The sequence below is a fragment of the Mesoplodon densirostris genome, chromosome 3, assembly GCF_025265405.1.
Source record: "Mesoplodon densirostris isolate mMesDen1 chromosome 3, mMesDen1 primary haplotype, whole genome shotgun sequence".
Lineage (NCBI taxonomy): Eukaryota > Metazoa > Chordata > Mammalia > Artiodactyla > Ziphiidae > Mesoplodon > Mesoplodon densirostris.
Window position 1 is genome coordinate 159,345,223 of NC_082663.1, and position 138,405 is coordinate 159,483,627.

The 138,405-nt window shown below is 46.0% G+C and overlaps 1 protein-coding gene across 6 annotated transcripts; it reads right to left on the minus strand.

Moving 5' to 3' along the window:
* Window positions 1–8,473: 8,473 nt before the first annotated feature.
* HRH2 (histamine receptor H2) lies at window positions 8,474–54,867 on the minus strand. Of its 6 annotated transcripts, none has more exons than XM_060094923.1 (4): window positions 54,722–54,867; window positions 46,016–46,171; window positions 28,250–29,834; window positions 8,474–11,297 (listed from the first exon to the last, which is right to left on the minus strand). In XM_060094923.1, exons 3-4 carry the CDS (start codon window positions 29,323–29,325, stop codon window positions 11,105–11,107), a joined length of 1,269 nt encoding a protein of 422 aa, XP_059950906.1. In that variant the 5' UTR covers window positions 29,326–29,834; window positions 46,016–46,171; window positions 54,722–54,867; the 3' UTR covers window positions 8,474–11,104. The 6 variants fall into 6 exon arrangements, 5 of the variants coding, with proteins under 5 accessions (XP_059950906.1, XP_059950905.1, XP_059950904.1 ...); XM_060094922.1 differs by having other exon boundaries at window positions 46,016–46,179; XR_009531517.1 differs by lacking the exon at window positions 46,016–46,171 and adding an exon at window positions 23,634–23,774 and having other exon boundaries at window positions 11,213–11,297.
* Window positions 54,868–138,405: the final 83,538 nt, after the last annotated feature.

Below are 138,405 nucleotides of genomic sequence, written 5' to 3' on the forward strand. Positions count from 1 at the left end.
ACACAAAACTGGCTGGTGTCCCACAGAACAATAAACCATAACCTTTGGCCTTATCTTTTCTACTGTACAGAAATCCTTTGCATTTCTCCTGGTCCAAAAGAAAATTATTTGCAACTTAGCACTCTTAAACAAGTTATGTAACTTTGCAGAGTCTGGTCCTTAATCAATAGTAAATAGTAACTCAAACAAAGAGATGTTCCCCTAGAGAATCAAGTAATCCTGGTCAGGCCTGCTAGGTACACTCCCATATGACATTCAAAGGATATGTTGTCACCCTTTAGCTTTATTCCCAAGTTTTGAATGAATTTTCTTAACAGTAGAAAAGGGGTTTCCTGAGCAAGTCTTTACCATGGTCAGGGCTGGACCTAGATGAGTGGGTACCCAGGCAGGTAAAATAGTTTGGCACCCCTTCAAATCTATGTCTCTCAATCTCTTTTCCACGTTTATGCAGATGGGTCAGGGGGAAAACTGATTTTTCTGTTAGTAAAAACTACATACAGAAAGAAAGTCATTTACTCCTTCATGTCCATCATCCCAGCAGAGTCAGTTCTGAAAGTATTCAGCTAAACATTTCCTTTTTTTTTTTTTCTCTCGTGATCATGGCTCCTTCCTCAGGTTCCTTTGGGGAGTGTGTAAATCAAACAACTTAGTGGGAGGTTGAGCAAAGAGTTTTAATTTTAGGTAATACTTTTTTTTTTTATTGGTAAGTAGTGTGATTTTTATTGGTAAGCAGCAGAAATGACTGAGTTTCTAAATTTCAGCAGATATCACTGTGGACTCCAAGTGCTCTCCAACTGCACGTGTATACTGCAAAATGTCCAAAATAGGCAAATCCATAGAGAACAGAAAGGGGATTAGTGATTGTCAGAACTGGGGCAGTTACTGCCAGTGGGCATGGGATTTCTTTTGGGATGATGAAAATGTTCTGGAATTCGCGGTGATGGTTGCACAACTTTGTGAATATACTAAAAAGTACAGAATTGTATATTTTAAAAGGGTTGATTTTATAGTATGTGAATTATATCTCAATTTAAAAAATTGAAAACCCAGAGAAGGATCAGCACAGCAAGAGATTTTTTTTTTTTAATTCCAAAAGAGGGTGACATTTACTTTGTTGCAAGTGTAGGGGTCAATGCACATTTTGCCATCTAAGAGAAAAGAATGGTCTGGATATCAGAGTGAACATATTTGAGGCTTATTTCCATGGTGTTTCAGAGCTCCCTACCCTGCCTGCCTGGCTCAAACCATAGTTCAGCTTGGGCCGAGCCTGTCTTTAGTGACTTGTTTCAGTGGAGACAGGCTCTAAGAACTGAGAGGACCCTCTCATCTCCTCTTCCCACGTGTAATATGAGTCTAAACCTTTTCAGACCATTTGAAACACCTACTTTGATCCACCTGGTGCTTTAGCATTTTATGTTGTGAGGCTTGCTCTTCAAATTAGAAATTTCATCATGTTGTGTCTAGCATTATGAGGCAGACATTTTTTGGAGGGTGTAACCATGAGAAAAATCCACTCCAAATACTTGTCTCAGTGTATTCATCAATGCTTTTATGCATCATATCTCTTAAACCTACGAGGTAGATTTTATGAACACTGTGTAACCAAAATGACATCTGAGGCTTCCCGATCCTTTGAGATCTGGACAAGGTTGGTTTGATCCCACTCATTCACTACCCTCTAAGAGGTCCACAGCCCTCTCCAAGACTCTGGTGACTTCCCAAAGGGCTCAGGCTCTCAGATTCTTACAGTCTCCTCTGCCTCTGGGTACCTACCTCCTCTAGGGTCCCTTCTGTTATGTTCTACATGGACCCAGGTATGAAGCTCCACTTCCCAGATTCCCCCCCAAAAGCCACTCATACGAAATATGCACAAGGACAGTGGACTCTTCTGGAGATCTTTTTGGAGGAGGAGGGATGGAGAAGGGTTTACATCACATTAATGCTCACAAAAACAACACGAACACTAGGCATTCCCTTTTCCTTGAAGTGTCGTTTTGGGAATGTGCATGATTCCCATCTTGGTGGCTCTTGTCTCTTTCCTCTTTTCCCATCCCTCCTCCTCACCATCTGCCACCCCAGACTGTGCCTCAGGAACTCCAAATTCTTCTCCCATCATTTTGCAAATAAATGTGTTTTCAGATTCATCCAGATGCTAAACAGTAAAAAGGGAACTCAGTTAACAATAAAGGGGCTTTCTCTTAAAAAGGTCATTTAGGTTAGAAATAGCATAAAGGAAAATGTATGCAGCACCACCATTTCATGGATGAGGAAATGAGGGTCAGAAAGGACTGCTTCTGTCACTCTCATTGTCCTGTCTGGCTCAGCCCACTAATCAGAGCCACACTGGATCGCAGGGAGAAGGGCTTGAAGTAAACTCAGAATGATGTTCATCCCTAAATCTCTATGAGATATTGGGTACCCAGGGCAGCCCTGACTTGGTCTCACATCCTGGACTGAGCTCCAAGGGTGGTGGGGGATTTCCCCAACTTTGGGGAAGGGATGGCTTGCCAGGTCTCAGCATTTGGAAGGCTCAGAACTGACAAAGCAAGAATGCACAGCCATTCAGCGTAGGGTGTGTACATCTCATGGCTGGAACCTACGACCAGATGGGAGCACCAAGGGACAGCATGGCTTAGATCAGGCAGTGTTGTGAATGCCAAGTCAAGTAGCCTGGTCTGTATCCACAGGTGATGAAAGCCACACAGGTGCTTAAGCACAAGAGTACTGAGAATGATTTGCCTTTTAGCAGTAACAATGGTTGACGTTTATTGAGCATGTATTAATAACTAAGTTCTTTTATTTCATTGTTCTAAGCACCTTGCAAGCATGATCTCCAACACCCCTGGTGTGCAAGGAGGTAAAGTAACTTGTTCACACAACCAGATTTCAAAGCCAGACTGAGACCATGATCTACTCACCCTTTGTGGGTGCAACGAGGTGGCCGGACATATTAGAGGAGGAGAGAAGTGAGACTGCAAAGCTAGTTGGAACCCAAGAAAGCACAGCTAGGCCTGATCCAGGCTTCTGGCCATGGAGATAGGAGGAGAGAGTACATCGAAGACCCTTTTGGAGGACCAGGAGGCCCTTTGGATCTCAAGCGCTGAAGAGAAACCTTTTTCAAGACAGAAGCAATTCACATTCTCTCCATGATTTTTCTCCTCTGCTCTCTCCTCACCCTCACCACCTCACCCAGAGGGAGAAGGGAGCAGGAAGGGCTGGGAGTGTGGGTGGTGGGGATAGCCTCAGTGATGTCTGCTCTGAGTGGGAAGCCACATGCCATATCCCTGCTCTTTCCTCCAAGGTTTCCTGCAGAGAAACAGGGCACTTCTCCTGTATCTGAGGCCGAGAACTGGGCCTTCTGGTCAAATGTAGCCTGTGAAAAGTCTTGGTTTTGCCTATACAGTGTTTTTAAAAATGTTTGCCATCTTTTCAAAGATCTATCTGTCTGTCTATCTATCTATCTATCTATCAATCAGTCATCTATCTGTCTCTCTCTTATTTATCTATCTTTCTATTGTCTATCCATCTATCTATTCATTCATTTATTCTAACACTTCTGTGATATTTATTATGTGCCCAGCACTTTTCTGAGATCTTTACAAATATTAATTCATTGAAAATTACTAATAGAAATCCAGATTTATGGCTTCTCTTAAAAAATAGAATCAGGCCCCACACCCCCAAAAAGTAACATCACTGTGCACAGAGTTGCTGCATCCCCTTTCAGCTGGGGTGTTACTCAGAATATATATAATTAGTATGGCAGGGGCATAGACCAACTGCAGGAATGTTGGTCAAAAACCACCAGTGTGCCCTTTTCTGTTGTCTTACACCAGTGAACTTAGGTGGCCCCTCTGGGCATCCGAGTCTGGGAACCCCTGGGATGAGTGAGATGTGTCCTGGGACAGAGGCGTGCACCAGGGAGAAAGTGATAAGCTATTCTAAGAAGGGGCAGGGATAGTTTTGAAATGGAGGTGATGCCCAAGCTGAAATTTGAAGTATGACTAAGGGAACTTCTTCAGGTTGGGAAGGGAATTCTGCAGGGGACATAGTCATAGAGTGAGACTGTGTAAGAGGCTAGGGCCTTGGGCTGGATGGGGAGGGTGGAGCATAGGGAGAGAGGTACAAGATGAACCTGGACCACTAGGCAGAACCAGACCAAAGTGTGGCCCTGAATGCCCTACTCAAGTGATGATAATTTGGGGGAGCAGTAGAAATGGTGGTGGTGGAGCACTGAAGGGTTTTCAGCCAGGCAATACCATGGCCCAGATTTGAGTCTTAAAGATCTTGCTGTAGGCCAGGGTAAAGAACGAGCATAAGGTATGTAGGAGGCTGGAAGCAACTGTAATATTGAAGAGTAGGAGTTTTAGGGAGCTCCAGGGAATTTCCAATCACTTGGGAGACCCAGGTCTCCTCCATCCTGAGGATGTCGAGCTCTGGAGTCAGGCAGACTTCAGTTCCCACCCAGGCTCTGCCACTGTAATGCATTAGATAGTCATCCAGTAACATTCATCCCTCACTCCACCTCAGTTCTGTGGGAGGGGTAGGTATACTCACTCCATCCTTGACTTGCCCATGAGACTTACTTTGGTTAATGGTATGTTTGCAGGCAAGATGCTCAGAAACCTGAAACGCACTTGTGTTCCTGGGCTTGCTCTCTTGTGTCCCTGCCATTTTTGTGAGAAGAACATGCCTGGGTCGGCCTGCTGGTCCCAAGAGAAAAAGAGAGACTTATGGGGCAAAGATGAACAACCCCAGCAGAGCCCATCCTTGTTAGCCAGCCTACAGCTTCATGAGTTATATAAATGTTACTGTCATACGCTGAGAGTGTTTGTGGATATTTGTTATGCAACACTACTGTGGCTCTTGTGAACTGATACAACCTCTCTCCAGTGGTGTGGCTTCGACAAGGCTGTCCTCCGCTAAAAGGACCCCAATGAGGAAGGCAAGGCTTGGTAGGGCTCATGGGAAACCTGGGGCGAACCCAAGGGGGTCTCTGAAAATTTCTTCTACCTAAATGACCTGCCTGCACTGACTGGAGGTAAGGCATCCCTAGGAGGAATATTCTAATTTCTCAGCGATGAAAGAAGCCAGAGGGCATGGTAGAAAAGGCACAAGTGGATGGTGGGGCTTTGGGGAGCCAGGCCCCGCCTAGTGTTATTGGTGGGAGCTTGAATGAGCTGTGCCTCTCTGGAGGGCTATTCAGCAACACACATGCTCCATATCCACAGTTACACTTGTAGGTATGCTAAACACACGTGCACAGACAGATGGACACACACACACACCACCCCCAATAACAACAGAACCCACTTGCAGGTGTACACAAGGAAACATTGTTTCAGATGGTCAGCATATTATTATTTTTTAAATTGAAGTATAGTTGATTTACAATGTTGTGTTAGTTTCAGGTGTACAGAAAAGTGATTCAAATGAACTTATTAACAAAGCAGAAACACCACTCACAGACATAGAAAACAAATTTATGGGTTACCAAACGGGAAAGGGTCAGGCAATGGATAAATTAGGAGCTTGGGATTAACAGATACAAACTACCATATATAAAATAGATAAAAAACAAGGATCTATTGTATAGCACAGGGAGCTATATTCAATATCTTGTAATAACCTATAATGGAAAAGCATATTATTATTTAAATTACTAGAAATTAGAAGCGATTCAGATGTCCATGGCTAGGGGAAACAGCTAAATGAACTGTGGGTACCGATACCATGGGACAAAATAAGAGGGAGCCCTTTATGTGCTAATATGGTTGAACCTTGAAGACAGATTATTGAGTTCAGTTCCTGAGGTGCAGTATAACTTTTATGTTGAAAACCAAGCAAAACTGAACCAAACACCATACAGCAAACGTGTTAGCAGTGTTTGCCTTGGAAATCACTAGAGGAAAAGGATGGGGAGGGATGGTCCAAGGAACTCTGACTTTCTCTGTAATGTTACAATTTTGAAAAGAGGCTGTGTCTGATTATTGCTTAATCCTTACAAATTAATTTCATAATATGAATGATTAAAAAAAATATCTGGACTTTGGAGACAAGCAGGTCTGGGCTGGAAACCACGTCACTTGGATTTTTAACTTGGGGTGAGCCCTGTCCCTGTTGAGGCCCCAGGTTGTGGGGATGCTAACCTCTGCCTGTTCCCAGTGGAAAAACTGGACCAGTGTCTGTGGAGGGCCTGATGTAACATCTAGATTCATGAAAGGGCTTGTAATTCTCAGTTGAAAGTGAAGAACAGGTTTATCTGGGAATAGCTCAGCCCAGAGGGCATGTCCCTCTGGGGCTCTATTTCCTTGGGAATCCTGCCAGGCCCACCAGGCACATGAGAGCCTTCACAAAGCCCCAGGGAGTGAGGGCCGAGGTCCAGCCAGGCCAGTGCTCTGACTCACAAGGTGGCATCTCAGGGTGTGAGAAACATGTTGTTCTGTGTGACCCTGAATGGGGAGGTTGGGGTCATGGTGCAATGGCCTCCAAAATCACAAAATAACGAGCCCCGTAGGGCTGCCGGCAAGGTGAAGGGAGCCTTTTCCCAGTCACCCTGTGGGCTATTGGTGACCACTGAGGGCTCCTGAATTATCACTGGAATGCTTGGAGTTCTGGTGGGATTTGGGAATAGGGGTGGAGAAGTGTGTTCTAGGCTGTCATTCCTTGCTTGACTGACCTGGAAAGAGCCCCCTAAAATGGACAATGAAGATGATAAACTCTCCCCCAAAGCTCCAGATGGAGTCTGATCAGCCAAGTGTTGACTGTCAGTGGTTTAGCTGAGATGAGATGCCAAGTGGATTCCCTCCATCCTGGCTCCGAGCATTCCCACCACCTGCCACACTTCTACCCTGCGTTTAAACACAGCCCGATGTGCACCAGGAATGTTTCCTCTTAGAAGTTCATGCTTCTTTGGTCCACATCCTTCCACACTCCACACAAACACACACACACACACACACACACACACACAACTCCCACACTTTCCACCCCGAGCGACCCCAGCTCTGGCCCCCATGTCCCATTCCTCCTCTGATTCCCTGGTAATGCCTGTCTCTCTGGAGGGCATGGAGGGTCTGATTCCTTTGGGCTCCCAGTCTGTAGCCTGAAGTCTGTTGTAGGGTCTGGAGTAGATCCTAATAAGATGCAGCTGTCAAACCGCCCCCCACCTGCAATGGAGCTGCCTGCACTCACTCTGCCTCTACCCCCTGCCCCCTTAGTGGATTTCCCCAGACTGGACTCTGAAAGATCTTCTTATAGTACAGACCTCATCATTTTAGTCCCCTCTTGATGAGGACCTTTCAAAGCCTTCCCATCACCCACAGGATGAGACAACATTCCCTAGCGCAACTCCCTCTAGAACTTCTCTGCTCCAAGACTCCTGCGGTAGCCCCTTGTACCCACCTGGGCCTACTTCCCCTCCTCCTGTCCCTCCTCCCTTGATCTACTTAGCAACAATGGTTTTGCTTCTCCTCTGCTTCCCACTGGTGGAAGCTGAACCTGTTGGAACAGGATTCTGGAAAGTGTTGTTCCCAGGTTTCCAGCCCTGACTGGGTGCGTATAAAGTGCCCCGATATTCACTGCACGCACAGTTATCATTCAGGGGACACTTCCCCATCCTTTTTATACCATCTACATAGAACTGCTTGACATCATCTAATGACTCCATCGGTCTACTACTTTCATCTTCCCCAAGGACCTCTTAACACGCTTTGTCTTCTCTACCCTGAAATATATCAAAATCCATTTCTGGAAGATCAGCTCCTATAAGCTCTGATTGTGATGACTCACAATCTCTTCTCTGCCTCCTGTGGAAATTCATCAAGGTGTGTCTTGGTGTATTCTTCTGCAAGGCCCGAAGTTCAGGATTTCACAGCCTCCTACAGCCTCCTCCTTCCACCCCAGGGGACACTGCTCACCGCCGACACTGCAGTTATCAAATGGTGACCTTGACACTGATCAACTCCCTCCCTTTTCCAAACCCTTTCATGGGTGACTTTGGGAATCATTCCTTGCACAGAATCGATGAATTTTTTCCTTGACCTGGTTTTTTACTTACACTTCACCCACCTACTCTTGACTGTGGAAGACTTCCCCAATTGACAAGTTTTCCATTTTAAAGATGCCTTTTTCTCCCACCTACCAAAAGCATCTCTGGATCTGACAATTTCTGAAATATTCCATTCCACAAACACTTACTGAGTGCCGACCATGTACCTGTCTCACTAGGTGAGCAGGAAGAAGATCTGACCCTTCTCATCAGCCCGCCCCTCATTTCTAACAGGGCATTTCAAGATGAGACCTAATTACCTGAAAACTCTTTTACCTTTTAAGGCAATTTCCCAGTTGGCCTTTACCCCAACATTTTATGATAATTCTTTTTCTAAATCAAGACACACCATATGATGAAGTTTGGGGAGTATTTCCTCACCAGGAAGTTAAAAAATAAAACCGCAAGGCAGCATCTGTTTTGATAGCTTTATTGGAACACGATGGTAACACAAAATATGGATTTGGGGCCCCACCACAGATGCTTCTCCTCTAGGGAGCATGCGCCCCACTTCTGCAGCCAGTAGGGGCTCCAGGAGGCCCCCAGGAGGGCAGGGGCAGCTAGAGCCAGACCTGCAGTGGCAAGTGGCACGTGAGCACCTTGACCTCAGCCCTGACCAGCTGAGTCTGTGATCAGCCAGACCAGTCTTATGCTCCATCTACTTGGTCATGACTTAGAGATTCACCTGTCTCAGACTCCTGGGGAAATTTCCAAGAATGGGATTCTGGGGTTTCCAGAAGGAATCCAGCCAAGAGACTGAACATCTCTGGGGGCCACTGGGGCAAATTGTGCCTTCAGGTGTATTGGCAGATAAACTGCTTAAAGCTCCTACTATATAGGCCAAAGAGTCTTCTAAGGGCTAGACATACAATGGTCAACAGAAATAGGCAGGACTCATGACCTCCTGAGTAGGGGAGACGGACAGGGGTCAGGGAACTACACAGATGACTGTAAATGACAACCATACCCATGGCTTCCAAGGACAGTTCTGTGGGTATGGGTGGGAGGACTGACCCAATAGGGAGGGTCAAAGAAGACTCCCTCAAGAAGTGATGTTTTGGCTGAGATCCTGTGGCTGAAAGGGCAAGAGGAGCTTTTCAAGTCATGGAAACAGCTCTGTGTGTGGCCTGGTAGCTGGAGGAGGAGTGAGATAAATAAACCCAAAGGAGAAGGCCGCTAGGGTTGGGATGAAGAGATGGAAGGGAGTGTGGGGCGAGAGGAGGCTGGAAGGCATGTCGGAGCCCACCACGCAGGGCCTGAGGGCTGTGGGAAAGATGTTTTTCTGTATGGGTTTGCATTTTGCACAGCCCAGTGTGGCCGTGGGGTGGAGGGTGGGCATGGGGGAGGCCAGTGGGGAATATGGGAAGCTGTTTCAATTGTCCTGATGGAGGGGATGGCAGTGGAACTGAGTGATGACAGGGCAAGTGGAGAGAACCAGGTAAATGGTGGATACAAGCAGGAGCTAGGATACAAGAGGATGGACCATGCAGAGCCAGGAGAAAGTTGATGCCAAGATTGACCTTTGAAGCCAATGTCAGGGCTTCTGTCCGAGAAGGGGGACCCTGGGAGAGGAGATGGTCAAGGTGCCGCTGTGGACATGCTCACGGTGAGGTTGCAAGTCGGTCAAAGGCTCCCAGAAAGAGCCTGGGCTCCAGGTACACATGTGTGAGTAATCTCCTTTGAGATAAGTCTCTTGGTACCTTCAGAGGGTGGAGACGAGGGCACAGAGGGCGAGAAATCGCAGTGAGAAGAGAAGACTCAGGACTGAGCCTTGGGGAACAGCACACGTGGTGGCTGGGGAGAGAACGGTGGGCTGAAAGAGGGACTGAAAAGGCAGGGGTGAATGGGGAGGGGGACCACAACAGTGGTTCTGCGGACCACAACAGGGGTTCTTGGAACCAAGGGAAGAGTGGGCTCAGGGAGGGGCAGCGGTCAGCGAGGAGAGCCCAGGATCACCCTCATCCCTCTGGGGCTGCCACCGCCTTCACCTCCTTGGGCCTCTTCAACAGCCCTGAAAATAGGAATGGGGAGCGTAGCCCCCGGGACAGAGGAGTAAAGAGCTGCTCCAAGGTGTCCGCCGCCATGCCCAAGGTCCCGCATCCAGCAGAGGGTGCAGCGGGGCCAACTTCCCCATCCCTGCCTGTCATGTCCTCACCACCCCACCTCTCCCTGTCCCTCCCTGTGGCCCCGCACACTTGCCGCAGCAAGTCTGCTCCGTGCCACTCCTTGTTGATGGAAAGCACCAGAGAGGGTCAGAACTGCAGCATGAAGGGACCCCCCCCCCCGCCCAGGCTCCGGGTCTGAGCCTCGCTAGCAGGAGGGTCTGCTGAGTCAAGGAAATATCGTGGCCTCTCCTGAGAGGCAGTGTAGTGTTGTGTCAAGAGCATGGGCTTCTACCCATCCTCCCATTTGTTTATTCGTCTGTTTGTTCCTTCCTTCCTTTAGCAACTATTCTCAAGTGCCTCCTATGTGCCAGGCACACTTTCTAGCTGAGTGGTCCCTTACTTCTCTGAGCCTCAGTCTCCATTCCTGTAAAGACAGGTCGACCATCCCTGCCACAAGTAACGAGGATGACGTGAGCTCATGCGGGTGAGGTACTTGGCACACAGTAGGTGTTCATTAAAGGCTAATGTCCTTCCCTGCCCTCCCTTCATCCCACAGAACCCACGAGGGAGTGAGAGGCCAATGTTTCATGGCAACAACCCTCTGCCATGCTCAGAGGGCAGGCATGTGTCAGCACATACACCTCCGTGTACACACCTGTGTGCACCTCCCCGAAAGTCCCACCGTCTCTGCCCATGACTCAGGGCCAGCACCAACCTGAGCTTTGAACCCATGGGATTCAGCAGACCCAGACCCAGGGGAGTCTGAGCGCAGAGCAGGCTGCTCCATCTTAGGCCAGAGGACCCCAGCACCCACCATGTGCTCTGGGAGTCCCCAGACTCAGGCTAGGGTGTGTCCTGGGTGGTTTGGGGGGGCTGCTGGGTCCTTAGTGGCTCCAGGAGTCAAATTTTGGTGACCAGAAGCAGGATCTTCAGCGTTCTGGGACTGGGTCTAGACAGCCTCAGAGGGCAGCGTCCTCACCGATTCCTGGGCCAGTGTCCTTAGCAGCTCCTCAGACAGTGGCTCTCCCGGCTGCTCCTCCAAGGGGCCTCCCACGTGTCTCTGGAGGAACTTAAGCGCCCACAGGCTCTTGCAGCAGCTCAGAAGATTGCTGGAGCACAGGGTGCAAGACATCGCTGGCTTCCTGGGGAGACACAAGCATAGGTTAGGGCTGAGGTGACCACTGAGCAAGGCCAGTAGGGCCAGACCTAGCCTCTGGTCTTTGCTTCTTCTAAGCCGGGAGCTGGGAAAGGTGGGGTAGTATGGGGCGGGGAACCTCTCACATGCAACAGGGACTTGTTCCCTCAACCCACAATGGGGAGCATTCAGGAGACTTGCTTTCAAACCCCAAATCAGCTTCTAACATGCTGTGTACCCTTGGTCAAGTTACTTAACCTCTCTGAACCTTAAGTGAAGGTAAAAATAACCACCTTTCCAATTCTTGAAAGGATTAAGTGTTATAAAATATGTTTAAAAGTATCCCACACATTGCCTGGCTCATGGTAGGAGCCCACTGAATGTTTGCTATTTCTGTGTCTGAATAAAATGTTTCCTGAACACCTACATCATGTTTTGCTTGAGTTGGGGGAAGGTTGGGGGAAGAAGACACAAAGATTTATTCAGCTTTGCATTAAAATCAGTTGTGAATGCGTCTGTCTCTCCATTAGAATGTGTGGTCCCTGAAGGCAAGGCGCTTGCCTTTCAAACCCCTACTAAGTGGCCGCCGGCACATAGTAGGTCCTCAGTTATGTCCATTGAGTCAAGCTGATTGAAGGTCACTGAAGGTAAGTTAGCCAAACACTTGGGAGGAAAGTTTTTAACAAAGTATTTGACATACATTTTCAGAAAGATGAAGACTTCCCCCATATCTGGGTATACAAAATTCCTTTGCCCTGTTGCCTGCTAAGATGTGGACAGCTGACCTGCTTTTTCCTTCCGATACTTTCAGTGAGTAAGAATTCCTGCATCGTTTTTATTTCAAGCCTTCTGAGGTCAAGAGAAAAAGCCTCAGTGTGGAGGGCCTGTGTTTTTAGTACTCAACACGAAGGTGTCCCTTTATAACCTGGAGTGGGGTCAGTCTCAGAGCTTTAATCAGGCAATGGGATCTGGCCAAACTTGGGTGGCATTGTTTTGTGGCATTGTTTCTATGATCACAAGTACTTTCTGTTTTCCACAAGTGATACTGCATTTCCATTTATGGTGATGATATAAAGTCTTATAAATATATTTCAGTGAAAACAGCCAGGTGGTGTAGAGATTTAAGTGTATATTATGCAGTTGGGAGAGGACTATGGGCTGCACAGGGAAGCAGATTTGCAAGCAACTGTGGTTTGAGGAGTGTCCTTGCAAGTCCTGGCCCATCCTGTTTCATGCTTGGCCCCAATGCAGGAGAAGCTAAGCATTGCTTGGTGTCCCTAGACACTTTGCCTGGGTGTCTCTGCAGCTCCAGGGCAGGACAAAATCTGGCTTTAGCTCTGTCTAAGGCAATGGATGCTACCTAGTTTCTTGCTTCCCTGCCTAGGCTGGAGCAGTAGTTTTCTTTGTCCAGTTTCAGGCTGGAGGCTAGCCCTTGCTTGGTCCCGAGACTCACTGCGGGTCCTCCGGATGTCCCATGAAACTTGTGCCTGGCCTCAGCTCTAGCCATCATCTGTTAAGGTATTCTGGCCACCAGAGGATTCGAACTCACTCCCTTCCACATGGAGAGAGAGAAAAGCATCATGCTTCCCCTTAGAGTCCATCGGAGGGGAGGTGTAGATTTGGATGCCTGCCTTTGTAAAGACTTTGTGAACAAGGACACAGCCAGCACCCACAGCCAACACCCAAGCTTCCTTGGATGCATGGTATGTTCTGGCTTAGCCAGTGCTGGAGGCTTTGCACGGCCCAAGCTCTCTCGCGGGTTTGGCCAGCCCCACTGTCCCCAGAACACCTGCCCTCACCTGGACCCCCAGGTCACACCCCTGCACTTCAGAGGCTCTAGTTCCTCTCCATGCCAGCAGTGTACATATTTGACCAAGTAGGCAGGTTTCTGCCCTTGGATTAACATTCCAGATGGAGCCTGAAGTGTGATAAAGTGACTTTCATGTAGATTAGTGAAATTATCAAAGACAAGCTAGCTCTAGGCTAGGAAATTACCTCCCTTCTTCTAAAAGGCTGTAAAATCATTTAAAATAATATTATTATGGAAGTATCACGTTCATAGTAAAAAATTCAGAACATAGAGACTAACAAAAAGAAGAAAATAAACATCTCAAATAACTCCTCTACTCAGACATATCTTTTTGCTACATGGAGATTGTGTCATAAAATATTTTAAAATGAAATACATCAAAGAGGCTATATAAAAAACGTATGTGTGTGGCTTAAAATATTAAAGAATATTAAAATGAATACAAGTGTAACCACCTCTCAGGTTAAGAAATAGAATTTACCAGGCCCTTGATTTGTTTCAGCAAACATGAATGTACCCCTGAATAATATACTGTGTTGCTCTGCCAGCATTTTATTTTTATATAAATGGAATCATGTTTTAGGATTTTTTTTTTCTGTAGCTTCCTTTTTTTAGTTGTTGTTTAACATTATACTTTTGAGATTAAACTCTGTCAATGCGTGAACCTGTAGTTCATTTTCACAGTCATAAAGTACTCCATTATGGGAAGATACTCCAATTTATTTATCCATTCACCCGCTGGTGGACATCTGGGTTGTTTCTCATTTTTATCTTCTCCCTTCTCATACTTGTTTTTGAATCTACACTCTACTGGCCTCATCAAATAAACAGGAGAGTGTCCCTTTTCCTCTCCTCTGAAGAGTTTGAGCAGGACTGGAACAATCTGTTCCTTGAGTGTTTGGTAGAACTCCTTGGCAAAACCAAGCACTACTGGTGTTTCATTCACTTTCTTTATTTTGTTTGTTTTTTATTTTATTTTGCGGTACGCGGGCCTCTCATTGCTGTGGCCTCTCCCGTTGGGGAGCACAGGCTCCGGATGCACAGGCTCAGCGGCCATGGCTCATGGGCCCAGCCACTCTCTGGCATGTGGGATCTTCCCGGACTGGGGCATGAACTCGCGTCCCCTGCATCGGCAGGCGGACTCTCAACCAGTGTGCCACCAGGCAAGCCAACTTTTTTTATTTTTTAATGGTTATAGGACCATTCGGGTTTTCTATTTCTTCCCAAGTCACTTTTGGTAAGTTCTGTTGCTAGGAACTCATGCACTGCCTCTGAATTTTCCCTTGTTTTGGGCATAAAATTGACCACAATGTTTTTATCATGTTTCTTCATCTCTTCAAAATCTATAATAATATCTCCCTTTTAGTCTTAATATTGTTTGCTTATGATGTTAATGATTAATTTCTCTTTGTAGTTTTGTTAATGTTACTTTGTCAGTTTTACTTTTTGAAGCTGGTTTATTTGGTACATACAAGTTTAGAATTCTTATCTTTCTAGTGAACTGAATCTTTTTTCAAGAGATGGTGACCCTCTTTATCTTTAGTAATATTTTTTGCTTACAGTTCACTTTGTCTGATATTAATATAGCTACCCAGATTTCTTTTGGTTAGTATTTGCCTAGTATATCTTATTTTTCATTCCTTATACTTTCAACTTTTTTGTTTCCTTAAGTCTATCTCTTGTAAAAATATTTTTTTGGGTTTAAAAATAATCAAATCTGACAATCTCCAATTTTTAAATTGGCCCAGGATATTCCATTTACTTGTCCTGTGATTACTGATATATTTTGACTGATTTCTTCAATGTGATTTTGTGTTCTACATTTGTCCCATCTTTTCTAAAATTTTCTGTCTTTTTTTTGCTTTGTTTTAAACTGCCTTTTTTTCTCCTTCTCTTTCCTCCTTACCATATGGAATTTCCATCCTCTTATTAAAATTTTTTGCCATGCATATTTAACTTAATAATGTCTAGTGGTATGGAGCCCTTCCTCCTTTACTTAGCCTGCCATCCATGCCAAGTGTAAGGTGGGATGAGACACTAAGCTGGAGTCCCACACTGTGTAGACTTTATTACATTACACACATCTAGAGATACTTGTACATTTAATATTCCTGGACTCCCTTATGGTCCATCTTGAGCTCTGACACTTGAGGCTCAGAGATGTAAATGGGGTTCTAGGAGAGCACATAATAGGTTGTCTGCCATTCGGTAAGTGCTTATGGTAAACATCTTATTTTTACCTTCTCATCATCAATTCCCCTTCTCTTGGTTCTTGATTCTTCTTTGGGATCCAAACTTCCCTACTCTTTGTCCATGTGGGTGAGGTGAGATTTGCCTTATTCATCGCATTGGCTCCAGGTCTGGGTACAGAGGTAGAGACAGGACCCCATCCAGCCAATGAAACTTAGGCCTAAAACTTTCTGTTGGAACGGGAGGAAAGGGGAATATTTTCCAGTGGGGCTACTAAGATGGTAAGATGTAAGCTTGGAGCTCATGGTGGCCTCATGGGGAGACTCTAACTGAAAATGAAGGCAACACAGGTGAAACTGAGTTGAAAGCTGGAGAAAGACAAATTTATGATGACATTTGAGCTCCTGAATCCAACTTGAAGCTATTCTTGATTTCTTCAGTTCTATAAGCTAATTCCCTACCTCTACCAATCCCAGCCTCTTCTAACTGGGTTTCTGCTACTGGCAATTAATAGTGTCCTAATAGCTTTCTTAAATAAATGTTCTTTGAATATCTTTTCACGTGAGGGTGCTACAATATGTTCAGCCACCAGGGGTCAGGACCCAGTTTCCGTGAGAAGCCTTGCTCAGTCTCGCTCTGAACCTCAGTTTTCTCATCTGTGAAATCTGTTAACAATACCAAGCTCACAGGACTATTGTAAGGACTACAGATAATGACTGTTGGTGACCTTTTCCATTACCATCTACTGCTTATAGTACAAATTATCACACAGAACCACCGCATGCACACATTACTCTGCTCTGTCTTGACTTGCACCTATACACATGTCATCCCCATTGCTTGAAATTCCTGTACCTTCTTTGCTGTGCACTTTGAAGTGTTTCAAGGTTCTGTTCAGGCATCACCTCCTCTGGGAAGCTGTCTCTGAGGTCTCCCAAGATTACTGATTCACTCCTGGCTCCTACAGCCCCTCCACTGAGACACTTACCTCCTTGGGTTAACCATCAGTTTACCTGTCTATCTCCCAGACTAAAGGCAGGTGTTGGATCTTTCATCATCTACCCCACTGTCCAAGTTTATAGCAGGTGCTCAATCGTGTGTGTGAACTAATGAATGAAAAACCCAGCCAATCTCATTTTCTATAGTGATTCTCCCATATTCTGACTTCCCAAGTTCACAGATGAGCAGAAGCAAAAGCACTTCCCCTGGCTGTGGGGCAGCCCTTACCCCTCTGTGTGGTGTCTCATGCTGGCTTTATTTCTCTATCTACCTTCCCACTCCTACCAGCCCAGAAGAGCAATGTGAGCCAGGACCTTGGGACAGACAGTGAGGCATGGTGACCATTTCAGCAAATACCTGCTGAGCACCAGCCCTGCGTTGGGATGATTGGGACAAAATGTGAGATTTAGAACGAGGAGTCATGCATTCAGTTTGCAGCTTCCTCACTCCCCTGCTGTCGCGTCTCAGACAACTCCACCTCCCTGTCGAAACCCATCTCCTCATCTGTAAAATGGGCATAATCCCAGGGGAAGTGCTGTAGAAGCCTGGAGAAGTGATGGGAGAAGAGAAATGTTTAGAAATTCCAGAAGATTCTCCCTCTCTCCTTCCTCCTTTGTTTCCCACGATGGGTACAGCCATTAGCTGTTTTTCCCTGAAGGTCACCAAGAACTGGCACTTGAGGGACTGCGTGTTGAAAGCTGGGCTGCTCCCTGAACCCAGACCCTTGCTTATCCTGCACCCAAGCATCTGGGGGAACTGCCACACCGAGCAGGGCAGTTTCACGTATATACTGGGAACTGGGTCAGTGCAAAGTCCCCTCTCCTTTTTGAGGAAAGGGAAGTGGAAGAGCTTAGAAAGGGGAAGTGGCCCTCTAGTGTCCTGGGAGCCAGCCACAACCCACCAAGTGTCTGTCCCCTTGCCTTACGCTTTTGCCAAAATCAGGGGTGACCCTCTTCTCCAAGCAGACCTAATTTCTGGTTGTCCTAAAATAAGCTATGAGGTGGAAATTTCAGGATGCCAAGTTACCCAGAGCCTACTCATATGAGTGTTATCTTCAAATAACTTTGTTTTCTACCACAAACCAGTACTACCCAGTATTTGGCCAAAATGACCAAACTTCAGCCCTCCACTCATGAAAGAAATGATTTTTTTCAGGGCTTTCTCATACTTTTCTGGAAGTAAACACAGAGGGTTTGCCTGCATCAGCATCTGCTTTGAAGGGTGGAGGGCCGGGGGAAGGAGGATGGGCGCCCATGACCAAGTCCATAGATGGAGCTCTCTTTCTGTCCTTCAAGCTGGGCAAAGGCTTCCTGCAGGAGTTTTGCAAAAACAGTGTTCATTTTCATGACAAATAAGGTGAGAGAAGCATGCACGCACCACTGGGAGAGCCAAAGCCTCAGGGCATGGGTCTGGCAGTTTCCATGGGGTCCTTTTTAAGGCCCTCAGTCAATAGTCAGGTTGAGTGCTTACTGTGTGTTTGGGGTGCCTTGGGGGCTCCACCACCCACTTCTTTACAGATGAGGGAACTGGCTCTTCGTGGGATTAAGTGACCTGCCTGACCAAAATCACACCAGTGCGTGGAGGAACAGGGCTCTGTGCCACATCTACTAGGTCCAAAGGCTGTGCTCTGAGCCCTAAGAGCAACCAAATGACAGCCACCATGCACTGAGGTCCTGCTGCATGCCAGGCCTGGTTCTGGGTGTTTTGTAAATATTAGCTCGACCTCAAGGGGTAGGTACTATTAGTCCCCCTATTTGATGGAGGAGGAAACTAAGGCACAGAGAGGTTAGGAAACTTGCCCCAGGTCACATAGCCAGTGAGGAGTGTTGGGCATGTTATAGCACGCTGGGCTTGCTGCTTGAAGGAGAAGTGAAGGCGTGACGCGGCTTACTTCCGCTCAACCCTTCCTTTGCCTCCGTGTCATCCACTTTTTGCTGATGAATGAGACAGCAGAATAATAAAATGTTGAGAGAGATCATGGGTCAGGCACTTAACGTTGAATTCTCACAACATCCATGTGATACATATGATAGAGTTACGATATTCTTATCTCCAACAGATGTGAGGAAGTCTGAGCCCAAAGAACTTTAGTTCACTTGCACAGCAAATAAGTGGTGGAGGATTGAAAGAGCCCAGCTTGGCCCACCTGCAAAGCTGGAGATTCCCTGCCCCCACCTCCCCTCCCCGTCCAATGCATGTGGACTCTAGGCCATGCTCAGATCTGCCCAGTCCCAAGGGAGATCTTGCGTTTACCCTGCCTGGCTGCTCCACCCCTAAGTAACCTCTATTTGAGACTGGCTGGCTTGCCCAGTCCTCTCCCTGAAACTCTGTAATGTTTTTTAAAACCGAAGGAAACCCCCAAAACCCTGCCCACTCACGTGAGTGGGTGCTCGGAAAAAGAACCCACAGTGCCCGAGGCAACTCCTAAAGTCATGTCCTATCACTCACTCCATCCCACCCCTCTGAGGCAGGCAAAAGGTCATGCCCATTTCATAGATGGGAAATGGAGGCTCAGAGAGGCTGCCATTTGCCCAAGGTCATCCAGGTGGGTAGGACGCTGCATCCTGGGCTCAGCTCCTGGCATCACTATGCCAGTTCTTTTGACTGAAGACTTACTTGCTCTGTAGGCTCTGAACGGCTCAGGCCCTGGATGTGGGCTCACCTCTCTGATGGTTCCTCCTCAGCCCCTTCTTCTCCCTCTTCCCTGCCCCTCTGTCCATCCTTAAATGCCAGAGACCCCTTCTCCTTGCCAGCTATACCTCTGCCTTAGTCAGCCCCCCTCACAGCCCTTCTAGGACCCTCCCCCTGCATGACGTCCAGGAAGTAATGCCTTCAGAGGTGGCTGGTGGGCCCCCGTACAGCCAGTCTAGAAAGCAATTAAGCAAAGTGTAACAAAAGGCCTCAAATATCCCTCTCCTTCCACCAGTAATTCCGGTTCCAGAAATTCAGTTTCTGGGGAAATAATTTGAAAGAAACAGAATGTTCTCTGCATGGAGATGTTCATCACAGGATTGCTTATAAGAGCAAAAATAACGTCGAGACAAGGACAAAATACAACAATAGGGGAACATTTTAGTCAATCGCGAGGCTCCTCATGGAGCCCCATGCCTGCCAGTGAACTGCTGTGGACGACACTGTTCTCGGGCCTGTATATCTATTCCCTCCTCGAACCCTTAGAACGATCTTTTGAAGTGGGTACTAGCAGCATCCCCATTTATAGATGAAGAAATGGAGGCACGGAGAGGTAACATGCCCAGGGTCAATCAGGCAGTCTGACTCTACCAGGCTCAACCATTCCCAGGGCAGTGGTGGTTACTAGTCACCATCACCGGCTAGTTAGGTGCTGAACGTGGGCCAGTGTGTCAGGTGTATGGTGCATCGCTGGTGGGGTGGGAGAGGATACTAATTTGAGATGTAGTGGGCTTGTCCCCATTGTCAGTGCCAACCCCCCACCCCCACCCCGCCCAGCCATTCAGGCAGTGACTCGGAACAGAAGCAGAAACAATGGTGAGAGAGTTCAAGGGCATTTGGCTTTCAGGAGCCTGTGAGAGCAGTTCCCCACCACCCAGAGAGGAAGCTGGGGCAGGAGGCTGAGTTAGCTGCTAGAGTGGGCCCTGCCCCCAGCCTCTCCTTTGGGGGTCAGAATGCTCACTGGAGGTGAGGTGAGGGTCTGAAAGTAGAGGGGCTTGTGTCCTACTTCCTAGGACAAGGGGGTGGGCCTGCAGACATGGCCATGAGGAGGCTTCACGGAGCTCTGTACCCCAGTTCCTCTGCTCTCACATGGGGTACAAGAGGCCCCTAAAATCTCCCATACCTACAGTGAGTCCTAGCTTGTGGCTGGGCCTTGGGGCCTGCCTGCTGGGGGATTCCTGGGGGCCTGGGGGCCTGTAGCAGAGGCCGAGGACCTTGGGAAGGTGTGGTTCTTCCTCAGCAACGCAGGGAAAGCCTGGAGCAAGCCAGCTGTGTCCCCAGCGCCCAGGCATGGCATGGGCACCATGGATGGAGAAGGAAGCCGTGGGGGCCAGACAGCCTCCGGGAGCTTAGCTTGCCCTGGAGGGAAGGAGGGGCAGTGGAGAGACTCTTGTATTGACTGGGTTCAACTTCCAAAGTCACCACGCTTACAGCTGGGAGTGCCTGAGAGCCCCTGACCTGGAAAATGTACGTTTTCCCGCCATCCGTGAAGTGGTGGCCTGTGGGCATCCAGAGCAGAATGAAGAAAAGAATCTTACACCTGAGCGGACTCAGCACTCTGCTCTAAGCTTCCGTCCCAAGCCAAGCATTAACGCCCTGGGTCCTTTTCCCAGCCCTGGGAGGGAGGGGCTGGGATGATCAGTCCTACTTTTCAGATGGGGACAAAGTTTTAGAAAAGGAGGCACCTGCCCATCCGTCGCCTTCCCATCGTCTGTGAACCCCCGGTCCCTCTCTCCCCGCCCTGTCCCTCCGTTCCTCCCCTACTTCCAGCCCCCTCTGCCTAGGATGGCACCTCTAACCTCTGTCCTTCAGCTTAGGAAACTCTTGCTGTCCCTCAGGACTCAGCTGAGCCATCACCCCTTCCAGGAGGCTTTGCCCGATTCCGGGGCCACCTCGGGGACCTCTTGGCCCCCATTCCTGCCAGGTCCCAGCACTTATCCCACAAGTTTGTACCCTAACAGCTCATCTCATAGATCCACGAGTCGCCCCCTTTACCCAACCCCCACACACACACCCCCTAGGGGAAGGGGCACTAAAGAACGACTGAGTGAATGAATCAGTAAGACTCAGCAGCTCCTAACGCAGAGACCTGCTTAGGATCTCCACATGTGGATCCTCTTGTCGCCATGATATCAGGACCACATCTCTCATGAGTGACAGAAAGGGAGTACGGAGCGTGACTTCAGGGCTTGTGTAAGATGGCAAGAGGAATGGAGTTTCTCTTTGACTTTCAACGTTCCGTTTCAATGATGAGGAAGTATTTATAAATATTCTGTGTTTCCCAAGTCAGCGTGGAAAAGGGAAGTTCCCCCAAATCCTCTGGGTGCTGGGGAATGCCCTGCTGCCCACCCAGAGCGTCTGTCCCTGGGTGACATTGGCATGTGCTCAGTCCTGGAATGAGGAAGGCCTGAGTCTCATCCACCCGCCCGTGAGTCCCAAAGCCTGTGGCCCTCCCTGCAAGCTGCAGCCTTCTGCACGATCAGATGTAGACAAGCAGAGCCACATGCCACTTTTGGGAGCTGGGACAAACTCCCCTGCCCCCAACCTCCCTGCCCAGAGATGGGCAGGGAGGGAATGGTCCTCACTTCTCAGGGGAGCCTCAGGCTGGGAGAAGAAGACACAAAGATTTATTCAGCCTTGCATTAAAAGGACACCCTAGGGCTTCCCTGGTGGGGCAGTGGTTGAGAATCCACATGCCAATGCAGGGGACACGGGTTCGAGCCCTGGCCCGGGCAGATCCCACATGCCACGGAGCAACTAAGCCCGTGGGCCACAACTACCGAAGCCCACGCGCCGTGCTCCGCAATAAGAGAAGCCACTGCAATGAGAAGTCCGCGCACCGCAACGAAGACCCAACGCAGCCAAAAATAAAAATAAATAAAATAAGTTTATTTAAAAAAAAAAGGACACCCTAAAATACCCATTGGGTCTCAGGCACACCCCGTCCCTGTCCCCTGACACTACCACAAACAGCTGCTGTAGGTTTAATGAACATAGCATCACCCTAAAACAGAGAGCCCTGTGACTCACTGCTGTTTCATTAAGAGCAGTGACATCTGCTAGAAGCCTTAGCTCTCTTTGACAGATGAGGAAACTGGGGCTCAGAGACGGATGTGATCTTCTAAAGGCCATACAGCCTGTCCGTGGCAGAGGCAGTGGAGAAACCCCGGTCCCCTGTCTGCCAGGCTGGGTCTCTGTAGGAGCTCTGTCCTGTACCCAATCTGCGTCCCTACCTGCCTGTGACCCCTGCACTCAAAGCTCAGGTTGCAACAAGGACATGTTTTACTGAATTTGCCTGCATACTCAGGGTGATTTATTAGTATGAAAAACAGGTTCCTCCTTGCCCTCGCCAGAAGATTTTTGACACAAACACAGTTGGGGGTTTGGCATAATTTCTCTCTCTTGTTAAGCATTTATATATAATTAGTGTTGGAATGGTCCCCTGAGATGGATCCAAGCCCCCCATTTTCAGAGGAGGGACACGAGGCTCAGGGTCAGGGTCCAAACTGAGCGATTCAGTGGCACAGCTGAGACACAAGGCCACAGAGCCTGCCATGGACTTTTCAGCTGCTTCTTTACAGAGGGGCCACAGGAGGGAAGGAGGGAAGGAAGGAAGGAAGGAAGAGAGGGAGGGAGGGAGGGAGGGAGAGAAGGAAGAAATAAAGGGAAAAGAAAGGAAGAAAGAAAAATTACCCCTTACAAGCATCTACCCTGTGTCGGGAGCTTTGCACAAATCAGTGCTAAGCCTCATCACAATCCTCACAGGGAGGTATTTTTATCCCTATTTTGCAGATGAGCAAGCTGAGGCTCAGAGAGGGCAAGCCACCTGCCTAGAGTCAAGGAGTCAGCAAGTGCTGGGGCTGGAACTGGCACCCTTTCCTTTCCCCTACACCAGCGGTTGGCAGACGATATAGGCTGTGGGCCAAATTCAGCCCACCACCTATTTTGTTGAAATGGTTGAAAACAAAAGTGAATAGAAGAATAACATTTTGTGACTGGTGAACATGATATGGAACTCCAATTTTGGTGCCCATAAATAAAGTTTTATTGGAAGACAGCCACCCCATTCATTTAAGTATTGTCTGGGGCTGCTTTTGTGCCATACCACCAGGGTTGAGTAGTGGTGACGGAGAGCATAGGCGCCGTAAAGCTAACTTATTTACTATCTGGCCCTCTGCAGAAGAGGCTTGCAGAGCCCTGCCCTCCACCCTGCCGTCTCCCAGGGGTCTGGAAGGTCTGCAGGGCCTCCCTGTGGTTGCTTAGGCTGTTCTCTGCACAAGAGCATCGGGGCTGAAATCCAGACCTCTTTCTGCTTGACAAGCTGTGTGGCCTGGGCCTGGGTTCCCTGGAGAAAGGGCTTTCTCTGAATTTGTTCACCTAGAGTGTTCACCTTTTTCTCCTGGGTACGAAGCTACTAGCAGCGGCCCCGAAGGCATGGTTCGCCTTCCCTCCCCTTCACAGCCCCTGGGAAGGCAGCTCCATAGCAGTCCTGTCAGATCTGCTGCACAAGGAACCACAAGGGAAGGTGGGGAAAGGGCAGGGGCAGGGGTCTGTGCAAAGCCAGGGAGGGAGGGATGTTGGCGGGGTACTGGCGGGGCCTCCAGCTCGCTTCAAAGGCACAATCACCAGGGAGGTAAAGGAGGGGTTCTCTACCTTTCAAGTGACTCCTGGTGGGGGCCACGATTTATTCTCCTTGACTTTTGAGGTTGTAAAAGGCTTCCCACCTCCTCTCCCTCTGCTCTTCCCCTGACTTCCTCTCCAGGGCTGGGAAGGGAGTCTCACTCCCCAAACTCTCTGAAGAGACAGAAGATGAAAAGCGTTAATACCTTGTTGTAGCCGCTGCTCTGCCCGCAGCCGTGTAGAAGTGCAGGCCCCGCAGGCCTGAGAACGGCCTTTCCGAGCCCACCCAGGCGGGAGGTAGGGACGTGGGCCACCTGTGGGTCCAGAATGCAGCCTCCTGCCCCCCTCCCCAAGGGCCTACCAACTGCCGAGAGCTGCCATAAAGCCCAAGCACTCGGTGAAGGAGAAACGGGACCATGGACACAGAAGGGAATGGGGGGAGGGAGGGAAAGAAAACACAAAACAGAACGGGAAAAGGAAAGGAAGGAAGAACAGACAGAAAATAAAGAAAGAACCTCAACAGCATCATGCGAAGTGAAAGAGCCAGGCACAAAAGCACACGGATTATCTGAAATGTCCAGGATAGGCACACCTATAGAGATAGAAAGTAGATTTGTGGTTGTCTGGGGAATGCAGGGATCTGGAGGTTGATAGCTGAAGGCTACAGGGTTTCTTTGGGGTGATGAAAATGTTCTAAAATTGATTGTGGTGACGGCTGCACACCTCTGTGAACAGACCAAAAACCGGTGAACTGTACACTTGAAATGAGTGAATCGTATAGCATATGAAGTATATCTCAATAAAACTGTTATAAAAAAGAAAGATAGAAAAGGACAGAAAAGAGACAAAATGAAAAGAAAGAAAAAGAGAAAGAGATGGATGGCAAAGAAGGAAAATTCATGTCTGTTAAGTCTGTTAAAGCACCTGCCACCTGCCAGGAACTGTGCTAAGTGCCTGTATCCCTGACTCCATTTTATTCTCACAATTCTGCAAAGTAGGTCTGATAATTATCATAGTTTTATAGGTAAGGAAACTTCAGCTCAGACTGTCAATGACTTGTCTAACATCACCCAACCCCTAACTAGCGGGGGACTAGGGCTCATACTGGCCTCCCTAACTTCCACACGGAGGCAGGAAGACACCCCAGTAGCCTTGTGGTGGGACCACCAGGCACAGAGGGCAGAGGTGACAAAGCAGCAGCCAGCAGGATGCCAGTGTGCAGGGGGCAGCCAGGCCCCTTAGCTGGGGGTAGGGCGGGGGCTGGGGGGTGGTGGGGGAGAAGGTAGGGGGACCAGCTGCTCTGGGCGCCTCTGCAAAGAGTGCTCAGAAAGGCCCCTTAAGAGATGCTGGAATCAACGTGCCAAAAAGTTAGCCTATTTCAGGACCCAAATGATACAAATAAACAAGTCTGGGCTCTTGAAGGGGTAAATTATGCAAAATCTCCTTTCTGAGCAAAGGTCCTTCTTAAGAAGTGTGTGTACATCAGTCATGTAACCTTTTTACTGCTAAGGGAATTGCAGCCTCCTCTGCCGGACCAGACTGGACTTTGAGCAGAAGATAAAGCCACTTCCACCCTCCCCCCACAAACTCTGGCCAAATGGGGACATGGCGTGGAGACACAATGGACCACATCCAGGTTGTCTGAACTCTGGATTCCCACCCCAACTCTGGGATCCCTTCATCTTTCCTGGGAGGCAGGGTGAGGGGTGTGACTCTTTCCACCCACAGACTCTATGATTTAGAGCAGCCAGTAGATTCCTCTGTGAGGCCCGCTGCTGACACCACAACTTGGAGGGAGGCCCACAGTGATGTCAAAGTTAGAAAAGAGAACCAGGAATGTGTGAGTTCCCACTGTGTTCCTGGAACTTGGCATTTCAAGACTTGGTTCCCTGATCTCTAAAGCGACTGGTGGTATTAGTCACTTCTCAGGGCTCTTGGGGACCTAGAAGGAGATATTCATGCATTTGTTCATTCACTTATTCATTCAACAAATATTACTGGGCGTCCTATGTCAGGCACTGTGCTAGGTGTTAGGCAGGGACCAACAGAGACGTGAGCCTGCCCTCAGGGAGCTTGCGGTCTTGGGGAGCAGACACAGAAAACAGATAGGATGTCCCAAGAAGGGTAAGAAGACTGCCTTGGGCTGAGAGGAGGGTGCGTGGGATGGGACGAGGCATGGCCTGGGGACAGGACCGAGGGGCCCAGAGGAGGCGTTAGGGCAGCAGAAAGAGTCGGGCAGGGTAGGGCCTTGTTGGTCAGGATAAGAACTCTGTATCATAGTCCAAGAGCACCAGAAGGGCAGAGCAGAAGCTCCCTCCCAGCTGGAGGAAACACTCTCTCACTGGCAGCAGAAGGAGGGCGGGCCCTGGCAGTTCTGGCAAGAGGCCTGTGAGGGGAGAGAGCTGGCCGCAGGGGGGCACCTGTGGCTCCCGGCCTCCCTTTGCGCCTCTTTTTCCTGAGCTCTGACTCCGAACTCCAGCCCCTGGGAGGTGACAGCCTCAAGCACAGGGCCTCTGCAGAGAGGAGGAAGTGCCCGCCTGCCCTGGAGAGTGACGGCTGGTGCTCAGGAGTCTTATCTCCCTGCCTGGGGAGATTACGCAGGGCAAGGGAGTGTATGGGGAAAGACCCAAGAGCCCTGGGAGGGGGTCCAGAGATACAGGGTCTACTCCCTGCCCCTCCCCAGCTTGCTCTGGGCCTCAGGTCACTTGCCTCCCTGGGCCTTAGTTTCCCCATCTGCTGTCTATGGGAGTAGCACTCAGAGCCTGGGCTAAATTCAAGTCCATTCAGCATTTCCTCATGGAAAGAGCCTGGCTTTGGGGTCAGACGGGCTTGGGCTGGAATCCTAGCTCTGCCATGGATGGATGAGGCTGTGTGGCCGGACCTCAGCTACTTTGCTCCCAGAAGCCTGCTGCTGGCTGGGGGCCCACAATTGAGAACCACTGTGCTAGAATAACATCCCTCTGGGAGGAGGGCCTCTGCTTCGCTCACTGCTACACCCCCAACAGTGCTGGCGTGTAGCAAATTCTTGGTGAGTGCTTGTGAATGAAAGAACTCTTGAGTGGTTTGTTTTGGTGGGGGCAGAAGGGGCTGGAGGGTGGGTGTGGGCCTGGGGATGGTGTCAGGAGGTGGTCAGGGACCAAATCATGAAGGGTCTCTAATGCCAAGCCAGGGAGCTGGGACTTGTGGTAGCTGAACGTGGACCCCAGACGTCTACACCCTCATGGGTGGAACCTGAGAAAGTTATCTTATATAGCAAAAAGGACTTTGCACATGTGATTAAGTTAAGGACTTTGGGATGGGGAGGTTATCCGGGATTATCCCAGTGGGCCCTAAATGTAATCACAAGTGCCCTTATTAAAAGAAGGAGGCAGGGCTTCCCTGGTGGCGCAGTGGTTGAGAGTCCGCCTGCCGATGCAGGGGACACGGGTTTGTGCCCCGGTCTGGGAAGATCCCACATGCCGCGGAGCGGCTGGGCCCGTGAGCCATGGCCGCTGAGCCTGCGTGTCCGGAGCCTGTGCTCCGCAATGGGAGAGGCCACAACAGTGAGAGGCCTGCGGACCGAAAAAAAAGAAAAAAAAAAAAAAAAAAAAAAAGAAGAAGGAGGCAGAGGGAGATTTGGCTACTGAAGAGGGAAGGAGATGTGACCATGGAGCTCTAGAGGTCAGACCTATAAACCTTCTCTCCATGTGTGAGCTTCCTCAGGCCACTCAAGTCTTTGGTGAGGTAGCCCTTAATACCTTGCATGGGCTTTGTCAGCAGTGAATTGGTCTCAGTGTCCTTCTGATCCTGTTTATCTTTTCAGCCTGGGTCCCTCTCGGGGGTGGACTCCTGGGGCATCCTCTCTCTTGCATCTCCTGCATCCCAGATATCCAATGGTCTACAAGACTATTTTTAATAGCCTCCTAGATTTTGCTCTGTTCTCTTCTCTCTCATGGACCAGTACCACAACCCCCTTCACTGCTGTCCCCATTTCATTCTTCTGGTCCACGTCTTAGGGGACAACCAGAGCCCTCTTTCCAAAGTACAAAGGTGCTTGCGTTATGCCCATCCTTGCTTCTAATCCTTCCATCTTCCCTTAAGACCTACAGTACAATGTACAATCCTGGCTTTCAAGGCTTTGCCTTCCCAACTTGGCCAGTCCTCTTTCTCCTTCCACTTGAGCACCCCCAAAGTAAGAGCTGATGCATAAAGGGTGCTCAGTGATGGTGGGCTGAGTGGGGTCTCTGATTTAACCCCCAGGCAGCAGCATTATTACATGGCCATTTGAGGGCTGTCCTGGTAGATTTAGGTGAACACATGACCATTAACTAAGTGGTCGAGTTGGACCTCAAACTTAGGACTCCTGATTGTAAGGACAAGGTAGCTAGAAAAAAGGTCCACCAGTTCTGAGTCAGGGGAGTTCTATCCAGATCCCAGCTGTGTGGCCCTGGCCAAGTTCTCTGCGATTTGACTTGCTCCTTTTAAAAATGGAGGTAAAAAGTTCTACCTCAGGGGGTGTTTGGGAGGATGGAATAACATGAGGTTTGCAAAGGGCTCATGAAGAATTACCAGCACATAACATCCAAAGCAGCACCTCGTGAACAGCTGTTACCATGAGTGGGACCCCGTCCCTGTGCCCCATCCCACACACAAACTTCCAGGGCAGTTACCTGTCTGTGGCTCCCTGGGGGGCCATGACCTCTGTCCCACTCCACACCTGGAGCCTCAGGGGCCTCTCTTCCTGCCACCTGGGTCCTTGGCTTGGAATCCTCATCAGCTGAGAGCTGTTGGACTTCAGAGAAGTTCTGTGGGTGTTGTGGTCGGTGGGGCTGCGGCAGAAGAGCTGCTGGTATGCCGTGCGGAAGTCTCTATTCAGTGCAGCGTACAGGATGGGGTTCAGGGCTGAGTTGGCATAGCCCAGCCACAGAACCACGGCTTCGAAGGTCTCGTTGATGGCATTATCCCCTTTTAGCCCACGGTAAACAAACACGGTGAAGTAGGGGAACCAGCAGATGATGAAGGCCCCCATCACGGCTGCCAGGGTCACTGTGGCTTTGTGTTCCCTGATGGTGGCTGCCCTCCAGGAGCCGACGTTATGGATCCTCTTGGCCTGATCCCACGCGATCTTGAAGATGCGATAGTAGGTGATGCACATGACCAGCAGAGGCAGGTAGAAGGTGACCAGCCCGTCCACCAGGCCATACACCAAGTTGACCTGGACTTTGCACTTTGGGATGGTGTGATTGGCACTGCTGGTCTCAGTCCTGCTGTTCCATCCCAGGTGGATAGACAGGAAGGATAAGGTGATGGAGATGACCCAAATTAAGACCAGGGAGATGGTGACACGGACAGGGGTGACCAGCATGGGGTAGCGCAGGGGATCTGTGATGGCGCAGTACCGGTCGAGGCTGATCATGCAGAGGTTGAGGATGGAGGCCGTGCAGAGCATGACATCTAGGCTGGTATAGATATTGCAGAAGACCTTGCCGAAGGTCCACCTGCAGGACAGCTGGTGGAAGGCTGAGAAGGGCAGCACCAGGAGGCCGAGGAGCAGGTCAGTGATGGCCAAGGACACGATGAAGCAGCTGGTCAGACTGCGGAGCCGGCGGTTCAAGCCCACCGCCAGGCAGACCACTACATTGCCAGCGATGGTGATGAGGATGAGGAGGGTGAGGACCACGCTGACGGTGATCTTCAATGCAGCAGGGTCCAGGCAAAAGGAAGAGGTTGTGCCATTGGACTCCATCCTGGGACCCTATGGCTCCTTCCCCTGCCTCCGGCCCCTGGTTACTTCTCTTCCAGCTCCCCAAAGGGTCAATTATGTCAACCACTGGGCTCCAAGCTACCCAACAGAGCCAAGAGAAGTGTCCAAATGTGGAGAGGCTGCAATGACCGATCCAGTGCTGTTTTTCTAGAAATAAATAAAGCTGGCTCTTAGGAGGTGTTGGGCATGAGTATGAAGGAAGATGAGGGAAACTAGTCCTTGAAGCAAGGTTCCTGGTTCAAACCCCAGTCCTCAAATGACCCCTTGGCAGAGCCGGCTTCCTCCTGGGACTGAACAGGGCTCCACTCTCCAGGTTTTGCATAGAGACTGACGCACTGGGGCAGGAGTCTGGAGGTGGCTTTGGTTTTATTTGGGAGGCATCATGTGGAGACATGGCTGCAGCCTTCTCCATAGCGGGCGGCTGCTCCCATCCAAGTGACAGGGGTCTAGCACTGTTGCCTCTCCCTCTGGAGTCCACTGGAGAGCGTGAGCTAGAAATGCAAAGATTGAGTATTGAGCATGTTGAAACCAGACCGAGAGTGTGACCTGATTCAAGACGAACCCTTCTAGACCTTGACCTCCTTTCGAGACACCAGGAGGCATGGGACCAGTCCAGCACCACTCCTTAGAAGGGACAGAAGCAATGAAGATACATAGCAGGAGGAGGATGGGAGGCAGGATGCAAGGGCCTGGACTACCAAGTCATCATGTGAGATACAGTTGGAGGGGCTAGGGTTGTTTATACTAGCGAAAGAAAGATCTAGACACAGACTCTAAGCTCCATGAAAACAGGGGCTGTATCTGCTTGTTCACTGCTAGTTCCCAGTGCCTGGCCCCACCAGTAGGCATTAAGCCTATGATGAATAAATGATAAAATGAATGAAAAAATAAGCAAATGTAATACATTTACTCTGATAAAGCACCGAAAACGGTGTTCCACACTCTCGTTTTACAAAATGTCACCATACTCTAAATGCGGAGCCAAAAAACTTTTTCAGGAAAGGGCCAGGTAGCGGATTTTTTCTGTTTGCATTCTTCAAGGTCTCTGCTGCAATTACTCAACTCTTGTTTAGTGCGAAAGCCCCTCCACAGACAATGTGCAGATGAGTGATCATGGCTGTGCTCCAAGAAGACTTTACTACGGACACTGAAATTTGAATTTTACATCATTTTCACGTGTTGCAAAATATTCTTCTTCTTTTGATTTTTTTCTCAAACTCTTTAAAACAGTTTCCAAGCTAAATATGTAAATGCTATTCTTAGATCATGGGCTGCACAAAACCAGGAAGAGGACCAGATCTAGCTTGCTGTTGTAGTCTGCCAACTGCAGCCCCCCTCCACACCCGCTCTTAACATCTCTCTAAACCTCACTTTCCAGGTCAGCTGGTACAGAACTCACTCAGTCTTTCTAATGGCTGCACGACAGTCCCCAGGATGGCTGGCTGTGGTTTCTTTATCATCACTCTATCACAGGTACTTCGGTTGTTTCTAGTTCCTTCCTTCCTCCTTCCTTCTTACCTCCTGTCTCACGGCAAACATCACTTCAACAGAATGGCTGCACATGCAATGCTTCTTGGTTAAATCTCAGGTTAAATTCCTTCCTACTGGTGATATTCTATGATTCCAATTGATGTAAAACAAGCTAAGGCCCTGTTTGATTCCTGGACCCTTTATCTCAAGCTGATCCTGGTTTTCCAGAGAGCAGCCAGCAGGCAATCTCCTGGGATCCGGGAGTGTGCAGAAAATCAAGCTGACAGCGGAACCCCTCTCAGAAACAAGCTCATTACCATCTGACATAAATTAAGCCTCCCCTAGGCTCTTGCCTGGAGAGGTTTTGCAACCTGAATACGAGAGGCATCATTTAGTCATAACCACTGAGTAGGGGCAGGGGTCACGGCTCCTGGTCACCTTCTGCCACTCTAGCAGGCTGGGCTAGAGTGGTGGTTCCTTTTTTCTTGGAGTTTCAAATAAGAACCACCCCTGTCATGTTTCTGTCTTACAGCCTAAGTCCCAGAAGTTTCCAGGGACCTTTGTGAAGGCAGGAGCTTTTGCCAATCTGTGGGTAGAATGATGGCCCTAGAGGGTCAAGGCACCCCAAGATCCCTGTTATCATGGTCACCGTCATTGTCACTATCACAGTTAATATAAAAAACACTTTCCTGAACTTTCCTTTCAAATGTTAAAAGCAGTGACATGCTTATTGCAGTAAACCAAGGGTCCTGAGGTATACAGGAAGGGCCAACTATTTGGGCCATCACATACCCAAGCCCTCACACCAGGGAGGTGACTGTTGCTCACCATTTGGTGTGATGGAGACCATACATTCTTTCTCTGAGGCTCAGCATGTACCAGACACATGTAGGACACTGTTTTATACACACTGTACACATTACACTGCTACTTCTTTTCCTCATTTCTTTTAAAATTCCTATTATATAATGGACACCCCTCTGGATCACTTAGATCTAACTTATTCTTTTGGAAACCTAGGCTGTGGCAATACAACCACCACCATGAGAAGAGCCATGAAGGACGTCTGCGTCAGCAGGTGTGCGAGTCGCAAACAATGGGAGACAAACTGAGTGTCCATCAGCAGGGGAATGGTTCAACCAAGGATGGCACATCTGTACTGTAGAAGAGTCCTGGGCAAGGTGATATCATACATATTAAATGAAATATCATCTCATCCTCACAATGACCCCCAAGTGAGGGGAATCACTGTCTCTATTTAACAGTTGAGGAGAGCAAGGCTTGGAGAGGCCACGTGACGTCTCCCCCCTAGTAAGTGTCCAGAGAGCCTGGATTCAAACTCAGCTCACACCCTTCCAGCCTGCCTTCATGTCCATTCTTGCACCAGACTTCAACTTGTCCTTCTAAGTGGATCTCACCAAACAGCCCTGTAACTGTCCCCCTAACTCTGCCGTTCAGGCAACCAGGACTTTGCCCAAATGCAGCGCGTCTCTTCCCTCCTGCCTTTGCCTTTGCTGTCTCCTTCACCTGGAGTCCTGTTCTTCCCTGTCTTCAATCAACGACTCCCTTTTCTTTTCTTTTTTTTTTTTTTTTTTTTTTTTTTTTTTTGCGGTATGCGGGCCTCTCACTGTTGTGGCCTCCCCCGTTGCTCCGGACGCGCAGGCTCAGCGGCCATGGCTCACGGGCCCAGCCGCTCCGCGGCATATGGGATCCTCCCAGACCGGGGCACGAACCCGTATCCCCTGCATCAGCAGGCGGACTCTCAACCACTTGCGCCATCAGGGAGGCCCAACGACTCCCTTTTCAAGGCCTGGCTCAAACATGTTTCCCCCCACCCATCTGAAAGTACAGCATTCTTTTGAAACCCTTAGAAAGCTGAAATGGTGTAAAGCAAAGAAGAAGTTATCTTAGGACACATCTTGCCAACGGATGCAGAAAATAAATCGAGATAAAGCACAGATGCTCAGACACAGTTCACAGCTACGGGGGCTCAATGTTGAGATGCTGAATGTGGTTCCTGGGGAAGGAGTTCTGGGGGGGCATCCTATGCTCGGGGTGCAGGCTGCCTCTATAATGGTTTACCGCAAGACAAACCTGAACGCTATTTTTGCTTTTCGCTTTTTTTCATAAAACAAAAATCCTCCTTGGGTTTCTTTCAGTTAGCAAAAACAGGTACTAATGTAGGTCTTTTGTAAAAGAGAAGTGGGGTAAAGTGAACTTTCAAAAAGCAGGTGCACCCTGAACCCGTCCTGAATGCCTGCAGGCAGGGGCACCCTCTCCTGCACTTTGTACTGAGTTATACTGCTGGCACCTTGCATTGTTAATATGGCTCTGTGTCTGTCCGTAAGCAGGTCCTGGATCTGGACCACCTCTCTCCACCTTCCATCCACCTATCCATCTGTCCTGTCCATCCATCCATCCAGAAAACATTTCTCGTTGTCTAAGGGAGAGGTCCAGGGTACACAGAGTGTGTGTGTGTGTGTATATATGTGTGCGTGTGAAAATGATATGGAATTCATTAAAACCGGCTTCAGCCACTTCCTCTCCCCATCTCGCAGGTTGACCACAGATGCTGCAGTTCTATGTGTCACACTGCTTACTCTTACATCCTCTCACCTTTGCCTTAAGGACCTCTGAAAAGGCACTTTCTGGAGAATTCGCTCATGGGTTGCTGTGCCCCTCACTGCTCCCTGGGGAGGCTTCTGACCTTCACCTACAGTCATCACCTACCAAATGTGGCGGTAACAAAAGGCAGGGCCCGCTCAGTCTGACTCATCTCATCAAGTGCCTCTGGGAGGCCACGGTGGCCAATTGGCCCTGAAGAGCAGCCACAGCTGAGTATGTTAAATGCACTCAAGGTGCTCATAGGTGTGTATTAAACCTAGTGTGCTGGGCTCTGCCCGGGGAAGTCTGCTTTGATCACTTCCCATTACCAGCCTTGGTTGCCTTTAAGTATAGATAGATCTTTGATGTGACATTTAAGGTTCTTCCTGACCTGGTTCTCTCTTCTCTCTTTAGCCTTAGCTCCTGCTGCCGAGTGCCCTTTAGTTGGACAACACTTTGAGAAACAGCTCTGGTGGCATTTAATTCCTCCTGGTTTTGAAAGTCGTAGGCCCATTCTGACTCTGTGCCTTTGCACATGCTATTCCCACTGCGTGGAGTGCCCTTCCTCCCTTCCATGCCTGGGGAACTCTCACTCTTCCTTCAAGACTTGGCTTCCTCTGTCACCTCCTCCAGGAAGTCTTCCAGAGGTACTTGCTCCATCCCCTCTCACTTTTACCTCCCACTTATACCCACCTCTGGCAGAGGCTTGTGATTTCTGGGGTGCACCGGAAGGAGGGGTTCTTTAATCCCAGTGGGTAGAATTCTGAGTTTCCAGAGCCCTAGGAAAATTCTCCCCTGAGTGTGGTCCTTGGTGATTCCCCATCAGAATGTGTCTCCCTAGGAATGAGTTGTGGTGGGTGGAATCCAGAATATCATTACCCTCCTCAATCCTCCCCTGTGGCAGCAAAGAAAATGGGGGCTTGAAGGGTTGAAGGTCACCCCACCAGCGGAGGTATATAGCCCAAAGGCCAACCAGGTCTGCCTGATGCCCCAACTCCCTTCTCACTGCTCCTCACCCACAAAATCCCAGGAGAGATGCCACTGGTGGTACATTCTGTTTGCCAACAGAGGGGCGAGGTCATCTAGAGGTTAACTAGTCTGGGGGCTGGAGTCTCCTCAACAAATTTTATCAAACCAAGTTCAACACTTTTCTCTTTTCATTAGGAAGTAAAATGAAGCTCCCCTTTTCTGTTACCCCAGGCACAGCCACTGGGGGAGTAGCCAGCAATTTGGGGGAATCAGTTAAGGCTCCTTTGGGCTTCTCCCTTGACCTTGAAGATGAATCTGATTTTCCAGGCAATCATTTACAATTGTTTTCTTTAAACGATATTCAGCAGGCAACCACTGCGTGCCAGGCACCTTCTGGGGGAGCCAGTGGGCAGGTCTGCGGAGTAGGTCGTTTGATCCTTATTCTGCAAAAACTGACACTCAGAGAAGTGAAGGGAGCCCCAGGGGATGAAAGGCAAGGACTTAGACATTGGACAGATCTGGGTTTTAATCCCAGTGGTGTCATTTAATAATTTTGTGACCTCAGGCACAAGACTGCAACTTCTCCGAGCCTTAGTTTTCTCATTTGTAAAATGGGGATAATAATATGTCCTTCTTCACTTGGTGAATGTGAAAATGCAGAGAGTAAAGGTCTGTAAAACACTTAGTACCTGGTGCATGGCAGGTTACATTATACATAATAATAGTATAAGATTATTATTTCATAATAATAAATATTATTTTTTTATTATTGTCTAAAGCAGCACAACCAGGAAATAGCATTCACGTATGTTCCATATATTTATGGAGTGCTGTTCAGGGGCAGACACCGTGCTGGGTGCTGGGGTACAGCGGTGAGCCCGGCAGACACATCTTGGAGCTTCTACGACAGCTTGGCGTGGGGCCAACTCACGACAGAGCTGCTGATTTAACTGCAGTGTGTTGACAGTTTTATAAAGGGGCAGCATAGGGAGCCACAGGAATGTGTAGTGTGGAGCCCTGACTTGGTCTGGGGGATATGTGAGCTGAGATCTGTACAGACAGGAAAAAGATAACTCAGTGAAAATGGGGAACAAGCAGATTTCACAGAGAACAGCCCCTATAAACACTTGGAGGCAGAGAGATGGTGGATTTTAACCACAGAACCATGGGAAGACTCGGGGGTGGAGGGGGGAGTGTGAGCGCAGGCTGATGTGACTGGAAGGCAGAAGATGGCTCTAGGCCAGCTGTCCTGCTAGGACATCAGGCGCTGGGGAAGCAGCGCGGGGGTAAGCCCAGCTGGGCCCTGCTGGCTGCTCCCAGTTACCACCACAGGTAATGAGATGCTGGTGTCACTGGGCCCCTGGCAGGCAGTTCCTCAGCTTTATGAGCCGTAATGTCTCGGAACGCTCCCCCTGTCATTGGCCGTTTTGAATGTCCTGGGTACCTGGTGCCAAGGGCATCAGCGAATGGCTGCAGCATCAGACCCTCGGGAGCTCTGCCGCTGGCAGGAGTCCCAAAGGGGCCTGAGAGGTGGGAGTTACGTTAGTGGGGTGACTTTCATTCTTTAAGGAGGGAAGACGAGCCTTCCAAGACCCACAGTGGCCGCCGCACAGCGGGTGCTGACCCACGTGACTGAGGCCCGGACGGTGGCTGCAACTCCACTTCCGAAAGGCTGACAGCACTTTGGGGCTCCTTCTTACCTTCACACAGGAGCCCAGGGCAAGATGTGGGTCCAGGGCCGGGAGACTAACCTAAAGGACGAGGGGGGGTCCCAGCCCCCGGAGGTTCAGACACAGCCTAGCGGTGAGTAGCAGGGCCCGTGATGGGGGCAGCAAGAGGCTGTGCGAACTGGAGGAATGAGATTTGATGCTGTGGGTGGTGGCTGGTGACAGCTGTGTGCATGTGTGTGTATGCACATGTGTGTGCAGAAGGCAACGTTTTATCAGGCCTGGAAAACCCCATGAATATTAAAAACAGACTACTGACCCAGCAGTTGCACTTCTGGGAATTTGTTGTGTGACCTGGAAATGGTGTAAAATTGCCTGGGGTGACAGTATGCAGTGCAGTCATCAAAAGGACTGTTGCGGGCTTCCCTGGTGGCGCAGTGGTTGAGAGTCCGCCTGCCGCTGCAGGGGATGCGAGTTCGTGCCCCGGTCCGGTAGGATCCCACATGCCGCGGAGCGGCTAGGCCCATGAGCCATGGCCGCTGAGCCTGCGCGTCCGGAGCCTGTGCTCCGCAACGGGAGAGGCCACAACAGCGAGAGGCCCGCGTACAGAAAAAAAAAAAAAAAAAAAAGGTGGTTTGTTGTAGTTTTTAGATTCCACATATAAGTGTTATCATACAGTATTTGTCTTTCTCTGTCTGACTTATTTCACGTAGCATAATACCCTCCAAGTCCATCCATGTTGCTGCAAATGGCAAGATTTCGTTCTTTGCTATGGCTGAGTACTATTCCATTGTGTATATGTACCACATCTTCTTTATCCATTCACCTGTTGATGGACACTTAGGTTGCTTCCATACCTTGGCTATTGTAAATAGAGCTGCTATGAACATTGGGGTGCATGTATCTTTTCAAATTAGTGTTTTTGTTGTTTTCAGATATATACCCAAGAGTGCAATTGCTGGGTCATATGGTAGTTCTTTTTACAGTTTTTTGAGAAACCTCCACAAAAAGAAGCAGACTCAGATATAGAGAACAAACTAGTGGTTACCAGTGGGGAGAGGGAAGGGGGGGAATGATATAGGGGTAGGGGATTAAGAGGTACAAACTATTATGTATAAAATAAGCTACAAGGATATATTGTACAACACAGGGAATATAGCCAATGTTTTATAATAACTATAAATGGAGTTTAATCCAAAAAATTGTGAAAAAAAATTGTGAATTACTATATTGTATACCTGTAACTTACATCATATTGTACATCAACTATACATCAATAAAAAATAAATTTCAGCCGCATAGCACAGGGAGATCAGCTCGGTGCTTTGTGACCACCTAGAGGGGTGGGATAGGGAGGGTAGGAGGGAGGGAGAGCAAGAGGGAGGGGATATGGGGATATACGTATGCATATAGCTGATTCACTTTGTTATAAAGCAGAAACTAACACACCATTGTAAAGCAATTATACTCCAATAAAGATGTAAAAAATAAATAAAAATTAGAATTAAAAAAAGGACTGTCACAGGCTTTCAGGCTGATGTGGGATGGATTCCACATGTTTGGAGTGTGACATGCGAAAGGGGGAAACGTGTGTGTGCACTCGTGCATTGACACACAGACTGGCCCAGGAGGGGCACATGTGAAAAGGGACTGATTGCTTCCAGGGAGGGATATGGGGGCTGGGCAAAGAGTGGGGGGAAGACTTCTTTCACCATATGTCCTTTGGGACCTTTTGAATCTTCTTACCTGGGGTAGATGTCACCTATTGCCAAACTAACATCCATGCCACACAGTTTGGAGGGTGGAGAAGGGAAGAGGGAGGGCACACAAGGTAGAGAGAACAACAGCAAAGGAAAGGCAGCTGTGTGCTCAGGTGATGCTTAGGAGCGGGACCTGGTTGATCGGGGCTCCAGGACAGAGCTGGCGCTCGTTCTGCTCAGTCAGGAGCCCCTTAACAGTAAGTCCACCACTCCAAGCTCATCACCCTCAGGGACCTCTCTCCCCGCAGTCACTGCGCAGGCCTTGGGCTGGTCGTCACGCCAGGCCCCTCCAATGCTTCCCCTGTTGTTTGCATAAAGATGCCAGTGCCTGCCAAGTCCTGGCCCTGCATGATCTGGGCTCTGCCAACCTCTCCAGCTGATTCTCAAGGTGGGGGTGGAAATGTAGCTGTGGATGGCGTGCTAAGGAGTTTGGATTCAGTTTTGAAGGCAATAGGCAGCCCTGAAGGTTCAATCAACAGGCCCGAGGTTGCCCAGGGAACTGGTAGCGTCTGGGACCCCAGATCTCTGGATCCCAGTCAGCCATCCATCAATGAGGCCTCTCTCACTCACTAACATCTGTAGGATGCTTACTTCATAACACGCCTGGGGCTCTCTGCTCTCTGAACATCCTCTCATTTATGCTTTATTGCAACATCCTGTGGCAAGAGATCTTTTCCTCATTTTACAAATGCAGAAACCCAGGCTCGGAAAAGTTAAGTTGCCCAAAGTCTCAACATCACCAAGTGGAAAAGTCAGGATTTGAACCCCAGTCTGTCTGACTCCAGAATCCCTGTTCTCAGTTGTTACTATTTCACTTTTCCTATAGAGAAAGAAACTACCCTTAGGGCTTTTCCAAGAGACGGCTGGAGTGCCCGGGCATTTGCAGCAGAAAATACTTCCACCTTTGCAATAGCATTCCAGGGTGTCTTTGATCTTTGTCGTTGCAGATTTCTAACTCTTTCCCCACAGTGGGCTGGACCTTTGGTAAAAGCCTCTTAAGGCAGTAACAGATTTCTGGTTGAGGCTGTTCATTAGAGAGAAAGGCCCTGGGCTGCTGGTGGTCTGAGTTTTGGTCCCACTCTTTCATTTCTTCTGAGCCACGAGGGTCCAGAAGCCAGGATTGTTTTCACTTCTGTTCTCAAGCTCATCTTGTCCCAAGCACGGCAGCCCCCCGGGGGCATCCCCTCTGCACAGCCTGAGAGGTGAACGGACCCAAATATTGTCTGGAATTTGGGGCGGGTTCTGTAACCGTGGCTGAAGAGCCCCACCCACCCCTTCGATGTGTGTCTACCAGCCCAGAAAGGGATGGTGGCATCAAAGTGGACATTTTCTTATGATGAATGTTATCACTCGAGCATCACGGTGAGGGGGAAGGTGACCTGGACCAGAGGCCAGGACACTTACCTTTTCCATTTACTGAGCACCCACAGATAATTTAATATCTTTGTGAGGCAGAGATTATTATTATTCCCATTTGACAGATGGTGAAACTCAGGTTCAGAGAGGTTAAGTCACTTGTCCAAGGGCACACAGCTGATAAAGAGGCAGGCAGGGCTTTGACTGACTCCATAGTCTCTGAGTGTCCAAGCCAACCACCCCTCCAAGACATGCACCTAATCCAGTTCATTCGCTGACTATTTGTGCGACCAGTTCTTTTTGTGGTGTTTTCTTTTCAGTGAAAGACCCCAGGCCGTTTACATGGTTTCTGCCAATGGTTGATGTGGGAAGCTGAAGCCACATCTGGTGACAACAAACTCCCTTGGTCACTGCTTGTTTAAGAGAGTCTTTATTTCTCCTTCATATTTTTTTTTTCAATTTAGGTGAAAGGCACATAACGTAAAATCAAAGTGTATACTTCGGTAGCATTCAGTCCATTCACAATGTTGGGTAACTACCATCTCTGTTTGGTTTTAAAACATTTTCATCACCCCAAAAGGAAACTCCATGGCCATTAAGCAATCACTCCCTCTCCCTGGTCCCTGGCAACCACCAACCTGCTTCCTGGCTCCATAGATTTGACTACTCTGGACATTGTGGGCACAAAGTGCATGTAACTTGGGACTGAGGGAGGAGCCCTGAGTCTCTTATCTAGCCTCTGCCTCCCCTTCATCCACCTAGGGGATCAGGCTACATATTCAAGCATCGTCCTGGACTCCCATCTTTCCTTCATCCCCATCCAACCCATCCCCATCCAACCAGCATCCAACCCATCAGCAAGCCCAGTGGATCCTGCCTCTGAGATACCTACATCTTGGATGTGGCTACTTTCCTTGGTTGCTGCCATCCTGGTCCTAGTCCAAGCCAGCACCATCTCTTGCCTGGACTTTTGTTCCCTACAGGCATCCTGCAACTCCCTTCAGTCCCCAGCACCACCCTCCTGCTTCTGTCACGCCCACGCTGTCCCTTTACACACTCCCTTTGGCTCACAAGACCCCATGGGATCTGTGCCCCACCTCTCTCACCTCCTACCTTACCCTCAGGACTCAGTGGCTACCTGGCCACTGTTGCCTTGGACATGCTGCACTCTCCTCCTTGGGTCTCTGCCTGTGATCTGCTGCCACTGTGGACATTGGCACCTTGGAGCAAATATCAGTTCTGTGGAGGGGGTCCTCCTTGACCCCCAAGGCAGCTCCCTTGACCTTCCATCACATCCCTGCCATTTGGCTCTCTGCAGAGGACAATTTTTCTTGGTTTTTTTTCTTGCTTCCTTATTTGTTCCCTATATCTCTCTCCCAAGTGGAATGTAGGCGTCATGAGGACCAGGATCAATTTTTTGTTCCCAGACAGGCACTTAATGGGGTCTCTTAATTTATTAAATAAATTAATATTTATTGGATTAACTGATGCATACTGAAAACAACCATCATAATATAATATCCTATTTATGGGGCGCTTGGAAAGTATAGGCAATGCTCTAAGTATTTTGTATTATCCAATTTAATCTCTCTGCAACAACCCTCTTACATGGACACCATTACTTGTCTCCATTTTATAGATGAGGAAATTGAGGTTTAGGGTGTTTCGTAACTTGGCCAAAGCCCACAGCCAGCAGTGAGCTGGCAAGTGTGGGAAAAACCTGGGGTGGACTTTTCAGGGCAGGGGTTGGATGGGGCCAAATGAAAATTCTACCTTGGTTCTTCTGGGGGAGGTGAGACCCTGGATCACCAATGTTTGCAGGGGGGTCTGAATCTCTGTCACCCAGGGGCAAAACTCCCCAGCGGGGAGGGGAGGGGTGGAGAGGGTACTGGGCTAGGAATTTGGACCCTGAGTTTGAGTCCCTGGTGTGACTCTGACTTGCCATGTTACCTCCCACTAGTTTAGTATCCCCAGTTTCCTCAGCAAAAAAGCTTAGAATATTTCAAAGGTTTCCTCCAGCAACTTGATGTGTGTGTGTGTCTGGAGGGGGTGGGAGGGAAGGAATCAGGAGCCCCCAAAATAATAAAATAGGAGGGCTCTGGGTAGAAACAAATCTCAGGGTCATCTGGTGTTCAGGAACCCCTTCTATAGCATCCCACAGAGGCAGTCATCCCTGATTGCCTTGCATACTTCCAACGATGGAGGGCTTACTATCTTACAAGTTATTTGCCAATCAGTCATGGCCATTTAAAAACCTTATAGAGCCCTACATATTCTTTGTTCTGGAGGCATACCCCATACTGCATAATAAATGCATTGTAATATCCATAGAACACATTCCGTAGAAAATAGGATTCATATTTAGCTGTTCAGTATAATGAGCTGCCACTGACTAGCTGTCATAAGTTTCCAATTAGACAATTATTCCTTGAAATTTTGTGGGGTCTTTTTTGTATTTTAGATCTGGTATTTGTGTGTGTGTGTGTGTATGTGAGCTTGCAGACATTTTTGTAGGCTCCTGAAAAGCTCTGAAGGCCCAGAGAACAAATCTAAGTCCCTTCCTCCGGGCAGCCCCACAGAGCTCCTGAGTTGTTGCTTCTCTACGGATACAAAAGCCCGCAGGCCCTCCAACTGGACACAACACTGCCATTGTCACTGCCAGTATTGCCCTCACCAAAATCACTACCATCATCATCACCACCACCTCCACCACCACCAGCGGCGGCAGCAGAGCTGGGCGCCAGGACCGCCCCCAGCAACATCATAGCTTCCTTTCTCTCTGTTCTTCTTTCCCCCAACCTCACTCCAGAAAGGTGTTGCCCTTCCAGCAGGGTACAGCTTGCTCTTACAAGGCGAAAGTCCTGAAGCCGGCTGGGTCACCTTAAAGATATCCACAGCAAACAGCTAACGCTTGCCAGGAACATTCACACACACTGGTTATCTTATGTAATCCTCTTTGCCCTCCCCCACTTTCCATGGCCCCTCCACAGGCTCATTACCTCATCCTGAGTCCTGCCGGAGAACTCTGTGGAACCGCCAGGGCAGAGTCACTATTACTCCACTTGGCAAAGATGCCACAGAGAGGCCGAATGCCTGGGCCGAGGCCACACAGCTGGTCAGAGGTGGGAAGAGCCCTCTCAGTTTCCAATTGTCAACAGTGTACTCTGTCCTAAGCCTCCTGTGTTTCCCAAACCTCATGCGTTCAGGTACCAACCCCATGATTTTTGCCAAACCCACAAATACCGGTTCTATTTTGTACTTAACATTTTTCTTTAAAGTGATGGAATTAATTGCAAAAGGAATTGTTTTATCATTACAGTAACCACCAGAATCACTTTCCCTCAAATAGATTACCCTGAAAATAAAGGCAGTGGAAACACTGATGATGCTGTTAAATTAGTAGCTACACTGGACACACTGCTGATGTGTCCAGTGTAGCTACTGCTGCCTGAAAAGCCCGCCTAACCCTCTCCTAATTAGAAAGGCTGTGCTATAAGGTATTAAAGACAGATTAGCACCTAAACGATAACTTTCTTTGACACAAAGAGGAAAGCCTGAAGGAGAACCGAAAAGCAAAACCCCCTGTTCATTGTATGATTGGATGGTTGTTGTTATCTGTGCCACTGACCACCCAAGTCCACTTCAGGACCCCCAGGACTGCCTGCCCTACATTTAAGGGAGTATTTTGCCAGTATCATGCCAGGAAGCTAACACGGTGTAGTGGAAAGGAACCCGGAACCAGTCGGAGGCTCGGTTTTCCCACCTGTAAGTGGGCATAAAACCACAGCATTCGATGCTGGGAAGATGAAATGTGAAGGTAAGGGGATGGCGCTAGAGGTGTGATGGCCCCTCGGTAAATGTCCTTCCCCTCTCCATGGCCATTCTCTGGTCTTCTTGTCCTCCTTTCCTGTGAGAGAAGGCACCCAAGTAAACACGTCTTCATCTGGAAGAGTCTGAGTACAGGGGAGGCTCCCGGAGTCTGAGTTTGGGGCAGAAGGCTTCTCCTCCCAGCGCACCCCTCACCCCACCCCCATCTCAGCCTCCAGGACCCTGATGAAAATCAGGTCTTTTCCAGCAGCTGCTGCGGGTCCAAATCCCAGCTCTGCTACTTGCCAGGGAGGCACTGTTAGCTAGGTGGCTCTGCCTTGAGCCTCAGTTTTTCTTCCTGAGAAGTGGGGATAATAATCCCAACTACACAAGGGTGTCAAGAGGCTTGTGGGGGTTAAGAGCAAGATGCTCCTAGAACCAGCTACCTGGGTCCTATTCTGGCTGCACTGCTTCTCTCTGCAGCCGTAGGGAACAACGGCTTGCATTCTTCACACCTCAGGTTCTTCACCTGGCAGAATGGAAATAACAATAATCCTCACATTATCTGACTGTTGTGAGGAGTAACTGGGCAAATGTGTGTGAAGCCCCAGCGCTTACCAAGCCCTCAGCAGGTATGAACGCCCTACGGATGCACAAGCACTCAGCACAATGCCGGGCTCAGAACCCCCCTTCCTGCAGCTGCCCACTGGCCTCCTGGTCCCTTCTCCTTCCAGGACCTCACCCACATCCCCTCCCTCAGCTATGCTCTCCCAGCCCCCCAACCACCAGCCCTGGGGGACCAACTCATGGCTACTCAGCTTCTGCTCTAGATGCCAGGCTTTCTGAAGGTGCTCACTCAACACAACTCCAAAGACATACAAAACTGTAGGTTTCACTATTATTTACGATAGGTGAATACTGCAAATGACTTTTACACAGTCAAAACTAGAAGAACAGTTGAGTAAATTATGCCGTAATGGAATTACTAGAGCTGTTGCTATCACATTTTGGAAACTATGAAATAAGGGGAAATGCTTATATTTAAGTAATAAAACAGCAGGATTCAGATTGTATATAGAGGGTGACTGTAACTACGCCTACCCTGTTAACCTGCAGGGGAGAAACACAACAAGTAAAATTTACGTGTAGAAGGGTAGGCTGAACGGTAATAGTGGTTTTCTTTGGATGGTAGTACAATGATTTGTTACTGTTTTCTTCTACATCTCCTTATTCAAAATCTTCTACACTAAGAATTAATTCTACAGGGACTAAAAATCAACACGGAGATGCAAAATTGTGTATAATATGCTCCCCTTATGTCAAAGGTGAGAATACATACGTACATAGACATGTGTTTATATATGAAGTGTATATGATTTTGGATAAAGAAAATCTGAAAAGATACATCACAACAAAATAACAAAATCGACCCCCTCTTTTGGGTAAGGCAGACAGGGCCAGGGTGGAGGGGGCCTTTTTATATTGTACACCACGCGCCTTTGTATGTTGTACTTCTGAACCGGATCAGTGTTTTATTTAATCATAAAGTGAAAAGAAAAAGGCCTATCTAATAAAACTTTTGAAAAAGGCAGTATTTCCCCAAATGGGGACAGGGTGCTACTTAAACAAAGGAATCTGTGCTGGGAATGAATCAGGGGCAAATGAAGTCAGCTGGGGTCTTACTGTGGACTTGACTGAGCTCACGGGCGTGTGCTGTGACTGACAGGGGCTATGGATTGCAGGGCTTCCAAAAAGTCAAATAAGGTCCTAGAACCCTCTCTCCGCTGCCCACCCCCAGCCCTATTTTTACCATGGAGCCTCCCCTGAGAATGATGCTCCTAGGACCCGTTCAGGGAATGCAGGGCAAGGGAAAGGCACCAAGGAAGGGAAAGTTAGGAGGCTGGTTGTGCCTCCCAGATCCAAAGGCCTCCTGACCCAGGCAGGCTGTGTGTGAACTGTCTGCACCCTCTGTGGGACTGTGTGGGTGTGGGCATGGTGACCCAGAGAGAGGATGCATGCCTGGGCCAGAGGGATGGCCACTATGATCACTATGGGCCTAGTGCCCCCCAATCACCACATTCTGCAAGAGAAGCTGGAAATCTGGCTTTTACATGAATTCTTCTGGCTTTAAAATAAAATATCCAAATTTTTCAATCAAACCTCATTTTTAAATGTTGGCTCTTTTTAAAAAAAAAAAAAAAATCTTAGAGTTCCCTGCGCATGTCCTCCACCAGCTACCATCTATGATCTTGGCACGCTCCCGGTATTCTCGGAGAGCAAGGTCAGCCCCCAGGATTTCCTTGCTTCTCTAACCACCCTCCCACCTTTCATTATGCCTTTGAGAATTCTGCCCTAGACCAAATTCATTGGTCAGTTGTTCGGGGGGACTCTGCCTTCTTCCTGGTTGAAGATCAGGCTGACATTTACCCATCTCTGCCCTGGAAGTCTGTTAAGGAGTCCAGGAGAGGGGTGACTAACCCTAGCAATGGGCTTTCTCGGGGGTAGTGAACGCTCTGCGTCTGGAAGTGCTGTAGCCGGGATTTCTTTTTTTTTTTTTTTTTTTTAAGTTTCTGTATTTTATTTTATTTTATTATTTTACTTTTTTTATTAGTTTCTGCTTTATAACAAAGTGAATCAGTCATACATATACATCTGTTCCCACATCCCTTCCCTCATGCATCTCCCTCCCTCCCACCCTCCCCATCCCACCCCTCCAGGCGGTCACAAAGCACCGAGCTGATCTCCCTGTGCTCTGCTAGCCGGGATTTCTGCTCCGGCATCTAACAGCCTCCCGATGCCAGAGTCTCTGCCCCTTCTGCCCACCCCCGCCTCAGTTTCCCCTCCCCTCCTATCATGCCCTCTGTGCTCCAGTCAACCAGAAAGCCTCACCCTTTCCTTAACTCTCGACATTCTCACACCTCCGTGCCTTTGTACATCCTGACCCATGGGTCTGGGTCACCCTCTCCCGAGGCCTCTATCCTGTCTCTCAGTCACCCGGAAAATGCTACACTCATGCACCAGCTCCCACAGTGCCCGTACCTCCTTCGTCATAGCTGGGACCCTGGGAGGCTGGCATCAGCTCTTCCCGCGTCGTTCATTAGTTAGACTCTCCCATCTCCTTCACGTGCTTTTACCTCCCTAACAGCTTTTGAATCTGTTGTCTTCTCTCCAGCTGCAGCATTTCAGCCTTCATCCCTACTCACCTGGACAAGAGCAAGGGCATCCCGATTAGGTGTCTGGCCTCCTGCTCTCTCCTCCGCCCCACCTGCCTCCGTGCTGTCTGAAGAAAGGGCATTTCCAAAAGTGCAACCTGATCGCCTCTATCCTCAGCCTAAAATCTCTGCATGACTCCTGCAGCCTACAGGGCAAAGTCCAAACTCCTCAGCTTGGCATTGCAGGCTTTTCATGATCAGGGCCCTGGCAAACTGAATCCTCCTTACATCCTTCCACTGTCCCTGGCGCCTCAGGCAAAACCTAATTGTTCTGAATGCCCTGAGCACACCTGGAGGGTTCGCAGCTGTGTCTCTGCACACCTCTTTCTCCACCTTTAATATCCGGACACCCTCTGTCTACCTGCTGCACTCCATTCGACCCAAACACCCAGCTCTGCGAATCCTCCCCTGATTCCCCCGGGGCAGTGGGTTATGGAGTCTCTGAGGTTTGCTCATGGCTTCAGGGCTGCATCTGTCCCACTGTGGGTTACACGTCTGCCTTCCCCACTACAACAGAATCTTTTGGCAGGTGTCACATTCATCCATCTCTGTGTCTTCAGCACACTGCCCAGGACTAGGCACAAGCAGGCCCCCGGGACCGAATGGCTCTAGTGCTCAGAGACGGTTTGGAAGTCAGAAGATTATTCTCATGGGAAAAGTGGGTGACTCCAGAGCTGAAAGTGGCCAAGGTGGAGACCTTGTTGGAGCTGTTGACAATTCTTCCTGCTGTTCCTGGAGGCTGGGCACCAGGTCCAGGCTGCCACATGCTCCTAGAGACTGTCCCCACGGGGCTGGCGATAATCAGTCACGCCACCTGCTCTGTTCCGATCCGTGACCAACTTGGCTCCAGCCATCTCTCTCTCACTGCCACGGCGCCAAGCCTGCGCCCTCCTGGCAGCACTGTCACAGGGAAGCCGGCATCAAAGAAGGGCAGAGCTGAGAAAGCCCTATGAGATCAGCCAATACGGCCCCCTCTGGTTTTCAGATGGGGCAGCTGGGACCCAGAGCGGGGCAGCCGCTTGCCCAGGGTCACACAGGAGGCCAGTTCCTCTGGATCTTATCAGATAGTAAAAAGAACGATCAAAAGAAACCTTGAGATGTGCTAGAAAGGGATAGGGGTGGAGGGAGCCCCTTGAGAAAACAGTGAAGCCCTTTCTGAGGTTGACCCCAGAGCTGCTATGCATATGATGACCTGGGCAGAGGAAACGACCAACCTTTCGACCAACTGTGCAAAGGTCTTGCATGGGGACCAGCTTGCTGCTTTGAAGCCAGCGTGGCCAGAGCAGAGTGAGTGAGGGGAGATGCAGTAGAAGGTGGGGACAAGGCCCAGTCCTGTAGGGCCTGTACACCTTAATGGGGTTTGCATTTCGGTCTAAGTAAGGGAAGGACGCAACCAAGTTTCAAAAGATGATTCTGATCTGAATAGACAGTGCTGCAAACAAGATACACAAATGGCCAATAATCACCCGAAAAGATGTTCAAATTCATTAGTCATCAGGGGAATGCAAATCAAAACCACAATGATATCGCTTCACACCCACTAGGATGGCTAGAATCCAAAAGTCAGATCGTAAGCATTGGTGAAGGTGTGGAGAAACTGGAAACCTCAGACACTGCAGGTGGGAATGTAAAATGGTAACACTGCTTTGGACAACACTCTGACGGTTCCTCAAAGGATTAAACATGGCGTTATCATATGACCTAATAATTCTACTTTTAGGTATATACCCCAAAGAAATGAAAATTTATGTCCTGACAAAACCTGTACACAAATATTCAGAGCAACATTATTCATAATAGCCAAAAAAGTGGAAACAACCCAAATAGCCATCAACTGATGAATGGATAAACAAAATGCGGTATATCTATACAATGGAATATTATTTGGGCCATAAAAAAACAATGAAGTACTGACACACGTTACAACATAGATGAACCTTGAGGACGTTATGCTAAGTGAAATAAGCCACACACAGAAGGCCACACACTGTATGATTCCGTTGGTATGAAATGTCCAGAATAGGCACATCTACAAAGAGAGAAAGTAGATGAGGGGTTGGGTGGGAGCAGGGGTGGATAGGGAGTGACAGCCAATGTTTACAAAGTTTCTTTCTGGGGTGATGAAAATGTTCTGGAATTAGAGAGCAGTAATGGTTGTACAGTTCTGTGAATATACCCAAAGCAACTGACTTGTATAATTTAAGGGGGTGAATTTTATGGCATGTGATTTATATCTCTACACAGCTTTTATGTTTTAAAAAAAGAGACCGGGCTTCCCTGGTGGCGCAGTGGTTGGGAGTCCGCCTGCCGATGCAGGGGACACGGGTTCGTGCCCCGGTCCGGGAGGATCCCACATGCCATGGAGCGGCTGGGCCCGTGAGCCATGGCCGCTGAGCCTGCGCGTCCGGAGCCAGTGCTCCACAAAGGGAGAGGCCACAACAGTGAGAGGCCCACGTACCGCAAAAAAAAGAGACCACTCTGGTTGGTGGTGGGGGCAGAGTGGCAGCAGGGAGGCCAGACAGCCAGTAATGCAATCACAGGCTCAAAGGAGGCACTTAGTAAATATCCATGGCTGCTGATCCCTGTTCAGGAAGGCCCTTCTCTTCTGAGCCAGGGTTTCTCAACTCAGCATTGTTGACATTTTGGACAGGTTAATTCTTTGTTATGGGAGCACTGTGGGATGTTTAGCAGCACACCTGCCCTCTACCCACTAGATGTCAGCACAGCCCCCCACCCCAGTTGTAACAATCAAAAATATCTCCAGACATTGACAAATGTCCCTGCGGACCAAACTGTGCCCCGTTGAGAACCACTGTTCTAACCTCTCTTACTCACCTGGTGGATTACTGCTTATCCTTCCAGAAGCATTTCAGATATCATCTTGTCTAGGGAGCCTTCACCCTTCGTCCTCTGAGGTCCCACAGTTTCCTAAACAACCCCACCTGCATGAAAGCCCTGAGGACACTGTTTACACACCACTCTTCCCCATACCCGTTTAGGGAGGGCACCTTATGTACCTTTGGGTCCCCAGCATCCAGCACAAGGCCTGGCACTTTGGAGGTCACTGCTGTGCCATTTCTTTTCTTTTTTAAGAAGAAAATTAATTTAATTATTTTCTTCTTTTTTTTTGGCCATGCCATACAGCTTGTGGGATCTTTTTTTTTTTTTGACATTTAAAAAAATTTTTTAATTGAAGTATAGTTGATTTACAATGTTGTGTTAATTTGTACGGTACAGCAAAGTGATTCAGTGATACATACACATACATTCTTTTTCATATTCTTTTCCATTATGGTTTATCACAGGATGTTGAATATAGTTCCCTGTGATATACAGTAGGACATTGTTGTTTATCCATTCTATATACAATAGTTTGCATCTGCTAACCCCAAACTCCCACTCCATCCTCTCCCCATGCCCCCAGCAACCACAAGTCTGTTCCCTATGTCTGTGAGTCTGTTTCTTTTTCGTAGATACATTCATTTGTGACATATTTTAGATTACACATAGAAGTGATATCGTGTGGTATTTGTCTTTCTCTGTCTGCCTTAGTTCACTTAGTATGATAATCTCTAGTTGCATCCATGTTGCTGCAAATGGCATTATTTTGTTCTTTTTTATGGCTAAGTAGTATTCCATTGTACATATGTACCACATCTTCTTTATCCATTCATCTGTCGATGGACATTTAGGTTGGCTAATTATAAATAGTGCAATGAACATTGGGGTGAATGTATCTTTTTGAATTATAGTTTCCTCCAGATATATGACCAGAAATAGGATTGCAGGATCATATGGCAACTTTATTTTTAGTTTTTTGAGGAACCTCCATCCTGTTTCCCATAGTGGCTATGCCAACTTACATTCCCACCAACAGTGTAGGAGGGTTCCCTTTTCTCCACACCCTCTCATTTGTTATTTGTGGACTTCTTAATGATGGCCATTCGGAGTGGTGAGAGGTGGCACCTCACTGTAGTTTTGACTTGCATTTCTCTAGTAATTAGTGATGTTGAGCATCTTTTCATATGCCTATTGGCCATCTGTATGTCTTCTTTGTAGAAATGTCTATTTAGGTCTTCTGCCCATTTTTTGACTGGATTTTTTTTTTAAATAAATTTATTATTTATTTTTGGCTGTGTTGGGTCTTCGTTGCTGCATGTGGGCTTTCTCTAGTTGCGGCGAGCGGGGGCTACTCTTCGTTGTGGTGCGCAGGCTTGTCATTGTGGTGGCTCCTCTTGTTGCACAGCACAGGCTCTAGGTGCACGGGCTTCAGTAGTTGTGTCACGTGGGCTCAGTAGTTATGGCTCACGGGCTCTACAGTGCAGGCTCAGTAGTTGTGGTGCACGGGCTTAGTTGCTCCATGGCATGTGGGATGTTCCCAGACCGGATCAAACCCACGTCCCCTGCATTGGAAGGCGAATTCTTAACCACTGAGCCACCAGGGAAGTCCAGGTTGTTTTTTTGTTATTGAGTTGTATGAGCTGTTTGTATATTTTGGAAATTAAGTCCTTGTCGGTTGCATCATTTGCAAATATTTTCTCCCAGTCTGTAAGTTTTGACATATTTTTAAGATAAAGCCAATGGTATTTGATGATGGATTGCATGTGATATATGAGAAAAAGAGAACTTTTAAGGATGGCTCCAGGAACCATACTCAACATCCCGTAACAACCCACAATGGAAAAGAATCCAAAAAAGAACACATGTACATATAGGTATCTGAATCACTTTGCTGCACACCCGAAACCAACACAACACTGCAAATCAACAATACTTCAACTTAAAAAATTGATTAAAAAATTTTTTTAATAAATACAAAAGAAAAGGATGGCTTCTGGATTTTCAGTCTGGGCAACCAAAAGGATGGAGTTGCCAATGAATTGAGATGAATAAGAGAGCAGGTAGGTCAGACTTCGGGGAAGGACAGGAGTTCCATTTCTGACATGCTAAGTATCAGTCAGAGTTCTTCAGAGAAGAGAAACAGAACCATTAGGAGATAGATAGATATATATATATATATATATATATATATATATATATATATATAAAATATATATTTTTTCATGGCTGAGTAGGTATTCCACTGTATGTATGTACCACATCTTCTTTATCCACTCATCTGTTGATGGACATTTAGGTTGCTTCCATGTCTTGGCTATTGTAAATAGTGCTGTTATGAACATTGGTGTTGATGCTGCCATCTTTATTTATTATTTTATTTCTGTGACCAGGGATCACAGTGAAAGTGCCGAGTCCTAACCACTGGACCACCAGGGAATTCCCTGAGTCATTTCTTTACCTGTAAAGTGCAGAGATGCATTGCTTCCCCCAGGGTTTCGGTGATAGGTACTAAAATGTCAGCCAATGGAGTCTGTTGACACTTCCTGACTCTGGCTAGGAGTGTAGACTCTGAATTTAGATGGCCTGGGCTTGAATCCTGTGTGACACTAGTCAAGTGGCTGAAGGTATCTGACTCTTGGTTTCTTCTCTGTAAAATGGGCTATTGATAGTACCTGCCTCATAGGGTTATCACGAGCACACAGTAAGAACATAACCAATGCCAGATATTAGTGGTATTAAAATTTTAGTATTCCTTCTTCCTTCTAAGGTGCCTGCCAGACCTCAACACAGAGGTATCCTTATCACTGACAAGCATCCATCCACCAGCCCTGTCCTGGTTGTTGGCCAGGACGAGGTGGGAGAGGGTGGGGTATATTGTCATTGGAAGCCAGAGAGTTCTATGTCTACTAATTATTACAGTATATGCTCATTGCATAAAATCTGGAAAGTTCAAAACTTATAAAGAAAGAATAAATCTCCCACCAGCAAATACTGTTAACACCATTTGACTTATCTCCTTCCAGTCTTTTTTACGTGCTTGTCACCAGTTTGTGACTATGCCATATATAAGCATATGCATAAGCATAAGCATGTCCCCATCCATTAAGAACTGTCCATTTTTCTTAGAGAAGAGATTGGTGGTGGCCAAGGGGGAGAGGGTTGGGGGAGGGATGGAGTGGGAGGTTGGGGTTAGTAGATGTAAGCTGTTATATATAGAACGGAAAAGCAACAAGGTCCTATTGTATAGCACAGATAACTATATTCAATAGCCTATGATAAACCATAATGGAAAAGAATATTAAAAAAGAATGTATATATATATATATATATATATGTATATGTATAACTGAATCACTTTGCCTTGCCATACGGCAGAAATTAACACAACATTGTAAATCAACTATAATTTTAAAAAAAAAGAATTTAGGCTTTTAGTCTGAGATGGATGACCATTCAAGTTTGTTTTTTATTTTAATATTGTGGTAAAATAGACATAACATAAAATTTATCATTAAAAAAAAAAGAACTGTCCATTTTTAGTAGCCACATGGCTGTCCCATAGTTTACTTCATTGATCTCCAACTGTCAGACATTTAGGTGCTCTCTGATTGTTGATGCATATCTTTCCAATTGAAAGAGCCTTTGTCCATATTTCCATCCTTTTGTTTGGATGTCCTCCTCTTCTCTTAAAACATTTTTGGCAAAGGAACCTCTCCAGCCTGCTGGGACACCCATTTTCCCATAGCAAGGAGTCCATTTTCCCATCATCAGAGACTTTCTCCCTAAGCTGAGTTAAATCCTTGGGATTGGGACCTAATCCTGTTTCCCTTTCTCTGGGGGCCTTAGTGGAGATGGACAACAGCTGGCCTTCTTTTCTCGTTGGACACATCAGCTGGTAGGGTCAGTTGCATTAGTCATCAGGGGAGGGTGCAGAAATTGTTCTTGCAGCCCAGAGATGTCTAGGCTGGGGTTAACTGAGGTGAGGTGAACTGGGACAAGGTGGTAGAGGAAGGAAGGGAAGTTGATGGGCTGGCGTGAGTCAGCCTGGTGTCTGCTTCCTATGTGGTGTTGAGTCGCGACATTCCTTGCTTCCAGAACCCTAGAGAAATCACCTGGCAAAGGCACCCCCCACCCCACTGCCAGCCTTCAGAGTCACTTTCTCCAGTGATTATGTAGCAGCTCTTCCTATTACATGTTTAACAAGAAACCAGCCAACAAGAAACCAACTAACCAGGTGCTAGGAACACCATTCACAGTCATATTTTGGGGGTGGTTTGGTCCTATGAGAAGCACTCGACAGTCAGGCAGAACTGGGGCCAATCCCAGGGCAGGCACATCCCACCAGTGTGACCCTGTGGAAATCACAGACCCTGTGAGCCTTGATTTTCTTATCTGTAAATTGGGGTTGAATGGCACTGGCTTCCATGATTATTGTGATGACTACAGCCAATACTGTATACATAATGCTTTGGGTACCAGGCCTTCACGGGGCAGGTGCAAGAGAAGTGTTCTTTTCTCCTTCTATTCAATCTCCTCATATCTCAAGCTAGAGATGTCAATAAATCTAATTTACTAATTGCCTTTCATAACCTCCAGCAACAGGAAACTCATGAATAGAGAGGAATTCATAACTTTCTGTCACAAATAAGGAAACTGAGGCTTGGAGACATTCAGCCAGGAGTCTTTACTGGACATAAGCTGTCATCTCAAAGATTTCATGTCTAAAAGAACCACCAGGATGTATGTCTGGGTTGGGGAGTGGGACGCCTGACACCACCTCCCCCCATTCTCTGGGCCCGGCTTCATGCCCAGCTGGACCACTAACCATCTCTGGCAAAGGAGACCAGAGAGGACCTGGCACGTACAGATGAGTTCCCAGGAGGCAACCAGCGCCAGGACTCTGGCCACGCAAGTTAGGATATGACAGCTGCCATTGGGGAACACCACAACCCGCAGGTACTTTCCTACCCCCACCTCCTTATCCTCACAACCACTTCAAAGGCGGCGTTAGCATGGTCCTTTTCATGGGGGAGGAAACTGAGGCTCCCACGCTCAAGGTCAGCTGTACTACTTAAGCGGCACAATTGGATTTCCAAGCCGCTAAGCCGAGGCCACTTGCCTGGTTCAACCTGGAAACTCCAGCTCCCGGGCATAGGGCATCCACGAGGATGAAGGCTGCCTGAGGAGCTAGGGGTCTCCTCCCCGTCCACCCCCTGCGCTCTACCTGCTTTCCTTAAGCAGAAAGTCGTGCCCTGTGCCCACAGACACATGGCCCTGAGAACATGCCAGCACCCAGACCCGGGAACAAAACAGGGGCTATTTCGGCGAAAGTGGATTTTCCAAATCCACCCCCAAGGGGGTTTGAGCGCACATCCACCCGACCCCGCGCCCAGAGTCACTGCCGCAGGCCGACCAGGGTTGCATCCCGCGCTCGCAAGGCGTCCCAGGGCGCCACCCCCCGCCCCGGCCCCGCGAGTCACAGAAGGTAACTGAGGCTCGCCAGCGGAGCGACTTTCCCACGGTCAGGCACAGTCAGCGCGCGGAGGGGCCGGGGTTCGAACCCGGGGTCAGAGTCAAGACGGCGGCGGGGAACCGGGAGCAGCCGCCCGAGGCGGCCCCCCTTCCTCACCAGCGCCCGCCAGGGGACCCCACCCCAAGCTCAGGCCCCGCGGGGAGGCGGCGGCGGCGCTACCTGGAGCTGCTGCCGCTGAAGTGGCTCCGCTCCGGCTCGCCTCCGTCCAGCGCCCGCGCCGGCTGCGCTCCGGCCAGGGATGGAGCTGGCGGTGCGCCCCGCCCGCGCCCTGCGCCTCGCCCCCACTTCCTCGTCTCCGCCTCCAGCTCGCTCCTCCTGGCTTCCAACCGCTCCTTCCCTTCCTTCCCTCTCCAAGTCTCTTTCTCTCCTCCTCTCGCCTCTCTTTCTCCCGCTCCGTGCGCGCGATGCGCACACACTCACGTTCTCTCTTCCTTGGCTTTTCTCCCTCCCCACATGCTCTCCCACCTTCTCTCTTTACCTTTCTCCTGGACCTTCTTTCCTCCTCTCTCTGGCTCTGATACTTTCCCTCTTGTCTTTCTTTCTGTCAGGCTGCCCCCCTCTTTCTCTGGCTTTTCCCCCCCTCCCTCCCGCCCACTCCCCACTCCCCTCACTGCCTGGCCTGGGAGCCAGCTTCCAGCTGTGCAGTAACCGGCTGAGTGGAAGGGGATTTCCCTCTGTGGCCCAGCGCTGGCTTCTGCCCATAGCTGGAGGGCCTGCCCCGGGAGGGCTAGACCCACGGGATCAGGTGGCACCCCTTCCCTTGGGTGCCCAGCTCCTAGCCACCTGGAATCAAGCTAGAAGAGGGAGAAAGAACTAATTTCAAGGGAAAAGTCTGGATAATTCTGGCATCTGAAGTCTGGAAAGACAGAGGGCCCGAGGCTTAAGGCACAGATAAATCAGTTCAGGGGTTATTAATTAAAAAAAAAAAAAAATCAGTGGAGCTTCAGAAACCCCCAGAGTGGATTTGCTCTAGTTGAAGGGATAGGTGGAGAGGGAGGAGAGGTAGGGAGGAGGGTCTTGGGAAAAGGGGCTCTTGGTAGGGAAAATAACACCCACCTTCCAGATGAAAACATGGAGGCTCAATGGGAGAAACTCTCTCTTAAATATCAAGACGTCAAGGCTGCTGTGCTAACCACGCAGACCTCGGTGGAGCGGAGCCTGGGTGGGCAGGATGGCGAGGGTTGTGCCAGGCCTGGCTTGCTAACCCAGAGTAAGCGAGGCAGGTGGTCAGATGGGCTGCCCCATATGATACCTGGAGGGGAGTTTCAGCAGAAGCTTGACAAAGGAGAGGGAAAGGGAGCTGGTTCTGCTGAGTGTCAGTTTCAGGCATGTGCTACTGATGATTGACACACCATCCTAAGTCATTCTGTCACTGTGGGCCCACCCTGTGCTATGTGTGTGCTGAGATGCAGAGACTAAGGTCACAGTTCCCTGGACCTCTGAGGTCACAGCTTCTGGGAGGCTGTTGAAGGCTGTGCATCCAGGTCACCAGCATCTTGGAATGACAGCAAGAGCCTCCAAGCTGGTCTCGCAGCCTCTACTGTTATTCACCAGCAATTCACAAAGCAATATAGGTCATCTCAAAAAAGTATAAATCAGATCACGCCTCTCCACTCCCCTGATGAAAACCCTTCCAGGACTTCTTGTTGTAGTTAGAATTAAACCCAAGTTTCTTCTCACCATCAGTGTGATTTGGCCACGGCCCACCTCTCTGAGCTCGTGTCTCACCATTCTCCTCCTCCCTCTGTGTGCCTCAGCGGCAGTAGCTTCCTCCTTATGCCCAGAAGAGGCCAAGCTGGACCACACGACGGGCCATCTGCACTGGCTGTTCCCTCTACCGGGAATGCTCTTCCCCACATCTTCCCACGGCTGCCCAAATATCAAAGAGGCCACGAAGCCTGATCATCTTACATAAAGCAGTCACCTCCATGCCACTGGGTTTTTCCTATCATCCCTTTTCTATTGTAATAAAAACATGTATCACTGTCTACAATTATTTTTTTTATTCATTTGTTTACGTGCTTATTGCCTGCTTTAACGTACCAGAATGCAACGAGTGAAGGAGCAAGAACTTTGTTTGTATTATCCCTTGTGTCTCCTCAGAGCCTGGCACAGTCATAAATGATCAAAAAGTGTTGGTCAAACGAGGGAATGAATAGATGCTATAATGAAGAGATTTAGAAAAAGGAAAAGTTGGTTGACCCTGCCAAAGGAAACAAAAATTGTCTTCAGAGAGGAGTGGTTTTCCAGGCAGATCTTAAAAGGAAAACAACATTTCACAGTGGAAGGGCCACAGAGGCAGAGGAAACAGCATGGAGACCCGCACACGGCATCAAACAGCCTGGGGCATTCATGGGGTGCAGACTGGCAGGCCGGCAGGAATCAGACCGTTGGGGACTTATAAGGACACAGGTAGGACTTTGGAGCAATGGGAGGCTATGGCAAGTTATTGCACTGCGTGGCTGGAAGGGCCGGGATGTGCATCCTGGAGCAGAAACGGCTCCAATGACCGTTTTCTCTCTGCTCTGTGGGCAGAGGGAGCAGATAAGACAGCAGCACTTGGACCAACAGTAGAAATAGAACGAGACAGATTTTGGCTCTGTGAAGGATCGTTTTTTTAAAGGATCTGAAGAGGAAAATGGGCTCCATGCAGATGGGATTATTGTCCACCCATATTCAGTGTCCCTCCCAGGAGAGGAGGAAATGTCTGTGACCTGATTGACCACTGATGTATTGGTGGATGTGATTTGTGTCACTTCTGTGCAGAGGCTCTGGGCCAGTGAGTCCTTGTCATTTCCCTTTCCTGTGTGTCACGAGACTGGCTCTGTTCAGGAGATATGCCAGGAAGAGGTTGCTCCCTTACTTTGGGTCCCAGAGTGAAGTCTCAGAAGCCCAACCAGCCCCTGGTGGACACGTAATGTGAGTGAGAGATAAATTTGATTTAGGCCATTTAGATTTGCGGAGTCACAGGTAATCATGGTCCCTTGGCCTTCCTTGCTGAGTCAGAGCTTCAGTCAAGCTGGTTCCAGCACTTACTGTCTGTGACAGAGTTTCAAAGATGGCCACAATGTGGCCCTGGCTCCTTTGCAATGTGACAGTACCTCCCACTGAGAGTGGAGTCTATGTCCTTTCCCCTAGTTTGGGCCTGCCTTTGATGGCTAGAACCCAGAGCAAGTAATGCTGTGCCATTTCCAAGGCTAGGCCTTAAGAGGTCTTGGTGCTTCGGATTTTACTCTCTTGGGATAATGCCCTGAGGCCACCAGATGTGAAGACATCTGAAGGACCACATGGAGGAAGAGGGTCAGCTGTCCCTGCTCTTATAGCCATATGGGTGAGCTCAGGCAAGCCCAGCAGAAGATGCACCCAGCCAACCCACAGAACTGAAGGAAATGACACATTCTTGTTGTTTTACACCAGTAAGCTCTGGGGTGGTTTATTACAAAGTAATGAATAACTAGATAAGAGGCCTTGGGAATCAGTTTGCATCTCTAAGCCCACTTAGGAAATAGGCTTTTAAAAAAAACCAAACAAACACATCCGGTTTTATTAGTTAACATGTGTGAAGTTCACACATAGTCTAAATAAAACCTTTCAAAATCCACTGTAGGATCCTTAATCAAAATACAGATTACAAGCATTCAGAAACATTCTTGTTCTTCTGATATAATGGTCTGAGAATTACAGTTTTTATGGTTTACAAAACTGAGGCTAATCATTTAGAAAACATGGATGGATATTAATTTTATGACCTTTTACTGAAGGGTTACCTATACATTTCTTGGATATCTGTAAAGATGTCTTTATTTCAACCATGTCAACTCACCATTAAATAAGCATAACAGTAACTTCTGCCTCAAAGGGTCTGGATGAGGCTCACATGAAAAAAGAAATGAATATTAAATTCATTCATTCTTTCAACACATGATACTGGACCTACAATGTGTCAGGCACTGAGTTAACTCTGGGATACAGTGATGAACAAGATAGACAAAGATCTGACATGCTAGAAGGCATAAAAATACAATGAACAAGCCAGATAATTTTAACTAAAGATAATTGCTATGAGAAAAGCAAAGCAGGGTAATGTAGTTGAGCGTGACTGGACCGGTACTTTGTTTAAGAAAGTTGGAGAAAGTTTTTCTGAGCTTGTGACATTTGAGCTGAGCCAGGATTATGAAGATAAGGGGGAGAAGTGTCCCATATAGAAGGAGCAGTAGGTGCAAATGCCCCAAGGTAGGGACACGCTTGGCCTCGGCAAGGAACACGAAGAAGTTCGTCATGGCTGAGTGCAGGAGGGGGAGGGACCATGGCTGGAAATGGTATTGGTGCAAGGTCATGATGAGGCATGTGGATTTCATCCTAAATGAAATGGAGTCACTGGAGGGTTTTAATAGAGAACTGACACACTTCATACACTGTAAAATGAGGCAATCCATGGTTGGCCACCCAACAGATTGGGATGACATTTGCAAACTCTTCCAGCTCTGAAAGTTTCCAGTTCTGTGCTAAAAATCTGAAGCCCTTTGGAAGCTAAGCACTTTGATCATAGAAGACATCATCATTATTACTGGTAGGCTGCTTACCATGCAAAAGGGCTTTAGGATCTGATGGCCTCAAATTCCTCCTTGCTCTGAATAGGTAAGAATCATCTGACAAAGGAAGCCAGAAGAAATTTCTCATTCTGAGGAAATCCAAATCACTATTTGACCAAAATAGAAAAAAGAAAAAAAAAAGAGAGAGAGAGAGAGAGATTACTCATCTTTGGATGAGTAATCTCTGCCAAGTCTGACAGCTTAAAATTGAAAAAAAAAAAAGTTTGTGGCAATTAACATAACGAATGACATGGTATAGCAATAATATTACTGAAGTGGTCTGCAGAAAATTCCAGTGAAACCCACTGGTTTTGTCATCAGTTATTTCTTGTCTCTGTCCTGCACTCTGAGGTGGCTCTGGGTTTGTGGTAGGGCGCCTTAGACTGTGGTTGGGATGCGTGGGGTGCATTTCCTGACCGTAATGTGCTCTGAGTCTTGAGAGAAGCATCAGAAAGGTCTCAGGGCTGGAGTCCCCAGACAGATGCAGCAGTTTCCCACCCCACTGAGGCTACTCCAAGGAGCCCAACTTGGCTATTTTCCCCATGACTTTAAGACTGCATGATGCCCCAGTTCTGGCTCACAGGCTAGGAGGTAACACAATTTGTTGAGCAGCTACCGTCTTCTGTATACTATGCTGTGTCCTTTGTATACCACATCATCTCAAATAATTCTCACCACAGCCCTGTGAGGTAAATACTATTATTTCCCCCAGGTTGCAGATGAGGAAACTGAGGCTCAGAAAATCAGAGTTTTCTCCAAGGTCCTGCAGTTAGCTGGGGGATTCACTTGACTACCTCCAAAGCCCCTGCTTTTAAATAGTCTGCTCTCCCAGCCCACTCCACTAGAAAATACACTATTCCATGGGAATCCAAAGGAGGAGATGATGCATTCATCCTGGGTCTCTAAGCAGCCAGCCCACCCTGTGGATTTTGGACTTGTCAGCCTCCTTAATGGCAGGAGCCAATTCCTTAAAATAATTCTCTTTCTCTCTCTCTCCACATTCTATTGGTTCTGTTCTCTGAAGAACCCTGACTAATGCACAGAATAGGAGCTATTAGCCATGTCTTAAAGCAAGGATGGAAGACAATATTTAGAGCAGCTGGAGGATGTGTTGGTGGACACAGGCAGCCCAGAACTGAGAACTCCTGGAATAAAGGAAAAGCCAGGTCTGGGAATCATGCTAGGCTGATCCTCTGGGAGTCTGGCTGGGTCATTAATCAGAGTCCTGGGAGGCAAGGAGTTTGGAGGTGAGACTGGGGCCCAGCTTAAGAAGTCTTAGGCAGCTTGTCCCTGGTCCAGGCAGAGGCAGAGAGCAGAGAGCTATTGTCTACCACACTAATTTCCACCCCTGCTTTGTCCTTGCTTTACCTACCTTAAAGGCTGGAAAGTCCAAGACTTGCTTTGCCAGCCTCCATTATAGATAGAGACTATCATGTAACCCAGTTTGGCCAATGAGACAAAGGGGAAATCTTTGGGGCAGGGGTGGGAAATTTCCCACCTGTAACAGGAAAGAGGGATGGAAGGCACACCTTCTCCTGCTGCCCTGCCTGCTTGTTCTGCTACTTCCTTCTTTGGATCGTGCAGCTGAGGCAGCCATGTTGTGACTGTGAGGGAAAAACCATGGACTCAGAATCCACACGCTGCAGGGCTCCTGCACCAGCCCCAGAAACACCGATCTGCCAACTTGTTCCCTTGTGAAGTAATGAAACACCCACTATGATTCAGGGTTTTTACAATTTACAGCTGAACATATCTTGCTTCAAGGAGGAAATACACACGTGCAGAAAATGTGATCCCATCCTCAATCCTCAATTTGCTGCTCTTTGAGAATAAGGTGACTCGATTTTCCTCTGTTGGGGCATTCTTTTTTTTTTTTAGTTTTTTAAAATGTATTTGATTGGGCTTCCCTTGTGGCACAGTGGTTGAGAGTCCGCCTGCCTATGCAGGGGACGCGGGTTCGTGCCCCGGTCCGGGAAGATCCCACATGCCGCAGAGCGACTGGGCCCGTGAGCCATGGCTACTGAGCCTGCGCGTCCGGAGCCTGTGCTCCACAGTGGGAGAGGCCACAACAGTGAGAGGTCCGCATACCGAAAACAAAAAAAAATTATTTTATTGAAGTATAGTTGATTTACAATGTTGTGTTAATTTCTGCTGTACAGCAAAGTGATTCAGTTATACATATATATATATATATATACACACACATTCTATACATATATATACACATTCTTTTTCATATTCTTTTCCATTATGATTTATCACAGGATATTGAATATAGTTCCCTGTGCTATACAGTAGGATCTGTTGTTTATCCATTCTATATATAATAATTTGCATCTGCTAATCCCAAACTCCCAGTCGATCCCTCCGCCATGCCAGGCATTGGTAGTTTTTAAATCTTCCCCCGTAATTCCAACATGAAGGTAGGTTTGAGAACCTGTGTCTGACCAGTCCTTCTCAAGCTCTAATATTCATACAAACCACCTAGGGACCTTGTTAAAATGTAGATTCTAACTAAGTAGGAGTGAGACCTGAGAGTGTGCATGTCTAAAAGCTCACAGGTGGTGTTGATGATGTTGGTCCATAGCTCACATTGGATTAACAAGGTCCCAGGGACTTCCCTGCTGGCGCAGTGGATAAGACTCTGTACTCCCAATGCAGGGGGCCTAGGTTCGATCCGTGGTCAGGTAACTAGATCCCACATGCATGCCACAACTAAGGCAATTTTCCTCTGTTGTGGCATTCTTCCTTTTTCCTCTCCACCTGCTCCCCTGCCAAACTTAGGTATTAACTTTTTCTGGAAGTTCAGCTTCAAGTTCCCGGTCTGGACCCCATGCCCCTCCATGAAGCCTTCTTCACCTGATGCCCCTTCGCTATCATAGCACACGTCATATGGTCTTGCAATGGCCTCTTTCCACCAGGGGACGCTTTGTGGGGCCAGGAAGAAAGGGAAACGGGAGAAGGCAGTGACATTTGTCCTCCTCTTGGACTTCCACTTATGTCTCATTTGTCCAGACCTATCACATGGCCATCCCTAGCTGTGACCATGGGAAGTGACCATGTCACCCTTCCAGCCTCTATGTGGACAGCAGGCAAAGGAGAAGAGGGCTGGGAATGGAAGTGTTGGGTTGGCCATTAAGCAGTATCTCCCACATATGACAAAATATATTTTTTAAAGTTCTTTGATAGTTTAACTGTATATTAGTATTGTTTTTTCTAAATGGAAATACTTTCATTATTATTTTGATTCTCAAAGCAATAAAGCTTGTTTTAAAAATTCAAACCATATGACCTTCATGAGTTTCCTGAAATCTTATTCCCCAAGATAAGCTTATGAGTAGTTTGATCTATATTTCATTCCAGACTTTTAGCTATTCATACAAATATTTTTAGACATTTATTTGTAAAAATGGGATCATATCACATATACTATTCTGCCATCTACTTTTTAAGTTTTTAATTTATTTTTTATTTTTATTTTTAATTAATTTATTTTATTTATTTTTGGCTGCATTGGGTCTTTGTTGCGGCACGCAGGCTTTCTCTAGTTGCGGTGAGTGGGGGTCACTCTTTGTTGCGGTGAGCGGGCTTCTCATTGCGGTGGCTTCTCTTGTTGTGGAGCACGGGCTCTAAGCGCACAGGCCTCAGTAGCTGTGGCTCACGGGCTCTAGAGCGCAGGCTCAGCAGTTGTGGCACACGGGCTTAGCTGCTCCGCGGCATGTGGGATCTTCCCAGACCAGGGCTCGAACCCGTGTCCCCTGCATTGGCAGGCGGATTCCCAAGCACTGCACCACCAAGGAAGCCCCATCTACTTTTTTTAAACACAAGAGTAACATGGACATTTCCCCGTATTTATGCAAATAAATCTAATGTAACTCTTTTGAAAAGTGATAGATTCTGTAACTGTGATCTACTGCTGCACAGCTAATGACCACAAACCTACTGGCTCAAAACAACACACATTTATCATCGCACAGTTTCTGTGAGTCAGGAGTCTGGGTGCAGCTTAGCTGGGTCCTCTCTTCAAGGTCTCTTACTAGACTGTAGCCAAGGTATCAGCTGGGTTGGGTTCGCTTCTGAAGGCTTGAGGGGGCGAAGGATCTGCTTTCAGGTTTACTTACAGAGTTGTTAACAGGATTTGGTTCCTTTTGGGTTGACGGCCTGAGCTCCCCAGTGACTGTTGGCCTGAAGCTATCCTCAGTTCCTTGTCATACGGCGCTCCCCTACACAGCAACTAGTTTTATCAAAGCTGAGAGTCAGAGAATGTGTTAGCAGCACAGAAGTCAGTATCTTTTGTAATCCAATCACAGAGTGATACCCACTCAACTTTGAGGTATTCTATTGGTTAGAAGCAAGTTATGGGTCCTGCCCACGCTCAAGGGGAGGACATTAAACCATGGTGTGAATACCAGGAGCCAGGCATCACAGGGCCACTGTCTGACATGCTGTCCCACTTAGTAAATGATTTTCCTATTGATGAACACCTAGGTTGTTTCTAGTTTTCTCACCAATACCAACAATGTCATCATCCTTGAACTTGCATCTCTATGAACTGGTCCAATGTTTTCTTTGGAAAATTCTTCAAGGTGGAATCTCCAAATCTAAGAGCAAATAGATTCATGGGTAAGTCCTCTCCCAAAGGTCGACCAAATGTATGCTTTCAGCCGTGTGTGAATGTTGACTCTTCCCACCCCCATCACCAACACTGAGCATTTAACAATCTGTTAAATGTTGTTCAATACGATAGGTGAAAATAGATATCTCTGTGTTCTAGTTTGCAATTCTTTGTTTCTCAGTAAAGTTGGGTATATTTTCTTATGTTATCAGCTACTTGTTTTGGTCAGGACTTTTTGGTTACCAGGAACAAAAAGCTATTTGAACTCATTTAAGTTTTTTTTTTTAAAAAAAGAGGCTGTTTTTTGTAAGAACTCAGCAACACCATAAACAAATCACTGCCTTGCCTTATGGGAAGCTGAAGTCAACCATCCCCACTCCCTGCAGCTACTTCATTCACTGATCACCCTCTGCGGACCAGGAGGGGTCTCTGCTTCTCTCCACCCAGCAGCTCCTCTCTTTTCTCCTTCTTTACTGACAGCTCCTCCACTTAGAGGAGAAATCTTCCTCATTGCTTTCTATTAGTTTCCAAAGAAAACATATTTGTTATGAAAATTTTAATTAATAGAGATGTGCCTAAAGTCAAATGTAATAGTGTCATCCCCACCCCAATCTCTTCTTTCACAGCTGTGGACATTCACAATTTGATGTGTATCCTCCTAGTTTGTTTTTGTTTTGTTTTTTTTTCTCTATGAATGATGATGATGATAGCTCCCACCTACTGAACATTTAGTATGTTCCTAGCATTGTTCTAAGATATCATATGTTTTAATACTCATAAGACAACCATTTGAAGATGATTCAGTTATTCCTCATTTTATAGATGAGGAAACTGAGGTTAAGTAATTTGCCCAAGGCCATACGGCTAATATGTCAGATCCGGGATTCCAACCCAGGCAATTTGAATCTGAAACACACACACATATACACACACTACAAATTTTAAAAAAAGTGTTTTTAATATAGTTTAAAAATATAGTTTAAAATATCACGTTTCAGTTCCTGCATTTTTTTCATGTATACATAGATTGAACCTAATTCTTATTAATTCCCAAGTGATATTGCATTATATGGAAAGGGCAGTGTGTGGGGCAAACAACATGCCCAGTACTCTTTGATTCTCTCTCCTTCCAGTGTTGCCTGTTTGTGTCCTTTGCCCATTTTTCTGTTAGGTACTTTTCTTTTCCTTATGGACTTCCAAGAGCTCCTTGAATATCAAGTGTCATCCGTCAAATATGTTGTGAATATATTTTCTCATTTTGTTCTTCATCTCTGTGCTTTGTGCTATAAAGAAGTTTTAAATCACGATGTGATTATATGTGTTGATCTTTTCTTTTATCATTACTGACCTTCATGTCATGCTGGGAAGCACCTTTCTCAACTCAAAGTTATCAACCCTTTCCCCCTTTATTTTCTCTCTTTCTTTCATGGCTTTTGTCCTACATTTAAATATCCGATCCATTTCCCTTTACTTTCTCTATTGCTTTTATGGTTTTTGCCTTACATTTAAATAGCTAATCAGTTTCAAATTTGTTTTTAAAATCAAGTTAATCTTCTCTCAAATAATTATTCCAACACAGTCGATTGACTAAGCCACGCTTTCATACTGATCTGAGTTGTCCTGATGTCTTATCACTTCACTGTGTGTAGGGGTTCCGAGCAGGGACATTGGAGTTGGACAGACTTGGATTCTGGGTCCCACTCTGCTACTCACTGGCTGTGTGACCTTGAGCAGATTAAGGTCTCTGGGCTTACGTTTCCTGATGCGTAAAGTGGAGATCATCAGGGTTCCTGATTCACAGGACTGCTGGGGGATGCAATGATGCAGCACATTCAAAGCACTCAATAAACATCTTCAGGATTATTGTTTCCCAAGTCCCTGCCTCTCGCTTTTCAAGAGCCTATATCTGGGCCCTCACTGTTTCTGTCTGCTTCTGCCCCAGAGCCACACCATTTACACGTCCCTAGCTCTATAGCTTATTTTAGTATCTGCTAGACTGTAATCTTCTTGAGGACAAAGACAGTGTCTATATCTTCAGACCTATATAACAGGTTCTCAGTAGATATCCACTGAAAGAATGAATGAGTAGTATGAGCTCCCCTCCTCTTTCATCTCTTGAACACTTTCTTGGCTACTCTTGAGTATGCTTTTCTTCAAATTAATTTGAATTAATCTGCCAAGATCTTCCCCCAAGCATTAATGGGATTTTTATTGGCATTACAACAAATTAATGGGGTAATTTGAGGAGCATCAACCTTACAACCTCAGGCCCATGATCTACGCTCCCTCATCCCAGCTGCCCTTTGTTGAGCTTTGCTAAGCTGTATTGGCCTTGCCTGCTTGCCTGTAAGTTTATTCCTGGGTATTTTTGCCATTTCTCTTGCTCTTTTGAAGCCATCTCTTGTCTATTGTAGTGACTGAGCTCCTAGGATCTCGGGTTGGATTCCCTCCTGCTGGCACCCGTGGTTCTGGTGTCCAGCAGATCTGAGTGCGAATCCACTTAATAAGGGTGTGACCTTGAGAAATCACCCACCACCCTGAGTCTCAGTTTCCCAGTCCGCTCCACAGGCTCACTGTGAAGCTTAAGATATTGTAGGTGAAGCCTTTAGGATGCTGCCAGGTAATGTGCAAATATGCAATAAATATCAGCTATTATGATTATTTAGTAATTTTAATAACAAATATTTTATAACTCTAAGCAATGTACTATCATGCTGGGTGTTTTATTATTACTATATACAAAAAATATTTCTAATCCCTCCTCCCACCTCCTCCCTTTGGTAGCTGGGAGGCCTTTCTGTTCACTAAGCACATGTGTCAAGTACTCAGTCTAATGACCTTTCAGATTCTTGAAGGTGATCCTGATGTGGAGATGCTGGAAGAGTGACATTGCTCTGCCTAAGACCCGATGGAGACTGGAGCTGGGAGATAGGAAATCTTGAGAGGGATGAGGGAGATATACGAGGAATATTCTGGGGATTGAGAGAGAGAGACCAGGGGATGGGAGAGGAGGGCCGAGAAAAAGTATCAAATGTCAAGGGGATTTGGGAGGGTAATCTCACCTCTTCCTATCTCCTCCACTCCTACTCACTGTCATGGCTACCATGTGTGGCTTGGTTTTTTCTAACACCACCAAGCATTTCTCTGACACCAGCTGGGAGCCCTACAGTTCAACTCAATTCTGACCCTATCTACCTGGATGTGGCATCAGATCCCACATCAGTCCTGCAAGACTGTCCCGCTGCCCCACTTCAGATCCCAATCACAAATCCAAGTTGTCACTCCTGCTTCTGACTGACCAGCTGTAGATTAGAGGTTTCCATGACCTTGCATTTGATTACTTTCCTAGAGCGGCTCACAGAACTCAGAGAAACCTTTTACTTACTAGATCTCCAGTTAATTATAAAAGAACATAACTCAGAAACAGCCAGATGGAAGAGATGCACAGGGCAATGTAAGGGAAAGGGTGCAGAACTTGCACGCCCTCCAGGATTGCACCACTCTCCCCAAATCTCCATGCATTCACCAGGCCAGAAGTTCTACAGATCCAGTCTTTTGGGGTTTTTATGAAGGACTCATTACAAATAGGAAAGATTGATTAAATCGTGGCCTTTGGCAATTGGTTCAACCTCCCATCCATCTTCCCTTCCCAGAGGTGGACGGGAACTGAAAGTTCCAAACTTTTAATAATGTTGGTTCCCCTGGCAACCAGCCCCCGCCCCCTTAGGTGCTTTCCAGAACTCACCTGATTAACATAAATTCAGGTGTGGTTGAAAGCGCTTTGTTATGAATATCAAGACACTTTTGTTGCTTTTAACACCTAGGAAATTCCAAGGGTGTTAGGGCTGTGTGCCAGAAATTAGGACAAAGACCAGATATATATTTCTTATTATAAAGCACAAGATCTTAATGGCCAAGGAAGGAAGTTTTGAGCCTCCTCCTCCCTGGCCCAGACATCTGTCTGGCTCTTTCCATGGGGCCCTTGAGCCTCCAGACAGAGCAACTGGACCTAGCTCTGAGCTGCACCTGCCTATAATAGGTCCCTTGAAGGCCCCTCAGGCCCCCTGTCTGCCGAGTCCCTGCCCAGGGGGACCTACAGTCCCGTAGACGTGGGTGTGGGGAGGGAGGCCAGAGGCTTGTTCCCTGCACCAGAGCCCTCCCCAATGGCGGCTCCTGCAAGCTGGGCACCGGTTCAATAGCTCAGTGAGTTTACCAGCATTGGAAGACTTTAACTACCACCACCCCTCCCCTCCTTCCTCTACGCAGCCCCACTTCCACCTCTGACCCGACCCTTTCATCCACCCAGTCTGAAATTCAGCATCGAGTCTCTCTGATGACACAGCTTACTTCCTACTAACACCATGTCTGAATAAGTGTATTTTCTTATTGTTGTGCCCCAAGTGATTTTCCTGACATAACTCCTACAGGGCACATGCATTAGGAAATGTCCTGGCAGAAAACAGGTGGCACACTCTGATTGGGTAATTTGAGGAATGAAGCAGAGGGGCTTTTTACAAAGGAGAAGGCAGGGTGCAGGGAAGCCACGAAAGATGGTGTGGCACCTTCAGCTGGCCACAGCTGGGCATCTTTACCTCCAGGGCTGAAGGGACAAGAGAGCTAGCAGGTTTTAGCACCAGGACACGGGGGTGGGGGGAAAGAGCTGCCTAGAAGGAGCTGCATCCTTGGGTGGAAGGCAGCAACTGTGCCCTTGGGACCCCACAGTGGAAAAGTGGAGGATACAGAGCCAAGCTCACTCGCCCCTCCCTCCAGACAGCACTGCCCACTGGCTGAGCACAATGAGATGCCAGGGGGCAAGGGAGCTCTTTGAAACAGTGGGCCTCTGGGGTAGAGAGAGGGTCTGGAGGGCCAGGGAGAAGTTGGCCATCACAGCTGGGAACCACACGTCAGTCTCCAGGACAGTAATGGTGAACACATGGCACTGCCCACTTGCCAGCCTCTTTGTAAGGACTTCATTTGTTTTTACGTATTTAATCCCCACTACAGTCCTCTGAGGTAGGTGCTACTACTGTCAGCATTTCTCATAGGGAAACTAGGCTCAGAGAGGTCAGGTACTTGCCCAGGGTCACCCAGCTACCGAGGGGCAGAGCTGGGACCTGGATCCAGGCAGTCCAGCCCAGACACAACACTGTACTGTCCCCCAACTCCCACATCAGGGACCCCAGGGGAGCTGCCTTCCAATGAATGCCTCTGCACTGTGAAATGCACTAGGGTTGGGATGGACCCAAACGTGAAGGCAGTTCCCCTAGTAAGATAAGATCTTACTCAAGAACTTTACTCAGGGCTGAGCCGATGGCAAGGTATCAAGCTGGCAACAAATGAAAACGGCAATCAGGTTGTCTGCATCAGCTGATGGCCTGCAGTCCCCTGTGTGTGTTTAAATCAGCATTTCAGCTCCCTAGTCCCAGTGAGAGCCCTGGACCCAAGCCCTCAGCTGTGAACTTGTCTTGTACCTCTGGACCAGATGTGTGGCCAGATTCCTGGTGTGAGTCCCAGCTCCATCACTTACCAGCTGGGTCTGGGCTTCCATAGCAAAATACCAGAGACAGCTGATAAAACAAACATTTATTTCTCACAATTTTGGAGCCAGAAGTTGGAGATCAAGGCATCGGCAGGGCTGGTTCCTCCTGAGCCCTGTGAAGGAGAATCTGTTCATGCCATTCTCCTTGCCTCTGGTGGCCTCAGACAGTCCTCAGCTTGTAGGTGGTGATCTCCCTGTGTCTGCTTCCCTCTGTATGCATTTCTGTGTCCAAATTTCCCCCTTTTATAGGGACAACAGTCACCTTGGCTTAGGTGCCATCCTAGTGACTTCATCTTGATCATCTGCAAAGATCCTATTTCCAAACAAGTTCCTATTCACAGGCACTGGAGGTTAACAGCAGCTTTTTTGGGGGGACACAATTCAGCTGATAACATTGTCATTCCAGCCACCTTAAGAGCTGAGACATTTATTCAGTCCTTCATTCACTCCCTCTATAACTCTAATGAGCATCTATTGTGTACCGTGTCCTGCATGTTGGAGAGGCAAAGACATGAGGACCAGTTCCCTGGTGTCAATATGCTTGAAACCCGGAGAGGTAAACCCATAAACAGGGGACTTCCCTGGTGGGGCAGTGGTTAAGAATCCGCCTGCCTATGCAGGGGACACGGGTTCGAGCCCTGGTCCGTGAAGATCCCACATGCCGCGGAGCAGCTAAGCCCATGTGCCGCAACTACTGAGACTGCGTGCTGCAGCTACTGAAGCCCACATGCCTAGAGCCCATGCTCCACAACAAGAGAATCCACCGCAGTGAGAAGCCTGCGCGCCACAACGAAGACCCAACACAGCCTAAATAAATAAATAATAAGTAAATAAATAAATAATAAATAAATAAAGGGTGCTACCCTTAAAAAAAAAAACACTGAAAAACCCATAAACGTGTGACAGGAGGGAAGAGCTAGGAGGGGTAATTGGCCAGGGAGAATGTGCAGGGAGTGTCCTGAGAATTGTTCTGGTAAACAAACCTTCAATGAATCCATTTGCATTTATTGTCCAAGACCCTGGCCTCCTGTTTGCCAGGCATTCGATGGGGGTGAGGGTGGTAGTGGGGAGTGCAGTGGGGGATGGAGGGGTGCTTCCTTTTTCCTTATTGTGCAGGAAGCTTAAAAAAAAAAATAAGACTTCCAAATCTATTCCAAACTGATTCTCCCAATAAATTCTTTAAAAAATTCTCTCAAAACCTGAATCTGGTGCCCGGGTTTTTCAGAATCTCTTTTCCCACATTCTAATCCTGCGCCATGTCTTGCCAGGAAAAGCATAAGCTCCCCTTATTCTACTCCAGCCCAGCTCCAAAAAGAGGGGGACTTCCCTACCAACCCTCAGGCAGAATTCTCCGGCTCAAAGGAATGCTTCTCCCCAGAGAGTCTGTAGTTTTAGCTGGAGTCCTCAGAAAGACACTAGGGTAAAAAATGTCCTATTTTGAGTATTTGCTATCTGCCCAAAACTGAGCTAACTTAACCTATATAAGTTCATTTTACTGTCATAAATAATCATCCCTTATTTACAAGTGAGGAAATTGGGGCTTAGAGAGGAGAAAGGCCTTGCTTATAGTTACAAACAAGGCAACCATAAACAGCTGCTCAGGCTGTGCACTGCACAACTCCAGGTGGTGACATTCATAAACTATGTGAATTAGCTGGGAAGAGCCAGTGCCAAGATTTGAACTAAGATCTTACTGGCTCCCCAGCCCATGCTCTCAATCACTATGCTACATGCCTTTTTAGAAAAGAAATGCTGGGAGGTACTCCAGAGACAACCTTTCCCAGAGGTTGCAAACTGGGGAGCTAAGAGTCATGTCCAGCCTGTTTCATCTGTCTGGCACATTGCAGTTGATATTGACAAATTAGAAGATTTCACATAAAAATCCAGATTTTTTGTCTTCTCCTAAAATGTCAGATATGGGGCTAATTCTTACAAAGGGACATTGGATGGAACTGAGGAACGTCTCTCTGTTTCTGCAGAGCATGAGTTCTTTACTTCACTTAAGTTCCCACACGTCCTTTGGTCTCAGACACCTGCCCATCTCACTCACGTACATCACCTCCCCGGCCCCTGCAGGCACTGGACTATGTGACTTTTGCTGCAAATATCTAACATACATACACGGGTCCTTGCCTGCTAGGTACTCACCAAACGAAACATGCCTCCCTGCCATCACTTCCTCCCCTGCATGTCCTTCTCCCTTTCTCCCCCGAGAAAGGGGAGAAACTCCTACTCATTCTTTGAGGTTCGGCTGTCTCACCTTGAAGAAGCCTCCTTCCATCAGCGCCTCTGATTGCCCCTCAAGAATTATGATGAGTTATTTACTTGTCCACTGTCTGAATGATGGGCTTCCTGAGGACCCAGAGAGCATCTTTGATCTCTGCATCCCCAGTGCCCAGCATGATGTCTGGCCCAGAGTCTACATGACTCTAATCAGCACTTATTCCCTTCTGTCTCTCTTTCCCTCTTCTCCCTACCGGCAGAAAAACTGAGGATCAGAAAGGACATGTGATTTGTCCCAAAGCACATAACACAGACTATTCGTAGAGCAGAAAGAGCCCTTGGTGAATATGTATTCCCACTCTCCTGTTTTCTAGAATGGCAAGTGGAGGGGAACAGGAGCTGGCTCAAGGCCGCACAACTGGTCTCCTAACTTCTAGTTTGGGGCTCACAATCTCTTTTTCCTCAATCACATTCTGGCTCGTGTCTTGCCCATAACATAAGTATGAGCTCCTCGTCTGATTCTACCCCATCCCAGCTCCAAAGTGTAGGGTCTTCCCTTCCAAACTCAGCACAGAGGACACTTCTTCCCCAGGGGGTCCTCAGATTCAACTCGACATAGGGGTCAACACCTACTAAGCTGTTAGTGACATTCCTCTTAAGTTCTATTTCCTAGCAGAGTCAGGGAGTTTCTGTGGATTTCCAGAATGTCTAATAACATAGCTGGGCAAGAAAGGACAGTGGGGACCATTTGGCATTTTGCAATTCTCTGAGCTAAAAGACACAATGCTGTCTGTCTCAATCTATTTCAGATTTGCTGACAAGAATGCAGAGGAAAAGCTCAGTTCCACGGTGAACTGCGGGTTTCACCCCGGGCCCAACCACAAGGCTGTCCTTATTAGTAGAGCACTGATTCTGGTCCCAGGACCTCAGACACTGCTGAACTCCCCTGTATGAAGGCTATTCATAGACTCTGAGAAGTCTCAGCTTGCAAGCAGCCAGCCAAGGCCTGCTCATTCCCTTCCTGCATGGGCTGCAACTTCCTTCTGGGGCCAGAGTTCCAGATTGCAACTTGCACTATTCCTCTTGCTGTCTTTCCTTTGGTGATGAACGGTCTTCTAGTCCTCAACTGATTCTGTTCACCATTCACTGAGCTCTTCTCAGACTTTTGGTTGAGGGCAAGGTGGGGTCTCTGCCCTCATGGAGCTATGGTCCTGTGGGGAAGACAGAAAATAAGCAAAGAGTTACCATAAAGCAAATAAATAATACAAATAAATACAATGCAGCAAAATAGCTACACTGTGTGGTGAGATACCATGATAAAGGAACATGTGATGGGGAGTATTGAAAACATGGAAGTAACATAGATGTTGCCATCCAAACAGTGCACTGTGATGCAGCTGTTAAAGAGGGTGTCGATAGCCCTCATGACCGGTATGGAAAGGTGCTGAAGATAGGCTGTTGTCAAAGGCCCCCGTCAAAAGACCACCAGGAGTACACCTGTAATCAAAAGGTAGGTTTTTCTGTCTTGCAGCAGCAAGGAGTATCACCCAGAGGAACCACAAGGGTGGGGGGGGGGTGGATTGACAAGATTTCTTAGAGACTTTGGCCTTGGATGATTCTAAGGTGGGATTAAGGAAGCATGTGCTGGATTGGATATGGTCAGGGAGAAAGGGCAGTTTGGTCATTGGGTATCTTAAAGCACTTCCTCTTGGAGGAGGCAGTAAAAAAGCAGGAATCCTTCACATTAGTCAAATCAGTTATTTTTGTGGCTCTGAATGGCTTTTCTCTGCCGTGTTCAAAACACAGGCACAGCATGGCCCAGTCTGAGCCCCACACCACTGGGACTAAATTTGTATTCTGTGAGCATTGAGTATCGTTCATATTCAGATGGGAACATCAGGGTCTGGCTGACAGCAGAGCCATTTTTTACTTTCTCACTGATAAAAGAAAAAAACAGATTTCTAAATTTGGAAAAGTACACACGCACACACACACACACGTATATAAGTATAATGTGTTTGTATGACAGAAATTAAATAAATGATTTATTAATAGTGCAAAACAGAAGCAGCAGCATTGGTGGATGATTTAATACTCCCTCTTCTCTCCATGATGTTTAGAAGCAGGACTGCACTCCACCTTTGGACTAAGAAAGACTTCGGAGTTCTTGGACAACCCAAAGAGTGAGGGAAGGCCTCTAAGGTCAAGCTGGTGTTCATGTGCCTAGTGGAAAAATAAAAGAGAGAGGCTTTAATCTGGTAAATAGTACCAGGCATAATAGTAGAAAAGGATGCATCAGAAGGCCAGGCAGCCTCCAGTAAGCAGACCCCATGAGGTCACTAAGTGGATAGCTGGGACCTCAGGCCTTGCATCCTGCTCTCCTGCCCAGCAAGTGGACAGTCCACCTAAGTTCTGTGACAAGCGCTCAGCTGACTTTTCTCTGGTGGGGTCAGTCCTGGCCTCTTTCCCAAATGAGAAGGCCCTACACGACTGGGCCTCACCTTCCTCTCTGACTTCACCTCATAGCACTCGGCCTCTTCCTCACTCTGCTCCACCACACTGGCTGTTTCATGAACACACTGTGTTCATTCTACCTCAGGGCCTTTGTACTTGCTGCTTTCTTGGCCTGATCACTTTATATGACTGGACACTTCTCATCATTCAGGCTCCCCCTGACCACTCTGTCTCAATGAATATTAGCTCTCCCTTCCCATCACTCTCTATCCCATTAGCCTGTTTTATTTCCTTCATGGTGTATGTCACTCTCTGAAATGGACCTATTTACCCTTTTTTTTGCTCATTTATTTCATTTTTTGCTCTTTTTTTCAGTGGAATCCAGGTCCGTGTTTGTCTGGCTCGTTCATCGACGAATTGCCAGTGTGTAGAGCAATGCCTGGCACATATTAAGAGTTCCATAACTGTTTGTTGAATAAATGGTGACTACTTTTAGCCTTTCACTGGAGACCAGTTCACAGCCACCTGATTCTGACTGACCTGTGGTAGGAGGCATGGCAGCCGTGCTGTGCTGGATGAAGCCCTGAACTTCGAGTTCACTCCATCTCTGCCATTTTTTATCTGAATTCTTTGAGGCTTTTTTTCTCTTCTCTAAAAAGTGTGTAATGAGTTAACCATACAGGCTATGAACTCACTTTTAGGGGGAGGGTAAGTCAATTTTTGGTGTGTTTGTGAAATCTGAAGGGGATGGAGAACATGAGTTAGCAGCTTCCAGAAGCAGACAGAGAGAAAGCCAAAAAAGCACATTTTTCAAAAACCTCCAAGGGCCAAGAACCTGACTGACCCCACCTTCCTTGAAGCCTGAGGCCGGCTTCATGCCAGTGGACACTTTGGGGAATGGTGGGAGGGCCCAGCACTGATGGTCCCCCAGGAGCAGAAGTGGGGACGGTGCCACGTGTGAGCAGAGCTGAGCGAGGTGGGGAGTTCCCAGGGGCAGGACACCCCGGGAGGTGGGGAAGGAGGCTGTGGATGTTCAGAAGACGTGGAGTCCCTGTGGTAGCCCAAATTTCACTTACTGTCTGTCCTAGAAGCCTGGTTTATCTCCCCTGGGCAGAATTAGCTGCTCCTTCTCCAGTTCTCCCGCTGAAAATGGCCCACACATCTGTGAATGCCATCATCTGGTTGTATTGCTTTTTTTTTTTTTTTTTTTTTGCAGTATGCAGGCCTCTCACTGTTGTGGCCTCTCCCGTTGCGGAGCACAGGCTCTGGACGCGCAGGCTCAGCGGCCATGGCTCACGGGCCCAGCCGCTCCGCAGCATGTGGGATCTTCCTGGACCGGGGCACGAACCCATGTCCCCTGCATCGGCAGGCGAACTCTCAACCACTGCGCCACCAGGGAAGCCCTGTATTGCTTTTTAAAAATTAATTAATTAATTAATTAATTATATTTTTGGCTGCGTTGGGTCTTCATTGCTGTGCACAGGCTTTCTCTAGTTGTGACGAACGTGGGCTACTCTTCGTTGTGGTGCGTCGGATTCTCATTGTGGTGGCTTCTCTTGTTGTGGAGCACGGGCTCTAGGCATGTGGGCTTCAGTAGCTGTGGCACGTGGGCTCAGTAGTTGCGGCACGTGGACTTCAGTAGTTGTGGCACATGGGCTTCAGTAGTTGTGGCTTACGGGCTCTAGAGCACAGGCTCCATAGTTGTGGCGCACAGGAGTAGTCGCTCCGCAGCATGTTGGATCTTCCCGGACCAGGGCTCGAACCCGTGTCCCCTGCATTGGCAGGCGGATTCTTAACCACTGCACCACCAGGGAAGCCCAGTATTGATATTTTTATTAATGTGCTTGCTTCTGTTCTAAACTCTAAACTCCTTGGAATTAAGGAAACATGAGTTTTCAACTTTTGTTCAAAGGCAGCATCAGGCAGGACTCCCTCTCCAGTGTTCCCACTGAAAATGCCCACACGTCGTTGACAGCAATTATCGGGTCGACTGGAATTGTTTATTCATATGGATGCCCCTCTGTTGGCAGGGGTCATAAATCTTCATCTTGTGTGCCCAGCTCTCAGCACATAAAATGGGCACTCAGCAATGGTTTGCTGAATGATAAAAGAAGACTCAAGATTGCCTGGTGGCATTCCCATTCCCAAGTGCATTCTATGGATGGACACACAATCATTGCTCCGCCTGTGAAATTTAGATTCGAAGGACTTACAGCCAGGATGGGTTCTGCCTCTTTCAAAAAACTTATAATCTTTCTTTTGGACAGTAAGAGTCAACAGAAGGATGGCATGGGAAGAGGATCATCTCTTGAGCTCTTACCTTCACATCCTCACAACAATGCTTTCTCTGATTGACAGAGGGACCCACTAAAGCTCATAGCAGGATTTGAACCCAGGTCCAGGGAAGGCAGAGCCAGACACTGTTGATGCATTAGGCTACGTGAGGGGCAATAATGAAATCCCTCTGATTCAGTGACAGCAGGCTCGAATGGTCTGCTCTCCTCCAATGCATGTGGGGAGAAAGTTGTTCAAGCCCTTGGCTAGGAACCTAGCAGAGCCAAGATTCCTGCAAGGGAGGCCGATTGGCGGGTGGGGGGAGGGCACTTTTGGGCGCCTGGTGGGAAACTGCTGGGCACAGGTTGTTCTGCAGAAGGGCACAGCTTCTGGAGGCCTCTAATAACCAGCTAAGATTGATGTGGCTGCCAAGGCCCCAGACTAACAGGCAACAGGCCTCCCTGTGACCTTATCCTCTGATCTTACCTGCAGCAGGAGGGCACCAGCCACACAATGGCATTCCCTCTGGGATACATGCAAAAGGCAGTCTTAGGGGGCCCGGTACAGCAAGAAGACACCACTACCCCAGTCCAGTCGCTGTCTGTGCTGTCCTTGATGAACAAATGGCCCGTCATCTCCCAGTGGCAATCCACAGCCAGTGTCTGTGATGACAGCACGTCCGCCTTGCTCTCCCTGGCCTCTAGATCCCCTGGCTTCGCTGCAGCCTTTCCTCTCATCCCTGGAGAGGTCCCCGAAGCTCACATCAAATCTGTTCCGTCTCCCATTAGAGCCACTCCAAAGCCTTTCAGCCTTCTGCTAGGATCTCCTTCCTGGACCCGTGTTCTTCCGCTCTTCCCCAAACCTGTCAGGTGGGAACTTCTGACAATGTCATGGGCTGAGTTCCTTGTCACTGTGAATATTCAAGCCGAGGCTAGTAGGGGTCTCTCTTTGTGACTCTGGGCCTGTAGTTCTAGGGCCCCCCTATTTCTGATAAGCCCTGCAGAAGGAAGAGTGTGGGCCCTGGTGTTGGCCCACCACTCTTTGGAAGCAGTGCAGTAGAGGGCAAACTGTTCATCGATCTCCCTGGGCCTCCGTCTTCTCATCTGTACAATGGGATGTTGACACCCACCTCACAGGATTGTTGTGAGGATGAAGCAAGTGGAGGTTTGTAAAACCCCTCACACTGTGCCCGGCATACTCATGGCCGTTGTTGTGGGCCCCAGGTAGGTCTGCCACCTGTGCAGGAGCCCTGGCCATGGCCCTGAACTGAAATACTTGAGGGTGGACAGGAAGCCCATTGCCCACTGAGAGGGCAACTCGAGTGTCTGCTTATCTCTCCCTTATTTCTATATTCCTTAAATGTGGATTTCATGTTCCCCAAACATGAACAGCAAGTGCAAATGTCCTGGGGCAGGAATGAGCATGAGGAGTTCCCGGAAGAAAGAAGAACACGTAGTGGGAAAGCAGAGAGAGAGAGAACAGGAAGATAGGTGGGCAGGAGAGCTGCCATGCTTTGCACTGATGCTGCTACTGAAAAGCCCCTCCTCACCCATCTCCCACCTTCCCAAATTCAGAAGAGACTGCTTGGCTCTGAATTCCTTCTGTATCTGAGTTGCACTCTCTCACGAACATCACATGCTTTCTGATCTGAAAGTTATTCCTGAGCTTGCCTGACTCTGAGGGCCCCCAGAGGGCATAACAAGGGTTATATTTTCATTCCTGTGTCTCAGGGCCCAGAGACAGCTTGGCACGGGAAAGGTCTCAAGAGTGGCTGAGTGACTGAATCAGCTGCTACAGCAGGGTAGAGCATGTTAATAATGTAGGACCTGTATCAGGAAGCACTAATGCTCCAGGTCTACTGTGGATCTTATACCACCCAAGCAACCAGAGCATCGGGCTATGTGTGGCCGATGAGAAACTCCTAGCATTAGTATGCTTTCTCAGAGTTGGGTTATCAAATCCCCCATTTCAGAAACTTTGATAGACATTGGGGATTGCCTGTCCCACGGTCATTGCCCCTCTTCCCTGCTAATGAAACCCCAGTTTTATGCAACTGACAACATGTCTAACTCCATAGGATGAAGCATGGTTTGTCTAAGCTGATCATGTGATCTGGTAATCTACTTCTGTGTAACAAGTTACTCCAAACATTACCAGTTTGAAACAACAAATCATCTTATGTCTCACATGGTTTCTGTGGGTTCAGGAATTTAGGAAAGCCTTGGCCAGTTTGTTCTGGCAGTTGCAGTCACATGTGGCTGGAGCACTTGGGGCTGGCCAGGCATCTCTCTCTCTTCATGTAGGCCCTCTCCATGTGGAATCTCTGTGATGGCTAATTGGGCATCTTCCCAATATGGCAGCCTCAAGATAAGACTGATATGACAGCTAAGGATGCCAGCACATGTGCTCCAGTGAACTGGGTAGAAAATGAATCTCTTTTTATGACCTAGCCTCCGAAGTCACATGGTGTCATTTATGCCATATTTTATTGGTCAAGAAGTTCCTAAGGTTGGCTCAAATTTAAGGGGAACCCACCTCTCGATGAGAAGAGTGACAACAATATGCAGATATCTTTGAAAACTGCCACATCATGTCATCTCTACTCTCCTTTGCCACTGATTGTTTTAGGATTGTTTATGTGATCTATTTCTGGCCAATGATACATACAGGAAAGTCTACTGGAAGTTTTGAGGGAATTTTTTTTCCTGCATAATAAGAGAGGATAAGCTCTTTATGCCATCTCCCTTCCTTCCTTCTTAGGATACATTTGTGATGCCTGGAACTGTGGCAATTGTACTGTTAGCATGAGGGAAGATACTGCTGATAGAATGATAGGGATAGACTGGGAAATTAGGAAGCATGTGGGTCCTCGATGACACGGTTGAACTATTACCTCTACCTTGGAATCATTTATGATCAGATTTCTTGATATGTGAAAGGAATAAACCCCCACTGTACAAGCACCTTTGCCTGCACTTTCTGTTTCTTGCCCCTAAACGCATCCCTTGCTGGCTAGTGTGGTGATGAAATGCACAGGCTTTGAAACAAGAACTTTCTGTGCTTAAAGCCTACCTCTTCTTTTAGCCATTGCGTGACCTTGGGCAAACCACTTCACCTCTCTGAGCCTTTGTTTCCTTACTGAGAAATGAAGGGAATAACTCTGACTACCTCACTGAGATGTCGGGAGGATTACCGAGATCATGTATATAACACACAATGTAGAATCTGACACATAGTCCGTGTTCAGTAAATTGTAGCTAAGGATACGCAGTGATTTTAAACCCAAGTGGCAGGAGCTATGACCTTCATTATCCCCACAATTCTGTGAAGTGGGTGTTTACACCTCTGTTTTTGAGAGATGGAAAATGAGGGTTAGGAAGGTGAAGTGGTTTGCCATTAAGTCACATGGCTGGTTGGTCGGGAGTGGAGCCAGGGTTTCCAGGTCTGACTAAGTCTGTCTGAGCCTTCTCTAGTTGGGTGTGTCATAATGACTCTTACTAAACCTTCGTTTCCCTAGAGAACCAGTCTGTCTAGATGCTCTCTGGGACCTGTAGCTTCTCCACGATTCATGCTTCCCAGTGTCACCCTCTCTCAACTATCCACTCCTGTGAATTCTACCTCCCAAAGCTGCCTTCTCTCCTCCCCCAAGGCCAACCCCCCATCACTGGGGGTCACTGCAGTGTCCTATGACTGGTCTTCCCATGTCCTATCGTGGTCCCTCAAGTCCAGGGGACTCTTTTCAAAACACAATCAGTTTACATACTTCCAGTGAATCTCATCGCTCCTGGAGGAAAGTGCAAACTCCCCACGAGGCCTGCCAGGCCTGCACCCCTGCTGAGCTCTGCGGACACCCCCCACTGCCGTAAAAGCCTCACCCCCGCTGCCCTGCTCAGAAGCCCTTCCCCAGGCACCCACCTCCTTCAGGTCTCACTTCCACCGGCTCCTCCTGTCTCTGTCTCCTGTCCTGTAAATTTATACCACAGAATTTTTAAGTGTGTGACTCTACATTCAATTTCTGAGTATTTTCAAGCTTCACCTAAGCTGTGAGCCTCATGTGGGCAGCGAGGCAGTGCGGACTAGTGGTTAGGAGGACGGGCTCTGGATTCAGACCAAGTTCACATCCTAGTTTGCTACTCTTTGTGGTCCGTCCCATGGGCAAATTTTGCTGCTTCTTTCTGCCTTATTTTCCTAGTCTGAGAAAGGGGGTGAGGGGCGGACCCATCTCACTGGGTTGTTATGAAAATTAAGTGAAGCAAATCCGTGTAATCTTATTAGAACAGAGCCTGGGTCCTGGGCAGTGCTCAATAAATACGAGCAACTTATTTCTCTTGTTCTGTCAGCTGCACAATCCTTCCCCTCCTGGCTGACATGGAGAGCTCCCAGGAAATGCTCAGTAAGAACCTGCTGCTTGAGGAGCAAATGGCTCGTCTCTCTTGCTCCCATCATAGTCCTGTGAGGTGGGAGGCTGGATTATTGTCCCTGTTTTGCCAAGAAGGAAACAGAGGCACGGAGTGGGTGAGCAGACTGTCTCGGGCATACAGCAAGTCAAGGGGTGGAGACAGGGGTCATGCTCAAGGCTCTTGACTTCCAGATCTCTGTCCATCCATTCAAGGGATGGATAAGGCCCTGGAGAAAGCCGGCTGGGTCGTCAGCAGCAGAGCACAAGGGGCTCGGCCTGTCTCCTCCTCCACAGGTCAAAGCTGGAGCTTCGACGCTTATCAAGATGTCCCTTCCCTCCAGTCCTTGCTGGGCGCAGAGCCAGCTGAGTGATTAGGAGGCCTCTAGCAGATGTCCTTGGGGACACAGAGGCTGGGCAGGGGGAGAGTACAGGTACCAGATCAGGAAGCATACCACAGCTGAGAGCCAGATCCCTGCCATTATCTGAGCACCCACTGTGTGCCCAACCCTGTGCTGAGGGTACCTGCCTAGGCTGTGCACCAGCCACCCCTCCTACATGGAGTGAGCTTCTAAAATACAGATCTAACCTCATCTCTCCTCTGCCCACAACTCTTTCAGGGATCCCACCACCCTGATCCCTTGGACTGGCATTCAAGGCCCTTGCCCTTACTCGCATCTCTCTGAAACTTTCTCATTTATTCATCCACTGGTTTCTTGCCTGTCTCCCTCCTGCCCACTTCAAGCTCTGCCTCTTGGTCGCTGTTGCACCTGTAGCATCTCGCACAGTGCCTGGAGTCTTTTGGTGCTCAGTGGATAGTCCTTAAATGGAGGAACAAATGAAGGAATGAAGGAATGATCTGGCCCCAGCTACCTTTCCACCCACATCTCCTAACAGTATCCTCACCCTGTCCCCGTCCTAGATTTTATGTTCCAACAATACAGAGCCCTTTGCAGTTCCCGGACGATGGCCTTTCATGCCTCTATGTCTTTGCACATACAATTTTCTGCCTGCAATACCCTCCTTTTTTAGCTTCCTGGCTCCTATCTATTCATCAGGGCTCAGCCCTTTCTTGAGCTTTTCTTGCCCTGTCTCTAACTTCCAGGTTCCTCCCTCTTATTCTTCCATGGCCTCTTTCATACTGTTTGGGAAGTAATGACACCCTGGCCCACGAGCTGCTTAAAGACGCCATGTCTGATTCATCTCCTTAACCCCAGAACCTAGCCAGGTCCTCGGACATGGCATACACTTAGTAAACACGTGCTGAAAGATGAATTAATTTAATCCTCACACACCCTAGGAGTTGGGGATTCTTTGTGTTTGGGAGATATGCTTACCGCTGGTCATGAGCAAAATCTGTTTGATCCCAGGCGTGGAGCTGGGTGGTCCATATCTTAGGCCATGGAATCCAATAGACCTGGGTGTAAATCTTGGCTCTGCCATGTACCAACTGTGACACAGGGACAGGTCTCCACTTGTAAAATGGGGATAACAATAGGATCTCCTTCACTTATAAAATGGGGATGACAATAGGATCTCCTTCGCAGCGATGTTGAGAGATTTCACCGAGACAATATGTCTGCTGCTATTCTTGCTGTCATCGTTATCTTGAATCCACATGTTCCACTCCATTCTGCTAACCAACTTGGTTACAGATACATGGACTAAACTTTGCCAGAAAATAGAAAGTGACAGCACTGGCAGATTGCTTGTGACCACTGACTGCCAAGGTGAAAGTCAGTGACATTTGAGATAAGCTCTGTCTCTGGCTTTGATGTGAGGGCTGGGAAATTAGGATCTCTGATCCCGGGGTGGGGTTGGGGGTGGGCAGTTGGGAGAAGTAACTGCAGGGCTTATCTCAGCCTAAAATGAACAGCCCCAGCGGCCAGACCACTAGGACCTGTCCTATTCTGGCAGCCAGTAAGCAAGGAGGCTGCACTGTGAAACAGCACAAATGGGACCCACCTCGCTTATCAAAACCAAAGAGCTCACCAAGCCAAACAGAGGCCCTTGGTGGAATCCGGAAACTGATTAGCCATCACCTGCTCTGTGGCTGGAGTTTTCACATACATGAGCTTTATTGATTTTCCCCACCTCTCAGTGAGTCAAAGAGCCTGTGGAGAGATTTGGGCTCTTGCCAAACAGCACATAGACAGCCCCCAACAATCCCTGCAGGTATGTGGGAGCCATGTAAAGACTGTGGGCCAGTAGCTTGTGAATGGAAGTGATGTCGGTCACTTCTGGGCCAAGACAACTGAGAGCCAGTGTACCTCCTCCACCCCTTCTATTCCCTCTGCCCTAGTGACCCTGGAGACCACGTGCTCTAGATGATGTAGTTATAGGACAGAACAGTGCTGTGAGTGAGGGCATGAGTGAGAAAGAACCTCTGTTATGTGAGGATGCATTTGTTACTGCAGCAAATCCTAGCCAAATCCTGACCAACAGAGAATGATTTTTCTCTTTTCCAGATGAGAAAAGGTAACCTTCTGGACTTGAAGTGACTTGGTCAAGGTCACCCAACTAAGAAGTGGCAAAGCTGGGAATGTGCTGCTGGCAATTGGATGTAAGTCTTTTTAGGACTCATTTCAAGCCAGAATTCTAGGCTCCTCTTGAAGGCTAGGCGAGCTCAGGGTCTGAGGTAGGGATGAGCTATGAAAGTACAGCAAGAGTTCTTGGGCAGTGGTTGGGTGAGATGGGGAATCTGGGCAGATCTAGGAGATGATATAAGCAAGTGAGGGTTCCCAGTCTCAGCTGAGGAAGTCGGGTTCAGGCCTGAAGTTCAGGATACAGGTCAGAAGGAGATTTAGGGAAGGTCTGTGGGTACCTAAAGGTGAGCAGAATGAGTCCACATATGGTTGAAAGATGAGCTCAGCCCCTGCAGAGGTCATTTCCAGGGGCAAGATGTCTCCCAGGTTGAGAACAATAAGTGCAGAGCCTGGAAATTCAATCAAAACTTTGGGGAGGGAGAGAAAGGGGGCTTCCCAAGGGAGATGTGGTATAATAAAGACTAGATCTGGTTTTCATCCTGCATTGGGGCTCTAAAAACCTTTAGAGTTTCCTGAGTGATAGGAGTGTCTTTGTTGTGCTAGTGAGGAGACCCACGGTGGAACCCTAGATGGCTTCAGGATGGGGGCCGGTCACCAGAAAGACCAACCCTGTGATTAGAAGTTTGGAACTGTGGGCCAGCTTGACTTCCAGGGAGGGGAGGGGGTTGGAGCCTGAGTTCAATTATGTGACCAGCGATTTACTCAGTCCTGATTACCTAAAAACTCTGATACCATGGCATGGTGGAGCTTCCTGGTTGGTGGACACATCGATGCGCCAGGAGGGTGATGTGTCTTAATTCCACAAACAGAGGGCAAAGAAGCTCTGCATCCCTCTCTTCAGACATCATCCTATGTGTCTCTTCTGGCTGGTGCTGATCTGTATCTTTTAAAATAAAACTGTAATCACAAGTATAGCGCTTTCAGTGAATTCTGTGAATCATTCTAAAGACTTATCAAGTCTGTGAGAGCCATGGGAACCTGGAAATTTATAGTCAGTCAGTCAGAAGCGTGGGTGGCTCCTGAGGCTGGTGGCTGGCATCTCACGTGGAGACAGTCTTGTGGAGGAGCTCTTAGACTTTTATGGGGTATGATGCTAGCTCCAGGATATCCAGCTGGTCTCAGAGAATTGGTGTCAGCATATACATGGGGCCACAGGATTAGTTCAACTGGAGGAAGAGTTTGAACAGAAAGGCTGTGTGCAAGAAGCCCAGAAAAAGGGATTCAGTGTGTCAGACTACCCACCCAGTGATGCCAGGATCCACTCCTTTTGGTGGGTCTTCCTTGCATCGGAGATGGAAAAGACTTATGCTGAAAAACCCCAGCCACTGGGACCAACCAATCACTCTTTGGTTTTTTTGTTTGTTTGTTTTTTGTTTTTCTAAAGACAGCCATCTTTTTTTAAAATTTATTTATTTATTTATTTTTGGCTGTGTTGGGTCTTCGTTTCTGTGCGAGGGCTTTCTCCAGTTGCGGCAAGTGGGGGCCACTCTTTTTTTTTTTTTTTTTTTTTTTTTTTTTTTTTTTCTTTTTTTTTGCGGTACGCGGGCCTCTCACTGTTGTGGCCTCTCCCGTTGCGGAGCACAGGCTCTGGATGCGCAGGCCCAGCGGCCATGGCTCACGGGCCCAGCCGCTCCGCGGCATATGGGATCCTCCCAGACCGGGGCACGAACCCGTATCCCCTGCATCGGCAGGCGGACTCTTAACCACTGCGCCACCAGGGAGGCCCGCGGCAAGTGGGGGCCACTCTTCATCGCGGTGCGCGGGCTTCTCACTGTCGCGGCCTCTCTTGTTGCGGAACACAAGCTCCAGATGCGCAGGCTCAGTAGTTGTGGCTCACGGACCCAGTCACTCCGCGGCATGTGGGATCCTCCCGGACCGGGGCTCGAACCTGTGTCCCCTGCGTCGGCAGGCAGACTCCCAACCACTGCGCCACCAAGGAAGCCCTGTTTGTTTGGTTTTTTTTAATAAGATGATCCTCACGATTATCGTCATCAACATCATCACAGTTATCATTATCACCTCATCATCATTCTTATTCCTTCATCTTCACTGTCACCATTACCATCACCATCAACAACATCATCACCAACACAGGGCATGGATTAACTCAACTGATGGATGTAAAGTGGGAGATGGCCAATTTTTACTGCAAAAAATTTGCAGGTAATAAATGTTCTCAGGTTTGTGAGCCATAGAGTCTCTGTCACAGCTTCTCAACTGCTTTTGTAGTGCACAAGTGGCAATAGACAATATGTATTTACAAAACCAGGCAGTACGCTGATTTGGCCTGTGGACCACGGTTTGCTGACTTCTGACGAAAAGCGCCTAGCCAGGGCCAGGCACACACAGCGCTGTGTATGACTTTCATGGTCCCTAGGAACTTGTGCCTTGTGGGTCTGTTCTACCATAACAGAATTCTGTGTATCCTAGAAATGTCTTTTTTTAATACGAATTTTTTTTTTTTTTTTGTCATGGTTTGAAAATAAATTAAATGATTTTCATGGGACACTAAAAGTATTGTGGGCCCTACGTGCTGTGCCCATTTGCCTGAAGGACGGGTCCGCACTTGGCTCTCTATTACTTACATTGATTGTGTGCTTACCATGTGGGAGCCTCTGCTGAATGCTTGCCATACATCCCATGGCAGCCGAAGACATAGAAATTATAATTATCCCCATTTTATAGATGAAGAACCTGGGGGCAGGAAAAGTGAAATGATTTCTCTGATAAATGCCAGGGAGGGTCCACCAGGATCTAATGCCCACTTGGCCTCACTGCAAAGCCTGAGCTCATAGTTACCTCCAAGTAGCAGCTGTCCTGCCCTCTTGTCTAATTCCAGGCTGTAATGCACTAAACGTTTGTGCCTCCCCACCACCCCAAATTCATATGTTGAAGCCTTAACCCCCAGCGTGGCTGTATTTGGAGATGGGAACTCTAAGGAAGTAATGAAGGTTAAATGAGGTCATAAAGGAGGGGCCCTGATCTGATAAAATTCGTTTCCTCATAAGAAGAGACATCAGAGAGCTTCTCCTCTCTCTCTCTCTCCCACACCTTTTCTCTTTCACACAAAAAAGGTTGTGTGAGCACACAGTGAGGTAGTGGCTGTTTGCAAGCCAGGAAGAAAGGTCTTACCAGAACCTGACCATGCTAGTTCCTTGATCTTGAATCAAGCCTCCAGAACCATGAGAAAATAAATTTGGTAGTTTAAGCCACCTACTGTCTGATACCTTCTTACTGAACCTCAAGACAACAAAGGCACAGTCCCACTCAGCAAAGAAAAGGGGGTGGGAAGGGGAATCTCATTTATTGAGTGTCTGCTGTCTGCCAAGTGCTGACCCATCCATCAGGCACATAGGCACAGCGTCTATGGCCCACAATACTTTTAGTGTCTATAAAAATAGTTTATTTTAAAATCATAAGAGAAAAATTCGCATTTAAAAAAAAAAGAAATTTCTATTATGGTGGAAGAGAACCACAGAGGCAAAAGTTCCTTGGACCCATGAAAGTCATACACAGCCTGTGTGTGCTCAGCCTTGGCTAGACACTTTGTATCAGCAAACCATGGCCCGTGGGCCAATCAGCCTGCTGCCTGTTTTTGTAAATACGCGTTGCCTATGGTTACTACAAAAGCAGTTGAGAAGCTGTGACAGAGACTGTACGGCCCACAAAGCTGAGAACATTTATTACCTGGCCCTTTGCAGAAAAAATTGGCCAACTATTGCTTTATGTCCATCATTTGAGAATCCATGTCCTGTGAGGCTCAGGATTTTATTCTAACTTTTCTAGGTAAGGAAACTGAGGCTGAGTGTGTCAAAATGACTTGCTGAAGATGCCACAGACTTCCAATGAGCAGTCTGTGACTTCACAGAAAGCCCATGTGCTTTCTACAACAACAGTCACCAGCTGGGGTGTTCGATCTGCTTCCTTCCTGCAATTTCCTTCTCTTCCCCCTGCATGTACAAAATGAATCTGCAACATTTAAGCAACACTTGTTACCACAATTAGTTTCAATTCAACCAGTGTTTTCTGTGCCAAGCCTTTGCTGTGTTTGGTGCCATCAATATAAAGATGCGCATGACATATTCTTTAGAGGATAGTGTCTGGCAGTGACTACAGTGTGAGTGTGAGTGAGCTAGAGTGACCCTGGGCAAGGGATTTCCCCACTCTGAGTCTCCGTTTGGTGGTGTACTTGTTAAGAGTGGGACCCTGCTCCTACACTGTTGGTGGGAATGTAAATTGGTGCAGTCACCATGGAGAACAGTATGGAGGTCTCTTAAAAAACTAAAAATAGAGTTACCATATGATCCAGCAATCCCACTCCTAGGCATATATTTGGAAATGACAAAAACTCTAATTCGAAAAGACACATAAACCCCAATGTTCATAGTATCACTATTTACAGTAGCCAAGATATAGGAGAAACCTAAGTATCTAACAACAGATGAATGGATAAAGATGATGTGAGATACACACACACACACACACACACACACACACACACACACATATACACACAATGGAATACTACTCAGCCATAAAAAAGAATGAAATTTTGCCAACTGCAGCAACATGGATGGACCTAAAGATTATCATACTAAGTAAACTAAGTCAGACAGAGAAAGACAAATATCATATGATATCACTTATATGTGGAATCTAAAAAAATGATACAAATGAACTTATTACAAAACAGAAATCGACTCATAAACATAGAAAACAAACTTACAGTTACCAAAGGGGAAAGTGGGGGGAGGGATACATTAGGAGTTTGGGATTAACAGACACAACAGATATATAAAATAGATAAACGGCAAGGACCTACTGTATAGCACAGGAAACCACATTTGCTATCTTAAAGTAACCTATAATGGAAAAGAATCTGAAAAAGAATAGACATATGAATAGATATATGTAACCAAATCACTTTGCTGTACACCTGAAACTAACACAACATTGTGAAACAACTATACTTTAATTGAAAAAAAAAAGAGTGGGGTTCTGGAGGCAACAGATGTGAGTGTGAACCCTAACCAGTAGCTAAATATCTTTGCCTATGTCCTCCTCTAGAAATTGGGGCTCTAATAGCTCTTACCTCATATGGTTGCTGTGAGAAGCAAAAAAGTTAAACATGTAAATGCCTTAGGACAGTGTCTGGCACAGAGTGAAAGCCTGATGATTATTAGCTATATTGTTGTGGTTGTTATTGTTATTATTATTATAATTATGCACCAGGACCACTCAGATTACTGGACGTGGTGAAAAAGCCTCACACCGGGGTCGACTTGCTATGTGACCTTAGATCAGTCGCTTTTTCTCTCCAGGCCTCAGTTTCCCCACCTGCTCCCCAAGGTTCCACCCAGTATTAATTTTCCCCTTTTCTGGAGCTTTCTCATGGCTCTCTTCCTTCTAAGCCTTTTTTCCTTCAGGGCCCACCCAGGGTGGTGCTCACCCCTGGCTCCACTGCCCAAGTGGTGAAGGTCACCCTTGCCTGCCCGTTGAAGGCTCAGAGAGGGAGTTCCTGGGAAAGGTCAGAATCCAGGGCCAGAGGCTATCAGAGCCTGGAGAGGTAAACAGGGAAGGAAATGAGAAGAACAAGTTATTGCTTACTTAGCTCCTAGGTGTGTCTGTTTGCCCAGAGTATTAAGACAGGCCTAAAGGGAGAAAACAGAGCTCCTGGGAGAAGAATTATTCACTTGACACAAAAGGTGACCCCAGAAGAGCAAGGGTGTCACATCTCACAGGTGTACAGCACACTAGTTTACACAGCACATTTGGGGCCAGGATGCGTCCTTCTTCTTGTAACTTCCTCCAAGATGTTACTCGTCAGTTGGAACAAAATCCAAACCCTGCTCCCTGGTTTCCTGCCCTCAGCACCTTCCTCCTGCCTTCCCACCCCTCGCTCACCACCTCCAGCCACGCTAGCCTCCTGGCTGTTTGTCTGAGAAACCAAGTTTATTCCCATCATTTTTGCTGTTATTTCTGCCTGGAGTGTTCTCTGCTGTTCCTTTAATGCCTGGCTCCTTTCTAATTCTCAGCTGGAACGTCACTTTTTCTGGGAGACCTGCTTTCTCTGGCTGCCCTTAAAAGCAGGCTTCCCCAGAAAACCTTGGGCTTGTCTTTTGGGGCACTTTTGCTCTGGGAGTCTCCTATTTGCTTACGTGTTTATTGTCTGTGAGCTCTGTGAGGCCAGAGGCCTTGTCCATCTTGCCCCTGCTGCATCCATGGGCCAGGGCAGTGCCTGGAGCCCAGGATGTTCTCACTGATACCTGCTGAAGGACTGAATGAGTGACATTCACAGACATATTAGCCCTGGAACTTTCATTTTCTTTTTTTTTTGCGGTACTCAGGCCTCTCACTGTTGTGGCCTCTCCCGTTGCGGGGCACAGGCTCCAGACACGCAGGCTCAGCGGCCATGGTTCACGGGCCTAGCCACTCCGCAGCATGTGGGATCTTCCCAGACTGGGGCACGAACCCATATCCTCTGCATCGGCAGGCGGACTCTCAACCACTGCGCCACCAGGGAAGTCCCTGAGAGCATTTCTGAGGTAGCTGGTAGCATCACTCAGGCTCTGGGCCAGATTGCTGAGAGGTTGAGGAAAGAGTACAGGCTTTGGAAAACATACGTGGGTTTGAGTCCTTGCTCTATGGCTTACTAGCTGTGTGACCTTGGGCAAGTGACTCAACCTCTCTGAGCCTCTTCTTCTTTATCTATAAAATTGTTCCCTGAACAGCATTCTGCAAAATGAATCTGATGAGTGAGTGTGAGTGCTTTGTGTGCTGCTGGGGGTGTGGGGACACTCTTCTTGTTTGTCCCTCACCCTGTGCTGCTTTCCCAGGCCTGGATCAAAAGGGTGTTAGGTACAGCAGACCCCACACTTGCCTAAAAAGCAACTTACAGCTCCACCGGGGGGTGGGAGGGACCAACCCTCCACCCACACCTTGGGAACACATTTGGGTCTTCTTGGAGTTTGCAGGACTGTGGCCTTTTAGAAAATATAGAAAACTCTGGGCTGTTTTCATTCATTCATTCATTCATTCATTCATTCATTCATATATTTATACTTCTAATTGCGGTTAAAATACACATAACATAAAATTTAACATCTTTTAAAGTGTACAGTTCAGTGGTATTAAGTGCATTCACATTGTTGTGCTACCATCACCACCGTCTATCCACAGAAGTTTTTTACCTTGAAAAACTGAAATTCTGTACCCGTTCAACAATAACTCCCCATTTCTCCCTTCTCCAGCCCCTGGAAACCACCATTCTACTTTCTGTCTTTAGGAATTTGACTACTCCACCTCGTATAAGTGGATTCACACAGTATTTGTGTTTTTGTAACTGGTTTATTTCAATTAGTGTAATGTTTCAAGTTCCTTCCATGTTGTAGCATATGTCAGAATTTCTTCTAAGACTGAATTCCATTGTATGTATACACCACATTTTGCTTATCCATCTATCCATCAATGGGCATTTGAGTTTCTTCTACCTTTTGGCTACTGTAAATATTGCTGCTGTGATTTTTGGCTGTACAAATGTCTCTTTGTTCCTGCTTTCAGTTCCTATGGGTATATACTCAGAAGTGAAATTGCTAGATCATATGGTAATTCTATTTTAATGTTTTAAGGAACCACCACACTGTTTTCCACAGCATCTGTACCATTTGACACACCCACCAGCAGTTTCAATTTCTCCACATCTTTGCTGATACTTGTTATTTATGTTTGATAGTAGTCATCCTAATGGATGTGAAGTGGTGTCTCATTGTGGATTTGATTTTCATTTCCCTAATGATTAGTGATGTTGAGCATATTTTCATGTGCTTTTTGGTCATTTGTGTATCTTCTTTTTTTAATATATTCTTTTATCTTTTATTTACTGCCAATTCCTTTTTCTCCCTTTTTTACATCACATTGAAATGACTTATTTATTTTATAACTGGAGGACGTTTATACCTCTTGACCCTCTTCATTTCCTCCATCCTTTCATCTGCCTCCCGCAGCAACCATCATTCTGTTTTCTGTATCTATGAGTTTTGTTTTATTTTTTAGAGTCCACATATAAGAGAGATCATACAGTATTCATCTTTCTCTGCCTGACTTATTTCATGGAGCATAATATTCTCAAGGTGCATCCATGCTGTAGCAAATGGCAAGATTTCATTCTATGTTATCTTTTTTGATGGAATGTCTGTTCAAGTCTTTTGCCCATTTTTTAATTGGGCTGTTGGTTTTTTTGAGGTTGAGGTGTATTAGTTCTCCGTATATTCTGATATTAAGCTCTTATCTGATACAAGATTTGCAATTGTTTTCTCCTGTTGGGTTGGCTTTTCACTCTGTGGATTGTGTCCTTTACTGTGCAGAAGTTTTAAATTTTGATAGAGTCCAATGTATCTATTCGTACCTTTGTTGTCTGTGCCTTTGGTGTCATAACCCAATAAATCATTCCAAATCCAATGCCATAAAAATTTGACTTGTTTTATTCTAAGAGTTTTATGGTCCTGAGCGATTTTAAAGGCCAGTGAAAAAGACAAGATCCGGCCTCATCCACCAGAACAGAGACACCAGTCCCCACCACCAGGAAGCCTGCACAACCCATGGAACCAACCTTAGCCACTGGGGGCAGACACCAAAATCAATGGGAATTACGAACCAGTAGCCTGCACAAAGGAGACCCCAAATACAGTAAGTTAATCAAAATGAGAAGACAGAGAAACACACAGCAGATGAAGGAGCAAGGCACAAACCCACCAGAACAAACAAATGAAGAGGAAATAGGCAGTGTACCTGAAAAAGAATTCAGAGTAATGATAGTAAAGATGATCCAAAATCTTGGAAATAGAATGGAGAAAATACAAGAAATGTTTAACAAGGACCTAGAACAGCTAAAGAGCAAACAAACAATGATGAACAACACAACAAATGAAATTAAAAATACTGCAGAAGGATTCAATAGCAGAATAGCCGAGGCAGAAGAATGGATAAGTGACCTGGAAGATAAAATAGTGGAAATAACTACCACACAGCAGAATTAAGAAAAAAGAATGAAAAGAATTGAGGACAGTCTCAGAGACCTCTGGGACACCATGAAACGCACCAACATTTGAATTATAAGGGTCCCAGAAGAAGAGAAAAAGAAAGGGACTGAGAAAATATTTGAAGAGATTATAGTTGAAAACTTCCCTAATATGGGAAAGGAAATAGTCAATCAAGTCCAAGAAGCACAGAGTCCCATACAGGACAAGTCAAAGGAGAAGTCTGCCAAGACACATATTAATCAAACAATCAAAAATTAAATACAAAGAAAAAAATATTAAAAGCAGCAAGAGAAAAACAACAAATTACATACAAGGGAATCCCCATAAGGTTAACAGCTGGTCTTACAGCAGAAACTCTGCAAGACAGAAGGGAGTGGCAGGACATAGTTAAAGTGATGAAAGGGAAAAACCTACAAGCAAGATTATTCTACCCAGCAAGGATATCATTCAGATTCAACACATAAATTAAAACCTTTACAGACAAACAAAAGCTAAGAGAATTCAGCACCACCAAACCAGCTTTACAACAAATGCTAAAGGAACTTCTCTAGGCAGGAAACACAAGAGAAGGAAAAGACCTACAATAACAAACCGCCCAAAATTAAGAAAATGATAATAAGAACATACATATCGATAACTATCTTAAATGTAAATGGATTAAATGCTCCAACCAGAAGACACAGACTGGCTGAATGGATACAAAAACAAGACCCATATATATGCTGTCTATAAGAGATCCACTTCAGACCTAGGGAAACAAACAGATTGAAAGTGAGGGGATGGAAAAAGATATTCCATGCAAATGGAAATCAGAAGAAAGCTGGAGTAGCAATTCTCATATCAGACAAAATAGACTTTAAAATAAAGACTGTTACAAGAGACAAAGAAGGACACTACATAATGATCAAGGGATCAATCCAAGAAGAAGATATAGCAATTGTAAATATTTATGCACCTAGCATAGGAGCACCTCAATACATAAGACAAATGCTAACAGCCATAAAAGGGGAAATTAGCAGTAGCAAGTTCATAGTAGGGGACTTTAACACCCCACTTTCAATAATGGACAGATCATCCAAAATGAAAATAAATAAGGAAGCACAAACATTAAATGGTACATTAAACAAGATGGACTTAATTGATATTTATAGGACATTCCATCTGAAAACAACAGAACACACTTTCTTCTCAAGTGCTCATGGAACATTCTCCAGGATAGATCATTCTTGTGTCACAAATCAAGCCTTGGTAAATTTGAGAAAATTGAAATCGTATCGAGTATCTTTTTTGACCACAATGCTATGAGACTGGATATCAATTACAGAAAAAATCTGTAAAAAATACAAACACATGGAGGTGTGAATACAATACAATACAATACAATACTAAATAACAAGGAGATCACTGAAAAAATCAAAGAGGAAATCAAAAAATACCTAGAAACAAATGACAATGAAAACATGACCACCCAAAACCTATGGGATGCAGCAAAAGCAGTTCTAACAGGGAAGTTTATAACAATAAAATCCTACCTTAAGAAACAAGAAACATCTCAAATAAACAACCTAACCTTATGCCTAAAGCAATTAGAGAAAGAAGAACAAAAACCCCCTAAAGTTAGCAGAAGGAAAGAAATCAAAAAGATCAGAACAGAAATAAATGAAAAAGATATGAAGGAAACAATATCAAAGATCAATAAAACTGAAACCTGGTTCTTTGAGAAGATAAACAAAATTGATAAACCATTAGCCAGACTCATCAAGAAAAAAAGGGAGAAAACTCAAATCAGTAGAATTAGAAATGAAAAACGAGAAATAACAACTGACACTGCAGAAATACAAAGGATCATGAGAGATTACTACAAGCAACTCTATGGCAATAAAATGGACAAGCTGGAAAAAATGGACAAATTCTTAGAAATGCACAACATTCTGACACTGAACCAGGAAGAAATAGAAAATATAAACAGACCAATCACAAGCCCTGAAATTGAGACTCTGATTAAAAATCTTCCAACAAACAAAAGCCCAGGACCAGATGGCTCTCAGATGAATTCTATCAAACATTTAGAGCATAGTTAAAACCCATCCTTCTCAAACTCTTCCAAAATATATCAGAGGAAGGAAGACTCCCAAACACATTCTATGAGGCCACCATCACCCTGATGCCAAAGCCAGACAAAGATGTCACAAAGAAAGAAAATTACAGGCCAATATCAATGATGAACATAGATGCAAAAATCCTCAACAAAATACTAGCAAAAAAAATGCTAGTATTAAAAGGATCATACACCATGATCAAGTGGGATTTATCCCAGAAATGCAAGGATTCTTCAATAAATGCAAATCAATCAATGTGATACACCATATTAACAAATTGAAGGAGAAAAACCATATGATCATCTCAATAGATGCAGAGAAAGCTTTTGACAAAATTCAACACCAATTTATGATAAAAACCCTCCAGAAAGTAGGCACAGAGGGAACTTACCTCAACATAATGAAGGCCATCTATGACAAACCCATAGCCAACATCATTCTCAGTGGTGAAAAATGGAAACCATTTCCTCTAAGATCAGGAACAAGAGAAGGTTGTCCACTCTCACCACTATCATTCAACATAGTTTTGGAAGTTTTAGCCACAGCAATCAGAGAAGAAAAACAAATAAAAGGAATCCAAAGTGGAAAAGAAGTAAAGCTGTCACTGTTTGCAGATGACATGATAGTATACATAGAGAATCCTAAAGACTCTACCAGAAAACTACTAGACCTAACCAATGAATTTGGTAAAGTAGCAGGATACAAAATTAATGCACAGAAATCTCTTGCATTCTTATACACTAATGATGAAAAATCTGAAAGGGAAATTAAGGAAACACTCCCATTTACCACTGCAACAAAAAGAATAAAATACCAGGAATAAACCTACCTAGGGAGACAAAAGACCTCTATGCAGAAAACTATAAGACACTGATGAAAGAAATTGAAGATGATACAAACAGATGGAGAGATATACCATGCTCTTGACTGGAAGAATCAACATTGTGAAAATGACTATACTACCCAAAGCAATCTACAGATTCATTGCAATCCCTATCAAACTACCAATGGCATTTTTCACAGAACTAGAATAAAAAATTTCACAATTTGTATGGAAACACAATAGACCCCGAATAGCCAAAGCAATTTTGAGAAAGAGAAATGGAGCTGGAGGAATCAGGCTCCCGGACTTCAGACTATACTACAAAGCTACAGTAATCAAGATAGTATGGTACTGGCACAAAAACCAAAATATAGATCAATGGAACAGGATAGAAAGCCCAGAAATAAACCCATGCACATATGGTCACCTTATTTTTGATAAAGGAGGCAAGAATACACAGTGGAGAAAAGACAGCCTCTTCAATAAGTGGTGCTGGGAAAACTGGACAGCTACATGTAAAAGAAAGAAGTTAGAACACTCCCTAACACCATACACAAAAATAAACTCAAAATGGATTAAAGACTTAAATGTAAGGTCAGACACTATCAAACTCTTAGAGGAAAACATAGGCAGACCACTCTATGACATAAATCACAGCAAGATCCTTTTTGACCCATCTCCTAAAGAAATGGAAATAAAAACAAAAATAAATAAATGGGATCTAATGAAACTTAAAAGCCTTTGCACAACAAAGGAAACGATAAACAAGACGAAAAGACAACCCTCAGAATGGGAGAAAATATTTGCAAATGAAGAAACTGACAAAGGATCAATCTCCAAAATTTACCAGCAGCTCAATATCAAAGAACCAAACAACCCAATCCAAAAATGGGCAGAAGATCTAAATAGACATTTCTCCAAAGAAGATATACAGATTGCCAAAAAACACATGAAACGATGCTCAACATCACTAATCACTAGAGAAATGCAAATCAAAACTACAATGAGTTATCACCTCACGCTGGTCAGAATGGCCATCCGCAAAAAATCTACAAACAATAAATGCTGGAGAGGGTGTGGAGAAAAGGGAACCCTCTTGCACTGCTGATGGGAATGTAAATTGATACAGCCACTAAGGAGAACAGTATGGAAGTTCCTTAAAAAACTAAAAATAAAACTACCATACAATCCAGCTTTCCCGCTACTGGGCATATACCCTGAGAAAACCATTATTCAAAAAGAGTCATATACCACAATGTTCATTGCAGCTCTATTTACAATAGCCAGGATATTGAAGCAACCTAAGTGTCCACTGACAGATGAATGGATAAAGAAGATGTGGCACATATATGCAATGGAATATTACTCAGCCATAAAAAGAAACAAAATTGAGTTATTTGTAGTGAGGTGGATGGAGCTAGAGTCTGTCATACACAGTGAAGTAAGTCAGAAAGAGAAAAACAAATACTGTATGCTAACACATATATATGGAATCCAAAAAAAAAAAAAAAAAGAGGTTCTGAAGAAGCTAGGGGCAGGATAGGAATAAAGATGCAGACGTAGAGAATGGACTTGAGAACACGGGGAGTGGGAAGGGTAAGCTGGGACGAAGTGAGAGAGTGGCATGGACATATATACACTACCCATCGTAAAATAGATAGCTAGCGGGAAGCAGACGCATAGCACAGGGAGATCAGCTGGGTGCTTTGTGACCACCTAGAGGGGTGGGATAGGGAGGGTGGGAGGGAGATGCAAGAGGGAGGAGATATGGGGACATATGTATATGTATAGCTGATTCACTTTGTTATAAAGCAGAAACTAACACACCATTGTAAAGCAATTATATTCCAATAAAGATGTTTTTTAAAAAATGGAATAATAGTCAAACAAATAAGAATCTGAGTCTAACTAAAAGACTTTATTTGTGTACATATGTATGCTTTGAAATGCTTAGGTGAAATAAAATACTTTTTATATTTAAAAAAAAAAAGGCCAGTGAAAGATGTTAAAATACAAAATGATCTCAGTGTGGTTTGGAACCGTGACCCAGAGGTCCAGAGGTCCAGAGCCCAGAGTCTGGGGACCAGGAGACCATGTAGATGGGTCTGTTGGAACATCTTCTGGGGACTCTGGTGGTTGCTGCCTCCTGAGGTCCAGTTTTTGGGCAGAGCAATACAAAGTAGGCAAGCAGGGAGAATCCTTTCTAGGAATTCCTTGCATCCCCAATTAAGGATCCTCTGTTTTCCCATCAATAAAATGTCCCAAGCCCTGTTTGGGTTTGTTGTGAGGATTGAATGTGAAAGGATGGAAGATACCTGGCCTTTCGTATTCATGGGGGCTGACAAGGGTTAATATTGCCAGCCCTGATTCCTGGGTGTGAAGGTGGCATGTGAAAAAGTCTAGGTTAATAATTTAAAAATTCCTTCATATGACATAGATGCATCTTGAAAACAACAAGCTAAGGAAATGAGCCAGTCATAAAAGACAGCATATTATATGATTCCATTTCTATGAAATTCTAGAGGAGGGCAGGGTTTCTTTTTGGTGTAATGAAGATTTTTTAAAATTGATTGTGGTGATGGATGCAAAACTCTGTGACTACCCTAAAAGCCATTGAGTTGTATACCTTAAGGGTGAATTGTATGATATGTGAATTATATCTCAATAAAGTTGTTTTTAAAAAATCCTTTCACATTCCAAAGTTGCAATTAGGCTCCAGGAGGTGAAGTTACTGACCCAGGGTCACACACCAGCCAGTGGCAAACCTGGGATCCAAAACTAGTCTGCAGGACCCCCAAAGGCTGCTTCATTCTTTTGCTTCTGCTACCTCCTTCAGGACTGGGTGAGGAAGGTGAGGGGTAGCATTTGTCTCATGAAATATTAAACATCTCTGCAAAAGAGTGTTAGATAATATTTTAACAATGTTGTCTCTGGGTGATCAGATTTTCTCTATTTGTTCTTTCTGGTGTTGTATAAGTATTTTAATATAATTTAAAAAACCCATTTTGAAAGAAAACATTATTCAGGAAAGGGAGGTAACAGTAAATATAATAAGCATCCAGAGTAAACAATTACTCTTGTAATTGTTCAGCTAAGGTTGAGTGCTTTCCATATGTAGGGTGCTGCGCTAAGTGTTCGGTGTATATTACTACTTTTATAAGGTAGAGGCAATTATTGTCCTCATGTTACAGATGAGAAAATCGAGGTTCCAAGAATGAAGTGGTATGTCCAAGGTGACACAGCAGGTCTGGGACTTGCCCCCGGGTCTGTCCAGCTCCAGGGTCTGCTTCTAGGCATTTTGTCTAGACCAATAGAGATGAGGGTCTGGCCACTGGCCACGCTGATGGGCTGCAACGGTCAATTCCAGACTCTGCATTTGTGGAGGATAGGCAATGCTAGTAGGTAGAGAGGTGATGGCACAGGGGTGTGTGTTTTATAGGAACAGCTGGAGGTCTGAGGAGGTAAGGGGTAGTGCTGCAGCACCATACTGCTTCAGTCTCTGCCAGGCTGTGCTGGGGTGGTCTTGCTTTACAAGGCCAGGAAGAGGAACAGAGGGAGCTAGGACTAATGCACGAACTCAAGTGGGGAGGGAGGTAGGTTGGGATCTAACTATCCAGAGACGGGATTAAGCAGCTTTGTAAGGTAGTGAGCTCCCATCACTGGAGGTGTGAAAGCTGAAACTTGATTTCAAATGAGCAGTACCGGTGAGGAGTGGCTTTAGGCATTGGGCAGAGGTTGGACTAGATGCCCATATTAGTCAGTGTGTACTGGATAACAAACAACCTCCCCCAACACTCAGCAGCTTGCAACAATAAGTGGTTTTTTCACTCCCTGATCTGTGGGTCAGCTGTGGCTCGCCTGGGCTTGGATTTGAATCTGCTCCATGCGACTCTAATTCTTGGTCTTCCTGAAGTGAGCTCTTCTCATGGTCAACGCTGCAAGCATGAAAGCAAGAACACAAATAGGCAATGCATCTTAAATTTTCTGCTTAGAATGGCCACACTGTCAAGTCCACTCAGGTTCCGTTGGTCAAAGCAAGCCACACGGCCAAGTCCAAGTCCATGGGTTAAGGGTGTATATTCTGCTCACAGGGTGCAGGACGGGAGCGAATACAGTCGACCACAATGACCATTCAGATGATCTGATCTTCACCAAAGAGATAGATGGGCACTTTTCCACATGACTGGACCCCTCCAGGGATGTGTGATAATCAGTAAATTCATGGCCGACTCCAACTCCAAAGTGCCCCCTTGCTCCCTCCCTTTCTCTTGGTTTGTGTGCCTGCCATCCATTCATTTCTTCTCTCTTCCATCATCCTTCCCTGGCTCTGGGGAGAAACAGGACTGGTGAGATGAATCAGAAAGAAAAACAGCAACACACAAGCCCTGGGACTTCCTTTGTTCCTAGGGACAGGTAATGGGATCCTTGACCTAGAAGTTGGTCACAGAAAGGGAAACGATTAAATCAATGCCTTGCAGGCTCTCCGTGCAGCTCAAGGATGGCGAGTAGGCATGGAGGGCCCTTGGGTGGGCTGCGGGTGTGCCCCAAGCTTCTAACAGAGTAGGAACCAGAGAACTAAAGTCTCCTAGTCGAGAGGAGATTTAAAATGGAAAGACAGGGAACTGAGAGGGGCTGCCAGGCTGTTCTGGAAGAGAAAGACCTGGAAAATTTCAACAAGCAAGCATCTAGCATCAGAGGGTCCATGTGACCAGCGAGAGATTCCTCCTGGTGGGATTTTAGGAGAATATTCAAGTTAAAGCTGTTGCCTATGCTGAGTGATGTGCAATATCCACCCTCCATCCTCCTAAACTTTGAGTGAAAATCTGTTACACACAGAACCTTTTGTTCCTGGTAATTTGGGGGAGCGGAGTAATCAGGCCTGCGTCCAGTGTGGGGTGGGGCAGGGAGGCAAAGATAGCGTGGAGGGTGAGAACTCAGAGGAAGTAGTAGATAAGAGCAAAGGCTGCCTAGGAGAAATGTAGCCATCTAACATGGGGATGTGAGCTACCAATAGTTTAATTTAAATATCCAAGAGCAGGCCTAGCCCAGCAGGCAGGAGCCCCAGAGATCTTCAGGGGGTTGCCACCTAACTTATATTTGGGGCATATTTGGGATAATTTTGGACTCTGTGGAAGACCCTTTGCAGCTTGGGCTAACCACTGGGCTAGTGCTGAGACAGAATCGTGTCCTTGGGGAGAACAGCCCTGGGCTGGGCAGACTCTCAGAGCACACCACAAAATCAGAAGGAAGTTGTGCAAACAAGTCTGAAGTTAGCCCGACAGATTTTGGGGTGTGGGGTTCCTCTGTTTGAAACTGAGCATTGCAGACGGTGTCAAGGCACCTGCAGGACTAAGAGAACTTTCTAGAGCCTTTCAGCCAAGACTATCCCCTGAGGCATATAGATTCGAGGCAGGACAACCCCAGGTGGTGAATACAGGGTAATGGGGTGTGAAGAGGGTATACTTGGTTCAGGGGGGTGTGAGGCGAGAAGCCATCAACTCTTCCCTGGAGGCTCCAGAAAAGCTCTGCTGCATATGGGACCTATCGGCTGGGCCTTGAAGATAAAGAGGAGTTTGTTACCTGGCGATGATGGGGATGGGCTCCTTAGGCAGAAGGAATAAAGTGAGGTAGACCCTAAAGGAGGATGACACATAATTTCACTAGTTAACATGAGCTTTTTCATCTCTTTCCTCATGTATTTCTATTTCCTGTTAAAAAATGAGAAATGTATTCAGATTTATGCTAATTGCATACCGTGCACCCAGAATAGAAAAAGTCGTAGGCAGTGGCTGCAGAGTCGTCACTGCTGTGGGAACTTCTTGCTGTGTTTGTGGCTTCCGAGGAAGAAATCCAGACCCTGGAGCCTTACACTCGTCCTGGGGTGGCCCCACACTGTGGACACGTCACTGAACACGCAATCACATGAACTGGCGATTCAGTGCCTGACTCTGGCACTTGGGGGCTGCGTGACCTTGGCCAAGTCATTTTGCCTGTCTCAGCTTTAGTTTCCAAAACCTAAAATAGGGATGCAGATCTGCCCTCCTGTCACTCTGTCTCCTCTAGGGCTGAGCACTTGTACTATCTCCCTGGTGGTTTGCCAGCTGGACACACAAGGCACATTCTTAACTTGATCTAGCAGGTGTCTCACTGCCTGGCCCAGAGCACAGTCACTTTGATCCCTGTTTCACTCAGTTGTTAAAACGTCCTTTAAATAAGCAGCAACAGTCAAGCACATCCATCTTCCCTCCTCGCCTCTCAAGTCAGCTTCCTGGTAAATTCTCTCCCATGGTCAACAACCCCAACTCTGTCAGTGGGGCTGGATTCTCACATCCCTGGCTTCAGGGTGATGCCCAGAGAGGACCTGTCTCCTTTTTACCCCATGCCAAGCAGGGTAAGGTCATCCCTTCTTTGGATCTGGAAGACTTGGGAATGTCCAGGGCCTGGGTTTGAACCCTGGCTTGGCTATGATGCCTTGGGCAAGTCCACTAACCTCTCTGAGCCTTGGTTTCTTAATCATTTAAATGGAGATGACAGCACTGACCGTCCAGACTCATGGTGAGGAAGCCATTAAATGGGAGAGTATGTGCCAAGTGGCAGATCGTGACAACGATATATTTGCTCTCTGTCCCTGGTTCCTGGCACAGAGCTCCTAAAACCCTTGGAACACTCGACTCCGGAGTGGCAAGAATGCTTTTAATAATACAAACGAATCTATTTACAAAGACAGAAACAGCCTCACAGAGAAAACAAATTTATGGTTACCAAAGGGGATAGGGAGGTGGGGGAGGGATGAATTAGGAGTACGGGGATTAACAGATACACACTACTATATGCAAAATAGATAAGCAACAAAGCTTTACTCCAATAGCACAGGGAATTATACCCAATATCTTGTAATAACCTGTAACGGAATAAAACCCGTAATCACTATACTGTACTTCTGAAACTAACACAATGTTGTAGATCAACTCTACTTCAATAAAAAGAAGAATGTCTTTTATATGCTAATGATATGACTGGTGTCTGGGGGCCCCTAAATAGCTTCAGGAGCGGGAATGGCTGCTAAAATACATGGTATGACTGGAGGGTTTAAACTTTCAGCCTCTCCCTTAAGCTCTGGGGAAGGCTGAGGGGCTGGAGACTGAGTTAATCACCAATGGCCAATGATTTATGCCTATGGAATGAGACCTCCATAAAAATCCCTAAACACGGGCTTCCCTGATGGCGCAGTGGTTGAGAGTCTGCCTGCCGATGCAGGGGACACAGGTTCGCGCCCCGGTCCGGGAGGATCCAACATGCCACGGAGCGGCTGGACCCGTGAGCCATGGCCGCTGAGCCTGCCCGTCTGGAGCCTGTGCTCCGCAACGGGAGAGGCCACAACAGTGAGAGGCCCGCGTACCGAGAAAAAAAAAAAAAAGTCCCTAAACAGTGGAGTTCAGAGGGCTTCTGGGTTGGTGAACACAGCGAGGTGCTGGGAGGGTGGTGCGTCCAGGGAGGGCATGGAAGCGCCCCTTCCCTCCCCATACCTTGCCTTATGTACCTCTTCCAACTGATGCTTCCTGAGTTATATCTTTTTTATAGTGAACTGGAACTAGTAAGCAAAGTACTTTCCTGAATTCTGTGAATCATTCTGGCAAAGTATTAAACCTGAGGAGGAGGTTGTGGGAATCCCCTGAATTTAGAGCTAGTTGGTCCGAAGTACACCTGGCAACCTGGGACCTGTGACTGCTGTCTTAAGTGGGGCAGTTTGTGCGACTGAGGCCTCAACTTGAGGGGTCTGCACTATCTCCAGACAGTGTCAGAATTGAATTAAATTGTAGAACACCCAGTTGATGTCCAGAGAGTCTGTATCAGACCTGACTGTTGGCGTTGAAATGAATCAGTTCACAGGTGAGTAGTGAGCACTCAACAAAGAGCAGCTATGCACCTTCAAACTGCGCTGAATCTATTGAAAAGCTTGTGCATTGAGAATATTGATGGGTTTTATACACTGCCTCATGGTTTATAAAGAACTTTCCCTCGGGGTACCAAATCTGACAACAAATTTTGGACTTTCCCCCATTCTGTTGTTTCAGTGGGGAGCCCACATAGGGTCCCTGCTGGGCTCAGGGAAGGTTGTCCTGGAGGAACCGAGCACACAGGGTGACCAGGGAAGCAATAAGGAGTATATTGTCTCAGAATTGAACAATAATGACAAAATGGACAAAACATCAGTTTACTTACTATCACCATGTGCCTGCAATTCTAAATAATGTTAGTGTTAAAATATTCCTCCCTGAAAATATATTTGTTGATATAAGTTCCAAACACTTGCTTTGGTCCTGGTTGAGAGTTTTAATAATATATGTCGGCTTCCTATTAGCCCATTTTTATTACATATTACATATTCTTTAAATATATATCATTCTACCTGGAAATTAATTCTGAGAACACCCAATTGTACAGTTGACCGTGATACACTCAGGCTCAGCTACAAGCTCTCGTTTTAAGAGTAAGTTCATAACGATTTGAAATTGTTTTCTCTTTGGGAGGGGTTAATGATGCTGTATATTCCCAAGTTTGGACAATAGACTTGAAATAAATGAAAGCATAGTAACCGCAAAGACAAGGAAACTGCACTTGCGTTTCTTCAATTACGTTATTCCACGTGGCTACTTAGAACTTGTATTTGTGTTTAAAATGTAAAACAGTGGAACAAAGTACCAACTGTGAGGTGTAATATTTTTGTCTGACAGTGCAAATTTTAGTTTATACACAAAATACATGAATTTCACTTTAGAATATTATTTTATTTCAGATTATTATAATTGAATATCCCCCTCATATAGAGGAAGGAATGCTAAAAAATGATCCACTCTGGGTGTCAAATATGGCAGGTACACTCCTGCCAGGGAACCAACCAGACTGAGGCCAGGTCCCTGGGGGAGCTGAAGTGGCTTCTGCCTTCTCCCCTCAGAGCAGGACTGCCCAAGGGTCTGGGACACTGAGCCTGTGTGTTGTAGTCACATGAAAGAGGCAGCAGCTGGTGTGACAGATGAAAACACTGGCTTTGGAATCAAAGGAGCAGGTTTAAATAGCTGTGTGGCCTTGAGTAAGTCACTGCACCTCTCTGAGCCTCAGTGTTGTCATCTGTAAAATAGAGATGATCTAGCACCTACCTTCTGCTTTGATTGGAGGGTACAATGAGATCATGTGGCCAAACTCTGTCTGGCTCACATTTGGTGGACAGGGGTTAGTGGACATTGTTATTGATATGATTTCCATACACTGAGGGCTGGCAGGGAAGGGAAAGGCAGGAAGGCGAACAGAGTATGAGCCTGGGTATTTCCAGTATGACTCGGGGTGGCTGTGGTGACCAGAAGAACAGAGGCTCTGTTTAAGGGCTCAGGTCCAAGTGCAAGAGCATCCAATTTCTCAAAAGAAGCTGGAAATGGGAAGTGAAATCTCTCATTTGAAAATGTTGGCTCAAATAGTTTTAAAACACTGCGAGGGTCCAACAAAACATAACCATGGGCTGAGTTTGATCCATGGGCCACTAGTTAGCAACCACCGTCTAAGAAAAGATGGACCCCCAAACACAGCAACAAGGAAGTCTACTGCTCTGAGAAACATCAATGAAACTCTCTTTCCCTTTATCTCTGGCTCTCGATCTCTGTCTTTGTCTCTCTCCTGCTCTCTACTTTATCTGCCACTCTGTCAGTAGTTGTCTCGAAAGATAAGGACTCTAAAAATGTAACCACAATAGCATTATCACACCTAAAAAATTAACAACACTTCATCAGATACGCAGTCAATTGTCTACATTTCCCCCACTGCCTCACATTGCATGCTTTACAACTTGTGTGTTTTCAAACCTTTTCTTCATCACGGCCCCCTTAAGGAGCGATTTAAGACATTTTCTCCCCCCAGTCATAACCCTTCCCACCCTGCTCCGTGAAATTTTAATACTACCGATGAACTGTATATTTCTTTATGTACTGCGGCCCTTTGGAGGGCCACATTCCACTGTAATAGCTAAGATTTTCCCACTCTCCCAAGAAGCAAGTTTTGCTCCCTTAGGGGGTGACTGCCCCCCCTTCCCTCTTTAAAGACGCATGCTCTAATAGGATCCAAGTATGGCATGGATCGCACCATAACGATTGACGTGTTCTCCTCCTAGACCCCTTTTAACGTTCCCCTGCCATCTCTCTCTCTCTCTCTCTCTCTCTCTCTCTCTCTATCTCTCTCAGTTTTTAAAAGCAATTGTTTGTTGTTGAGGAAATGTGTTCATTTGTCTTGTTGCTTCCACCCCTCCCCCTCCCCACGTTTGCTGACTGCAGGCTCCTGGCGTGGTTTAACGTGGGCCTCTGTCTCCTGCACTTCCTGTTCCTTGCTGGCTGGGTCCAGTCAAGGCTGAATCAGTATGAGGATTGATCTTTATTTTCTTTCTTTTGCAAGATGATGCCTCTTTTTAAAATGGGAGCAGACACTGATGATCAAGGCCTGGATCCACTAATTCATTAGGAATTTCTTTCCCTTTTAAGAGTTCTAATTGTCAATTCCTCAAAGGGCTGGAAATTTTAGCATTTCTTAAGGGTTTATCCATTGCACTCCCCTGCAAAGATATTTTAAACCTGTTTAATCTAAAACACAAAGGCTCTAGTTAAAAGTTCAGTTCTGGTGGCTTTTGGAACGCAGTAAGATAATATACTTGAAATTCACGCATTTCATAGCCCTCTACAAACATGAGGGAAAAGGATGACCAGCCAGAAAAGGTATGTCTTTCTGCCTTCTCTTCCTTCTTTCCTCCATAAACAAGTACTTTCTAAGCACCTATTGTGGGTGCTGGACCCTGTCTGAGGCACCTGGGATCCAGGGCTTTAGCTGGACTGAGCAGAGAGCTTACATTTGCAGAACGGACCCACCCCTTCCCTGCAGCTCAGTCACAATTTGTCTTTTCTCTTGCCCTGAATTTTTCTGTGACATGAGCAACAACAACAAAAGCATACCCTTGGTTGGGCCAGGGATCCTGAGGCAGGCATCGGGAAGAGTCCAAGCTGGGAACTCTGGAAGAAAACAGATGTCTCCTTTGCTGCTTCGGGAGACCACCCCCTGCCCCTGTATGACTGCAACCGCTGCTCCCCTTTCCTGCCTGCCTGCACCGCCACGTCCCAGGATTAGGGACAGTGGTTCGTTGTAAGAAGGACTGGCAATCCCTGGCTTCTGTCCACTCACGTCCCTCACATGCAAATGTCCTCCCAAGGATCACCAAGTGTCTGCTGGCGATGCTGTTTTGTCCTTATTTTCGCCACTTCTAACTTCCTGTCTCTTCCCCATCGCAGATGCGGGGTGTCACATCTGGGGGCCGGGTGGAGACTCCATGCTCAGCTCCAAACAAGAAGAGCTTTGCCCCTGGTCCTGCCATCTCCAGCTCCTGCCCTCTGTTTTCGCCTTCTCCTTAAAATAGACCACCAGCTCCCACCTGCCACCACAAGGGGAGGAGGCTGGAAAAGGATCTGCTAAGTAAACCCTTTAGGGACGGGCATTCAAAGAGTATCTTCAAGGTGTTTTCAGAAGGAAAGAGGAGAAGCTCCTTTAAGAGCCAATGTAAGCTTGGAAGGGAAATAGTCCAGCAGAGCTGATTGCAGGGTAATTTTCACCCAAGGCCAGATTGTGCAGGGCCGGGCTTAGCCAAAGGCTTGTTTGCAATGCTAATTAAGCAGAATCCTTGAAGAGTGGAGGGAGAAAATGTGAGAATCTGAGAGGGGCTAAGAACCGGGATCTGCCTTCCTCCCTGAGCTGGTGTCTCTGGATATCTAGTGGGTGATCAAAACCAACTCTTGAAACATTTCAAATTACCTGAAGATCAAGTGAGAGCATGTACATAGAAGTGCTTTTGCCATCTGTAAAATGCTATAGTCGAGTGAAGGATTTTATTAAGGTGAATTTTTTTTTTTTTTTTTTTTGCGGTACGCGGGCCTCTCGGTGTTGTGGCCTCTCCCGTTGCGGAGCACAGGCTCCGGACGCGCAAGCTCAGCGGCCATGGCTCATGGGTCCAGCCGCTCCGCGGCATGTGGCATCTTCCTGGACCGGGGCACGAACCTGTGTCACCTGCATCATCAGGAGGACTCTCAACCACTGCGCCACCAGGGAAGCCCAAGGTGAATTGTTATCTTTTTTTTTTTTTTTTAATGGATTTTACTGCAGTATAATTCTTCACAATACTGTTAGTCTCTGTCGTACAACAAAGTGAATCAGCTACCTGCACACATACATCCTCACATCCCCTCCCCTGTGAGCCTTCCTCCCACTCTCCCCATTCCACCTCTCCAGGTCATCGAAAAGCACTGAGCTGATCTCCCTGTGCTATGCTGCTGCTTCCCACTAGCTAACTATTTTACACTCTGCAGTGTATATATGTTGACAAGTCCACTCTCTTTGTCTACGTCTTTATTCCTGCCCTGCCACTAGGTTCATCAGTTCTATTTTATTTTGTTTTTTTTTTTTTTTAGATTCCATGTGTTAGCATACGGTATTTGTTTTTCTTTTTCTGACTTACTTCACTCTGTATGACAGACTCTAGGTCCATCCACCTCACTACAAATAACTCAATTTCGTTTCCTTTTATGGCTGAGTAATATTCCATTGTATATATGTGCAACATCTTCTTTATCCATTCATCTGTCAATGGACACTTAGGTTGCTTCCATGTCTTGGCTATTGTAAACAGTGCTGCAGTGAACATTGGGGTTCATGTGTCCTTTTGAATTATGGTTTTCTCAGGGTATGTGCCCAGTAGTGGAATTGCTGGGTCATATGGTAGTTCTATTTTTAGTTTTTTAAGGAACCTCCATACTGTTCTCCATAGTAGTTGTATCAGTTTACATTCCCACCAACAAGGCAGGAGGGTTCCTTTAAGGTGAATTTTTATCTTGACCTTGGAGAGTGAGGGTGGGGTAAAGAATGTCGGAAGGGGCCAAGTGCTTTCAACACGTGGATCTCATTTAATTTTTATAAACTTTATATGAAGTAGGAATTCTTATTCCATGATTTATCAGACCAGAAGTTCATTTCTTATTTTACACATTCCAGAAACATACTGGATTGCGTGCTAGAATGAAGAAAGCCTTCCAGACAATTCTCCCAATCTGTTCATTTCTTTATTCACTCATTCCTTAAATATGTACTGAGTGCTTGCTTCCCAGCCATTTTACAAATGAGGACAGTGGAGTTACAGAGCCAAGGGCTTACCAGCTGGGTGACCTTGGCCAAGTCACTTTCCCCATCGGCACTTTCATTTCTTTATGTGTAAAATGGGGATAACAAAATGGTCTTCTGGACTGCTGTCAAGATTCACTGAGAACCTGGCACACAGTGGGGACTCAATAAAGCCACAGATCAGAAGTTTTCCTTTACCACGTAGACCTGGGATTCCTTCCTGGATAATAACATCTCCAAGGGGGCAGGGCGCATTTTGCAAATGGAGAGCAGTGATTCTTATTGTCACAAGGATTGGGAACGCTGCTGACATTTGGGGAAGGGGACCAGGATGCTTGAGTCCTGCTCTGGCATGAGGGTCCCACACAGCAAGGTACAAGGAAGAATTGTCTGCATCTCTCCAGGCTTTAAAATGTCTCCCCCCGGCTAAACAGTACATATATAAATAATAACACTTCAATATTTTAAAGGAAAACTTTTTACAATATGCTGCGTGAAATCCCAGTAATTCAGGAGAAAGTTCTTACAGAGAGAGAGACTTAAATGGAAGAAAAATTCTGTCTTGAGATTATTGACCAATTTCTCCCATCCAAGTACTAAACCAGGTCCCACTCTGCTTAGCTTCTGAGATCAGGCACATTCAGGGTGGTATTCAGGTTCAAGTTCTCTCTTACATGCCTCTAACTCGTCTTCTCCCATCCAGTTTCCAACTTCAAATTTAGTTGAAAAGGGCTTCCAGCAGACTGTAAAGCAGTCACTCCTTGCATATTCCTTGTAAGAGACTTAGAACCAAGTTGTATTAAATTAGTGGTGATATGTGACGTGTAGAACTCTCACTAAATTTCATCACTAAAAATTTCCAAAATATTCAAAATTCTTGCTGTTCAAAATAATTTAACATTTTCTTTTGGCCTAATGATGAGAGGAATCTATGTTCTGAAAGTTACACATTAAATTTATTTATTTGGGGGTTGCCTGTGATTTTCCATTTTTACTCTGGTAGGATTTTCAGTTGACCATATAAATAGGAGCCATCTTCCAATGTAGTCAGGTCAGTGCACTGACATATTGAAATATGTATTATTGTATTATGAATTATTTTCTTTTACACTATGGGTGGGAGAGTTCATATATATATGCGCATATATATTAAAATCATGTGTATAGGTACATTTTATTATCTAAAACTTCAGGATAGTAAAGGGAACACTTTAAAAAAAAAACAAGCAAATTCAGCTTCACTGTAAGAGAGAACTCTTCATAACAGCACAGATTGGATATGCCAGTTACACATATTTCTGATTCACTTTCAAATATTTATTATAAAATGGTGGGTATTGTGTGTATGAGGATTTGGAACCTCAGATCTGGAAGAGTCCAAATTACATCAGTCTCTGCAGAATTCAAGGCTCATATCGTGGCCTCGGGGTCCCTCCCAGGACATGTCTCCTCCTTGCTCTGCCCTCTGGCCTCTGTCACCCCCAAGTGACAGGCTCCCCGCATCCCTCCCTGCTTACACACAATCAAGGAAGGACATTCAAGACAGACAATATGGGCCCTTCATGTTTGGAGAAGCAGACCCAAGCACTAGTCCGTCTCTGTCCTCTCTGGAGGCTCAATGAGTGGTTGGAAGGATCCAGGCAGCTCTTTACATCATGCCTCCTGAATCACTACTTTGGTGCACTTTGAGGCCTTAGAATGGCTGAGCCAGAAGGGATGACTTGCTGAGTGCCTCCCAAATGCTAGTGTTTGGAGGACCATTGTTTGGAGGACATCGCCATGTCCTGCCTATGTCATTTAGAGGCTGTTAAGAGCACAGAACCTACGTCTCAGCTGTCTAGGTTCAGATTCTCCTTCTACTCCCTACTGTGTGGCCATGGGTGAATCACCCCACCACTGTGTACCTCTGTTTTCTCCATCTGTAAGATGGGTATAATCATGGCACCTACCTTATAGGATTATTATAAGGCTTTAATGGATTAATCCATGAATAACGAGTAAGCATTACAGAATTGCTGGATACACATTGTTTAATTAATATTTTCTTGAGCTCAGTTCACTTAAAAAAAAACAAACTTGTGTAGCTCTAGTCTAAGAAATAGTTCTCCATAACAGCACAGACTGGATATGTGAGTTATACATTTTTCTCATTTACTTCTGAATAAGCGCACAACTATTAAAATGAAGACTGCAGTGTGCACTTCACATCTTAACAGGGCGGATAAGTCTGGTCCCTTCGATGTTGGCAGGGAAGGCCTATCTTGAGTCCTCAGCATCCAGGGCCTGGGCAGAGCAGGTGCTGCTGGGTAGTTCTTGGGTAACTGATCTGACAATTGAGGGAACTGAGTCCTGGGGCTTGTCCAAAGGCTCCTGCCCGCATCCCCCTCCGCTGCCTCTGGATTCATCACCACTGCTCCCCAGAGCTGCCAGGGAGACCGTGATTCCTTTTTGCTGAAATCACGTGTTTTGGAGTTATTTGGCTTGTCTCACACCCGCCTCTAGTGGGGGTGGCTGTGGAAATCACACTTTGGAAGATAATTAAAATTTCAGGTGAAGGAGGAGCCAGGCGGCCTGCACCTTCTTCCAGGAAAATGTAATCATCAGCTGGAGGAGCGGGCCCAGCGGGCCCGACCTGCTCTTCAGCCCGGCCACCCTCTCCTCTGCTTCAGGCTGCAGCCTGGTCTCGCCCCTGCGGGCGTTCCTTCCCTCCAATCCAGCCTGAACACAGCCCTTTCCAAAGCAAAGAGGACTCTGCCTCTCCTGATGAAAGCCCTTCTGTGGACCTCATTACCCGACCAGCGGTTCTCGAAGTGCGGTTCCCAGACCAGCTGCAGCATCGCCCAGGAACTTGTTAGAAAAACAGATTCTTGGCTTCATCCCAGGCCTACCGACTCAGAGACTCAGGGGGTCGTACCCAGAAATCTGTGTTTATCAAACTCCCCCCCCACAGGTGATCCTGATGCTTGCTGAAGGGGGAGAACCCCTGCCCTAGACAATGTCCAGCCTCATCAGCTGGGTGTCCAGGGCCTTTAGGGTCTGGCATCGGTCCTGCCTGCTGCGTGGCAGCATCTCTGCCGTCGACTCCAACCAGACTCGGGGGTAGTTTCTGCACTGGCACTTACTCTGTGTCCTTGGGCGAGTCCCCCCACCTCATGGTGCCTTGCCTTTCTGCCTGTGCAATTACACAGAGGAGTGTTGAGACTTGAAGTGGGATGGCTGCAGTAGGTGGCTGGCTCCGGGCCTGGGGTGGAGCAATTCAATGACTGCTACTCATTGAGCAACTACTATATGCCCGGCACTGTTTTAGGCATTTGGGGATAAGTTGATGAACAAAACAGATAAAGCTCCCTGCCCTCAGGGAGCTTATATTCTACCTGGGGAAATACAGGCCACAAGCAAAAAAAAACCCACCATAGATCAGGGTGGTCAGGGAAAGAGACACTTGAGCAGACAGACATCAGGGAAAGGTGTCCCTAACAAGCAGACACAGAGCCGGAGCAGAGGGCGCGAGGGGAGCATGGCACAGAGGGGGTCGGAAAGGGCACAGGCCCGGACCTTGTGGGCGGCCCAAACTAGAACTAAGGCTTTTCTTTGAGTGCAAGGGGACTCCATGGGAATTTAATTTTAAGCAGAGAAATGACATCCATCAGACTTATACAGGCAGACCTTGTTTTACTGCACTCTGCTTTATTGTGCTTCCCAGACATTGCATTTTTTACAACCTGTGGCGAGCAAGTCTATTGGTCCCATTTTTCTGACAACATTTGCTCACATCCTGTCCCTGTGTCACACTTTGGTAATTCTCGAAATATTTCAGACTTTTTCATTGTTATTATATTTGTTATGGTGACCTGTGATCTGTGACATTACATTGCAAAAAATTACGACTTGCTGGAGGCTCACATGAGCGTTAGTATTTTTCAGCAATAAAGAACTTTTAATTGAGGTATGTACATTGTTGTTTTAGACATACGCACACTTAATAGATTGCAGTATAGTGTAAACCTAACTTTTATATGAACTGGGAAACCAAAAAGTTCGTGTGACTCACATTATTGAGATACTTGCTTTGTTTCGGTGTCTGAGGTCTGCCTGTGTTTGAAGAGGCTCACCTTGGCCGCTGTGTTGAGTAAGTTCTGTGTAGGGACCAGGGCAGTTGCAGCCGGGGCCTCTCAGGAACTGCTGTAGATCTGAGCGGAAGATGGCGGCTCTCAGGCAAGAAGTCGTGGAATCCTGGATCCATTTCAAGGGAAGCACTAGGATTTTCTGACAGCTGGGACGAGGAGTGAGACAAGCACTAGGAAGTCAGCGAAGGCTCCAAGGTCGTGGCTGAGCTGATGGAAGACGGGGAAGAGGGCAAAAGGAGGCGGGGAAAGCTGTGAGTGAAATGGGGTTTTGGGGGAAGATCTAAACTAGGTTTAGACAGATTGACTTTGTCTACTAGGTGCCCGGGTGGAGGTGTTGAGTAGGAGGTCAGAAAAACAGGCTGGAGTTCAGGAAAGTGTTCCAGAGATGTGAACTTGGGAGTTGAACGACACAGAGACATTTAAAGCCTTCCCCTGACAGCTCCACAGGAGGGAATGTTGATAGAAAAGAAGCTGAAGGCTTCCCTGGTGGCGCAGTGGTTGAGAGTCCGCCTGCCGATGCGGGAGACACTGGTTCGTGCCCTGGTCCGGGAGGATCCCACATGCCGAGGAGCGGCTGGGCCCGTGAGCCATGGCCGCTGAGCCTGCGCGTCCGGAGTCTGTGCTCCGCAACAGGAGAGGCCACAACAGTGAGAGGCCTGCGTACCGCAAAAAAAAAAAAAAAAAGAAGCTGAGCCCTGGGCACCAAGGACATTCGGAAGGAGGGAAAGGAGAGCAAAGGAGGCTGAGAGGAGAGACCAGAAGTAGGGGGACCAGGAGAGTGGGGTGTGAGCCAGGGAGGGCATCACCAGGAGATGTGGGGGAGGGACGCACCACACCCAACACCATGGGTCAAGGGTCAGGCAAGAGGAAGATGGAGAACTGGGCTGGGATCTGTCCTGTGGAACGTTGTGACTGTGGCAGAACACTTTTGGTGGAGGGTTGGGGGAAAAGCCTGACTGAAGTGGGTTTAAGGTGAACAGGAGAATGGGAAACTACAAAGGTAGATGGCAGGATCCTCACGACCCTCACAGCAAAGGGGACAGAGAAACAGAGAGGCAGCTGGAGGTGGGGTGGCAGGGGGAGGGGGGTGAGATCCAGATACCAGGCGGGTATTTGCAAACTAGACATATGGAGGCCTTGCGTTAGCGGTGTTGGCGCTCAGGGGAGGCTGGTGCTGTAGCGGGAGTGTGTGTGAGTTGCCTGGGAGAGGGGAGTCACTCTCATCTCCATCAGCAACTCACAGTCTCCTCACCCCCGACCCAAAACACTGGGCCAGCTCTGCCAACACAGCAAATTCAGGAAATTCAGGGCAAGAGCTGGGCATGTACATTTTTACCAGCTCCTCGGGTGATTCTATGAGCACCCCCACTAATCTAGAGCCTTCTTTGCAGGGCAAACTCCTTCTCCTCCTCCTTCAAAGTCCGGTTCAGCTGGGAAAGTTCTGTAGGTATTTTTGAGGCAGGAAAGTCAAGGGCACACCTGGGGGAGTTAAGGGAGGGTGCCCCTGGGAGGACATGAGACATTCTCTATTTTTCAGTAGCTGGGGATGCTCAGAGAATGACTACTGTTGGGTTTAAAACCAATGTCTGGCAGACCCTTTGGGGTTTTCTGATTCTCTAGGGGTCTGTGCCCTTCACGGTCTTTGACCGAGCTATTTTACATCTCTGTGAGCTGTAGAAAACTGACAGTCAAGCAAATGATTCTTGTCCACATTGATGCAAGTGAATTTTGCTGTGGAGACTCAGTTGATTTCTGTCATGTGGAAGGCCGGATTTGCATCCACTAACAAATTCATGGCAGTGTTCCTGGTTGCCGATTCAAGTCTGTTCCTTGGATTCTCCTTGAACCTGTTGGAATAGCTTCCTTGTTCCCTCATGATTAATTAACTAAATCATATCTTTGACACAGGTTCATTTTGTATTTGCATGACAGTCATGATTTTGCTTTTTTAAAAAATGATCCTTTAACAATTGTTTAATTTGAAAATGATAGCTAGTGTAGTAGTCTGTGGTGAGTAAGCAATGGGGGTGGGGATGGATAAAGAGCAAAGAGAGAATGTTTGCTTTCCAAGGGATAAAACCCATCCAAACTAGTCCAGCTAAAGTTGAGTTTTACTAGAAAGATCCAGGGTCTTCTTATGGAACCAAAGGGTAGGCAGAATGGTCAGGCCTCATCTAAACCGGGAAGGGGGTAGGGGACTAAATTTGGCTGCATATAACTGAAATAAAATATGAGAAATATAAAAGTATAGAAGTCAGAAACTCAGGGCTAGTATGACAGCTTCTCAGTGTCATAAAAGACTCAGATTCTTATTTTTCTGCCCTGTCATCCTCAGCATGCTTCCATCCTCAAAGTCACCTTGGTGCCTCATATGATTGCTAAAGCTCCAGCCATCACTTCTGTACTCCAGGCACCAGGAATGAGGAAAGGAAGAATGACTCCCTTTTAAGAAAACCTCCAGCTAGATTGGCTACACAAGATTTTAATTGGCCAGAACTTTGTCAATGACCATACTTAAATGCAAAGGAGGCTGGGAAATGAGGCCGATTACAGCAAAATTAGAAACTCACAGTGTGGTCTGTAGATGTCTTTTGGCTGGCCTTGACAATTCTGAATGCTTAAAAACATGATCAGACATTTAAATATTATAAGATGTAACATTTCTGGCCTCTCTTAAAAAAAGAAAAACTCAGAAGGTCTGACAGCCCCGGTCTTTTTTTAAAGCCCAGCTTACCTCACCCCTTCAGGTTATTTGCAGGGCTCATGACTTTGAACTCCAGCTTTTCCAAGGGAGGAGCTGATGGTCCCAGATCACCTGGAATAATATCCACTCCTGGCCCAGTCGTGCTGGCCACTGGGAGAAGGGGTTGGCGGCCATGGGGCAGTTCTCCAGATCAGGCTGTGGGACAGCCTGTCTGTTAACAGATGAGAATTCATGTGCATCGGCACCCTGGGGAGTTTTGCAAGACAGGGCCAGCTGTCAGAGCCTTAAGCTAGCTACCCCTTTCTGAGCACCTACTGTATGCTGCATCCATTGGACTCCAAACCCGGTTTTACTAGAGTTTCTCAAAGTGTGGCACAGAGACCTGCCTCTGGCATCAGCATCACCTGGAGAGCCTGTTGAAACCGTTGACTCCTAGGCTGCGTTCCAGAACTGCGGAATCAAACTGTCTATGTGGGGGCCAAGGACTCTGCATTTCAGCAACCTTCCCAGGGAATTCTGACACTGCAGTTTCGGAGTGACAGCATTATGTCAGTCAGCCCTGCAGTTTGGAGCGGGGCCAGGGGTCTGTCCAGGGAAAGCAGGGAGTCAGTAGAAGCTCTTTTATCAGCAGGCTGCTGGTCCTTGCAGGGCTCTCTATCAAAGGCACTTTGAGGCCACCAGGACATCTTCCACGCTCACGGCTAACCCTGGGCTGCATGGAGAGTTCCTCTCTTAATTGTCTGTTTCACTGAGGAGTGGGGAGGGAGAGGGACAGACAGGAAGCTTAGAGAAGAGAATGGTCACATCAGGTTCCCCTCCTCCCTCCACCCTGGGCCCAGCTCACTCCTTGAGGCTGTTTCCTCCCCTTTATGTGGACAATCATTAGTGTAATGGCTGAGAGCTGTTTCATGCTACCTGAATGCTATCAGTTTTTACCTGTCTATCCACCCCTTCTTCTAACATCACTTTCCTTTCCTGCGGAGACTTCCCCATGCACAGTGTACGAGGATGGGCCAGTGAGAGCCCGAGTTAGAATTTGAGTGGAAACCACGGGGAAGAAGGACATTCCCCTCTCTGACTGGGAGCTGTGGGGATGTAGGCTGAGCCAACTTGTCCCCTCAAAGGGCAGTTCTGCCTTGGAAGGAAGCCAGAGTGGGGGAAAGCAGGGCTGAGAGAAGAGAGGCCAAGAAAGCATCAGATGACATCCTGTAAGCCCCTGCCTCAAAGCTAGGTCCACTTCAGTATTCATGTGCCAGTGGATTCCCGTTTTCTGCTAAAGTTCACTTGAGTTGGTTTTCTATTGCTGAGGGAGTGACAGAAGGCCCCAGTAGCTACCAAATCTGATAACCTGTGTTTGCTGTTAAGTATTGCATAGCTGCTATGCAGTCAGTGCTTGGGCACTGTTCTGGATCTTCTTTGGCTTCTTGTAATTTGTGCTAGATATTTGTTCTTTTTCCCTTTATTATTTCACTCCCTACTGCTTGACCCATGGTAACAGCTGGTAGAGTTAAATGTGTATGCAGGAAAAAGCTTTCATGTAAGTGACAACTCTTTCCTAATTGGCTGCCTGGAGTGTTGGGTTAAGAAATCAGTGGGAAACAGTGCAGGGCTTGATTAGCAATGTCTGCTATGGGAGCTGCAATCTAGCGTGGGTGTGCATATTATATTCTTGCCAGTGTGAATTATTCTTTTATTGGTATTCATTGTTCCAAATCAATAAAAGGGAATTTTAGTGGCTGTGTGCTCCATGATTTCCCAAGTTGGGGCCACTTATCAGCCCAATTAAGAAATTGGAGGATGGGAAGATTTGTGGCCAGAGGTGAGTGAGGGAATTTGCAAAGGACTTGGGGCGGTGGCCAGAAGCCACATTTAGTGTCTGCCACTTGCTGGGTGATGCTGAGCAATCACTTTCCCTCCCTCAGCACCAGTGACTGAATCTGCAGTGAGAGGGATTTGAACCAGGAGGACTGGAGGACGCCCTGTGACTTGTGTGCAAGAGGCATTGTCTGTGCTGTCCTGCCTCTGGTCTTAATGCTCTGGTGACGTTGACCTATATGCCATTCTCCAAACAAATTGTTTTGTCTCTGTCCCTTTGAGGACGTTTGTCTCCCTGTGAGATGGCACCCTCACTCACTCATAATTCCTCAGCACCCTGCTCAAATATCCCCTCTTCCTCCTCCTCCTCGGACAGAAGGGCACAGAGCCTCTACTTGGCTTGTTGTTTGTGCTGTGAGCTGCCTGAAGGCAGGTACAGGTCAGATTCAGCTTGTGCCCCAGAGCTTGGCCTGTGACCTGGCACAGAGCAAATGTTCAGACAAGCTTTGTTGAATTAATTAGTAAATGACCGCTTTTCAGAGGCATGAGGCTGCTGAGAAATTGAGGGAAAGGCAAAAATTCCAAGAAGTCTTTTTTGTATTTTTTCTCTGTATTTTTTTCTCCCGCCCTCCCCTCCCTTCTTTCACCTCCCTTAAAATTTCCGAGAAGAAAGGGCCTGTGAGATCACTGTCACCACCTTTGGAGGTGAAAACCCTGACTCATGGGCCTGGCCTGGGCTGGAAGGGCTAGACAGGGTGGGAAGGCTCTGAGATTCCTGATCTGCTCTCACCTCCAAAGGCTGTGCAGCCAGGACTCTCCAAAGACTCAATCAGAGCCACTGTTTACATGCTAAAGCCTGTTTCTCTCTGAACTGCCTGCAAATTGGACTGAATGTGCTAAATACATAATGAATCTGCTAAACTGTTTAATGAACTTCCAGTACTTATTGATTTCCTCGTTGATTACATATAATTTGCCGAACTGATTTGGCTGTGTGACTTGAAAGACATTTGGGAGAGATCTCTGCAATTTGTCACTCAGCTCGCCCTGGACTTTAAAATGAGTACATACAGAATGATACATTAAAAGAAATCTCGGAAAATGAGAAAAGAAAATGAATTATCTTCAGCTGATGGCACCACATTCAGCGCAGCAATTTTTTTAAACTGAGTTCTGATTATATGCCAGGCCCTGTGTGAGCTGCTGGGGTTTCACTGATGAATAGGAGTCCATTTCTGACCTTGGTGTGCTTACAGTCTATGGGGTGGGGGGTTGGGGGGTAGATGGATAGGCCCACAGGTGCTTACAATTCAGAGAGTGGGAGCACAGAGAAGGAGCATATAAACTCATTTGTGAAGGTCAAGGAAATCTTCGGAGAGAATTTGACCTTTAAGCTCTCTCTTGAAAGATGTGCAGGAGTTTCCAGGCTGGCCAGGTAGAGAAGATGGCTGCTGCTCTTGCCTTCCCAGCTTCCCTCCTCCCTTCACGGAAAACAGCATGCAGGTTTTCTCTGAGAAATCGCCTCCTGCATTCCATATCCCATGAGGTACTAGAGAAACCAGGTGGATCCCACCTCCATCCCACAGCCAAGATCTGGGTCCTTCAGACCTTACTCCTGGGACTCCCCACTTGCCAAGGTGTCTTAAAAGGACAGAAGGCAGCTGGAACCAAGACATCCCAAGATGGCCCTTGAATTTCTGCTGCTGAGATTCAGCCCTATCTGGATTGTTTCCTTCTTGAATCTCAGTCTCTGAGATGCTCAGTAGACAGGGTTGATTTCTGTGGCTCATAATCAAAAGGCCCTAAGTGACACACCAGGTATCAAGGGACTTTCCCTCCTTCACTCACTCTGGGGAAGAATTGCTCCTTCCCTTCTGGTGAGACCATGAGCCCACAGCTATGCCTCTATCAGGGCCACGTGCCCATGACTCACATTTATATCTCCATCCTTGAGTTCTCCACTGAGCTGGGAATTTGTATATCCAACTGCTCTACTAACACAGTCACTCGGATACCTAATACACATCCAAAACATCAATCCCTCAATCCCCACTCCCCTTGCCCCCCAAACAACCACTTCCTCCCCATCTAAGTAAATGACATCACTATCCACCTCTGAGCTCAAGCTAGTTGTTATCTGTCTACTTGGTTCTCTACCTGCCCAATCCCATCCACCTGCCAGTCCTGTTGGTTCTACTCTCCTTCCCCTACAAGTTACATTTTGAATGCATCGTTTTCTTTGTCTTTTCTTTTAAATTAATTAATTTATTTATTTTTGGCTGTGTTGGGTCTTCGTTGCTGCGCGCGGGCTTTCTCTAGTTGTGGTGAGCGGGGGCTACTCTTTGTTGCGGTGCACGGGCTTCTCATTGCGGTGGTTCCTCTTGTTGCAGAGCATGGGCTCGAGGTGCGCGGGCCTCAGTAGTTGTGGCTCACAGGCTCTAGAGCACAGGCTCAGTAGTTGAGGAGCACGGGCTTAGTTGCTCCGCGGCATGTGGGATCTGCCCGGACCAGGGCTCGAACCTGTGTCCCCTGCAATAGCAGACAGATTCTTAACCACTGTGCCACCAGGGAAGCCCCCTATTCTTTCTATGTTGACTCCACACCCCTAGACAAAGGCACCCTCTCTCCTGGATCCTGTATTAGCTTCTTAAATCCAGTCTTAGACTCTTCAATCCTATATGCCCCTCTGCTTAAAACCCTTCCAAGGAAACTTATTGCAGTTGAGATACAATTCACATTTCCCACTGTGGTCTTCTGGCACATCCTGCCCTATCTAGCCCTTTCCCACATTCCTGTCCTCACCTCCTACGCCTCTTCTCTTGTATCCAACCCTCAGCTGACCAGCCTACCTGTTCCTGGTTCTCTCTGTCTGGGTGTGCTTCTCCCCCATCTTTATCTGGTGGCGCCTTCTCATCATTTTGCATCAGGGTCTCCTCTCAAAGGTCTTCTCCTTAGTGAAGTCCATGTTGATCACGCCAGGCACCTCTCTCCCCCACTCCAAGCAGGTCTATCCAGTTTTGTTTTTCTCATCGCACATATTGCTATCAGACATTGTCGGGTTCCTTTGTTCACCTGTGTTGTGTCTGTCTTCCTCACTGGAATGAGGGCTCCAGCAGAGCAAGCGCTTGTCTGTTTGGCTACTGCTGCATTGCTGCAACTCTGCACATAGAGTGTGCTTAAATATCTGTGTTGTGCAAACACATGAGTGAGTAAATGAACAAAAGAATGAATAGCGGGCTTCCCTGGTGGCGCAGTGGTTGAGAGTCCGCCTGCTGATGCAGGGGACATGGGTTCGTGCCCCGGTCCAGTAGGATCCCACATGCCATGGAGCGGCTAGGCCCGTGAGCCATGGCCGCTGAGCCTGTGCGTCCGGAGCCTGTGCTCCGCAGCGGGAGAGGCCACAACAGTGAGAGGCCCGCGTACCGCAAAAAAAAAAAAAAAAAAGAATGAATAGCACATATCTCAGTGTTTTGCACGTGCCATCTCTCCTGCTACTCTGAGCTCCTTGAGGACAAGGACTGGGTCTGTTTTTAATCTCCGTATCCCCAGCACCCTCTAGATAGCTGGCACACAGTAGGTATTCAATGAATGTGTGTTATAAGGATGCAGAAGTAAATGGCATTTGTAGCAGAGGAAACAGGATAGGGAAAAATGTGGAAGCTTAATTTATGTTAAGCAGATTTACATACTCTGTCCTTGGAGAAGCAATGAGCACAGCTATTTATGGTACAGGAGTGTGCATGAACACATATGCAGTATTTCGGGGAATAGGTGAGGCAATGGAGTTCCATCTGATAAAACCTTTAACATGAACCCTCCCCTCCCATCTAAAGCAGTCCAACAGAAATGATTTCCAAGGATCAGAGTTCACAGGGAAAAAAGATGGGAGTCAGGAATTCCCCTGAGAAGGGAAGTGGTGGGAGGGATGTTGAGAATTTGATAAACATCCAGACTTTGTAAGATTGCGGGGTTAAAAGGAGTTTGATAGTCTTCTAGGCCAGAAGTTCTCAAACATTAGCAAACATTAGAATGGAGATTTTTTTTTTTGGTAATAACTAAATTTCTTTCTTTTTTTTCTTTTCTTTTCTCTCTTTCTTTCTTTCTTTCATTGAAGTATAGTTGATTTACAATGTTGTGTTAGTTTCAGGTGATTCAGCAAAGTGATTCAGTTATACATATATATGCACATATATATAAGATTATTTTCCATTATAGATTATTGCAAGATATTAAATATAGTTCCCTGTGCTATACAGTTTGTCCTTGTTGCTTGTCTATTTTATGTATCGTAGTGTGCATCTGTTAATCCCAAACTCCTAATTTATCCCTCCCATACTTTGGCAAGCATAAGTTTGTTTTCTGTGTCTGTGAGTCTATTTCTGTTTTGTAAATAAGTTCATTTGTATCATTTTTTTAGATTCCACATATGATTGATATCATATGATATTTGTCTTTCTCTGTTTGACTAACTTCACTCAGTATTATAATCTCTAGGTCCAACCATGTTGCTGCAAATGGCATTATTTCATCTTTTTATATATATACAATAGAATATTACTCAGCCATATAAATAGATAGATAGATACATAGATAGATAGACAGATAGTTAGATACCATATCTTCCTTATCCCTAGAATAGAGATCTTGAGAAAGGGGAAGATTCCTGGGGCCCATCCCCAGAGATTCTGGTTCTGTAGGTCTGGGCTAAAGTTTTGACCTGTGAAACTATATTTTGACAATCACCCCCTGGTGACTTTGACATAGGTAAGTCATCAACCCCCAGGCTAGAGAAACCCTGAGCTGAAGCAAACCCTATTTGATGTCTTGAATTCTTTCTGTAACATCCCCTCTGAATGCCCTTCTTTCTGCCTGTGATACCCTGTGATGGAAACTCACTGTCTTTGGACATCTAAGACTGCTAGGAAGTTTTATTCTGTGTGCAGGTCTGTGTGTAAAGAATGCCATTTGAAACAGAAGGTACAGCATATACAAAAGTTTTTAAGAAGAAGGAAAATTGCTGGTTTGTTGCTGAAGGGTGAGTGGTGTAAAGCAGATGGAACATTGGATGACAGGCAGATGTGCAGAGCCTGGAAGCTGAAATTGCAGATTGAAGCCAGATCAGGAAGGCCTTGGATGCCAAAGGGTGGAGTTTGGACATTGTTACCAGACACTGGGGACCTGCTGAAGAGTTTTTAGCAGAGAACATCTTACCTAAACCAGCACAGATGGGGTATGATTACTGGTTGGCGTGACTTGATCTGGTACCCAGTTTCTTTCTCTCCCCTTCTCTTGGCTATGCTTTATTACCAGGCCTCATGTCATAAGAAGGCTACAGCAGTTCCAGCTCTTCTACCTTCTCTCTAATTCCTCTCTAGGCAGGAAGAGCCACAGCATATTTCTTAAGTTCACAGAAATGAGCTAAGTGCATCTCATTGGCTCTAAGTGGATCAGGTACCCATCTCTGACCTAATCACCATGATTAAGGGAATACAACATTCTGATTGGCCTGGCTTAAGTCACATGTCTATGGAAGGGGTAGGGTCAACTCTACTGGAAATAAAGCGATTGCCTGTGGAGGATGGATGGTCCCCCAGAAAGAGATGTGATGACTCAATTTAGAATGATTTATTCAATGAGTACAGAGAACTGCTCTACTCTTAGCAGTGTGTTGGGTGGAGAAGTGTGTTCCCCCTCTGTGGCTCAGGGAACCAGGTCCAGGGAACAAGAGGGTGTGAGGTGGAGACAGTGGAGTGGCAAAGGAGGAAAGTTTTGGAGGAAACAAACCAGAGTGTGTGACACTTAGCAGGTCAAGTCCTGGCTCAGCCATTTACTTCCTGGGTGGCCTTGGACATATTATGCATTTCTCTGAGCCTCATTCTTCATCGCTAAAGTATTACATGAAATGTTTCCTTTAGAGAGCTGCTGTAGGGAGCTGATGAACTTATGTATAGTCCCTGGCACAAAATAACTGCTCAAATAACAATCAGCAATTACAGTATTTCCTTGGTTCTATGGAAGCAGTGATTATAGATGAATCATTGATTTAATAGGCTTTTTGAGAGAAAAAAAGCTGTCATATCAATGGTATGAAATTTCAGAGATGTTGAAATTTGAAAAAAGAAGTGTCTTTGAATTGGGGAAATGGACAGCAATGATGATGATGGTGATGATGATGATGGTGATGATGATTTTGGGGGGGCAGGTGATCAATGGGTAAGAGCACAGATCTGGAGCACAGAAACCCTGGTTTGGGCACCCACTAGCTGCCTGATGTTGAGATATGTAAATCATAAAAAAGGACTCAACAAGTGGTAACTTCCTCTCCTTGCCCACTCGGTGCCTCAGTTTCCCTTTTCACTCTCCTGTCCCATGACACCAAACTTCATGATTTTTATCTTCCTTATACATAGTTGTATTCACCTACTTTTCTACAATTTTTTAAAAAAATAATCAAATTGTTTTGATAGTATAGGAAAATTTCTTCTAGAAAATTATAAAGAAAAAATCATCCTATTTCATTCCTGCCCCCTGAAGAAGGTTCTTTACTATTTTATTGGATTCCCTTCTATGGTATTTTTCTGAGTATAAGGTTTTGTTGTTGTTGAAGTCATAATCATCCTGTAATTTCAATTTTGTATCCGATTCCCCTCCCGGTTATTACCATCTCTCCCTAAATAGAATTTTAATGACCATAATATTTTTCATCATGTGTCTGGAATTGGTTGGCTTAATCATTTCTATATTTGAATGCTAAGTAATTTCCAAGTTTTCACTGGTGTTGATAACATAGCGATGAACAATTTTCTGCAAATATTTATTTCATATGTCAGATAATATCATGAGGAAACAATCTTGGGTGTAGAAATATTGGGTAAAAGTTGGGACATTTCAGTTCTTGGGTGCCAAAGTGTTTTTCAAGATAATTTCAGCACTATATGATCTGGTAGCTATCTGAAAGGCCTGTTTCAAATGCTTGGTGTGTACACAAATGTGAGTGCATGCAGAAACACACATGTGTGCACACATGTTTAGAAACAGAGGCTTGGGACAGTCAGGCACCTTGACAACAAGGGCACACTCCTGGTAAGTGGCAGATGCACGACAATTTGTTTATTCATTCAACACATACAATTGAGATCTTACTACATGCCAGGTACTGTGCTAGATTCATGCAGAGATCTGTGGGAACAGGAATCTTGACAGAGAGAATAGCCAGCTAAAGACCGCAAAATAGGAACAAGCCTGGGGCTTGAGGACCACAGAGAAGACCAGTGTGTCCAGAGCATGGTGATGAGGGGGAAGTGGAGTGAGGGTGAGGTCAAGGCAGGCAGGGGAAAAATCATGCAGGGCCCTGTAGGCCACAGGAAGACTAGATTTGATTCCAATGCAATGAGAGCACTTTACCTAGGGCAGGGACAAGACATTATTTGCACTTTAAAAGTAGCACTCTGGGTTCTCAGTGGAGCAAGAGAGGAAGCACCAGGGCTAGTCCCAGGGCCACAACTTCAATTCAGGGTGGAGCTGGCATTAGAGTGTGGGCAGAGGAAGTATAGACAGGCTAGGGCAGAGAGAGAACCCTGTATCTCCCAGGGTTCTTTTTTTAAAATTAAGGTATAATTTACATCCCATAAAAGTTACCCTTTCTGAGTGTACAGTTCAGTGATTTTTAGCAGACTCACAAGGTTGTGCAACCATCACCACTATCTAATTCCAGAATCTTTCATCATCCCCAAAAGACGTCCCATTCCCATTAGCAGTCACTCCCCATTTCCTCCTTCCCCCACCACCTGGAAGTCAGTAATCTCTAGCGATCAGTCTAGTCTGGACATTTCATGTAAATGAAATCATATAGTAAATGGTCTTTTGTGTCTGGCTTCTTTCACTTACCATAAAGTTTTTAATTCACCTATATTGTACCATAAATCAGAACTTCATTTCTTCTTATTGCCAAATAATGTCTCATTGTACGGATATACCACATTTTGTTTATCCATCAATCAGTTGATGGACTTTTGGATTGTTTCCACTTCTTAGTTACTATGCATAAGTTATTCCTATGAACATGTATGTTCAAGTTTTTGTGTGGACATATGTTTTCAATTCTCCTGAGTATATTCCTAGGAGTGGAATTTCTGGGTCATGTGGTGACTTTATATTTAACTTTTTGAGGAACTGCCAGATTGTTTGCCAAAGCAGCTGCACCATTTTACATTTTTATCAACAGTGTTATGAGAGTTCCAAACTTCCACCTCCTCATGAGCCAACACTTACTGTCCATCTTTTTTATTCTAACCAACCTAGTGGTTGTGACGTGGTATCTCATTGTGATTTTAACTTACATTTCTCTGATAACTAATGATGTTGAACATCCTTTCATGTGCTTATTGGCCACTTGTATATCTTCTTTGAACAAATGTCTATTTAAGTTCTTTGCCCATTTTTTAATTGGGTTATTCATACTTTTATTACTGAGTTGTAAGTGTTCTTTATATATTCTAGATATAAGTCTTTTATCAGATATAAGATCTGCAAATATTTTATCCTATTCTGTGGGTTGTCTTTTCACTTTCTTGATAGTGTTCTTTGAAGCACAAAAGTTTATAATTTTGATAAAGTCCAAGTTATTTATTTTTGTTATTGTTATTGACTGTGCCTTTGGTGTCATGCCTAAGACATCTTTGGCTAGTCCAAGATCACAAATATTTACCCCTATGTAAATATAAGAGTTCTATAGTTCTATCACTTACATGTAGGTCTTTGGTCCACTTTGAGTTAATTTTTGTAGATGGTGTGAGGTAGGGGTCCAACTTCATTCTTTTCCACGTGGATATCTAGTTGTCCCAGCAAAATGTGTTGAAAAGACTATTCTTTCCCCATGTCCCAGGGTCCTTGAGAGGACTTGATGAAAAACAAGAGAGGAAAATGCTGCACAGATGAAGTTTTCCCCACAATAACCTATCCATGAAATTCCATCTAGTCCTGGGCTCTCCATGTCTCCCTCAGTTCCTGGGGAGACAGCACAGTTGACTAGAGAAATGAGCTCAGAATTCAATGGGCAGTTCCTTGATGCCCCACAGACTCAGAATGATGTCCCCAGGGGCTGGGACAGGAAGATCTGCTGAGTCCAACAGCCTCACTTTGCTGAGGAAGCATCCAAGGCTCAGAGAGAGGTGACTTGCCCAGGGTCACAGCCAGTTAGCTGTAGCTGGGCCCAGAGCAACCTCAGGAACCCTCGGGATGTGATCTCTAAGTGAGCACAGAAAAGGCCCTTCCTCCCCTGCAGGCCTGGAGAGTCCCCGGGGCACAGGGCTACCTTTGAGGACTCTGGGGGAATTAGCTGCTTTTTTGGCATAGACTCAGCAGAAAATAAAATAATTATCACTAATTGCAGCATGGAAAAATAATTATGGCTTTTAAAAATGCAAATGTTGAAGTCCTCTCTCTAGAAGGAATCTCTGCACTGCTGGTGCTGCTGGGCCATCACAAACAATCCTCCAGGTGGGGGAGATGCCAATGGTTGGTGGGAGCAAAAGTTTCTTAGAAGAGAGGGCTTGGGAGGGGGCCTTCAAGGACAAGTCTGTCCTTGCCTGGAGGATATAGTGTCAGGGAGAAGTAGGCACGTCAGTGGAGAGAATAGCAAGGGGGAAGGCAGAGATGGTTCTTTGGCGACATCATTCATCAGAGACTCAGTTTCCTCTTCTGTAAAATGAGGTGTATCCATTGAGATGCTTTTGGCTGTGTGAACAAAATACCTAACAAAATGGCTAAACGTTGGGGTTTTTAATGTCCTCGTTTGACAGGAAGTCTGGAGGTTGACAGTTCCAGGCTGGATGCCCCAGCTCTGTTTGTCAGGACTTCCAGGCGGTCTCTCTGAGTATCTCTTTCCTTCTCATGCTTGCAAGATGGCAGACCTGGTTCTCCAGTCTAGTAGAGCAAGGCAGGTCATAATCTATCAATAGAATGCAAGCACAAGCGTGAATGTGACATGTGATAAGTGCCATGAAAATGGACAGAGCATGGTGACAGAGAATAACAGGCGGGCTCGACATATATAGGGTGTCAGAGGAGAAGCCTCTGAAGGCTCATACTTAGGCTAAGACCCAAAGTAAGAGAAGGAGCCAGATGCCAGATGACTCAGGGAAGAGAGATCCACGCAAGGGCCCCGATCCAGGCAGAACTCAGCTTCTCACCTTCTTAACTTGTGACAACTAAAGTGGTACCCCTGGGGGCCATCATGGACAACACACAATCAGGAGCTCTGAAGTTTGGTGCAGGTACCCAGTTCTAAACGGGTCATTCAGGGCCTTCGGAATACACTGGCATTCACTTCCCAGTGATAACCACAGACATTTTTAGAGTGCAATAAACAGTCCAGGTGAGAGTAAGGAATCTCTGAGAATAGGGTCTCATGGAAATGCTAGTTCACTGATCTCCTTGTTTCTTGTCCTCCTACAGTTTATTCTCCAACAAGAAACCTGAGAGATATGACATAAATGTCCATTGAGATAATGTCATTCCTTTGCCCAAGACCCTCCAATGGCCTCCAACTGCACTACAACTAAACCCAGAGCCTCTCCCATGGCTGCTAAGATCCTGCAGCATCCAGCTCCTTGCTACTTCTCTAATCCCTTCTCTCACCATCCCCTCTCACTCACTCAGTTCCAGCCTTCCTGACCTACTTTCAGTTCACTGCTGCCTCGGGGCCTTTGTACATGCTGTTTCCTATGCCTGGAATCCTCTTCCCCAAATATCCACACGGCTGACTCCCCACTTCGTCCAGGGGTCTGCTCCAAAGTCACTTGCTCAAAGTCACTCTCTATCACCTTGCCCTGCTAATATATCATGGAGTTGTCTTTATATTGTCAGCTGCATCAGAGCAAAGTCTTGTTCTCAAGTCCCCGGTGCCCAGACAGTGCCTGGCACATGGTAGGCATTCAATAAGTGTTTGTTAAATGAATAAATGAAAAAAACATAGACCCACATTTGAAATCATACAGGTATTTGATATCCCAAGTTATGGTTTCTGAGCATGGCAGCACTGTTCACAGCGACTTCAGGAGAGGGGAGTGGCAGGAAAAGAAAGATGGTGTGCCTGGTCGGAACACTGTGAGGTTGAGATGTCACTGAGGTGTCTTGGAAGGTCATCAGGAGGGTGGGCTGGAGAGGGAAACTTAGGAGTCATGGGAATGATGAGGGTAACACAAATCACAGGGTCTGCCCATGAGAGTGTGCAAGATGAAATGGGAGTCCTCTCTTGTGTGGACTGGGGGAACAAAGAGGAGGGAGGAAAGAGCATTAAAAGGGGGATGAGGAAAGGCAAAAGAAATAAAAGCAAAAATAAACAAATGAGACCTAATCAAACGTGTAAACTTTTGCACAGCAAAGGAAACCATAAACAAAACGAAAAGACAGCATATGGACTGGGAGAAAATATTTGCAAATGACGCAACCAACAAGGGTCCATCATTTTGTACTTGTAATTTCCAAAATATACAAATAGCTCATATAGCTTAATATGAAAAAACAAAACAACCCTATCAAAAGATGAGTAAAAGACTTAAATAGACATTTCTCCAAAGAAGACACACAGATGGCCAACAGGTACATGAAAAGATGTTCAACATCACTAATTATTAGAGAAATGCAAATCAAAACTACAATGAGGTACCACCTCACACTGGTCAGAATGGCCATCATCAAAAAGTCTACAAATAATAAATCCTGGAGAGGTTGTGGAGAAAAGGGAACTCTCTTACACCATTGGTGGGACTGTAAATTGGAGCAGCATTATGGAGAACACTATGGAGGTTCCTTAAAAAACTAAAAATAGAGCTACCATATAATCCAGCAATCCCACTCCTGGGCATATATTTAGAGAAAACTCTAATTTGAAAAGATACATGCACCCCAATGTTCATAGCCAAGCAACCTAAGTGCCCATCAACAGATGAATGGAGAAAGAAGATGTGGTATATAGTCAATGGAATATTTCTCAGCTATAGAAAAGAATGAAATATTGCCATTTACAGCAACATGGATGGATCTAGAGATTACCATACTGAGTGAAGTAAGTCAGACAGAGAAAGACAAATATATGATATCACTTATACGTGGAATTTAAACAAAATGATACAAATGAACTTATTTACAAAACAGAAATAGACTCAGAGACATAGAAAACAAACTTACAGTTTTAAAGAGGAAAGTGACGGCAGGGAGGGAGGGACAAAGTAGGAGTTTGGGATTAACAGATACACACTACTATATATAAAATAAATAAACAACAAGGTCCTACTGTATAACACAGGGAACTATATTCAATACCTTGTAATAACCTATAATGGAAAAGAATATGAAAAACATATATCTATAAATGAATTACTTTGCTGTACACATGAAACTAACACAACGTTGTAAATTAACTATACTTCAATTTAAAAAAAAGTTGCAGGGTGGGGATGGGGGTGGAGGAGAGCCAAGGAGGCCCAGGGGACAGCGGCAGTGTCGCAGGGAAATTAAGAAAGGGAGGACTGAGCAGCGGTAGTGCTTTCAGGCACAGTGGGAAAATGGGATCTGGAAATGCATTTTTAAGATCAATTGTTTCAGTTGGCCTTTGGAAAATAAAGCGACATTTCAAAAATAACCATGAGGTTTAAAACTAGAAGCAGACAAGTTATTCCCAGTGTGGAAAGGACTACTTTTAATCAGAGCAATGAGGTTTGGCTTTTTTCCCTAAGTCCCAGATGAAGGGCTCACAAAGTTACATTGGATCCACAGTGGGGCTGTTCAGGGATCTTTAAAAATGCAGAATTTGCTGCTAACACTTAAAAATAGGGAGAGTTTCCATGAAAACCCAATTTCAAGCTTTTTGAAAAATGAGAATATTTGAAAGCGCTGGTCTCTAATTCCCATGAAGTATCAGTTAGCTGTCCTCTTTATTTTATATTTAGTTTCGAATGTTTCAGTTAAGCAAATCATAATTTTTAAAAAGACCTTTTTATTATGAAAGCTTTCTAACATACTAAGAAGTAGAGATGAGAATAATATAAGGGCACCTCCCTGTATCATCACACAAATTGACAATTTTTAACATCTGCTTTTCTTGCTTCCTCAATTTCTTTTTTTTAAATTTTTTTTATAATTTATTTTTATTATTTATTTATTTAGTTTTGGGTGCGTTGGGTCTTTTTTGCTGCAGGTGGGCTTTCTCTAGTTGCCATGAGTGGGGGCTACTCTTTGTTGGGGTGAGCGGTCTTCTCATTGTGGTGGCTTCTCTTGCTGTGGAGCACAGGCTCTAGGCGCACAGTCTTCAGTAGCTGTGGCGTGTGGGCTTCAGTAGTTGTGGTGTGTGGGCTCTAGAGCACAGGCTCAGTAGTTGTGGCACACGGGCTTAGTTGCTCCAAGGCATGTAGGATCTTCCCGGACCAGGGCTTGAACCCATGTCCCCTGCATTGGCAGGTAGACTCTTAACCACTGGACCACCAGGGAAGTCCCATGTTTCCTCAATTTACATCCCAAACTTTCTTTTGTTTTTTGGCAGGGGGAGGGGAGGGCTGAAATAGTTTAAGTCAAATTCAAGACATCATATGATTCCACCCATAAATACAATAGTATTACTTTCTAAGAGATGAAGACCTTTAAAAATCATAACCACAATGCATTATGACACTCAACAAAATTAGTAACAATTCCTTAATATCATCTAATGCCTAAATTATGTTCAATGCCACATACTGCATTTGGTTGACATGTCTCCTAAATTTCTTTATCTACAAGAGTTCTTTCTCCCTCTTTTCTTTTTCATTTTTTCCATTTATTGAAGAAATTGGGTCATTTCTCCTGTAAAACTTTGCATATTCTAGGTTTAACTAATTGTTTCCTCCTGCTGTATTTAACATGCTTGTCTATCTTTGTATTTCCTCTAAACCAGTTAACGTTAAAGGCTTGGTTAGAATCAAATTTATTATTTTCTTTTTGCTTGCAAGTGTTACTTATTGGTAGTGCTGTTTATTTCCTATTGCTTTGTATCATGTCTGCTGTTCCACACTTTTAAGAATGATTAGCAAATTCAGATGGTGTCAATGGATCTCACTGCAGTAAAGTTCACCATCATACCATCGATGATTATTGTCTAGATCACACATTCTTAGTGGGGTGATGATGCCTCCAAGGAGGCAAAAAATTGTTCTTGGATGGGGGTAGAAAAAATCTTGTTTTTTCCTATGCATAAAGCATAGGAGAACATATACTACATAGGTAGGTATACAGTATATTTGTGGTATTAAAATTTCATGGGAGGAGGGTGTGATTAGGGAGAAAAAAAGTCTAAAAAGACTCCTTAGGGAGGTAATAATGAAAAGTAAGTTGAGAAACACTGACATGGACATACTATTTCATTAGGGACTGCAAATTGGTGAACTTCTAATGCTATCATTCCTTCACTATGATTCTTCTATATAGAAGAAATTTTCCATGCTATTTTATTTCCCTGAAATCTAATCCATGCAGGTAAGGCAAGTAAATGCTTACATCTTATTCTTTATTAGTTTTCAGCATTATGAGTTGAAAGAAACCAACGAGATTTTTAAAATATCATTTTGAACTTAGAGATGTCATATATTTTGTGTGATTTCTTTCAATCTATTTCAGTGAATATTCTTAATGCTCAAATAAATCTTGCTTTGGCCAATGAGAGCCCCTTCAGATAGGCTCTTATGTCCATTGACATGCTCCCAATAATCTGATAGATTCTTGGTTTCACAGTCATGACAAGATGCCCCGGATTTGTCTTTGACATTTCTTTTGCCAGATCTTCAAATACCTATTTCTCTGAGGAGCACTGGTTCATTTTAGAGAGAAGTGATATTTAGAGACCACAGTGAGTGCTAAGGATGCTCATTGCCACTTGTTTGTCAGGGCTTCAGTAGTTGTGGTGTGTGGGTTCAGTAGTTGTGGCTTGTGGGCTCTAGAGCACAGGCTCAGTAGTTGTGGTGCACGGGCTTAGTTGCTCTGCAGCATGTGGGATCTTCCCAGACCAGGGATCAAACCCGTGTCCCCTGCACTGGCAGGCAGATTCTTTTTTCTTCTTTTTTTTGTTGCTTCTGTTTTTTTCCTTAAACATCTTTATTGGAGTATAATTGCTTTACAATGGTGTGTTAGTTTCTGCTTTATAACAAAGTAAATCAGATATACATATACATATGTCCCTATATCTCTTCCCTCTTGCGTCTCCCTCCCTCCCACCCTCCCTATCCCACCCCTCCAGGCGGTCACAAAGCACTGATCTGGTCTCCCTGGGCTATGCGGCTGCTTCACACTAGCTAGCTACCTTATGTTTGGCAGTGTATATATGTCCACGCCACTCTCTCACTTTGTCCCAGCTTACTCTTCCCCCTCCCCGTATCCTCAAGTCCATTCTCTAGTAGGTCTGTGTCTTTATTCCCATCTTGCCCCTAGGTTCTTCATGACCATGTTCTTTTATTTTAGATTCCATATATATGTGTTAGCATATGGTATTTGTTTTTCTTTTTCTGACTTACTTCACTCTGTATGACACACTCTAGGTCCATCCACCTCATTACAAATAACTCAATTTCATTTCTTTTTATGGCTGAGTAATATTCCATTGTGTATATATGCCACATCTTCTTTATCCATTCATCTGTTGATGGACACTTAGGTTGCTTCCATGTCCTGGCTATTGTAAATAGAGCTGCAATGAACATTTTGGTACATGACTCCTTTTGAATTATGGTTTTCTCAGGGTGTATGCCCAGTAGTGGGATTGCTGGGTCATATGGTAGTTCTATTTTTAGTTTTTTAAGGAACCTCCATACTGTTCTCCATAGTGGCTGTATCAGTTTATGTTCCCACCAACAATGCAACAGGGTTCCCTTTTCTCCACACCTTCTCCAACATTTATTTTTTGTAGGTTTTTTGATGATGGCCATTCTGACTGGTGTGAGATGATATCTCATTGTAGTTTTGATTTGCATTTCTCTAATGATTAATGATGTTGAGCATTCTGTCATGTGTTTGTTGGCAATCTGTATGTCTTCTTTGGAGAAATGTCTATTTAGGTCTTCTGCCCAATTTTAGGTTGGGTTGTTTGTTTTTTTGATATTGAGCTGCACAAGTTGCTTGTAAAATTTGGAGATGAATCCTTTGTCAGTTGCTTCATTTGCAAATATTTTCTCTCATTCGGAGGGCTGTCTTTTCATCTTGTTTATCATTTCCTTTGCTGTGCAAAAGCTTTTAAGTTTCATGAGGTCTCATTTGTTTATTTTTGTTTTTATTTCCATTTCTCTAGGAGGTGGGTCAAAAAGGATCTTGCTGTGATTTATGTCATAGAGTGTTCTGCCTATGTTTTCCTCTAGGAGTTTGATAGTGTCTGGCCTTACATTTAGGTCTTTAATCCATTTTGAGTTTATTTTTGTATATGGTGGTAGGGAGTGTTCTAATTTCATTCCTTTGCATATAGCTGTCCAGTTTTCCCAGCACCATTTATTGAAGAGGCTGTCTTTTCTCCACTGTATATTCTTGTCTCCTTTATCACAGATAAGGTGACCATATGTGCGTGGGTTTATCTCTGGGCTTTCTATTCTGTTCCATTGACCTATATTTCTGTTTTTGTGCCAGTACCATACTGTCTTGATTACTGTAACTTCGTAGTATAGTCTGAAGTCAGGAAGCCTGATTTCTCCACCTCCATTTTTCTTTCTCAAGATTGCTTTGGCTATTTGCGGTCTTTTGTGTTTCCATACAAATTGTGAAATTTTTTGTTCTAGTTCTGTGAAAAATGCCATTGTTAGTTTGATAGGGATTGTATTGAATCTGTTGATTGCTTTGGGTAGTATAGTCATTTTCACAATGTTGATTCTTCCAATCCAAGAGCATGGTATAACTCTCTATCTATTTGTATCATCTTTAATTTCTTTCATCAGTGTCTTATAATTTTCTGCATATAGGTCTTTTGTCTCCTGAGGTAGGTTTATTTCTGGATATTTTATTCTTTTTGTTCCAATGGTAAATGGGAGTGTTTTCTTAATTTCCATTTCAGATTTTTCATCATTAGTGTATAGAAATGAAAGAGATCTATATGCATTAATTTTGTATCCTGCTACTTTACCAAATTCATTAATTAGCTCTAGTAGTTTTCTGGTAACATCTTTAGGATTCTCTATGTATAGTATCATGTCATCTGCAAACAGAGACAGCTTTACTTCTTCGTTTCTGATTTGGATTCCTTTTATTTCTTTTTCTTCTCTGATTGCTGTGGCTAAAACTTCCAAAACTATGTTGAATAATAGTGGTGAGAGTGGGCAACCCTGTCTTGTTCCTGATCTTAGTGGAAATGTTTCATTTTTTCACCATTGAGGATGCTGTTGGCTATGGGTTTGTCATATATGGCCTTTATTATGTTGAGGAAAGTTCCCTCTATGCCTACTTTCTGGAGGGTTTTTATCATAAATGGGCATTGAATTTTGTTAAAAGCTTTCTCTGCATCTATTGAGATGATCATATGTTTTTTCTCCTTCAATTTGTTAATATGGTGTATCACATTGATTGATTTGAACATACTGAAGAATCCTTGCATTCCTGGGATAAACCCCAGTTGATCATGGTGTATGATCCTTTTCATGTGCTGTTGCATTCTGTTTGCTGGTATTTTGTTGAGGATGTTTGCATCTATGTTCATCAGTGACATTGGCCTGTAGTTTTCTTTCTTTGTGACATCTTTGTCTGGTTTTGGTATCAGGGTGATGGTGGCCTCGTAGAATGAGTTTGGGAGTGTTCCTCCCTCTGCTATATTTTGGAAGAGTTTGAGAAGGATAGGTGTTAACTATTATCTAAATATTTGATTGAATTCACCTATGAAGCCATCTGGTCCTGGTCTTTTGTTTGTTGGAAGATATTTAATCACAGTTTCAAATTCATTACTTGTGATTGGTCTGTTCATATTTTCTATTTCTTCCTGGTTCAGTCTCGGAGGGTTGTGCATTTCTAAGAATTTGTCCATTTCTTCCAGTTTGTCCATTTTATTGCCATAGAGTTGCTTGTAGTAATCTCTCATGATCCTTTGTATTTCTGCAGTGTCAGTTGTTACTTTCCTTTTTCATTTCTAATTCTATTGATTTGAGACTTATCCTTGTTATTCTTGATGAGTCTGGCCAATGGTTTATCAATTTTGTTTATCTTCTCAAAGAACCAGGTTTTAGTTTTATTGATCTTTGCTATCGTTTCCTTCATTTCTTTTTCATTTATTTCTGCTCTGATCTTTATGATTTCTTTCCTTCTGCTAACTTTGGGGTTTTTTTGTTCTTCTTTCTCTCATTGCTTTAGGTGTAAGTTTAGGTTGTGTGTTTGAGATGTTTCTTGTTTCTTGAGGTAGGATTTTATTGCTATAAACTTCCCTCTGAGAACTGCTTTTGCTGCATCCCATAGGTTTTGGGTGGTTGTGTTTTCATTCTCATTTGTTTCTAGGTATCTTTTGATTTCTTGTTTGATTTCTTCAGTGATCTCTTGGTTATTAAATAGTGTATTATTTAGCCTCCATTTTTTTTATGGATTTTTTCCTATAATTGGTATCTAGTCTCATAGCATTGTGGTCAGAAGAGATACTTGATATGATTTCAATTTTCTCAGATTTACCAAGGCTTGATTTGTGACCCAAGATATGATCTATCCTGGAGAATGCTCCATGAGCACTTGAGAAGATTGTGTATTCTGTTGTTTACGGATGGAATGTCCTAAATATCAATTAAGTCCATCTTGTTTAATGTGTCATTTAAAGTTTGTGTTTCCTTATTTATTTTCATTTTGGATGATCCATCCATTGGTGAAAGTGGGGTGTTAAAGTCCCCTACTATGATTGTGTTACTGTCAATTTCCCCTTTTATGGCTGTTAGCATTTGCCTTATGTATTGAGGTGCTCCTATGTTGGGTGCATAAATACTGACAATTGTTGTATCTTCTTCTTGGACTGATCCCTTGATCATTATGTAGTGTCCTTCTTTTTCCCTTTTAATAGTCTTTGTTTTAAAGTCTATTTTGTCTGATATGAGAATTGCTACTCCAGCTTTCTTCTGATTTCGATTTGCATGGAATATCTTTTTCCATCCCCTCACTTTCAGTCTGTATATGTCCCTAGGTCTGAAGTGGGTCTCTTGTAGACAGCATATATATGGGTCTTGTTTTTGTATCCATTCAGCCAATCTATGTCTTTTGGTTGGAGCATTTAATCCATTTACATTTAGGGTAATTATCGATATGTGTGTTCCTATTACCATTTTCTTGATTGTTTGTGTTTGTTATTGTAGGTCTTTTCCTTCTCTTGTGTTTCCTGCCTAGAGAAGTTCTTTTAGCATTTGTTGTAAAGCTGGTTTGGTGGTGCTGAATTCTCTTAGCTTTTGCTTGTCTGTAAAGGTTTTCATGTTTCCATCAAATCTGAATGAGATCCTTGCTGGGTAGAGTAATCTTGGTTGTAGGTTTTTCTCCTTCATTACTTTAAATATGCCCAGCCACTCCTTTCTGGCTTGCACAGTTTCTGCTGAAAGATCAGCTGTTACCCTTATGGGGATTCCCTTGTGTGTTATTTGTTTTTTCTCCCTTGCTGCTTTTAATATTCCTTCTTTGTATTTAATTTTTGATAGTTTGATTAATGTGTGTCTTGACGTGTTTCTCCTTGGATTTATCCTGTGTGGGACTCTCTGTGCTTCCTGGACTTGATTAACTATTTCCTTTCCCATATTAGGGAAGTTTTCAACTATCATCTCTTCAAATATTTTCTCAGTCCCTTTCTTTTTCTCTTCTTCTTCTGGGACCCCTGTAATTCGAATGTTGTTGTGTTTAATGTTGTCCTGGTGGTCTCTGAGACTGTCTTCAATTATTTTCATTCTTTTTCTTTATTCTGCTCTGCAGTAGTTATTTCCACTATTTTATCTTCCAGGTGACTTATCTGTTCTTCTGCCTCAGTTATTCTGCTATTGATCCCTTCTAGAGAATTTTTAATTTCATTTATTGTGTTGTTCATCACTGTTTGTTTGCTCTTTAGTTCTTCTAGGTCCTTGTTAAACATTTCTTATATTTTCTCCATTCTATTTCCAAGATTCTGGATCATCTTTACTATCATTATTCTGAATCTTTTTCAGGTAGACTGCTTATTTCATCTTCATTTGTTAAGTATGTTGGGTTTGTGTCTTGCTCCTTCATCTGCTGTGTGTTTCTCTGTCTTCTCATTTTACTTAACTTACTGTGTTTGGGGTCTCCTTTTCACAGGCTGCATGTTCGTAGTCCGCGTTGTTTTTGGTGTCTGTCCCAGTGGCTAAGGTTTGTTCAGTGGGTTGTGTAGGATTCCTGGTGGAGGGGACTAGTGGCAGGCAGGTTCTTAACCACTGTGCCAACAGGGAAGTCACAAATCTTTTCTTTTTAACTTCCTCATTTCTCTTTCATTGTTTTTTTTTTCTCTTTTCACTCTATACTTCTCTAACAGTAATTTTCTATTGTGCCTATTAATTTTATCTTTAATTCATTCATTCTTGGGATTTTCTAATTCTGTTTTATATGGTTCTTTCTTAACTGCTATTTTTTTTCAGTTTTCTTGCTCATTTTGAAATATTAGGTAATAGTTTTCCTCTCACTGGGGCTACATATTTCTAATGTGTTATTGATTTTCATAGATATATTACTCTGATAATTATCTGGTTTTTCTTATTCTTTGATCACAGTCTTCCTCTGTTTACTCATATTTAAGCAGGATGGGTTTTCATACATTTTGGAGGAAGTGCTGATGTTAAAAGATGATTTTCAGAAACAGGTAAAATCATGACTCTCATGCAGATGTAAATATGCACACATATTAAAAATTTTATTGTATTTGTTAATCAACAAGGGAATCAGGTGGATGTTGTAACCCATTCAAAGGAAAACTCAGAAAAGCACTAATGTATGCAGAGTAAAGGAGTGTTGAAATGAATTGCAAATGAAGACAAACATTTTGCACTTCTGTCGATGGGTATAAGACAGGACAGAATCCATGTGTCCATCAGTTACAAACTACTTACGGAGTTGTAAAATGCCTCCCACAGAATCAGTCTAATAAGGCAAAGGGTGTGCTATAGAATATGCATAATTTTCCACTAAAGTATGAGATTTTTTTCTACCCTGTGCAGGAGATGGGGTGGGCCAGCTCTCCCAGCTACTGTGAGCCATGGACTCCCCTATAGCACAAAGGATTTGCCCACACCATGGTAAGAGACTTGGCTAAGCATTAACCCGTCTTCCACCTGCACTAGGCCATGTCTCAACAGGTGACCCTAAGCCACTGTGCTGAATCTTTGTTCATGTCGACTGAAAAAAATTGCACAATGTGAGAGTTGTGAGTTAAGTTTTATTTGGGGGCA

What these genes read in the sequence shown, in the direction of transcription:
- HRH2 (XM_060094921.1), bottom strand. Translation starts at nt 29,325, where the DNA reads ATGGAGTCCAATGGCACAACCTCTTCCTTTTGCCTGGACCCTGCTGCA. An exon ending in CCCCAGGGAGCCACAGACAG is followed by an intron (nt 11,298 to 28,249) that starts GTAACTGCCCTG and finishes GTGTCTCCCCAG; the next exon opens with GAAGCCAGCGATGTCTTGCA.